The sequence below is a fragment of the Lissotriton vulgaris genome, chromosome 8 (assembly GCF_964263255.1).
Source record: "Lissotriton vulgaris chromosome 8, aLisVul1.2, whole genome shotgun sequence".
NCBI classification, from domain to species: Eukaryota; Metazoa; Chordata; class Amphibia; order Caudata; family Salamandridae; genus Lissotriton; species Lissotriton vulgaris.
This window is the reverse complement of record NC_141696.1, coordinates 970239838-970384016: the sequence shown is the minus strand read 5'-3', so window position 1 is coordinate 970384016 and position 144179 is coordinate 970239838.

Sequence of the window (144179 nt, the reverse complement as noted above, 5' to 3'; positions counted from 1 at the left end):
GAGTCCACGACACCCAGACCGGGTTACTGCAGTGTCCATTGGGGGGAAACAGCCATTACAACGCGTTCATAAGCACGCGTGATCGTCACTACGAAGCCATTAGCATGCATATAGCTTTACCACGCATGCTTTTACAACTAGTATATATTTACCACCCATGATAAAGGCATAAGCATGATAATGGCTTTCTGGTGACGGACACGCGTTGTAATGGCTGTGGCTTATGTGCTTCAAATTAGTTTTTAGGCATGCGTGTGACCAAGTATGATAACAATGGAGGCCAAGGACAAACACCGTGGTGTCTGTGGCAGGAAATCTCATCGGTCACAGAGAAGATAGGCGGAGGGTAAAATTAAAGTAACAGGTATAATAAAAATAACGGAGGAAAACTACTAAAATGGCGGTGCACAGTGTATGTAATCAACGTTTGGCGCCTCAGCAATACGTTTCAAATAAATATAGCTCGAAAATTAATATTACAGGGGGAGGTGGGTGAAAGCATACTTTTTTTTTTTAAACCGAGGCGGTGGCGGTCCCCGGGGCTGCGGGGGGCCTTAAAAGCCCCCCATTATGGAAAAAAATTGCCCCCAGGGGTTAATTAAGAATAAAACGGACTTCTAGTTTTTTTTTCCTTTTCCACCGCACATGCGTACTATATGCGCACCCCGCGATTTCTTATTTAAAAAAAAAATAATAATTTGGGCCTAAAGATCCTTGTGGAACTCCCTGAGCAGGCCTAGAAGGTCACGATGATTCTACACTGCCCCCTTTCCTTATTTTTCAACTTTGTTTTACTGTTTTCTTGTGACTCAGTTCTACCATGGCACAAGATGGCTGCCAGCACTTCCTGGTTTCGAGTGTTGACAGACAGTTGACATCCAATCAGCATGCAGCTCATGCTCGTAATTGTACGAATTTCCGTACGCGTGCAGTACTTCATCTCTAGATATTACTATGATTTTACTTTTGATTTTCTCAGGAACTACTGAACGGATTTACACCATTTAACAAAAAGCACAATCTGAACCGAACTCTACCTCTCTACCAAATTTGGTATAATTCCTTTCAGCCGATCGGGCTGTAGCCCTGACTAAAGGTCCCTATGGAAAATTGCATGGGAAAAACACGTTTTGGGACTCTCCTTTTTTCTCAGCCCCCACTTGACGAATCACCCCCAAACTTTCAGCGAAGGAGCGGAGCGGAGCAGGCCATTTTCTTGGAGAAATTTGCAAAGATTCGTCCACGGGTGCCAAAATTATTCCAAATAGAATGTTGTGGATTTCATATTCATGTTGTTTATTCATTAGGTCCCAGGGGGGTAATTACATGAATGCATAATGGGGGCTTGTAAGGTGCCCCGAGCACTGGGGAACGGCACTCCTCTGGTTTTATTTTGAAGTATGCAGGGGTGTTACGGTCCTACTCCTCGCAGTCTCGGGGAGCGGCACACCTCGGGTCTTTTAAAAAAAAAATGTTTTGAGCTCTCTCTCCTGTCCCCTTACACGTCGCGGGGAACGCCACATTTCTGGGGCAGTGATATGTAAAATGACCTTCTAGCTCCGGGTATCTGCATGTCTGGAGTTTTTTTATTAATGTTGGGAGGGTGGGCTTGATAATACGTCCTTGTTTTGTCCCATAGAAGACTATGTTCTGGTGCTATCATGGGGTTCTATGGGAAATAGGCCGTATTATGAAGCTCATTATTTCCGTTTTATCAGCAGTTTCTTGCCAATAAAACGGCGATAATTTTAACACCGTTCCTTGATAATACGCACCTAAGTTTACTGGTCAAAAAAAAAGCAATGGTCCATATTATCAACAAAAGGCGATACATTATCGGAGCACTTATTGGCAGGATACTGCCGATAAAGCGGAGATAATGGGCTTGATAATATGTACTTGTGAATAACCATAGCAGCCTATGTTAGGATCAGATCCTAGGCTGCTATAGGAAGTTACAAGGGCCTATTATCAAGCACATTATCTCCGATTTATCAGCGGTTTCCTGTCGATAAAAGCGGCGATAATGTATCACCTTTTGTATGTAAGGCTTTCCTTTTTTTTGGTGTAGCAGTTGTACTCTCTACGCATGCTCAGCGTCGTTTCGAAAACCACGGTTTCATTTTCTTCAAGTTCAACAAGGAAACCTTTCTTTATATCTGTTAGTAAATCTGTTGCTTTCTTTTCCCGGTTCATGTGATTCATCCGGTGCTAAATTTTAACACCGGTCCTTGATAATATGCACCTACGTTTACTGGTCAAAAAAAGAGCAATGGTCCATATTATCAACAAAAGGCGATACATTATCATCGCATTTATTGGCAGGAAACTGCTGATAAAGCGGAGATAATGAGCTTGATAATATGTTCTTGTGAATAACCATAGCAGCCTAGGTTAGGATCAGAACCTGGGCTGCTATGGGAAGTTACAAGGGTCTACTATCAAGCACATTATTGCCTCTTTATCAGCAGTTTCCTGTCGATATAAGCGGCGATAATGTATCACTTTTTGTATGTAAAGCTTTCCTTTTTTTTTGGTGTAGCAGTTATACTCTCTTCGCATGATCAGCGTCGTTTCGAAGTTCACGTTTTTTTCATGAAGCTCAACGAGCAAACCTTTCTTTATATCAGTTAGTAAATCTGTTGCTTTTTTTTTCCCGGTTCGTGTGATTCATCCGGTGCTGTACTTTTGTACAGTATTAATAGTCATATATTTTATATATATATGTATTTGAAAGGTAGTGCCGAGGCGCCAAACGTTGATTACGTACTCCGTCCACCACCATTTTAGTAATTTCTCACTGTTGTATTTATTATATCAGTTAGTTAGAACTCAGTAGTTTTCAATCGTAGTCTTGAATATCTTACTATAGTATTTTAACATTATTTTTATTGTGGACCGTCATACCCCTCCCCCACAAAATAAAAGCATTATGTAGTTTTTTTTATTAACTTTTATTAAACAATAAATATAAACGAAACTCAATTATAACTATATTAGAACTGGCAAAATAAGTTAAACAATGTTATAAAGAAATTGTGAAATGGATTCCAAAAGGTGTCCGATTGGTAATCTGCAAAAGAGAAAAGAAAATTAGAGTTTAGAATTATGTAGATGTGAGTAAATGAGCTGAAGAATTACAAGTTGTGGTAACTCCACAGTTTTACGTGTGCAGTGTGACTCGTACATTCCAGTTCTGTTATAGTGCCGCATTCCAGTGGTGTCTATATGGAAGTGCCTACTGCGTCACTGACGCCCGTTATGGCGACTTATTTCTAATGCATTCCTATGAAGGATTTGTAGATCTAGGCCTGTGTGCTTACCATTGTATAGAGCTTGGGGCCAAACACTGCAGGCACTGGGATGGACAACTTCAGGTGGGCTGATCTTCTAGACATCCAAGCAGACAGCAGTGTCTAACTTTAAGAGAGATAGAGAAATGATGTCACAGAGAGTGAGAGAGAGAGAAAACAACATTAAAACTGTGTCGCAGAGTCTGGAGTTGAGATTTTTTGTTGAACCAGACGTAGATTTACTAGCTCTTTGCATCATTTTACCCATTTTAAAAGTGACTCAAAAGTGGCTTAATAAGGTTGATGATCTGTTTGTCAGACTGTTGTAACCTATCTGTTGTCACTGATCGAAGGTAATTATACATTTTACAGAGAAGCTGCTGTACACTACCCACTCTGGGAAATAATATCAAGCCTAGGCAACAAAAATTATTACCACTTTATCGGCAGGAAAGTGTCGCTAAAGTGGCGATAATGGGTTTGATAATATGCTCTATGGAATTCCAATCAAAGCTCATATCAGATGTCCTTCATATCTAACATGAGCTTCGATTGGAATTCCATAGAGCATATTATCAAACCTATTATGGCCACTTTAGCGGCAGTTTGCTGCTGATAAAGTGGCGATAATTTTGTCGCCAAGGGTTGATAATATGGCCCTCTCTCGTTTCAGAAATAAAGCTAACACTACAGTTTTACGAGTGCAGTGTACCTGGTACATTTTACTTGTTATAGTGCTGCATTCAAGTGGTGTCTATATGGAAGTGCCTACTGCGTTACTGACGCCCGTTATGCCAAATTATGTGTAATGTATTCCTATGAAGTATTTGTAGATCTAGGCCTCTGTGCTTACCATTATGTAAACTTTGCGCCAAACACATTGGGAAGTGGAGTTCACAACTTTAGTTGAGCAGATCTTCTACACGTTGAAGCAGACAGCAGTGTCTAAGTTTAAGAGAGAAAGAGAAATGATGTCACAGAGAGAGAGAGAGAGAGAAAACAACATTAAAACTGTGTCGCAGAGTCTGGAGTTGAGATTTTTTGTTGAACCAGACGTAGATTTAGTAGCTCTTTGCATCAGTTTACCTATGTTAAAAGTGACTCCAAAGTGGCGTAATAACGTTGATGGATGTGTTTGTCAGACTGTTGTAACCTATCTGTTGTCACTGCTCGGAGGTAATTATACATTTTACAGAGAAGCTGCTGTGCACTACGCACTCTGGGCCATAATATCAAGCTTGGACGACAAAAGTTATTGCCACTTTATCGGCAGGAAAGTGTCGCTAAAGTGGGGGAGATCACATTGGCTAATGTATTGGTTTCTAGGCTAAATGATAGCAAGCATGCTTGGTGGTGGCATGTGGGTAGTTTGGGCGGGCGTTTCACCGCGCATGTGCAAGTATGAGTGTGTGCAGTAACAATTAACAACAGAGAGAGATGGGGGCGATGTTATAATGTACGCAGAGGCAGGCCCAGAATCGGATCTGCAATGAGTCAGGACTTCTAATCATTCTCCTTAGCGCGCCCTGAGCTCTGATTTGTCACTGAAAGGGTGATTGCATCATAATATGTAATGCTTATCATACTCAGCGTGTACCCGCGCATACAGTACGAATATACTTTGACGTTACGCGCCGCATTAAAGCTTCGGTGTGACGTCATGTCTGGCGTTCTGTATGCGAAAGGGGGCAATGTTTGTACTTGGTTTAAAACATTTATTTATGTATTTAATGTAGATACTAAGGGCAGACATTTGGGATAAGTATGATTTTTTAACAATACTTTTAATAATCTTATATTACTTTTAAAAAGAATTGCACAAATCGCGGTAGAAGATCATGCGTACTCGTATTGAAAGAGCAGCGCAAGCGCATCATAAGCGCACGCAAAGCCATGTGACTTTAAAAGTAGAGATTTGATTGATTCGTAACTTTTCCTATTGCGAGTGTTGAAAGTTCCATCTCATTATAATTATTCGACTTTGACTTTCTAAGAAGCATTTGTTGTGACAATCTTCTTAAATAGAAGGAAGATCACCATAATAAGAGCAATGAAGTCATCTTCCAGCAGTTCTTCAGAGGGAGATTTCATTTGTGAAGATCCTCCAAATAAGAGGAAAGAAGCTCTAATTTGAAAGTTTTTCACTTTTCCAGAAGGTCAAAAAAAGGTTAATGAAGCAAAAGTAGCCTGTAAAATTTGCCAAACAACTCTTTCAAGGGGTGATCCATGTAAAACATACTCCTTTGGCACAGCAAATATGGTGCAACACGTGAAGAACTTGCACCCCAAGAACTTTGCTCGAGCTGAAAGACGGAGGTTGCACGAGACCCCACCTGCTGCTACACCAAGCACATCAAGCGCGGCAGCATTTTCAGCAAGCAGTCCGCACCCACAAATTGATTCTGACTTTGCTAAAGTTAAATTTCTTGGCATTTATTGAAATAAACTTTTGTGTTATGGGGAACAGTCTATCGACCTGATAAAATGCAGGATACAGGATCATTGCTGTCCTCGACATTAGTTGTTCTTTTTTTCAATCTTTTGTTCCGCTCGGAATATGTTGAGAAAACACAAAAAAGATACAAAAAAAAAACCTGTTCTTTTTAGAACTACCTTCACTGGTCAAAGAAAGAACTGTATTTCTATGTTAGTGTGTAAAAGTTTGTCAGAATGAATTCATAAATGAATGAATGAATATATTACTAGTGTATGGAGAATGTGAAAGTGCAGAACTATAAGGAAGTTCTACAGCATAAATCTATAAGGTGTTTACCTATAGTATACTGTAGTATGTGCGAAGAACTTGAATGTAACATATGTACATAAATATGTTAGAAGTCTATGCTTCAATTTGCGCTGCTGGTGAAACTGTTTGGGTGAATTTGTATGTGTTAGGGATGGATTTACAATCCCCTTGTGCCTCTTTTACACAGCCGTTGCATCACTTTTGTGAGACAGTGGTGGTGCAAAAGATGTGCCATGGTGTGTGCTATTAACAATGTGACGCATCTGGAGGGTGCATTACATTGTAAAGCCGTGCGCCAGAAGAGGCTTTCCTGTGCAGAAGGGGGTGCAGCAACGCCTCCTAAAAGTGACTGAGTGAAATGTACAACATTTCATTCAGTCACTTTTGAGGTTATGCTGCGTCAAAACCTTGCACAAGCTTGAAGCAGGTGTAAGGATTGATACAGCTTTGTGAGCATAGGGCCCCATAGCATTGCTGTAGTTGTGTTATACTTGCAACCGAAGTGAAGCAATAATTAATCCAAAAATTACTTTGCAATTTAGTTTTGTTATTATTTTACAATAAGAATATAAAATATAATCTAAAAAATTAAATACATATAAATATTTATATTAAAAATATAAGAAATTAGTGTAAAAAGAGAGACATAATAATTAATACATTTATAACTTAGCATTTACAAAACCTTTGAAATTCACTGAAAAAACCAGAGGTTTCACAAACGTTATAGTTAGGAATTAGCATTTAAAAAACCTTGCAAATTCATTGAAAACCCCCTAGTTTTCACACGTTATAGTTAGCTGAACATTTCTCTCATACAAACCCTTTGACATTCCTCCGTTATAGTTAGCTCAGCTAACTATAACTTGCGCGCCCGCAATGCACTGCTGATGACGTCACATATAACATCACTCATGACATGGTCAGTGACATCACTCATGACATCACTGATGACATCTCAAATGACATCACTGATGACATCATCCCTGTGAAAGAATGGCAGACCTCTTTTTGGCGTAATATAACCTTTGATACACATCTTCAGAAATAGAAAGTAAAAATTAAAAAAAATGGAGATAACAATACCCCTTACCAACAACCTATTCAGTAATTCCGCCATCTACATACCCATACACTCTTTCACCAACAGTTCTATATAGTCACTTATACATATACTCACTCATCATATGTACTCATATATTATAAATACTGTTACACACCGACACTCATCCATACAGTTACTCACACACATACTCACACATGCAAATAAACTATCAAACATCCATTTGTTTGCATATACAGCTATACACACCCGCTCGATCCACAAACACACCACAGAACTCTGGGACCTACTCGACACTGCGTCACCGGACATCGCCATCCTTACAGAAACCTGGATGAACGCATCATCAGCACCCGACATCGCCATAGCCATCCCGGACACGTACAAGATCATCCGAAAAGACTGTACCAACCAAACAGGAGGCGGCATCGCCATCGTTCATAAGAACACCATCAGAATCACGACCAGCTTCGACGACTACCTTGCAACCGCCAAACACCTCCACTTCCAGATCCACACCGACCCCAGGACCACACTTAGAGGCACCCTCATCTACAGACCACCAGGAACCCGTAAACAATTCTGCAAAGACATCACTGACTTCATCAGCCCACATGCCCTCACCTCCGAGAACTACATTCTACTGGGAGACTTCAACTTCCACCTGGAAAAGAAAAACGACTGCAACACCACCACCCTTCTGGACAACCTGGCCAATCTCGGACTCAAACAACTTGTTGACACCCCCACCCACTTAGCCAGACACACGCTCGACCCTATCTTCACCTCCAGCAAACACATCTCCTTCAATCATACCACAGCTCCCCATTGGACGGACCACAGATGTGTTCACTTCAGCTACAAAACTACCACGACTCACAACCCCCCACAACCTATTCCTCGAAGAAACTGGAACAAAAACACCACCGACCAATTCATCACATCGCTCAACCAAAACCCTCCAGCCCTCTCATCAGACCCAAACGAAGCTGCCACCAAACTCAAACAATGGATCACTCACAGCGCTGACGAATTAGCACCCCTAAGAAACCACCAGATCAAACAAGGTAGCAAAAAGGCCCCCTGGTTCAACGATGACCTTAAGAATTCCAAGAAACTATGCCGTACTCTCGAAAAAACATGGAGAAAAAACCCAACCACTGACAACCTGACCACCTTCAAGGCAGCCACCCGCAAACACCACTAATTGATTCGAGCCACCAAGAAATCAGCATTCAAGGATCGACTAAACAACAACGCCCATAACAGCAAGGAACTATTCAACATTGTCAAAGAATTTACCAACCCCACCGCAGCCTCAAACGACATTACTCTCTCCCAAGACCTCTGCGACTCATTATCCTCTTTCTTCTACAACAAAATCGCTGACATACATAACAGCTTTAAGAACATTTCGAAAGAACAGCCCACCCCACCCACTTCCAAAACCAAACTGCTCTCTAACAACCTTAACGCCTGGAACCCAATCACCACTGAAGACACCATCCGCCTAATGAACTCCATCCATTCAGGTTCGCCAACCGACCCCTGTCCCCACCACATCTTCAACAAAGCAGACGCCATCATCGCACCCCATCTCCGTGATGTCATCAACTGCTCCTTCAACTCCGCTACCTTCCCAGAAAGCTGGAAACACGCCAAACTCACTGCCCTCCTGAAGAAGCCCACAGCTGACCCCTCTGAACTTAAGAACTACCGCCCCATTTCCCTCCTCCCTTTCCCAGCCAAAGTCACTGAGAAAGCCGTCAATAGCCAGCTCGCCGCCTTCCTTGAATCCAACAACTCCCTCGACCCCTCACAGTCCGGCTTTAGAGCCAAATACAGCACCGAAACCGCCCTCATTGCAGCGACAGATGACATCCGAATGCTACTGGACAACGGAGAAACAGCAGCCCTCATCCTACTCGACCTCTCCGCCCCCTTCGACACAGTCTGTCATAGCACCCTCATACAATGCCTCAGCAACGTCGGAATACAAGGAAAAGCCTTGGATTGGATCATCTCGTTCCTCGCCGGGAGAACCCAGAGAGTCCGACTCCCCCCTTTCAAATCAGAGGCCACCGAAGTCATCTGCGGAGTCCCACAAGGATCATCACTCAGTCCTACCCTATTCAACGTTTACATGAGTCCCCTCGCATCCATCGCGCGACAACACAACCTCAACATCATCTCCTACGCTGACGACACCCAGCTGATCCTTTCCCTCACCAAAGACCCTAACACCGCCAAAACCAATCTTCATGAAGGCATGAAAGAAGTAGCCGAATGGATGATAAACAGCCGCCTAAAACTTAACTCAGACAAAACGGAAGTTCTCATCCTAGGATCTTCACCCTCTGCCTGGGACGACTCTTGGTGGCCATCGGCTCTGGGCACAGCACCCATACCCACAGACCACGCACGCAACCTGGGCTTCATCCTAGACTCCTCCATCTCAATGACCAGACAAGTTAACGCCGTCTCATCCTCTTGCTTCAACGTACTCCGTATGCTCAAAAAAATCTTCCGTTGGATCCCCACCGAAACAAGAAAGACGGTCACCCACGCACTGGTCACTAGCCGACTGGACTATGGAAACACCCTCTACGCCGGAACCACAGCCAAATTACAGAAAAAAACGCATCCAAAATGCATCGGCCAGACTCATATTGGTCATCCCTCGCCAAGCTCACATTACCGGCCACCTGAAAAACCTCCACTGGCTTCCCATCAACAAGAGAATAACGTTCCATCTCCTCACCCACGCTCACAAGGCCCTCTACAAACTAGAACCCGAATGCCTCAACACACGACTGTCCTTCTACACACCCACCCGCCAACTAAGATCCTCCAACCAAGCGCTTGCCGCAGTTCCGCGCATCCACAGATCCACCATGGGAGGAAGATCCTTCTCCTACCTGGCGGCCAAGACCTGGAACTCTCTCCCCACTCACCTCCGCCTCACACAGAACCACATTTCCTTCAGAAAGGAACTTAAAACCTGGCTATACGATAAATAATGCACCCCCTCCCACAAGCGCCTTGAGACCCTATGGGTGAGTAATGCGCTATACAAATTTCTGAACTTGAACTTGAACCACTACTCTTACTTTTACAGAAACGTACACATACTTACTCTCTTAAACAATCAGTGATAGAAACACATACTTATTTATACAGGAACTTTTTGAATCTGTCACTGTCATATATCCTTACTTATATACATCGATACTCACACACGTTTAAAACATATGTACTTACTCATAAAGACACTATTGAGGCAGTCATTCACTCACTAGCACACCCATATACACATTCATCCACCCGTGCAGTCCTGCACACATGCTGTCTTCAAAACACATACAAACAGTGAGTCAGTCATTCATGCATCTGTGCTGTAAGTAATACTCGCCACCAAACCATACAGACAGTCATTCTGATACACAAAAAACAACTAATAACCCATATAGACACTCGTATAGCTACTCACCAACCCATTCAGCCACTTATACACAAAGTGAGACATTGATACAGATATTTACATATTTAAACATTACTCGCTAATACATGCATTCACTAAGATACACTTGATAAGTCAGTTACACAATGAAATTTACAAAGAAAACATCCATTTAGAAACTTACTTACCCATTTATTCTTCCATCGACCTTTAGATATACATATATAAAAATATTTATTTTTCAGAAAGACACACATTCAGTGGATGATGTCATTAGTGATGTCATCAGGGATGTCATTTGAGATGTCATCAGTGATGTCATGAGTGATGTCACTGACCATGTCATGAGTGATGTTATATGTGATGTCATCAGCAGTGCATTGCGGGCGCGCAAGTTATAGTTAGCTGAGCTAACTATAACAGAGGAATTTCAAAGGTTTTGTATGAGAGATATATTCAGCTAACTATAACGTGTGAAAACTAGGGTTTTTTCAATGAATTTGCATGGTTTTTAAAATGCGAATTCCTAACTATAACGTGTGTGAAACCTACGATTTTTTTCAATGAATTTGCAAGGTTTTTTAAATGCTAATTCCTAACTATAACGTTTGTGAAACCTTTGGTTTTTTTCAGTGAATATATATATTTACATATATATACCTATTACCTACTGGCGGTCGCCAGTAGGTATATATAGTTAGGATTTTTTCTCTATGGGACTTTTGAAAATTCTATGTCTAATAACTTTGGCGTTTGTGGACGGAATCGGCTGGAACTTGCAGGAAAATGGCACATTTTGTTTCTGAGCAGCCCCTGAAAATTTGGGGGGGGTTTCATCTAGGGGGGGCCAAGAAAAAAGGGGGGTCCCAAAACACGTTTTTAACATTGAGTTTTCCATAGGGCGCTTGGCCTCACTTTTAGCTCGAACGGCTGAATGGATTTGCACGAAACTTGGCAAAATTGTAGAGACTGTTAGCCCGATGTGCCTTTACTGGGTCTCAATATATGTGCTCCAGTGGATTTTTAGAAATTAACGTTTTAAAAAACAGATATATCTGTGACAGCGTCCCGGGTAGCGCTCCGGTTCGCGTACTTGTCGCGTAATGGAGCTTTGCGAAGCGAAGCTGATTTGCTCTCCGGTGTCTGTCAACATTCTAAACATTCTAAAGAAATTCTAATAATTCATTGTCAGTTTTTTTTTCATTTTCAAGTAGGAAATCTACTGCTTCCACACATTGCAGAAGTTCAAAGTCCCGTGAATCATCATAGAATTCAGAGTCAATTTCTGTATCTGTTTTGCTTCCTGCAGCAATTTCCAAGTTAGTTTTGTTCTCTCCTTCCATTTTTGTGCTGTAAAATGAATTTTTTAAAAATATATCAGTACAGATAGGGCACTGTTGGGTTTAAGTACAGACAGGTAGTTTGGTTTTTTAAACAGTGATTTTTTCGTTGGGCAGTGTATGGCATCAAACTGGAAGTAGAAATATGAAAAAATTTATGAAATAAACTCTAAGTCAATTCTTAATTATACAAGACAAGTCTAACTCCATCCATAACTAAAACAGAGAAGTCTATTTTATTCTATAAGTATTACAGAGGGATATTATATAACTATCTGAAAATGTTTTCCTAATTAGCTTACAGTACAGAACATACTTCAGTTTTTAAAATAACATCTTACCTTTCAAATAGAACTTCAAGTTATCAGTTGAAATGTACTTAATATGTACTTCAAGAAGTAGTAGTCAAAATGGCTGTGTTTCGCTCTCTTTCTTTATATATATTCAGGTACATAACCAATCAAATGTCATGATATAATAGTAGAAATTGAAAGTAACATTTTAATTGGTTGTCAATTCCAACACTTCAAATGTGCTTTGTGAAGTAATTTACCTCAGGGAATTTAGAGAGTTCGACATGCTAAATGGCTAAATGGAATTCCAACCAAATTTGTGAAAATGGTAGGGATTGGTATGTAGTATGAGCTAATGTTTAATTGGTGAAAGTGTCTCCAGTGGTTTTTCTGTAAATTACTTTCCCACCTTTTTTGAGCGAGTGCTTGTCAGTGCGTGTCCCGGTACGCGAACCTGCAGCGTTACGGGAGTCCTCCATTTTGTGTTTCGGTAGAAATGAGATACAAGATGGAGGGTAAATAATGGTCAGAATGGGTAGAAGGGGGCACTTTAGACGTATCCTGACCCCCTATGTTTTCTGAGGGTGGCTGAGGAGGCTCATATATGTGGGAAAAAAAATTGAATTTTTCGCGCTGTTAGCTGCCGGTACGCGAACCGGGTAGCGAACCGGGAAGCGAACATAAGTGAAAATTAGTGAAAAAAGGTACATTCGAAATTTAAAAAGAGTAATTAAAGTTAAGGTAGCTCTGAAAAGAGCTTTTGGGTTCTGTGTAAGTTCTAGGTACTTATAAGTAGGTACCAATACACAGTCTTAAATTTTGTATGAAAACTCTGTTCCCCTCATCTGAGAAGTGCACGCCATCTTCTCTGTAGATATCTTGCATGTAATAACGCAAGTTATTGTTGCAGATCGAGCCCATTCCATGGTCTCTCATGTAAGCAGAAACAGTCTTATTTACATGCTTTCTCGATTTCTCAATTTGTGGACAAAATTGATTGGACCACCTCCATTTCTGTCTTTGGCATATATTGGAATATACCAAGGCAGTTTGAGGAAAAAGTGTCATCAATTGCTCACAGGTGTCTTTTAAGAGCATTTCCAGACCTACCCCAGTCAAAGTGCCCAAATCATTTCCTCCACAGTGCACTATTATGAGGTCAGGGTTTGGCAAATGCAAAAAGGTTTTCACCAATGGTATCAATTGGTGACATTTCAATCCTCTTCGGCCAATCCATTTGATATCCACATTTTGTCAATTGAGGTTGTGTAAATTTCTGTTATCAGCATACCTGTGAGCCCAGTGGATGTAGCTATGTCCAAGAATCCAGACTGAAAACATGGCTAGAGGAGTTTTTGCTGCAGTCAGTTGAAGTGTGGGAATGAAATGGCAGTTGAAATAGTGAAGTTTGTAATGAAAAAAACTGTGGAGTTTGAGTGCAAATGATTCATTAGTAGTGATTGGTGTATTTCCATTGCTGAAAACAGAAAGTCAGGGTGCATGGATGTGGTCTTTGAAAGATGTAATTTGAATGGTTAATTAAAAATGATGTTATGAAAGATTGCAGTGGATTAGCAGGTGTACTGAGAGTTCAGAGTTCATTTGAAACATTGTTGTGTGAACTTGTAAACATGAGAGGTCTGGCAGGAGGTAGTTGCTATGGAAAAAGGGCAGAAAGGGCAGAGGGGGGAAGGGTGTTGATTTGAAAATAGTGAGGGAAGAGTTTTGATTGGCTGACATGAGAGATATGTGTGATGAATATCAGCATTTCAGTGCCTTTGTTGGTTCCAGCCTCCGGAGTGCATACCTTTTATTCTGCTAAAGAAAAATTGGTGTGTTTCTGAGACTGTTTTGAAATTCAAAAAGCATTTGTAAAGGTGAGTTATCATTTCTATATTTTAGATAAAGACTAGTATGCTTTTTTGCGTAAATAAGAAAGCCAGCTGTGTATTTAAAATGATGTTTTGAGTCAAGTGTTTGCATTATGCTTTCAAAGAAGATTTTGCATTCTTTTACCAATTGTAATTGCAGATAATGTAAAGTATTAGTACTGACAAGGTGTGGTTGTACATAGGAGCTGTGCTGTGTTTTCAAATTATGATCAGAAAATCGTTTTTAAGGAAAAGGAATGCTTTAAAAAATGATGAGAATTTATTTACTTGTGATGTGACTCCTGCAATGCGTCGCTTTTGCGGAACAGATGCATGATGCATCTGTGTTGTTATTGCCCCATGCTGCTCTACAGTGTACATGTAAAAAATGATGCATAAGTGTTGCACGGGCATTGTAAATACTCTCCTATGTGTGCTTAGCCATTTCAAGTCACTTCCCCCTGGTTCAAGGGCCTTGTAAATACGTCCCCATGTGTGTCTGGTCATTTGTAGTCACTTTCCCCGTGGTGCAAGGTCCTTGTAAATACGCCCCCATGTGTGCTTGAAAATTTTTGATTTTGATTGTTTGAGTTACATAGCTATGTTAAAAGTTATTGAAAAAAAGGTGCAAGGACCTTAAAAAAACGTTTTCATGTGTATTAGGGCATTTTAAGTCAGTTCCCCATGAATATAGGTATATAATTGTTTTACATAAAAGGTTTAAAAACGTTTTTTGAAATCAATTAGGTTTCTTGATATGTACTGCTAGTGTTTCATAGGTTGTTTGGGGCATATTTACAAGGCCTTTGAGTCCCTTTGATGTAATATTTCCAATTTTAATTTAAGACATTTCCCCTGGAGCAAGGTCCTTGTAAATACGCTCCCATGTGTGCTTGGGTAATTTAAGTATTGATAGGGTGTGCTTCTACATAGGACGAAAATTACATCTGCATAATGAGATAAATAAGCTGAAGAAATACAGGTGATGTGATTGTTAAATGTGCGCAAAAATATTTTCACGTTTTTCAATTATATCACTTGTGTTTCCTAACATTACGAAGCACATTGTGCAGATGATATTTAGTCATGTTCAGGGAGATAGAGGAGGTCTCGCCTTTGTTCAAGAGTGCAGTGGACATGATTCACTTCTTTGGTAGGCCTGTACATGTCTTATCACCTCTGTACTCTTCAACAAGTCTAAATTTCATCTGCAACCCTGAGTAGGCCTCACCTCAAACAAACTTCTAGATAGTCCACACCTTATCGTGATCCTGAATCAATCATTTAAAGTGTTAGGGGCAGATTTATTATGGTTGTGCGCCTATTTTGTGCTGCTGTTGCGTCACTTTTATAATGCAGTAGTGATTTACAAGATGCACCATGTTGCAAGATAGCAGCTGCGGGTCGTGGAGGGAGTTACGGTGGGGCAGGGAGGTGGGGAGGGGGAGGGGCAGGGTGGTGGGACCTAAACACTGGCATATGTATTATTGCAGGTAAGTACACAATTTAATGTGAGTAAAGTTTCATGTGGGCTTTTTGTTGCAGGGTGGGCAGTCATTTGCATAAAAGCCCTCTAATACTATCACTATCGCAGTAAAATTAAGAACATTTCACTGAATCATCTTTATAGCATTGCTGAATCAAATTCTTACTGTTATTGATTTACTGTTTGGTAATAGTGGTTAATAACATTTTTTATTATATTTTACCACAGATTCAACTGCAGATTATTTAGAAATTAGACAATGCCGTCTAAGGATAGAATCCGAAAGGCTATGAAACGTCAAAGACAGCAGATTACTAAATGCTTGCAGCAGTCCTCTACATTAAAATCACCTCAACGCACGAAGAAATCTCCGGGTAAGAGAACGAAATCATTCCTTAGAAACATTTGTAGAAACAAAAGTATAACTACAGAACAAGTTTTAGTCCAGAAAAAGAGAGCCAATTTAAATGGAAAGGAAAGGCCCGTCAAAAAAGTTTCTGCTAGAGCAGGAGATAACTCTGTGCATGGCAGTAGAAGGGAAAATACATTCAGGGACATTCGTAGGCGAATGTTCCGCAACAGGGTAATTGTCAATTTGCTAAAACAATTTAAGAAAGGCCAACAGAAAGTGGCATTTTATAAGAAAAAGAAAAATGTAGAGAAAATTATTGATCAGGCTTTCGAAATTAAGCGAAAGTTATTTATTTTGGTAATTAATAGAATTAGGAAACTAAACAAGGTAATCTATGTTTTCAAATCAAATAGTAGATGGAAGAGAGAAGTTAATCGAAATAATTTTTGTGAAGTTTTCTTAGGAGAATGGATGCATAGTTCAAATAGTGAGGCATTTTTTAATGAGGAGAGTTATTTTCAGGACAATGATTTGGTGCATGCAGTTGACAGCAGTGGTCGAGCATATGAGGTAAAAGATGGTCAACCGGTTGAAAAATAAATACTTGTGTCTGCAGATGCAGAAGAGGTGTTAAGTGATGAGGTTTTAGGGAGACGTCCTAAGGGACCAGTGTACACCTGGAAGTGTAGTTCTATTTACAGTATTCCATCAATTTGCTTTGTGATTTTATACAGAGATTTAATTAGAAAAGTTTAAAACAAAAAATAAAGTTGTTGCAAGAATTAGATCCTTGCAGAGTGAGACAAGTGACAGGTTTGCATGGTCATTCACTGGCTTGTCTTTCTAGGAGAGTATGCCAGAGTGTTTTTCATCATTTCAGGATGCTAGCAGTGCATCATAATAAAGTGAGGAAATTAGTTAGAATGTTGTATTATGCTAAGAGTCCAGCAATTATGCTTAAACAATTAAGCAGAGCTCTTTTGCATGGTTCTGAAGTAGATGTGAAGAATATTTGTCAAGAAATTGAGTTCTGTTACTTTGCTGGTAAAGAGAACAATGTTGATATTGATCCACTAGAAGAAGGTAATGTGGAAGACAGTGTACAGATTTTCAGTACACATAAGTTTCACAAGGAAATTTCCACGTTTATGGTGAAAACATGTGAGAGGCCTAATTTCACTTGTGTGTGTTGGCGACGGACTTATTATAAGAATCAGACTAAGTTAGTGAATTTATATGCAAAAAGTGATATGGAAAACAATAGTGAATGGAAGGATTTTGTCACATACTTGATGGTAGAAAATTGTTTTGATTTGGGAGCGGACCAACGTATGTGTACTTATTGCTATAACAAATTAAACCAAAACCAGATGCCTGCTAGAGTGGTTTATAATAATCTGGAATTAGTTGACATTCCTTCTGAATTGAAGGATTTAAATACTTATGAATCTATTTTGATTCAAAGTGTCCATCCCTTTCAGGCTATTGTACGAATGGAGCCAAAGACAGGGAAGTTGCCTCCATCAGATTTACAGAGAGGATTAAAGGGAAGGGTTGTTTATTTGCCTTTGGATTTGAAGAAAAACATTAATACAATTGGAGTAGAGAAAGTGGAAGAGGAACCTCTGGTTATCATAGTTAATGGTGTTCCGACAAAGAGTAAGAAAATCTGGCAAGATTTAGTGGATGTTAGGAAAGTCAAAAAGGCAACATTGTATTTGATAAAAAATAATGAGTACTACAAGAATGTATATGTTGCAGAAGAGGAAGTAAGTGAAGAAGAGGACAGCGATTTGTGTCCTGGACAAATTGAGAAAGTAGAAGCCTCTAAAAAGTAAGAAATATATGAACATTATAGTGTTCATCCTTTGCATTCCAAGGAAGTCATGGGGAATGCTATTGAGTTGTTTCAAATGAAACAAGCCAAAGGCAGTCCCATTAGTGTTTGAGAGGAAAGTTTGGAAGCTCGATGTTTCCCACAGTTATTTCCCACAGGTCGAGGACGACGATATGATGAGCGACCTGTTTAAATTCCTGCTTCAGAATACCGGACTTTACGATTGTATGCAGAAGATCTTAGGTTTCGTCAATGCATTCCCTATTTATTTCATCTACTGTTTGAAAGTGATCTCTCTGGATTGTCTTATGCAGTGAACCACATCTTGAAAAGTGGTGTACAACTGCGAAATATCTCGGCAAGGGACTTTATGGATAAAGTCAATGTGCAAGACAGTATTTTGGATTCTCACCTGATTAATCTGATGGCATGTCAGCGTGGTACTAATGAGTATTGGTACCTTCGTCATGGTGACTTAAAATGTATGCTGAGGAACTTAGGAACTCCCACATGGTTCCTCACTCTCAGCTGTCCTGAGTATGGATGGGAAGACTTACTTGAATTTCTACGAGAGGCAAATAGAAACATTGAAAATATCGAATTCAAGACACCCGGAGAACTGTGCTCTTTGGATCCAGTGAATGTATGCAGGTACTTCAATCATAGATTTGAAGCTATGATGTATTTCATCATGAACAAGAAAAATCCACCTCTTGGAGAGGTGTTGGATTTCTTCTGGAGAAAGGAGTATCAAGCAAGAGGAGCTCCTCATATACATATGCTGCTAAGTCAAAGATGCTCCCAAATTTGGAACAGATCCGGATGACTTAGTGATGAGTTTCATAGAACAGTATGCTACATGTGCTGTTCCAAAGACAAACGAAGACAAAAGTCTAAGAGAACAAGTTTTACGGTTTCAAAGCCATCGTTGTGGAAAGTACTGTCGTCGTAAATTCAGAAACAAGGACAAGTACTACACCAAATGTCGTTTTGCATTTCCACGGTCGGTGATATCAAAAGGAAGAGTTAACAATTTGATGTCTTCGCTGCGACATAATGTGACGAGGAAATCACCCAAAAACACATACAATTTGAAAAGAAACGAAGAGTCCAAGTACATTAACGACTACAACCCAGTGATTTTGTCCATGTGGAATGCTAACATGGATATACAGTTTGTGGCTGACAACTGTATGGCTGTGGCTCGGTATGTGACGTCTTACATCACCAAAAAAGAAAAGACAGAACTGAAGGATATGTGGGAGGATATTTCCCATGAAAAGAGCCTCAATAAGAAGTTGTACTGTTTCAGTCTGAAGATGTTGTCGCATCGAGAAATCGGAGCTTACGAATGTTCTGACCGGTTATCTTCAGCAAGTCTCTATGCCAAATCTAGGAGTATCATTTGGGCGAGTCTTGGTCTTGCTGCAACGCGTAATCGAGTTCTGAAACCTGTACGGGAAATTAAGTATTTGGCGGAGAAGGAGCCAAACAGTACAGATATTTTGAAGACCAACATCTTGGATACATATTATCCAAATAGAAGCAGTCACCTGGAGAATGTTTGTCTGTATGATGTTCTACAAAATTACGTTTTCAAGAGGAACATCAAAGAAGATATTGATAAAGGAGTGTATGCTGTAATTGGAAGTGAGGGATGTCTGGTCAAGCAAAGAAAATGTCAATTGGTAAATCATCGAAAATTGGATTGCGAATCTCCAGAAAGAAAAGAGTTTTTCTATTTAGCTCTTTTGCAACTTTTCAAGCCTTGGCATGCAGAAGAGGAACTGCTTGGGGATTTCCTCTGTTACGAAGACTCTTTCAATGCAGCCAAGGAGTCCATAGAATGTCCTGTTTTTCCAAAATATCTAGAAATGTTGAATGCAGAAATCGAGCAGGAAGCAACAATTGCAGCTGAGATTGCTAGAGACAGTTCTCAGGACAGTCAGAGTTCTGTTTCATTGAGTCAGGATCCACTAGGAGGACCAGTTATCGAAAATGAAGCTGCTACAGCCATGATTGAAGTGGAAAGAGCCATTGCACATGCTCAGGAGGATGCGGTTAACTTAGAAGATTTGGAAAGACAACTCAACGTTGAGCAGAGGAAAATATATGACGAAGTTACCAACCAAATTGAGCATGGATTAAGTCATGAGAAGAAAAAGTGCTCATGTACGTCGTTGAAGCCTGTCCGACTATACGTGAGTGGAGAAGCAGGAACTGGAAAAAGTTTCCTCATTAAAGCAATTTCATGTTATCTGCAGAAAAGGACTGAGTCATCGCTGTCTTGTGTTGTGACCGCTCCAACTGGACTGGCAGCTCATAACATTAAAGGGATTACTTTGCATCAGCTACTGATGCTGCCAGTGAAGCATGATAAAAAATTTCAATACCACAAGTTATCTGGGGATGCTTGTTGTGAAGTATCTAGAGTGTTGAAGAAGATGAAACTTCTTATCATTGACGAAGTAAGCATGGTTTCCATGTCATGCTTGCCTTTGTGCATTTGAGAATGCAGGAAGTTCTTAAAACAGAGTATGATGTGTTATTCGGTGGCAAACACATCATTGTTTTTGGTGATCTTCTGCAGCTGACACCAGTGAAAGGACAACCAGTGTTTAAACTGCTTACACATGAAGATACCAAGAAGTGCCTAGGGAGCATTGGCAACGTTAACATATGGTTAAACTTCAATTATGCTGAGCTGCGTGAAAATATGCGTCAGGCGAAGGACGAAGATTACAAGAATATTCTACAAGATGTTAGAATCGGGAAAGTGACTGAGCGTGGGAAAGAAGCTTTACATGCACGATTACTGTCAAATTTGTATCTAGAAGAAGACGTTCTGCCAGAGGATATTTTTCAGAAAATTACTGAGAAGAAATCTGGAATATGTTTGATGCCAACTCTTGCAGAATGTTCCATCTTCAACAACAAAATGTTGAATTTAGAAAAACAAGAGATTGTGAAACTGGAAGCTATTGACAGAATAGAGCATATGGGAGCAACAATTATTTTGTCTGAGAATTTGAAATCTAAATTGGATTCATTAGAGAAGACTATATCTAAAACTGCGGGTTTTGAAAAGACTCTGAATGTGTGCTTAAATTGCCGTATCATTTTGAGAAGGAATTTACATGTTGAAAGAGGTCTGGTAAATGGATCAATGGGTAATGTTGTTGATTTTGAGAAATACAGAAGTAGAGATGGAATTGAATTTTTAAAAATTAAATTTGATGGCATTGAGGAAGTACAGCTAATTGGTCGTTGCACAGCTAGGTTTTTGCTTGTAAACGACCTATATGTTCGCCGTAAGCAGTTTCCTGTTTGCTTGGCATATGCGGTGACAATTCATAAATCGCAAGGTTTAAGTGTAGACACTGCTTTAGTGAATATTGGCAGTTCTGTGTTCAAAGAGGGTATGGCTTATGTAGCATTGTCACGAGTCAGAACTTTATTGGGATTGTACTTGATTGACTGTGATGTCACAAACATTTGTGCGGATCTAGATTGTGTTAAGGAATAAAATAGGTTAAGAAGAGAGTATGCGCCACATTTGCCTCAATATCCTTTGTTTGAGAAACGTGTGGTAGGCCGGAAACGAAGAAATATCAGTAATAGTAGGGAGGTTGAAGCAAAAAGACCAAAAGTCGATGAACCAAAAATTGTAAGCAGGAATAAAATGAATTCTGTTGAAAATGTTGTTGGTTTTAAATTTGAAAATAGTTCTGGTGTCAACTGCTATGCTAATGTAGTTGTTAATGTTCTCTTTTCACTAGAGACTTTAAAAGAACAGATTGTGATCAATTCGGAACAAAGTTTATGCTGTTTGTTGAATTCTGTGTTAGAGAAATGTAGCGCTGATAGAACAAGAGTAGAAAGTGTGTCTGAAATTCGTTATCTGTTAGACGAATGTTCAGGTCAAACACAATTCTCTGAAAATATTCAGCAGGATTGTCAGGAGTTTTTAATGTATATGCTTGATGTATTGCCAGATGAAGGTGTAGATGTAGATTATCTGTTTGGCCTTTCTTATCTATGGCAGCATGATTGCGAGAACTGTAGGCTATCAAGTACTACTACTGTAGACTCAGAAAGATTTATATATTTAACTTTGCCTGACAGTAAATCAGTATCCTTCAATAAGCTAGTAAAGGTAGCCGATCAAAACATGGAGTGTAGCCAATGTAAGTCTGCAATGCTGTCCACGTTAATTTTACGAAGTTATGGCCAGTATGTCATTTTAATGTTCCAACGATGTAGGCCTGATGGAACTAAATTGACAACTTTAATTAATAATTTTGTGGCTTCGCAGTTGTCAATATCAGGAAGGACTTTTGTAAGTACAGCAATTATATATCATGACGGTCCTTCAACTACTTCAGGACATTACACAGCTTATTTAAAATCTGGAAACGGCTGGTCATTCTGCAATGATTCTGTTTTAACTTTCAAAAAAAGATTGCCTTTCCACCTTCAAAATTCTTACCTGGTGTTCTTACAACCAAAATTTTAGGAAAGGAATCTTGGGATTTGTTCAGAGGAATTTCCAGAGGTTCTAATGGCTCCTATTCTATATGGCCTTGTGGATAATTGTAGTACAGAGCGAAAACTGTTTGTGTTTATAAGCTAAGTCAAGCAGCAGATCAAAATAAGGAGTAGAGGAAATGTAAGTCTGCAATGCTGTCCATATTATTTATGGAAACTTATGGGTGAAATGTCATTTTACAATTTCAACTACATAAACTGGATGAAAAAAAGTTGTCAAGTCTAATTAAAAATGTTTTGGCTACACAGTCATCGATTTCAGGAAGAACATTTGCAACTGCAGCTATTATATATTATGATGTTCCTTTGACAACATCAGGATATTACACAGCTTATTTGAAATATAAAAAAGGCTAGTCTTTCGGCAATGGTTATCATTTTAATATGAAGCAATGTTGCCTTTTGACTTGTTTTCTGAAGTGAGAATTTTGGGTATGTAACTGGATTATAATGATTCGAGGTGTTGCTGTAATTTAGTGTGCTGTTTTAAATTGCTTTGTATGTCTCATTTTTCTTAAATCGATGGAGTTTATCTTTCAGAAAGTGGCGGGCAGAAAATAGTAACAGCACAACAGAGTATAAGCTGTTCATAGGACAGCCTTTGACGTCATAGAAAGTAAGTTACTTTTGAGGAGTTCTGATTACTGCTTAGTTATATTATTTGGGTTTTTTAAACACAATCATTTTGATTGTGTTTTTTTTCCCCGCTGTTATATGATGAATACCTTCAACTCACTGTTTTCAGTGAAATTTGATATATTCTGAGAACAGCACAAATAAACCATTAAATATGTATAATTAATTTTGTACTTTGAATTGTGATTTATAATATGTATTCATCTTGTCTCATGCTCACTCTTTTTTTACTACCTTCTATTAATTTAAAATGTTTTGTTCTTTCTTACACAGATTAAAAGTATACAAATGACAATTGGCAACGTTAATGACAATTATAAGGTAAGTGTTTAGTACTCTTTACGTTACATCTCTATCACATTTAACTTTTATTAGTTCCACTGCTTCATTTCTTTAACCCTTAGTTTCCTGCCTTTGCTACTTCCTTCATTTCTTTTTCTATTACTTATTTATACTACTCTTTTCACTCCTTTTCTCAGTCCCTCTTTCAACAGTAACTGTGTGTTGCTCCCTCTATTTGTCTTTCTTTTCACATTACTCTCTGTTTACTTACTCGTCTTTTTTAAAAAAAAAAATGTTTTTAGTTCGCTTCCGGTTCGCGTACCGACGTTCTGCCAGAGGATATTTTTCAGAAAATTACTGAGAAGAAATCTGGAATATGTTTGATGCCAACTCTTGCAGAATGTTCCATCTTCAACAACAAAATGTTGAATTTAGAAAAACAAGAGATTGTGAAACTGGAAGCTATTGACAGAATAGAGCATATGGGAGCAACAATTATTTTGTCTGAGAATTTGAAATCTAAATTGGATTCATTAGAGAAGACTATATCTAAAACTGCGGGTTTTGAAAAGACTCTGAATGTGTGCTTAAATTGCCGTATCATTTTGAGAAGGAATTTACATGTTGAAAGAGGTCTGGTAAATGGATCAATGGGTAATGTTGTTGATTTTGAGAAATACAGAAGTAGAGATGGAATTGAATTTTTAAAAATTAAATTTGATGGCATTGAGGAAGTACAGCTAATTGGTCGTTGCACAGCTAGGTTTTTGCTTGTAAACGACCTATATGTTCGCCGTAAGCAGTTTCCTGTTTGCTTGGCATATGCGGTGACAATTCATAAATCGCAAGGTTTAAGTGTAGACACTGCTTTAGTGAATATTGGCAGTTCTGTGTTCAAAGAGGGTATGGCTTATGTAGCATTGTCACGAGTCAGAACTTTATTGGGATTGTACTTGATTGACTGTGACGTCACAAACATTTGTGCGGATCTAGATTGTGTTAAGGAATAAAATAGGTTAAGAAGAGAGTATGCGCCACATTTGCCTCAATATCCTTTGTTTGAGAAACGTGTGGTAGGCCGGAAACGAAGAAATATCAGTAATAGTAGGGAGGTTGAAGCAAGAAGACCAAAAGTCGATGAACCAAAAATTGTAAGCAGGAATAAAATGAATTCTGTTGAAAATGTTGTTGGTTTTAAATTTGAAAATAGTTCTGGTGTCAACTGCTATGCTAATGTAGTTGTTAATGTTCTCTTTTCACTAGAGACTTTAAAAGAACAGATTGTGATCAATTCGGAACAAAGTTTATGCTGTTTGTTGAATTCTGTGTTAGAGAAATGTAGCGCTGATAGAACAAGAGTAGAAAGTGTGTCTGAAATTCGTTATCTGTTAGACGAATGTTCAGGTCAAACACAATTCTCTGAAAATATTCAGCAGGATTGTCAGGAGTTTTTAATGTATATGCTTGATGTATTGCCAGATGAAGGTGTAGATGTAGATTATCTGTTTGGCCTTTCTTATCTATGGCAGCATGATTGCGAGAACTGTAGGCTATCAAGTACTACTACTGTAGACTCAGAAAGATTTATATATTTAACTTTGCCTGACAGTAAATCAGTATCCTTCAATAAGCTAGTAAAGGTAGCCGATCAAAACATGGAGTGTAGCCAATGTAAGTCTGCAATGCTGTCCACGTTAATTTTACGAAGTTATGGCCAGTATGTCATTTTAATGTTCCAACGATGTAGGCCTGATGGAACTAAATTGACAACTTTAATTAATAATTTTGTGGCTTCGCAGTTGTCAATATCAGGAAGGACTTTTGTAAGTACAGCAATTATATATCATGACGGTCCTTCAACTACTTCAGGACATTACACAGCTTATTTAAAATCTGGAAACGGCTGGTCATTCTGCAATGATTCTGTTTTAACTTTCAAAAAAAGATTGCCTTTCCACCTTCAAAATTCTTACCTGGTGTTCTTACAACCAAAATTTTAGGAAAGGAATCTTGGGATTTGTTCAGAGGAATTTCCAGAGGTTCTAATGGCTCCTATTCTATATGGCCTTGTGGATAATTGTAGTACAGAGCGAAAACTGTTTGTGTTTATAAGCTAAGTCAAGCAGCAGATCAAAATAAGGAGTAGAGGAAATGTAAGTCTGCAATGCTGTCCATATTATTTATGGAAACTTATGGGTGAAATGTCATTTTACAATTTCAACTACATAAACTGGATGAAAAAAAGTTGTCAAGTCTAATTAAAAATGTTTTGGCTACACAGTCATCGATTTCAGGAAGAACATTTGCAACTGCAGCTATTATATATTATGATGTTCCTTTGACAACATCAGGATATTACACAGCTTATTTGAAATATAAAAAAGGCTAGTCTTTCGGCAATGGTTATCATTTTAATATGAAGCAATGTTGCCTTTTGACTTGTTTTCTGAAGTGAGAATTTTGGGTATGTAACTGGATTATAATGATTCGAGGTGTTGCTGTAATTTAGTGTGCTGTTTTAAATTGCTTTGTATGTCTCATTTTTCTTAAATCGATGGAGTTTATCTTTCAGAAAGTGGCGGGCAGAAAATAGTAACAGCACAACAGAGTATAAGCTGTTCATAGGACAGCCTTTGACGTCATAGAAAGTAAGTTACTTTTGAGGAGTTCTGATTACTGCTTAGTTATATTATTTGGGTTTTTTAAACACAATCATTTTGATTGTGTTTTTTTCCCCGCTGTTATATGATGAATACCTTCAACTCACTGTTTTCAGTGAAATTTGATATATTCTGAGAACAGCACAAATAAACCATTAAATATGTATAATTAATTTTGTACTTTGAATTGTGATTTATAATATGTATTCATCTTGTCTCATGCTCACTCTTCTTTTACTACCTTCTATTAATTTAAAATGTTTTGTTCTTTCTTACACAGATTAAAAGTATACAAATGACAATTGGCAACGTTAATGACAATTATAAGGTAAGTGTTTAGTACTCTTTACGTTACATCTCTATCACATTTAACTTTTATTAGTTCCACTGCTTCATTTCTTTAACCCTTAGTTTCCTGCCTTTGCTACTTCCTTCATTTCTTTTTCTATTACTTATTTATACTACTCTTTTCACTCCTTTTCTCAGTCCCTCTTTCAACAGTAACTGTGTGTTACTCCCTCTATTTGTCTTTCTTTTCACATTACTCTCTGTTTACTTACTCGTCTTTTTAAAAAAAAAAAATGTTTTTAGTTCGCTTCCGGTTCGCGTACCGGCGCGCGAACCGGGAAGCAAATCAAAAGAAATAGAGGATGCTAGAGTGCTAAACTTTCTAGCAATTTTTCTTAAAGGGAAGGTAGTTCTGAAAAGAACTTTTTTTTATTATTTTTGTTGTTTTATATTTTTTTGTGTTTTTTTGGAGGGGGGGGGGAACAAAAATGATTCATTACAAAGGGCTCAACAGGAGCAACAAAAAAAAAAGAAAATTTAGTTTCTGGGACGTTTTGAACATTGATGATGTTCATAAGCTCTATTGATTAGAGTAACACTCCTCTCTCCACATGAAATTAATTTGCGGCAAGTTAAACATGTCATTTTCATTTGTCCAAAGTTCTTCTGAAGATTTGGGACCGTTTCCCTTGCCTCTGATTCTGTCACTGCCACTTCATTGGTGGATGTACTGGCAGGTCAGGGGTTATCCACCAAATCTCGAATTTGGGCAGCACTGTAATTAATCGGGTGCCACCTCTCCATATGACGATGCATGGTATAATTACCATAACTATATTTTTTTTTGGTTCCTCTGGAGAGTACATCGTGGCAGATGAGGCAGGTAACGTACCTGGCATTTACTTTTTTTTCATGTGGAGGAAATGAAAAAAATTGTCAAATAACATTTTCTTTAATATGGGACCTCCTTGGCTGTTCTTTTAAAAACACCCTTGTCCCTTGCTCCTGTTCGTCGTCTTCCTCTTCTTCCTCCTCTTGTTGGAGGATGACCTGTGGAGTTGGTCCTCTCTTCCTTGGAGGTGGTGGTGGTGGTGGGGATCCACCAGCTGCAGCTACTACAGATGCCATGACTGAACAAGCAGAAACAGGTCTTTCACTCATACAAATAAAAGTCAGAGTGAGGAAAAAAGGTGGGACTTTCATCATTTGGGAAAAAAAATGTTCTAAACCAATGAAAAGTGTTTATTTTACGTCATATGATCAAGCGTTCCATCATTAGGAAACTAAAAGTAAAATGAACCAATGAAAAGTTTTATTAACTAGTCACATGACCTGTTATGCTTACGTTACGTGCTCCGCGCCGCGCCTCGGATCGTTTCCGGGGCTCTGCGTTTCGCGCCTTGGTTCGCGTTCCAGAACGCTTCCGGGTGCGCTAACGCGGCGCGTCATAAGGCGCATTACGCACTAACGCGATACGTTGCGATTACACGACGCGTCACGATGTGGCTTTCTAACGCGGTACTTGCACTAACGGAACGTTTACCGGTTCGCGTACCGGCAGCGAAACAATAAAAAATAATTTAAATTATAATATAAATTAAATTAAAAAAATATAATACAAAAATATATAAAATATATTTTTGAATTAGAAAAAGAATACATTTTACAGCTTTTGATATTTGCTAATAAAAAAACATTGAAAATCACTGAAAAAACAATAGGTTATAGACCATATATAGTTAGGGATTAGCATTTACAAAACCTTGAAAATTCACTGAAAAAACCATAGGTTTTAGACCATATATAGTTAGGGATTAGCACTTACAAAACCTTATTTTACTCGCACAAAACCATTGAAATTCGCATATATAGTTAGTTGCACTAACTATATATCGCGCACCCGCAATCCACTGCTGATGATGTCACATATTACATCATTCATGACATGGTCAGTGACATCACTGATGACATCACTGATGACATCTCAAATGACATCACTGATGACATCACTGATGACACCTCAAATGACATCTCAAATGACATCACTGAAGACATCACTGATGACATCTCAAAAGACATCTCAAATGACATCACTGATGACATCACTGATGACATCACTGATGACATCACTGATGACATCTCAAATGACATCACTGATGACATCTCAAATGACATCACTGATGACATCACTGATGACATCTCAAATGACATCACTGATGACATCTCAAATGACATCTCAGATGACATCACTGATGACATCACTGATGACATCACTGATGACATCTCAAATTACATCTCAAATGACATCATTGATGACATCTCAAATGACATCACTGATGACATCACTTATGACATCTCATTTGACATTACTGATCACATCACTGATGATATCATTCATGTGATAATACGATGAACCTCTTCCGACTCTAATATAACCTTAGATACAATCAGTGTAAACAGACACTCACAGACTGTCACTCATCCATGGAGTTACTCACACACCTAGTCAGTCATGCAAAGAATCAATCACACCTCCATTTCCTCAACTATACAGTTATACACACCTTACTTATTCAAACATATACTAACACATATTTACTCTCTTATACAATCCCTGATACAAGTTCACAATGATCCATACAGCCACTCACACATTCACCGGCTCTTATGCACAGTTATTTATATATGTCAACTCTCACATGTACTGTGTTTTAAATATGTACTTACTTTGACATGTAGCACTGAGATATCCATTCACTCACCAATACACTCATGCATACAGTCATCCGCCCATACAGCTGTTTCCACATGCACTTTTGAACCCATACATCTAGTGAATCAACTGCTCACACATCTATGCACAGAGTCATACACCTCCCAGCCACCCACACACACACTCAGTATCCCATACAAATACTTGGGCAACCAATCAATAACCCATATAGTTACTCATATAGCTACTGATCAACACATGCAGCAGTTTACAAAACAACAGACATAATGATGCACAAATTAAGATAGTTTAGTCACTAACCCATGCACTCAGTGAGACACATTTAATCACTCACTCATACAGTCAGTCATGCACCTACTAAATCCTTCATCCAGACACTTATACATCCACTCATTCTTCAATATGTAAGACATATTTTAACTTTACAGAAACATACAGTCACTGGATGTTGTTATCAGTGATGTCATCAGTGATGTCATTTGAGATGTCATCAGTGATGTCATCAGTGATGTCACTGACCATGTCATGAATGATGTAATATGTGACATCATCAGCAGTGGATTGCGGGTGCACGATATATAGTTAGTGCAACTAACTATATATGCGAATTTCAATGGTTTTGTGCGAGTAAAATAAGGTTTTGTAAATGCTAATCCCTAACTATATATGGTCTAAAACCTATGGTTTTTTCAGTGAATTTTCAAGGTTTTGTAAATGCTAATCCCTAACTATATATGGTCTATAACCTATGGTTTTTTCAGTGAATATATATATATATATTCACTGAAAAAACCATAGGTTTCACATTCGTTATAGTTAGGAATTAGCATTTAAAAAACCTTTGAAATTCACTGAAGAAACCATAGGTTTCACACCAGTTATAGTTAGCTGAACATTTTACGCACACAAAACCATTGAAATTCCCACGTTATAGTTAGTTGGACTCACTATAACTCGCGCGCCCGCAATCCACTGCTGATGATATCACATCATTCATGACATGGTCAGTGACATCACTGATGACATCACTGATGACATCTCAAATTACATCACTGATGACATCACTGATGACATCATCCAGTGTCTGTGTGTTCCTGTAAAGTTAAAATGTGTTTAACATATTGAAGAATGAGTGTATGTATGAGTGTCTTGATAATGGATTTAGTAGGTGCGTGACTGACTGTATGAGTGGGAGATTAAATGTGTCTTACTGAATGCATGGGTTAGTGACTAAACTGTCTGAATGTGTGCATCATTATGTCTGTTGTTGTGTAAGCTGCTGCATGTGTTGATCAGTAGCTATATGAGTGGCTATATGGGTTATTGATTGGTTGCACAAGTATTTGTATGTGAGGCTGAGTGTGTGTGTGGGTGCCTGGGAGGTGTGTGACTCTGTGCATAGATGTGTGAGCAGTTGATTCACTTGGTATAAGGTTTCAAGAGTGCATGTGGAAAGAGCTGTATGGGCGGTTGACTGTGTGCATGGGTGTGTTGGTGAGTGAATGGATTTCTCAGTGCTACATGTCCAAGTAAGTACATATATAAAAAACAGTGCATGTGAGAGTTGGCATATATAAATAACTATACATGAAAGCCTGTGATTGCGTAAGTGACTGTATGGATTTATGTGTAGTTCTATTAGTGATTATAAAAGAAAGTAAGTATGTGTTAATCTATGTTTGAATAAGTAAGGTTTTGTGTGTATAACTGCATAGATGAGAAAATGGGAGTGTGATTGATTCTTTGCATGACTGACTAGGTGTGTGAGTAACTCCATGGATGAGTGACAGTGTGTGAGTGTCTGTATAGGTGTATGAGTCCATATAATAGTGTTGTATTGATGACTGACTGTATGTATGAGTGATTGTATGTATGAATAAGTGGATATGTATGTAGACTTAGGAATCAGTGAGTGCGTATGTTGTAACTGGTATTGGTGTGTCAATGGTTTTTGGAATGGTAGTCTGTATTTAACACTGGATGTATCAAAGGATAGATTAGAGTGTGAGGAGGTGCATCGTATTGTCACATGAATGATGTCATCAGTGATGTCATCAGTGATGTCATTTGAGATGTCATCAGTGATGTCATCAGTGATGTCACTGACCATGTCATGAATGATGTAATATGTGATATCATCAGGAGTGGATTGCGGGCGCGCGACTTATAGTGAGTCCAACTAACTATAACGTGGGAATTTCAATGGTTTTGTGTGAGTAAAATGTTCAGCTAACTATAACTGTTGTGAAACCTATGGTTTTTTCAGTGAATTTCAAAGGTTTTTAAATGCTAATTCCTAACTATAACAAGTGTGAAACCTATGGTTTTTTCAGTGAATTTCAAAGGTTTTTTAAATGCTAATTCCTAACTATAACGATTGTGAAACCTATGGTTTTTTTCTGTGAATTTCTATGGTTTTAATTCCTAACTATAACATGTGTGAAACCTATGTTTTTTTCTGTGAATTTCAAAGGTTTTTTAAAAGCTAATTCCTAACTTTAACGTGTGTGAAACCTATGGTTTTTTAGTGAATTTGCAACTTTTTTAAAAAGCTAATTCGTAACTTTAATGAGTTTGAAAACTACAATTTTTATGTGAAATATTGTTTTTTAATGATAGGTAATTATTATATCTATCATTTTTTTTTCTAATTATTTCCTAATTCTATATTTGTAAAAAACAATTTTTTACATGTTTTTCACATATATGTTTTTTTTATTATTTGTGCACCAGTGCGCGTACCGGCGCACGCACCGGTATGCGCAGCGAAAGCGCCCTATCGCGATATATTTATAACATGTAAGAACCGTATTTGAACTTTAAACGCATTCCCGAAAAACGAGCAAAATGTCACTGCCACGCGCCGCGTAAGCGCCCCTGGAAGCGCTCCAGGAAGCGCCCACGTACGTGCCGCGTAAGCGCCCTGGAAGTGCTCCAGGAAGCGCCCACGTACGTGCCGCACAAGCACCCTGGAAGCGCTCCGGAGCGCGTAGCGTAAGCGCGTCAAGCCATGTGACCTTAAAATAACACTTTTCATTGGTTCAGAACATTTTTTTTCCAAATATTGAGAACCCCACCCATTTCTCTCACTATTGCTTTGTACTTGGAGAGAGCAAGAGGTGTTCTGTGCATTATCTGCTTCTCAAAGTTTTCTGATCTACAGCAATGGCTGCAAGGGAGTCATCCAGCAGTGATTCTGATGTTTTTTTGCCTGAGGACCCTCCTCAGCAAAAAATAAAAGACCACTTCATTTGGAAGTTTTTTCCATCCCTGAAGGAAAAAAAAAGGTAAATCTTGCTAAAGTAACCTGCAAGATATGTGGCACTACTTTATCCAGAGGCAATCCAAATAGGAAATATAGCTTTGGAAATGCCACTTTAATTCGGCATGTCCAGAGAAGACACCCAAATAACTTTGCCAGGGAGAGTGTCAGGGACCTGGCACGGAATACAGCAAGAGATGGCGGCAGCACCTCCACTGGTGGGGTGGAGCAACAGCTTCGGGAACACAACGTGGAAGAATGATCCCTAATGTGCAGCCGGTGTTTGCAGGCATAAAATTTCTATGCGTGGACTGTGATGAACTGCTCTGTTATGGGGAGCAGAGCGTTGAACTCATTGCTAGGAAGAGAGAGGAACACCGCTGCCCTCCCCGTCCCTAGTTTTTCACCTTTTTTTTGCTCCTGTTGAGCAGTTTTGGAAACCCTGGTTTTGTTTTACCCCTGAAAAAACACAAAAAAAATATAAAATCGTTATAAAAAAGTATAAAAAATATTTTTAAAAAAGTTCTTTTCAGAACTACCTCCAATTCTCAAAAAAGAGCTGTATTCTTTACATATTGTACAATTCTTTTTTCAGAGAATATGTACTGAATAAATGAATGAATAAAATGAGTGAATGAAGGGGAGAAAGTGATAGAGGGATCAAGTGACAGAAGACGAGTGAGAGAAGGTGAGTTGTAAACAAGAGTGAGTTGAAGTGGAGAGAACGAAGGAGAGTGACAGGGAGTGACGGAAAGAAAGGAGTCAAGGTGAAAAAAGGGGATTGATATTGAGAGAAAGAGGGTGACAGACGATAAAGTAATGGGACTGAGAGTAAGGCAAGGGGAGTGAGGGAGAAGGAAGGTGGACTGATTGAGAGTGAGTTGATGACAGTCAGTGTTTGAAGATGAGTGAGGGTAATTGAAGGGAAGTGACAGTGAGGGGACAGAGCGAGTGAGGCTAAGAGAGAGGGAGTGAGAAAAGGGGAGTGAGGATGTGAGAAGACAGAGGGAGTTAGAGAAGGAGTGAGTGAAGTGGAGTAAGGTGAGTGAGGGACGGGCAATGAGTGAGGGAGCGAAGGAAGGGAACATAGGGGAACAGGACTGAAGCAGAGGTACTAAGAGAAGGTGACTGGGGGATATAAGTAGGGGAAGGGGAATGAAGGATGGAGATTGAGGGGTAGTGAGGGAACCGGAGTAAGGGAACAGGAGTGAGGGAGGGTGAGAGAACGGCAGTGAGGATGAGTAAAGAGGGGTGATAGAGGGTGAATAAAGGCAAGTGAGAGTGAGACTAGGGGAGTGAGAGAGTGAGGAAACAGAGGGAGTGAAGGAAAGAGTGAGAGAAGGAGACTGAGAGAGGAACCAAAGAAAGGTAAGTAAGGGAGGGTGAGAGAGTTAAAGGGAGTGAGCATGAGGAAAGGGGACTGAGAGAGTGAGGGGACGGAGGGAGTGAGGCTAAGAGACAGAGAGTGAGGGAAGGGGAGTGAGGATGTGAAAGGACAGACGGAGTAAGAGAAGGAGTGAGTGAAGTGGAATAAGGTGAGTGAGGGAAGGGCAATTAGTGAGGGAGCGAAGAAAGGGAACAGAGGGGAACAGGACTGAAGCAGAGGTACTAAGAGAAGGTGACTGGGGGATGAAAGTAGGGGAAGGGGAATGAAGGATAGGAAATGAAGGAAAGTGAGGGTACCGGAGTAAGGGAACAGGAGTGAGGGAGGGTGAGAGAACGGCAGTTAAGATCAGTAAAGAGGGGTGATAGAGGGTGGATAAAGGCAAGTGAGAATAAGACTAGGGGACTGAGAGAGTGAGGAGACAGAGGGAATAAAGGAAAGAGTGACAGAAGGGGACTGAGTGAGGGAGCAAAGAAACGTAAGAAGGGAGTGTGGGAGAGTTAAAGGGAGTGAGCATGAAGAAAGGGGACTGAGAGAGTGAGGGGACATAGGTTTGAGGCTAAGACAGAGGGAGTGAGGGAAGGAGAATGAGGATGTGACAGGACAGAGGGAGTGACAGAAGGAGTGAGTGAAGCGGAGTAAGGTGAGTGAGAGAAAGGCAAAGAATGAGGGAGCGAAGAAACGGAACAGAGGGGAACAGGACTGAAGCAGAGGTACTAAGAGAAGGTGACTGGGGGATGAAAGTAAGGGGAAGGGGAATAAAGGATAGAGAATGAAGGGTAGTGAAGGAACCGGAGTAATGGAACAGCACTCTAAATTATTTTTTTCACTCTAATTTTTTACACTGTTTTTCCCCGTGGTGCGCTCAGGGTACGCGTACCGGTAAGCACCCATGTGCGCTCACCCTGAGATTACTCCGCGAAATAAAAATAAAAAAACTAAAACTTTTTTCCTCTTCGGAGTCAACCTAGGCCCCCCTGATAAAACATAAGGGGGGCAGGGTGTCTCTACCCTGCCCCCTTTCAACGTTTTCCACTTTTATTTTTCACCTCTTGTGCCTCTGTTCTTCAGAGTCACAAGATGGTGGAGTATGCAGACCATTTAGAATGTTTACAGACACCCAAGAGCCAATTAGCTTTTGAAATTTAGAACCAATTAAAATGTTTCTTTGGTTTTGAATTTGTGTGTGATGAAGTTTCATTGGTTTTCTACATGAATATACATGAAAAATGAGAGGGAAACACAGCCATCTTGTGATAGTACTCTTTGAGGTACATTTGTGAGGAATTTTTGGTGTTCTATTTCTGGTGTGAAATTTACACAGTACTAACTCTTCTACTGCTTTCTAAAAGGTGAGTTGTTAATTTGTAAGGGGAATTTAATACTTGATAAAGCTAGTTTTATATTATCTATTACTAAAAACGATAAATTAAAGTGATTTTTTTCAGCAATTTACAGCAAGAAATTTGAAAAGAATATGGATCTGAATGAGGACACCGTTGATATTAATTTTGAAATTTCTGCGACTTTTGTTGAGGCGAGTTTTATTGAGGTCTAGAATGATCCTGTTGATAACACTATCCATGAAGAAGACCTTTTTTTGAGGGGAGATGGAATGGGGGATTTAAATGATGAGACTTTGGATGCAGAATTAATCAAATGTTTGGACTATATTGAGTTCCAGGACTCATGTATGGAGACTTCTGATGAGAAGATTCCTGATCAGTTAATGTTAGAATTTCTTTTAAATTATGAAAATTCTAAAGAATAAATTTATATTTAGAAATTATAAATTGTTTGAGACATTTTTTATTATTCTATTTGTAATTTATGAGATAGAGGCGAAATGATTGTGGTATAAAGTGAGACTTATAGTATAGAGTGCAACATTTACTTCCATTCTCCCAAAAAGAGTGAAATGTAATACTTCAAAACTTGAAAAGGGAGCAGGGTAGAGTGCCCCTCACCCCCTAGACCTACTCAGGAGGTACCAAAAGGATCTGTTTCTGCTTTCCTGAGAGACTATGGCTTGATTTGAATATACCACAATAACTTACATTACAACATGCAAGCTATCTACAGAGGAAACAATATACATTTCTCAGATGAAGAAAACAGAGTTTTGCTCTTCAATTTTAGACTCTGCATCAGTACCTACTTATAGGTACTGAAATCACCCACATAACACAACAGCTCTTTTAAGAGCTACCCTACCTCTAGGCAATCCAAATTATTATTAAAAACTATTTTCTTTCACTGTTTTTCCCAGTGGTGCTCTCAGGGTGCGCGTACCAGAGAGCGTACCCGGGAACGCACCCAGCGCTTACCCCACGAAAATTTAAAAGACAGGGGGTGTCTACTCTGCCCCCTTTTAATTATTTCCCCCTTTCTTTTAAACCTCTTGTGTCTCGATTCTACCGAGACACAAGATGGCGGACTCTCCAGACTGTTTAAAATGTTGACAGACACCCGACAGCCAATCAGCTTTCCGCTCGCGCACTCCCGTGACGCGCCGGGTGCGCTCCCCGGTACGCGTACCGGTGAGCGCCCGGAGCGCGCCTATAGATATATATGTGTTTTTGAAGTTCATTTTCAAAAAAAACACTGGAGCAATTTCCACCAAATATAGCAAGGGCACATCTGCGTACCAGTCCCTACAATTTTGCCAAGTTTGGAGTAATTCCATTCAGCGGTTCAGGCTGTAGACTTGTCAGACCGTCCTATGGAAATTAACATGGGGAAAACACGTTTTGGGACCCCCTTTTTTCTCAGCCCCCACTTCATGAATCCACCCGAAACTTCCAGGGAAAGAGCGGAGCGGAGCTGGCCAAAATTTTGGAAAATTACACACAAAATCCTCAACCGGTGCCAGAGTAATTTCCAATAGAATGTTGCGGATTTCCTATGGTAGCCAATCCTAACTATAACTACCTACTGGCGACCATGTCATGAGTGATGTAATATGTGACGTCATCAGCAGTGCATTGCACGCGCAAGTTATAGTGAGTCCAACTAACTATAACGTGGGAATTTCAATGGTTTTATGCGAGTAAAACTTCCTGCTAACTATAACTGGTGTGAAACCTATGGTTTTTTCAGTGAATTGAATAGGTTTTTTAAATGCTAATTCCTAACTATAACTGGTGTGAAACCTATGGTTTTTTCAGTGAATTTCATAGGTTTTTAAAATGCTAATTCCTAACTATACCTGGTGTGAAACCTATGTTTTTTTTCAGTGAATTTCAAAGGTTTTTTAATTGCAAATTTCTATACCTATGTAATGTAATATTTTTTAAAATGAGTCCTATATTATATATTTATGTAATACAATTTTTTTATGTATATTCATATTTTATTTTTTTTTAAATTTGCCCTGGAGCGCTTCCGGTGCGCGTACCGGTGAGCGCACCAGAGAGCGCAGTATTCCGGCGCGCTCCGGTGCGCGTACCGGGGCGCGTCCCGTTAGCGCACCCAAAATTTTTTTTTTTTTAAATAATGAAGAAGTGAGCATTAAGAAAGGGGACAGAAAGAGTGGTGTTTAGAGAAAGAGAGCTAGAGGGAGGAACACAAAGGGACTGTGTAATAGATAGTAAGACAGAGAAAAGGTGTTAGAGGAAGTAACTGGGAAAAGGAAAGACATGGGGAGTGACAGAGACGAACGACAGAGAGAGAAAAGGAAGGAGTGACAGAAAGGGACTGAGTGAACCATAAAACAAAGGAAAGTGAGGGAGTGTGGGCGAGCAGGAGGACTGAAAGAAGTTGAATGTGGTTGGAAAGTAAGGAAAAGAGAAGTAAACATGGAGGATAAGAATAAGAGAGGGCTGCAGAGTAAGGAAATAGGGGTGAGGTAGGGTGAGAGAAAAGTAGTGAGGTTAAAGCAATGGATGATGACAAACTACATTTTTTTAGTCATACTTACCATATAAATTATGTAAACGTAATTACATATTTTTTCTACACTTTGTATCTGTGAAAGAGAGAAGAAAAAAAAAGTTATAATTAGTATAATATATATATATTAAAATAAAAGAGACAGGTGAAGAGGTTAAAAATCATAAAAGTGTACTAAGAAATAAAGCAAGAGTGAAGGATACAGAAAGGGAAATAAAGTAATGTAGAAGGACAAAAAGAGGGAAAAAGAAATTGAAGAAGAGCAATTTACTAAGAGTAAGTCAGATAAATTCAGTGACAGAGAGGAAGACAAGATGAGAGAAATGAAGTGAAGGTAAGTAAGAGACTAAAAGAATGTGAGTTAGCAAAACTAAATCAAGAAAGAAGAGTAAGTAAAAGGGGAATGAGTGAGAGGGAAAGGAGTCTGATTGAGGATCCATTTACAAGAAAGAGGAATGGAAGATGACTGAGAGTGAGTGAAGGGGAGTCACAGAATGAAGGGATGAAGGGAGTGACGATAAAATAGAAGGATTGAGAGAAAAGGAGTGAGGATGTAAGTACAGAGAGGAACTAAGGGAAGGAGTGAGTGAAGTGGAATACAATGAGTAAGGAAAGGAAAATGAGTAAGGGAGCAAAACAAGGAAAGAGAGGGGAAGAGGACTAAAGCAATGGTACTGAGAGAATGTGATTCAGTGATGAAACTAAAGAGAAGGATACTGAAAGATCGGAAATGCGTGGTAGTAACGGAACCGGAGTAAAAGAACTGGGGTGAAGAATGATGAGAGAGGAACAATGAAGTTGTTGTAAGAGAAAAGATAGAAGGTAGATAAACACAAATGAGCATAACACAAGAAGAGTGAGAGACTGAGGACATAGAGGTAGTAAACGAAAAAAGAGGATAAAAGTAAGAAGCAAAGAAAGATAAGTGAGAGAGAATGGGTAAGTTATAGTGACAGAGTACGAAAAAAGAGATGAGTAAGTAAAGAGGAATTAGCAAAGGAGCAAAGGAGGAAAAGACGGAAAAGGGAAGTAAAGCAGAGAGACTGAAAGCTAAAAAGTGGTGCAAGGGACAGGGGGGATGCGGACAGTTGAAATGGGATTGAGGGGTTGTGAAAGAAGTGGAGTAAAGGAACGGGAATGAAACAGAGTGAGAGAAAGGCATTGTGAGTGAGTAAAGAGAGCTGAAAAAGGGTGGGAAAAGGAAAGTGAGTGTGAGACAATGGGAATACAATATAAATGACACAATACAAACTATAGAATAACTTCTACAACATGTTACATAGTTTATTTTTGCTGTTCTAAGAATATATTGAATTTCACTAAAAACAGTGAGTTCAAACTATTCATCATATGACAGCGGGGAAAAAAAACACAATCTAAAAGATTGTGTTTAAAAAAAAACATATAAACTTACAAATCACATATTTACACTAATCTTTGATTCGCTTACTTTTCCTTGAGGCAAAATAGTAGCTCGTGAAGGTCCTTTTCGTAGGAAAATACTCTGCTGTTCTCTAAAACTTCCATTTCATCAACTTTCTATAAAAAAAACTCTAAGAACATCTGAAATATGTCTCAATTTTTTCATTTCCTCCTTGTGTTAAGTTATGACTCTGCTCATTCCAACACTATTCCTTACGGCCAAATAGTGTCAGATTTATCAGTCTATTTTCAAACTCTGAAATTACTGTTTCCCCGATGTTTTGAAAGAAAAGCTCATACAACATTTTCACAATGTTTAACTATTCATATTCCCATCTCTGGATCACTCATGTTCAACATTTCCTATAATACTGATATCACTTACTATGAGATCCACTTACAGTACCTATATGAGAACTGGATTTTTTATATTATGTTCATCACTTTTACTCACAATATAATTTTAAATAGCCAATTACCTTTAGTTAAATTTCGGTTCTAAAAACACTAGGTAAGATTTTTTTTAAGTCAAAAGGCAAACGTTGTTTGAAAGTCAAATGAGTATCATTACAGAAAGACCAACCTTTTCGTCATTTTAAATAAGCTGTATAATGTCCTGATGTTGTTGAAGGACCGTCATGATAAATAATAGCTACAGTTACAAAGGTTCTTCCTGAAATTGATAACTGAGAAGCCACTACATTTTTAATAGAAGTTGACAATTTAGTTCCATCAGGTCTACATCGTTGAAACATTAAAATGACATACTGTCCATAAGTTTGTATAAATAATGTGGACAGCATTGGACACTTACATTGGGAACAAACCATATTATGATCAGCTGCTTTATCTAGATTATTAAAAGACACTGATTTGCAGTCTGGTAAAGTCAAATATATAAATCTTTCAGTGTCTATCCTAGTACTACTTGATAAACTACAATTGTCGCAGTCATGCTGCCATTGATAAGAAAGCCTAAAAAGATTTTCTACATCCACACCTTCATCTTCCAATACACTAAACATATACATTAAAAATTCCTGACAATCCTGCTGAATATTTTGTGAAATTTTTTTTTGACCTGAACATATGTCTAAAAGATTTCTAATTTCTGAAACACTTTCTGTTTTTGCTCTATCACTGCTACATTTCTGAAACACAGAATTCAATAAACCGCAGAATCTTTGATCCCGATTTTCAACAATCTGTTCTTGTAAAGTTTTAAGTTAAAAAAAACAACATTAACCATTACATTAGCATAGCAGTTGACACCAGAACTGTTTTCAAACTGAAATCCAACAACATCTTCAACAGAATCCTTTTTCTTTCTGCTTACAATTACAGTTTCATCTACTTTTTGTCTTTTTGCTACTACCTCACTGCAATTATTCTCATTTCTTCTTTTTCGGCCTACCACACAGAGGATATTGAGGCAAATGTGGAGCATACTCTCTTCTTAACCTATTGTATTCTTTAACACAATCTAAATCTGCACAAATCTTTGTCTCATCACACTCAATCAAGTACAATCCTGATAAAGTTCTGACTCGTGATAATGCCACATATGCCATACCCTCTTTAAACACAGAACTTCCAATGTTCACCAAAGCACTATTTACACTTAAACCTTGAGATTTATGAATTGTCACCGCATATGCCAAAGAAACAGGAAACTGTTTTCGGCGAACATATAAGTCTTTTACAAGCAAAAATCTAGCAGAACATCGACTGATTTGTTGTACTTGCTCAATGCCATCAAATTTAATTTTTAAAAATTCAATTCCATCTCTATTTCTGTAATTCACAAAATCAACAACATGACCCATAGCTCCATTTACCAGACCTCTTTCAACATTTAAATTTCTTCTCAAAATGATACGACAATTTAAACACACATTTAGAGTCTTTTCAAAACCAGCTGTTTTAGATATACTCTTCTCTAATGAATCCAATTTTGTTTTTAAATTTTCTGACAAAATAATTGTTGCACCCATATGCTCTATTTTATCTATTGCTTCCAGTTTCACAATCTCTTCATTTTCTATCTTTAACATTTTGTTGTTGAAGATGGAACATTCTTGCAGAGTTGTCATCAAACATATCCCAGATTTCTTCTCAGTAATTTTCTTAAAAATATTCTCTGGAAGAATGTTTTCATTTGGATACAAATTTGAAATTAATCGAGCATGTAAAGCTTCTTTCCCATGCTCACTTACTTTTCTGATTCTTACATCTTGTAGAATAATTTTATAATCTTCATCCTTTGCCTGTCGCATATTTTGAAGCAGTTCTGCATATTTGAAATTTAACCATATATTAACGTTTCCAATGCTTCCAAGGGACTTCCTGGTATCTTCATGCGTGAGCATTTTAAACACTGGTTGTCCTTTTACTGGAGTCAACTGCAGTAGATCTCCAAAAACAGTAATGTGTTTTCCTCCAAATAACACATCATACTCTGTTCTAAGAACTTCTTGCATTCTCAAATGCACAAAAGCAAGCATTAGATTTGAGACCATGCTTACTTCATCAATGATGAGAAGTTTCATTTTCTTCAGGACTCTAGAAACTTCAGAACACGCATCTCCAAATAGCTTGTTATAATGCAATTTATTATCATGCTCAACTGGCAGCATCAGTAAACGATGTAGAGTAATCCCTTTAATGTTATGTGCTGCCAGTCCAATTGGAGCGGTTACAACACAAGACAGCAGTGATTCAGTCCTTTTCTGCAGATAAGTTGAAATGGCTTTAATCAGAAAAGTTTTTCCTGTTCCCGCTTCTCCACTTACGTACAGTCGGACAGGCTTAAATGATGTACATGAGCACTCTTTTTTCTCATGTCTGAATCCATGTTCAATCTGTTCTGTGATTTCGTCATATATATTTTTCTGCTCAACGTTTAGTTGCTTTACCAAATCTTTTAAGTTAACTACATCCTCTTGAGCTTGTTCCATAGCTCTTTCCACCTCATCCATGGCAGTGCCGTAAGCATGGGCGAATTTTGCGAATCTCGCGTTCGCGAATTTTGCGGATTTGCGAACTCGCAATCCGCAAAATCCGCGAATTCTCGCGAATTTGCGGATTTTTTTTTTTTGTGTGTTTGCGCGGGTTTCTGCCAGTTCGCGAGGGTTTTGTACAATGTCGCAAATTGCGAACTTACCTGTCGGGTCGCAAGTTTCGCGAACTTGTTGTTTCTACGTGTCCAGCCTGTTTGGGACACTCTTCTTCATCACTGCCACTCTCTGTCACCACTGCCACTCTCTGACTACTCATGCCACCCTCTGGCCCACCCATGCCACCCTCTGTTTCATCACAGCACCCTCTGGTTGTCCAGTCAGTGTACATTATTGTGGCAACACAAGCACACCTTCCCTGCCTCAAGTGACCTGAATTAATTTGGGGCTGATTAATGTGTCACAGAATATTTTTTTAGCTGGCACCTGCTTCCTTAGTGCTTCCTGATTAGTGAACTTTTGCACTTGCTAAGTGCTTTCATTGTTGCAAAATTAGTTACAACACCTGCCCTGCCCCAACTGACAATAATGAATTAGGGGCTGATTAATGGATTTGAACTGCCAGCCTGGCTCCTGCTTGTCTCCCTTAGCTGTAATTCAGGACCTTTGTGGCATATGTGTAACTATTCTGAGGTTCAGAGCAGGGTCACATAATAGTTGCAACTGGCAACTGAACTCTGGAGGGGCCCCTCAGCAAGCACTACAGGAAATGGCTACTAATGATGAGCCTGAACTTTTGAACCTGGTAAGTAGTTACTTTCAGTTTGCTAAAATCGTATTTCTGCAATTTTGCACTTATTCGCGGGGCGCGAACTCACGCAAACTCACGCGAACAGTGCGAGCAGTGCGAGCAAAATCCGCTGCTCGCGGATTTGCGGATTTTGCGGGAGATTCGCGAATCTCGCGGATTGCGAATTTCCCGAAAATCCGCAAAATCCGCGAGCGAAACGGATTTTCCGCCCATGGTTGGGCAGTGGCAGCTTCATTTTGGATAATAGGTCCTCCTAGTGGATCCTGACTCAATGAAGTAGAACTCTGACTGTCTTGAGAACTGTCTCTTGCAATCTCTTCAGCAATTGTGGCTTCTTGCTCTATTTCTTCGTTCAACATTTGCAGATAATTTGGAAAAACAGGACATTCTATGGTATCCTTGGTTGCATTAAAAGAGTCTTCGTAACAGAGAAAATCTCCAAGTAGTTCCTCTTCTGTACGCCATGGCTTAAAGAGTTGCAAAAGAGCTAAATAGTAAAATTCTCTTTTGTCTGGAGATTCGCAACTCAATTTTTGATGATTAATCAAATGGCCTTTTCTCTGCTTCACTAGACATCCTTCATACCCAATGACAGCATATTTTCCATTATTGATATCTTCTGTGATGTTCCTCTTATAACTATAGTTTTGCAGAACTTCATACAAACAAGTGTTCTCAAGGTGAATACTTCTATTTGGATAGTATGTATCCAACATGTTCATCTTCAAAATATCTGTACTGTTTGGTTCTTTCTCCGCCAAATACTCTATTTCTTGTACAGATTTCAATACTCAGTTTCGTGTTGCAGCAAGACCTAGACTCACCCAAATGATTTATCTAAATTTGGCATAGAGACTTGCTGATAATAACCGATCAGAACATTCATATGCTCCAATTTCTCGATGCGACAACATCTTCAGACTGAAACTGTATACATTTTTACTTATACTCTTTTCATGTGTAATGTCCTCCCACATTTCCTTCAGTTCTGTCTTTTCTTTCTTTGTGATGTAAGACGTCACATATCGAGCCACAGCAATAGAGTTGTCAGCAACAAACTGAATATCCATGTTAGCATTCCACATGGACAAAATTACTGGGTTGTAGTCGTTGATGTTCTTGGACTCTTCGTTTCCTTTTAAATTGTATGTATTTTTTGGTGATTTCCTTGTCACAATATGTCGCATAGAAGACATCAAATTATTTACTCTTCCTTTAGAAATCACTGGTCGTGGAAACGCAAAACGACATTTTGTGTAGAACTTATCCTTGTTTCTAAATTTTCGACGACAGTACTTTCCACAACGATGGGATTTAAAGCGTAAAACTTGTTGCCTTAAACTATTCTCTTCAGTAGTTTTCGGAACAGCACATGTTGAATACTCTTCAATGAAACTCATCACTGTGTCATCCGAATCAGTTCCAAATTTGGGTGCATCTTTAATCTATAACAACATATGTATGTGAGGAGCACCTCTCGCTTGATACTCCTTCCTCCAAAAGAAATCCAAAACCTCTCCAAGGGGAGGATTTTTTTGTTGGTAATAAAAGACATCATAGCTTCAAATCTATGATTAAAATATGTGCATACATTCACTGGATCCAAAGAACACAGTTCTCCAGGTGTTTTGAATTCTATATTTTGTATGTTTCCATTTGCCTCTCGTAGAATTTGAAGTAAGTCATCCCATGCATACTCAGCACAGCTAAGAGTGAGGAACCATGTAGGAGTTCCTAAATTTCTTAGCATACATTTCAATTCCCCATGACGACGGAACCAATACTCGTTTGTTCCACGCTGACATGCCATCAGATGGATTAGCTGAGATTCCAAAATACTGTCTTGCAGATTGACTTTCTCCATAAAGTCCCTTGCAGAAACATTTTGCAGATGAGCTCCACTTTTCAGTATATGATTAACTGCATAAGAAAGCACAGACAAGTCACTTTCATACAGTAGATGAAACAAATACGGAATGCATTGACGAAACCTTGGATCTTCAGCATATAATCTTAAAGTCCGGTATTCAGCTGCAGGAATTTGAACTGGTCGATCGTCATATCGTGCACCTCGACCTGTTGGAAATAACTGTGGAAAACAACGAGCTTCCAAACTTTCTTCCCATACACTAATAGGACTTCCTTTTGCTGCTTTCATTTGAAACAAGTCAATTGCATTCCCCATTACTTCTTTGGAATGAAAAGGATGAACAGTATAATGTTCATATATTTCTTCACTTCTAGACATATCAACTTTTTCAATTTGGCCGGCTGAACAATCACTGTCTTCTTCTGTAGCTGTTTCCTCTACTCCAACACATACATGTTTGTAGTACTCATTGTTTTTGACCAAATACAACGTTGCCTTTTTGACTTTCCTAACATCCACTAAATCTTGCCAGATTTTCTTACTCTTTGTCGGAACCCCATTAACTAGAATAACCAGAGGTTCCTCTTCTACTCTTTCTACACCAATTGTGTCAATATTTTTCTTGACATCTAGAGGCAAATAAACAACTCTTCCCTTTAATCCTCTCTGTAAATCTGTAGGAGGCAATTTCCCTATCTTAGCCTCCATTCGAACAATAGCCTGAAAAGGATGGACACATTGAATCAAAATAGATTCATAAGTATTTAAATCCATCAATTCAGAAGGAATATCTATCAACTGAAGATTATTATGAACAGCTCTAGCAGGCATTCTGTTTTCATTTAATTTTTTTAAACAATAATTACAAATATGCTGATCAAACTTCAAGTCAAAAGAATTCTCCACCAACAAATAAGTTACAAAATCCTTCCATTCACTATTGTTTTCCATTTCACTTTTTGCATATAAATCAACTAACCTAGTCTGAATCTTATAATGAGTCAGTCGACAACACACACAAGTTAAATTAGGCCTTTCACTTGATTTCACCCTATACTTGGTAATTTCCTCGTCAAACTTTTCTATACTTGAAATCTGTACATTGTGTTCCAAATTACCATCTATTACTATATCCATTTCTACACTGTCCTCTTTGTCCCCAAAATAACAAAACTCAATTTCTTCACAAATCCTCTTCACATCTAATTCAGATCCATGCAAAAGAGCACTGTTTAAGCTTAAGTGCTGGACTTTTTGCATAATACAACCTTCTCACTAATTTCCTCACTTTATTATGATGCACTGCTAACATCCTAAAATGATGAAAAACACTCTGACATACTTTTCCAGAAAGACAAGCCAGTGAATGCCCATGCAAACCTGTGTTTTCTCTCACTCTGCAAGGATCTAACTCTTGCAATATCTTCATTTACTGCTTTACACTTTTATTACTATATGTACGTAAGAAATTACGAAGCAAATCGATTGAATCCTGTCGCACACTACAAATACTACTACACTTCCATGTGTACACTGTACCCTTAGTACGTCTTCCTAAAACTTCATCAGCTAACACCTCTTCTACATCTCTAGACACAAGTTTCTCTTTTTCCATTGGACAACCGTCTTTCACATCATATGCTCGACCACTGGTGTGTCAACTGCATGCACCAAATCATTTTCCTGGAAGTAACTCCCCTCATTAAAAAATGGCTCAGAACTTGAACTATGCATCCATTCTCCAGAAAATACTTCACAAAAATTAGTCTGATTATTTATTCTTTTCCATCTACTGTTCGATTTAAAAACATCAATTGCCTTGTTAAGTATCCTAATTCTATTGATTACTAAAATAAATAATTTTTTCTTAGCTTCAAAAGCCTGATCAACAATCTTCTCTACACTTTTCTTTTTCTTGTAAAAAGCAGCTCTCTGTTTACCTTTCTTAACATTTTTAAACAAATTTAAAACTACCCTATTGCGAAACATTCGTCTACGAATGTCCCTAAATTGATTTTGCCTTCTATTGCTATCCATACTCTTCTCTCCTGCTCCAGTACTAACATCCTTCCTTTTCAAATTTGCTCTTTCCTTCGGTATATTTACATTCTCTTTAACATTTTCTTTTCCTCTACATATGTTCCGAAAAAAAGACTTAGTTGTCTTACCAGGAGCTTTTTTTGTGTTTTTTGAAGTACTTGTTGTAGGGGAGTGCTTTAATTCCGTTGCAGTTTTTGTTTTTTTCCGTATGGCAGCTTTCCTTCTCCTTTGCCTTGACGGCATATTTGCTTACTTTTGAAATGTTGATTTGAATCTGTGATAAAGAAAAAAATAACACATTATAGACCACTATTAGCAAACAACAAAGCAATGACAATAAGCAAACGATATAAACACTAATTTACAACATATCTAAGTTTATTCCACAGCAACTATATAACTAGGAGTAAGACAGAGAAAAACAGCTAGAGGGAGTAACACAAAGACACAGAGAGACTCAGACAAAGAAACAGGTAGAGGAAGTAAAACATAAAGAATGACTAAGACAGAGAGAGTGTATAATATGTTGTAAGACAGAAAAAGGATGTAATAGGGAGAGGGAGTAAGTCAAAAAAGGGAGTAAGTCAGAAAAAGGATGTAACAGGGTGTAAAACAGAGAGAGGATGAAAGAGGATGTAGGACAGAGAGAGGGTGTTAGAAGGGAAAAGGTTGTAAAAGAGACTAAAACAGAGAGAGCCTGTAAAAGGAGAGACAGAGAGTAAGTTTAAGAGAGAGGGTGTAAGTGGAACTAAATCAGAGAGAGGATGTTACAAGAAGTAGGTCACACAGAGGGTGTAACAGGAAGAGAGAAAAAAAGTCAGAAAGAGGGAAAGAGGGTGTACAACAAACAAGAGGTGTAATAGGGAGTAACTCAAAAAGAGAATATTACAAAGAAAAAGGTTGATTAGATAGTATCTGCATGATTCAAAAAATATATTAGCACATTTCACAATCATGTCACCTGTGTTTCCTCAGATTAGTAAACAGATTGAGCAGATGAGGTGAGGCCTATCCAGGGGTGCAAAGGAGGTGAGGCCTGTGTCCAATAGTGCAATAGACAAGACTCACCTCCTCTGACCCTTGGGCAAGCCTCACCTCCTCTGTGCCCCCTTGACAGACCTCAATGTATTGGGTATAATTAATGGTGACAGGGTGCAGATATGGTGAGAAGGAATTATTAGTGTTTGCCTCATTAAATAAATATATTTGAACCTTTTACAATGATGTCACCTGCATTACCTCAGATTAGGATGCAGATTGAGCTTCTTTCTGGTTGGTTTGTGTCATGTTTTTGGATAATGCTTGGTAAATAGGTTTTGCAGCATAGGGGGAATTGCATTATGTAAAATTGAAAAGTTTCTCTAGTGACATGGAATGCTTGTACATAGGACCTGTGCTGTGTTTCTAAAATGTTATTTGAAAAACGATTTTGGGGTAAATGAATGCCTTTTATATTTTTGAGAAGGAATTATTAGTGTTTGCCTCATTAAATAAATATATTTGAACCTTTTACAATGATGTCACCTGCATTACCTCAGATTAGGATGCAGATTGAACTTCTTTCTTGTTGGCTATTTCGAATGTTTACAGACACCCGAGAGCCAATCAGCTTTCCGCTCGCAAGTCGCGTAGCGCGCCTGGAGCGCTCCCCGGTGCGCGTACTGGAGCGCGGCCATAGATATATATATTTTTTTAACCTAAATTACTCAAAATCCACTGGAGCACATATCTTGAGACATAGCAAAGGCACATCGGGCTACCAGTCCCTACAATTTTGCCAAGTTTGGTGGAAATCCATTCAGCTAAAAGTTAGGTCGACCGCCCTATGGAAATTAACATGGGAAAACGCGTTTTGGGACCCCCCTTTTATCTCGGCCCCCGCTTCACGAATCCCCCCAAACTTTCAGGGAAGGACCGGAGCGCCGCAAGGCAAATTTGAGGACATTTTCAGGCAGATTCCTCAACCGGCGCCAAAGTTAATCACAATAGAATGTTGAGATTTTGCATTGAAAATAATCTTAACTATAACTACCTACTGGCGACTGCCAGTAGGATATATATATATATATATATATATATATATATATATATATATATATATATATATATATATATATATATATATATATATATATTCCAAAGCAAAGCCCTCGAGCTTTAAGAGGTCACACAACGAACTGCCAGCCATCCGGTTTTCGTGCCTTGGAATGCATGTAACTTCAACCTTCAAGTTCATTAACGATGTCCGACGAGTTTCAAGGCATCAGCGCCTTTTCATCAGGGACTTGTGCACAGAGGGAGAGAAGGACTTCACTGCAACTCCATTTTCTGCCCTTTATTTCAGAAAGGACCGCCTCAGTGGGCGTGGCTTGTTCGAGGTAGCCAGCATGAGGCTGGTATTTGTAGTCCTGTGTCGTCAGTGAGGTGAATTTGACGCCCTGAGTGGGCTCCCACCCTCTGTCAATTGTCATGTAGTCAGTGCAGATTGGGATGAACTAACTAACCTGAGGAGAACTCAAATCAAACTGGCACTACATGGCCTATTCATGACTGAGTACCTGAGGGCAAATGGGGCACCTCGCGGTTTGATTGTCCTGAATGAACCCTTCATCTTTCAAAACGCTAAAGCCTTCAAGAAGGACTGGTCACTCATATTGTGGCATTGTACCCGGGACTGGCTAGTTTTGAGCATAAAAACAGCCAAATGAATAGCACAAGAACTTAAAATAGACATCCAGAAAATGGAGGTACAACTGAAATCCTATCAATCACACACTGTATTAAAAACACCTGGAAGAACTAAACCAGCAAATGACGGAGTTTGAAGTCACACTCAAACAAAGTAAGTTCAACAAACTGAAGAAAGATAAAGAACGCTTCAGCCATAAGTGAGCCTATCCGTACACAAGGAATGATTATGTACCGAAGGACATCAACAGTGACCAGGAGAGTGATGCATCTGATATGAGTACCAACAGTTCTAACTCAAGCAGGAGAAACTCATATAGAAACCAGAGAGGAGGACAACAGTACCCAAGACTGTTTAATCCCAGACGAAGTTCAAGTTCAAGTTCAAGAATTTGTATAGCGCACTACTCACCCAGAGGGTCTCAAGGCGCTTGAGGGGATGAGCGGTGCATTATTTATCGAAAAGCCAGGTTTTTAGCTGTTTTCTGAGAGAGGTGGTTCTGTGTAGCACGGAGATGAGAGGGGAGAGAATTCCAAGTCTTGGCCGCTAAGTAGGAGAAGGATCTTCCTCCCATGGTGGATCTGTGGATGCGCGGAATTGCTGCGAGGGCTTGATTGGATGATCGTAGTTGGCGGGTGGGTATGTAGAAGGATAGTCGGTTGTTGAGGCATTCTGGACCTAGGTCGTAGAGGGCTTTGTGTGCGTGGGTGAGGAGACGGAATGTAATTCTCTTGTTTACGGGAAGCCAATGGAGGTTTATCAGGTGGCCAGAAATGTGAGCTTGACGGGGGATGTCCAGTATGAGTCTGGCTGAGGCGTTTTGGATGCGTTGGAGTTTTTTCTGTAGTTTAGCTGTGGTTCCGGCGTAAAGGGTATTCCCATAGTCCAGTCGGCTAGTGACCAGTGCGTGGGTGACCGTTTTTCTAGTGTTGGTGGGGATCCAACTGAATATTTTTTTGAGCATGCGTAGGATGTTGAAGCATGAGGATGAGACGGCGTTGACTTGTCTAGTCATAGAGAGGGAGGAGTCCAGGATGATGCCCAGGTTACGTGCATGATCAGTAGGTATGGGTGCGGTTCCCAGGGCTGGGGGCCACCATGAGTCGTCCCAGGCAGAGGGGGATGATCCTAAAATGAGGAATTCCGTTTTGTCCGAATTTAGTTTTAAACGGCTGTTCTTCATCCACTTGGCTACTTCTTTCATTCCTTCGTGTAGGTTGGTTTTGGCGGTGTTAGGGTCTTTGGTGAGGGAGAGTATCAGCTGGGTGTCGTCTGCGTAAGAGATGATGTTGAGGTTGTGTTGTCGCACGATGGATGCGAGGGGACTAATGTAAACGTTGAAAAGGGTGGGACTGAGCGATGATCCTTGAGGTACGCCGCATATGACTTCGGTGGCCTCTGATTTAAATGGGGGGAGGCGGACTCTCTGGGTTTTTCCTGCGAGGAACGAGATGATCCATTCAAGAGCTTTTCCTTGTATTCCGACGTTGCTGAGGTGTTGTATGAGGGTGCTATGACAGACTGTGTCGAAGGCTGCTAAAAGGTCAAATAAGATAAGGGCAACTGTTTCTCCGTTGTCCAGTAGTGTTCGGATGTCGTCTGTAGCTGCGATGAGGGCGGTCTCGGTGCTGTGTTTGGCTCGGAAGCCGGATTGTGATGGGTTGAGTGATTTGTTGGATTCGAGGAAGGCGGCGAGCTGATTATTGATGGCTTTCTCAATGACTTTGGCCGGGAAAGGGAGGAGAGAGATGGGGCGGTAGTTCTTAAGTTCCGAGGGGTCAGCTGTGGGTTTCTTCGGGAGGGCGCTGAGTTTGGCGTGTTTCCAGCTTTCCGGGAAGGTTGCAGAGTTGAGGGAACAGTTGATGACATCGCGGAGATGGGGTGCGATGATGGAGTCTGCTTTGTTGAAGATGTGGTGGGGACAAGGTTCGGTTGGTGAGCCTGAGTTGATGGAGTTCATCAGGCGAATGGTGTCTTCTGTAGTGATTGGGTTCCAGGCAGGAAGGTTGTGAAGGTGCTGTTTTGGATCGGAGGTGGGTGGGGTGGTTTGTTGGTCGGTCTGGTTTATGAAGCTGTTATGTATGTCGGCGATTTTGTTGTGGAAGAAAGAGGATAAAGAGTCGCAGAGTTCTTGGGAGGGAGTGATGTCGTTGGAGCCGGCGGGGGGGTTGGTGAAATCTTTGACGATGTTGAATAGTTCCTTGCTGTTGTGGGCGTTGTTGTCTAGTCGGTCCTTGAATGCGGATTTCTTGGTGGATCGGATCAATTGGTGGTGTTTGCGGGTGGCGTTTTTGAAGGTGGTCAGGTTGTCCGTGGTTGGGTTTTTTTCTCCAGGTTTTCTTGAGGGTACGGCATAGTTTTTTGGATTTTTTAAGGTCATCGTTGAACCAGGGGGCCTTTTTGCTACTTTGTTTGTTCTGGTGGTTTTTCAAGGGTGCTAATTCGTCGGCGCTGTGGGTGATCCATTGTGTGAGTATGGTCGCGGCTTGGTTTGGGTCTGATGGTATGGTAGGAGGGTTTTGGTTAAGTGATGTGAAGAGTTGGTCGGCGGTAGTTTTGTTCCAGTTTCTTCGAGGAATAGGTTGTGGGTCGGGGTATTTTTGTAGCTGAAGTCGACGCAGCTGTGGTCCGTCCAGTGGAGAGTTGTGGTGTGATCGAAGGAGATGTGTTTGCTGTGAAGATAGGGTCGAGCGTGTGTTCAGCTTGGTGAGTGGGGGTGTTAACAAGTTGTTTGAGTCCGAGATTGGCCAAGTTGTCCAGAAGGGTGGTTGTGTTGCTGTCGTTTTTCTTTTCCAGGTGGAAGTTGAGGTCTACCAGTAGTATGTAGTTCTCGGATGAGAGGGCATGTGGGCTGATGAAGTCAGTGATGTCTTCGTTGAATTTTGTGCGGGTTCCTGGTGGTCGGTAGATGAGGGTGCCTCTAAGTGTGGTCCTGAGGTCGGTGTGGATTTGGAAGTGAAGGTGTTCGGCGACCGCGAGGTTAACATCGGAGCTGGTCGCAACTCGGATGGTGTTCTTATGGACGATGGCGATACCTCCTCCAGTTTGGGTGGGGCAGTCTTTTCGTATGATCTTGTAGTTGTCCGGGATGGCTATGGCGATGTCGGGTGCTGAAGAGGCGTTCATCCATGTTTCAGTAAGGAAGGCGACGTCAGGTGATGTGGTGTCGAGTAGGTCCCAGAGTTCGGTGGCGTGTCTGTGGATTGAGCTGGTGTTCAGCAGGATGCACTTCAGGTGGTTAGAGTCGGATGTGTGTTCGGGGGAAGAGGATTTGGTGTGTGTCTTGATGCAGGAGAACTTGCAGGGGTGGCAGGCGAATGTGTGATCAGTATCCCTACGGACCACCATCATTGATGGGGGATACATACCCACAATGGGCAACCCGAATACTATTGTAACTATTAAGGCCCACCGCCTTTTTTAAGAACACGCCCTGGACCCCGAAGGGGTAGGAAGAGGAGAGGCAACAGTGTACACTGGATGACAAAAGAAGTAGAGGACCCACATGTCTCGATGAGGAGCATGACGGTCTCACTCAGCAACCAAGCGTCAACAAGCAAGAGGGGGCAACTAGTGTTGAACTTACCAGAACAAGAGCTGACTGACACCCAGAAAAAGGTCCTGGATAAAGGATTGGGTTTTGTACCAATTAACAGGATAGATAAATTCAGAATCCATGCGGAGATGCAGGAGTTCATGAGGAAACTGAAACTACAAGCTTTCTTCAAAGAGAAGGACACCACCGTAGCTGAACCATCTGATACTGCATTACGGTTGAAATCAGTAATCAGTCCACCAGACACCACACTACCAGTCAAATTACTGACATTCGAGAAGGCTGTGATGAGAGACCTGGGTGAGATGACCAGAGACTACCAAACTTTTTTCCAGAACACGACCTGATTGGAATAAGAAGCCATAAGACAACTATCAACCAACAAGGATATCACTATCAAACCAGCTGACAAAGGTGGGGCAATAGTAATTCAGACCACAATGGCATATGATAAAGAATGTAGAAGACTGTTGGGAGACAGAAGAAACTATACAGTTTTACAAGAAGACCCTACAGAATCCTTACGGATCCAAATCACGGGAATGGTGGAAGAAGCTTTAGCGCACAATTGAGTGTCCAATAAAGAGGACGATTTCCTAATCCAAAAAACACCACGGACCCCATACTTCTACACCATCCCCAAGATACGCAAGAACCTGTAACAACCTACAGGGCACCCAATAGTTTCAGGCATTGGCTCTATACTAGAGCCTCTGTCTAAATTTGCTGACGCTTTCCTCCGCCCACTGATTCAAAACCTACCTTAATGATATCAAAGCAGTACTTCAGCAACTACAAGATCTGACCTTTGACCCAATAAACAACTACTACTGGGGCTTGACGTGGAGAGTTTGTATGTGTTAAACAACAGAAGAGTGTCAAAATGAATGTAAGCACTAGAATAGAGATAGGAGGAAACCACCTAATTTCATCACACTGGAAATCATTAGGGGTTATCTAGAAGCCCTCACTCACCACCCTGGGTGGTGACATGCTTCATCATCGGGCCCACCAGGAGAAGCCGAATGCCTCCCTGGTGTGCTACAATGCCAGATTACTGCGGAGCTGGTAGTTGTGACAGTGATGTGAAAAAGATTGTGATTTAAAAATGCCAAGAGGCTGTACCAGAAGAAAAAACTTTATTCAGTGGTCAGCTCGGCATAGATAAAACCATATGTGTTTGGAATGCTACCAAATATTATATTGGATATTTCCACTTAAAGTGGGGTTGACATGTTTCTGCCCGTATGTGTATAATTTACTGGGCTTTCATCAGGACCATATAGATGTGTACCTCGGCGGTGTGGGCGCGCTAAGGCCCACCCTTACCAGAGGACGTGAAAGTTAAAATTCATTGAAAAAATGTGCAAAAAACAAACCAACAAGTAGTGGGGTATTTTCTCAAAATTTGAGGTACCTGTATAGTTTGAAAGTTAAAAGATCCACGCCCCATAGGTCTCGGGAGGGGGATGGGGGCGACAATGGCACACCGCCCTCTACGCCCGGCACCCGTTTTAGCACCTAGCGATACCCTGCAACCGGACCTCGTGATTCTGTCTGTGTCATTTACAGAGCGATGAAGAGAGCCGGAATAATAATAGGGAGGCCCTATTGAAAGACATGACCCATTTGTGTGACCACCTACAGCACTCAGTCAAACAAAATATCAAAAATCGTCAATAAACATTGGAGAATCCTTAACAGCGGCAACCTGAACCTAGACAAACCACTGTTCGCTCACAAAAGGGGAAAAAACGTGAAGGATATGCTTGTTCACACACAACCACGTTCAGATATAGCCGCTATCAATGAGAAATCCACTCTTCATCCAATCCAAGGCCAATTTCCATGTGGGAACTGCAGCACGTGCCACCTGACCAAAAAAAAGCAAACGTATCAGGTTCAGGCAGTGAATGGGAACAAAGGAAATTTACTAACTGCAACAGCCGGAATGTCATCTATATGATCACATGCCCCGGCAGTTCAGAGTATGTCGGAATGACATCACGACCAGCAAAAATCCACATCGGGGAACTTAAAAGTAATGTCCGATGTAAAAAAGAACAACGAAGATGGCGACGCCCTTTCTAACTGCAACACACACAGAGAATGATCTTCAATGGACAATTATAGAGCAATTACAATCCGAAAGTGCCCCGTCTGAAAAAGAACAATGCTGGGTGTTCCGTCTGGGCACCAATGTAACAAGCCTCAACGACAATATACCATGGTACAATTTCTAATGAATCAAGACCTGTTTTTTTATTGCCCCCATATATATATATATATAAAAAAAGGGGCATTACTAACAGGAAGGGGCCCCTTCTAATCATCATTATTTTTTTCCCATACCCACATCTTGGGTTTATAATCTTTATCTACTAATTCCTTTTTGAATACCCTGGTACAGTAGATAATGGGAACTTAGAACTATAGCCTCACTTTTCTATTGAGTTCACCACCACCACGATGGCCGTGTTTTTTTGCAACTACCAAATAGAGCCTGAGTGAGAAATATTTGCCAATGGTCCAGTAATACACCTCAGAATATATATTCTTTTATGATATTGTTTTTTTACACAGGGTTAAGTGCACCCTACAGTTAATATGATTCTTTTGGGATCTTTTAGATATTTTTCCAAATCCTTAACAAAGGCAGACTATGATTTGGTCAACAATGCCCTTCGTACTGATAGAGCGCACAGGCCACCCGACTAAACATAATGCGCACTTGGGCCCATAACAATAACTTCCATATACTTTATATATATATATCTAATCAGGTAACCTACACACTACTATCAGCAATTCAGTTTTTCTTCTTTCTACTTCCGTGTACCTGACTTACCAATCCTTGTAACAGGTACCTAAGATCACAATGGATCAGGAGCTAGTTGTGGGAGTTAGTAGACAGCACCAAAATACCATGCAACATTTGAAATAACGGTTGTACTTTATAATAACCACAGATGCAGGAAGTTTTCAACACCTTTATCTAATTCTCTTCATCAATTAATGCCATGAGCCACAAATTTACACAGATCAAACTGTCTATAACTAGAATTAAAAAGATAGCATAGCTATGAATGAGAGTAAGAAACATTTAGAAATCAAAAATAAAGGGAAGGGAAAAAAGGAACACGCTATTTTAGGTCAGCAGACTTTCACAACTTCACTAAAGGCAGGTAAAGAAAGGGAACATACTAATCAAAACAGACTCTGAGTTTCACTAACGGTTTATAAAAAACAAAACTTATGCAATTTGATTTATCCAGATGTGCTTATTCTCTAAAGGGAGGGTGAGAATGGAACATACTATATGTGCAAACAATTCTGCATTTAGGTAAGGGTAGGAAGAAAGTGGAACAAGCTAACAGACAAGTTTGCACGAGAACTTTATTTGTACAAAACAGGGTAAAGGACGTAGGCAATTATGCTTTATTCGGGACAAGAGAGAGAAGTTTAGATAGACAAACACCCACACTCAGTTATATTTACCTAGAATAGGTTGAAGACTAACCCTGGCCACGGGTCAGTTGGAAAAGGCGGGACGGGACCCTCAAGGACTTAGGGCTGCCAGTAGGCGAGCAGGTACAGCTCATGGACAGTCAGGACAGGATAACCCCAGGATTGGATCAGGACCGGGCTCACCAAAGGGTACGACCAACACCTGCAGCTTCGGATGCAACTCCTGCGCTACCCCCTCTCTGCAAGGAATCTGCCAATAACCCCGATTGGGTTTCTCGAATCTCCCAGCAAAGTGCTTCGCCAGCACTTAAGGTTTCCCAAACTCCGACTGAATCTGTGAAAATTACGGACAGAGTGCTCCGCATCTCTCTGTATCAATCACCTGTAGATTTCGTTGGGTCAGTGACAGGTCAGCTATTCGGACAAGTCGGACAATTTCTCTAGCTAAACCTAGGCTAGTTATACTGTTTTCGGGTCAGGGTACCACCCACCAATGTTGCAAGTGAAAGGTTCCCTAAATTCTGATTGGTCAAAGGAGGAGGTTAGGTCATCACATTACCTAAAATTTAGACTTTCTCAGGCTTAATATTCATTTTCGTACCCACCCCTTACATTCCAGTTCCCAGGGCATAAGATTTATAGAATACAATAGGGAACACAGTGGGTTTAATACAAATGTTGCAATTGCAGGTACAGTTCAGCTTCGTCTTGCTGGGTAGCAGGTCGTTTCTCATGAACATCTTAGCCTTGGCTGCCAGCTGGCTGATTTCCACTGCGGCCAGGTTAATTTCCCCCCCATCACGTGACTGGGACCATAGGAGCTTCAAAGATGGAGTAGCAAGTGCCTCCCAGGCCCAAGGAGTATAATACATGCAAAGTAAGCGAAAACAATTTAGAAACACAGGAAAAAATGAATACACTGTATACCGTGATTGGCTATACTACACCCCTTACTTTATAATAACTATAGCATTAGGAGTTAGGCAGAACAGACAGCTTTGCAAAAGCGGCAATGCAAGCACGGAGCATGTGAGAAAACAAAGCGGCCATTTTAGCAGTACTGCGCATGAGCAACAAGTTACCTCCAGAACTGCAAGTGCGTCACATCACATGGGTATGACCGACGCATGCGCAGACTAAATTCCCGCAAAGCAGCGGCCATATTAGAGGCAAGCGTTATTACTGTTTAGTAAACACATAGGCAAGCGTCACTGGGATACCTGTGTAGTGTAAAATGTGCAATATTAGTAAGATAAAACGAATTGATTACAAAGTTAAAGTTATTTGAGGTTCTTGAATACAAGCAAGTGGCGTAACATGCAAATACTTGCTCCATCAATCCCCTCTTTGATGATATTTACTATCATCACTATTAATGGAACCAGATGCCAACTTTTCACATTTTTCCCAGTTCAATTTCTTCAAGCATTCGATTCATCCTTTCTTTTGTTTCTTTATTAGGGTGAGAATTTTTCACCCTTTTATAAATATGATTATTCAATTCCTCTAATTCCAACTCATCCACATTTCTCTTCACTCCTCTCTTGTTCACAGTGTACTTTTTCTGATGTTTGCAACATTTACAACAAATGAATATGATAAATACTGTTATACTTATCCCAATGATTGGCATCAGTATTTTGCTCAAAAGACTTTTCCCTAAGTTAGAAAACCAATGACCTACAGAGGAGAGACCATCAGTTAGTCTCTTCCAGGCACTGTCAACTTCCAGTGGTTTGAGCTCTTTTTCCAAATTGGTAATGTTCCACACATACCTTTTGATCTCCACACTTTTGTCAGGTATGTAAGTGCAACAATATTGCGCTTTCAACATTCTACAGACTCCGCCCTCTTTTGCTAATAAGGTGTCAAGAGCAAGCCTGTTTTGTAAAACCCTAGATCTGATCGCAACCATTTCGGTATTGACCATCAGGAAACCTCCAGCAGTGTCAGTAGATAACCGATCCACTACTGTTGACAATTTGCAAATTCTGTGTGTATTCAGAGTCACTCCCACTGCAGGTATCAATGCACTAAAAATATCTCCCACTATTTCTCCGGCACTTTCTCTTTTTGTGCGTGCTAATTTATTAGTCTTTTCAGTGCTTCCAGTGTTTTTCCCCACATGGTATATCTTTGGAAAGACAATACCAAAGTAACAGCTTCCGTACCAATGGTCCGGCAAATTGAAATAAGCATTGTTTCCACATATAAAATAAATTCCAGGAAACACTGGCTCTGACCCATCTTTGAATACCCAACCCCCAATTACCTTGTAATTATGTTCGCATTCACTGGAACCAATGAATATGTTATTATAGTAACTAGTCATTTCTCGGTAAAGACAAAGTTTCCCTTTCTTTTCGAAATCCAGCAACAAGGCAGCATTTTCCCTACCATTTGAGGTGCTCCCTATATTTTCTGCCCATTTAGGAACTTTCTGAGTTTTATCTTTGGCTTTCCTTTGGAATCTTTCTCTTCTCTTTTCTACCATATCCAAACATTCTTTCTCCTTTTCATGTAAAGAACAAGTCAAGTAATTTTTGTGTGCGTCATCTATGTTAATTTTTCCTACAGTTATTAAATAATCACCCATGTATTTAGCTACATCTCGAGTTGTATGTACAGGATTCAGGTTTCTTCGAACAGGAATTTCAGAAAATGTCACGTCAAGGTTTGAGTAGTAATACTGTAACGGTCCTCTTCTGTAAAATAAGCTAGTCAGTATGCTACAGGAAATTCCATAGGTTAAAGGCAAGTGTTGGTAAGTTACACCTTCAGCTACTGAAGTGGGTAGCTTCATGCAGACATAACAGTCTTCTATTTCCATTGTCTCTACATAGTGTACTAGTAGGTTTGCAAAACATTTAAATGAGTTTTGTTCCTGATTTTGTTAAAGTGTAATCCTTCCTCATCTGGTGCTTCTAAATCTAGTTTAGTTTGTTTCAGGCTAAGTGGTCTGTCTAGTACATCTATACTTTGTGGTGTACTTCTAGTATGTGATTCTACAGTGTCATCTGGTAGATTATTATTGGGGTAGAGACTTGGATTTTTACTCATCATAGAAGGAATGTTTATAGTCAATCCTATCCATAGTATTAGAACTAGTGCTATACTACATATACATATTTGACAGCATGTTTTACAACAATTACCATTCACATTGGAATCAGACATTTTGGCTCAAAAGAAGTTTTTCAACCCCTCTTTGTAACTTGGTACAGATTTCTTATACAGGGCAATTTCAGGTTGGTTCTTCTTTTTCGGTACTCTGGTTAGCAATCAATTCTTCATCACTTTCGTCACTTATATCAAGATTCTCAAATTCCTCCAATACTAGATAAGTCCATTCAGGATTCTGATATTCACTGCTCAGTCTCTTTATTCGGGCACTTCTTCTCTTGGGCTTTGCTCCAGACTGTTCTGTTTTACTGGAGGCCTGTTTCATTTGGTCAAGTTTCTGTTCTAGAGTCTTGAGTCTTAGTCTCGGTCTTTTTATGAACCTTGCCGCCTGATTCATCATGCTCCCGTTTTGCGAGGCCCTAATAGCGATTCATAGCGAATCGCTATTAGGGACTCGCAAAACGGGATTCATGTAGGAATATGCAAAAAAAATGCGATTCCTTACAATTCCTTATTTGCGATTAGCTAATTGCTAATCACAAATAAGGAATAACTCCCCATTCATTCCTATGGGCCAAAAGGCCCATGGAATGAATGAGGAGTATTCCTTATTTGCGATTAGCAATTTGCTAATCGCAAATAAGATAGCGATTTGAAGGGTGCCAGGGGTGTCCACAGGACACCCTGTAGCACCCCTCAAATGAAATATTACACAGGTGTTGCACACACACATGTCCAAAGGACATGTGTGTGTGTAACATGCAACTCAGAAAAATGCATGTAAATGCATTTTTCTGAGTTTTCGCAATTTACCACGAGGTCTGACCTCGCGGTAAATTGCGCCTAGAAATTGCGAATTCGCAAAAAAAAATAGGATGATGAATTGTATTTAAGGAATCTCAAATAGAGATTCCTTAAATGTAATTCCTCGCAAAATTGCGAGATCGCAATTAGCGATTTTTACATTTGAGATGCTGAATCCCAAATGTAAAAATCGCTCTCGCAAAGGGCCAGATTCTCAGAATCTGGCCCTTTGCGAGCGCAAAAAAGCTTGATGAATCAGGCGGTTGGTTCCTTATTCTTTTTCTTGAATCTTTTGACTGGCACTGTTACTTGGCTTTCTTCTAATGCTCTTTTATTTTCGTTCAGTTGTGGCACATCTGCTTCTATTGTTTCTTTTTCCCTATCTGTCTGACTAGTTCCAGGTCTTGGGTCGGTGTCTTCTGCCTGGTCACTAAGCTGGCCTGGTTCAGGTGTATGCTGGATTTGGCTTTGTTTTATTTCAATTTCTTCTTCCTGAACACATTTATCTATTTCTATCTGATCCTGTTCAAGCACTTCGAACCCTTGATTTTCTTCTGCTTGAACTTCCGCCCTATTTTCTATTTGTCCCTTTTCAATCTCAGGAGTTCTTGGAGGAGTGTCGATAACCTGTTCTGTCCCTATCTGACCTTCCTCGTTATCCGATTTGACATGGATTTCGATGATCTGATTATCTTTTTCTATTCCTGTCTCGTCCTCGCTATCCCACTCTCTATCTAAATAGGTTTGTCATCTGGTTCTTATGGGATCGAATGTCAGGTCGATTACTGGGACCCACTCATCTTGACTGGTGCTCGGTTGTTCGTCATCATCTACTTCAGGACCAACGTCAGGAGACCCCTCAGCTGCACAACCTTCAGCCTCAGTTTCTTCGTCTTCTGTCACCCTTTTTGTATGGCTGGCATGGATCCACTTTGGAACACCTGCACACTTCACCGCTGCTGTGGTAACAAGAATCACTTGTCTCGGTTTTCCCCACTTTGGTGCAAGGCAACTCGACCGGGTGTGTTTCTTTAGTACAACCCAATCACCCGGGTTCAGATTATAGGCTGGAGTTGCTGGCCTGGCGACGGCGTCTTCCCCAATCTGGTGAGAGATAGATCGCACTTGGTCACCCAGTTGCTTGCAGTACTCTAGCACCAAATCATCAGAAATGCTTATCAGTTTGTATCCTGGTATCCATGCTTGCCGCATTACTCTTCCCATCAGTATTTCATGGGGGCTCAGGCCTGTCTTCCGATCTGGAATACTTCTGATTCCCATCAGGACAAGGGGCAAGGCATCTATCCAATTCATTCCAGTGGAGTCACACATTTTTCCTAATCTTGGCTTGATAGTGCCATTCAGTTGTTCTACCACTCCAGAAGCCTCTGGGCGATATGCACAATGCAGTTTTTGGGTAATTTTGAATGCTTCACAGAGTTGGACCATTATTTCATTCTGAAAATGTCCACCTCTGTCTGATTCAATTGTGACTGGAAAACCGTAACTAGGTATCAGTTCCCTCAGTAACAATTTGGCTACAGTAATGCCGTCATTTTTCTTTGCAGGATAAGCTTCTACCCATTTTGAAAATAGACAGACAATGACAAGGACGTACCTCATTCCTTTACAGGGAGGTAACTGAATAAAGTCAATTTGTAATCTAATAAAAGGACTGTCTGCTTTTCCGATTGTACCTGGTAAAACTACTGTTCTCTTTTGAGGATTGTATTGTTGACAGGTTAAGCACCTCTGGCAGAGGGCCTCTGCAATGTTCCTGAATTTCGAATTGAACCATGTCTGTCTGAAGACACGGAACATAGCATCTCTCCCTATATGTGCATCTCCATGTATCAGCCTAGCCATAGGAGCAAGCAAGCTGTCAGGCAATACAGGCATACCATCAGTGTAAACCATGACACATTCTTCATTCCTTTTCTGACAACCAAACTTTCTCCACCTTCTCTTTTCCTTTGGTCCTGCTGCATTTTGCAATTCTTTCAGTTCTTTCCACATTTGTACATCCTCAAACACCATAAGTTGGCAGCTGTTTCCAATTCCCCCCAATTTGATGTTGACTGACATTTTATATTGTGCACAATGCTGGGCCAGTTGGTCAGCATATCGATTACCCGCTGTCACATCGTCATTGCCAGATTTGTGAGCAGCACACTTGACCACTGCCAATTCTTTTGGTAACTGGATTGCTTCCAGCAGCTCCTGTACAACTTTCCCATTTCTGATAGGAGTACCTGAAGAAGTCAGGAACTCTCTTTGCAGCCACAATTGGCCGAAGTCATGCACAACCCCATAACCATACTGGCTATCCGTGTATATGGTTATTCTCTTATTTTTCCCAATTTTACAGGCTCTTGCCAATGCAACCAATTTGGCTACTTGTGCAGACTTGACTCCAAACAAATAGGACGCTTCTACTGTGAGTTCTAATGTACACACAGCATAAGCAGCGCTTAGGCCTCCATCCTCATGTCTTAGACACGAGCCATCTACAAACAGTTCATAATCTTCAACAGACAGGGGCATTTCTTTAATGTCTGGGCGTGGTTTTGTACTGAACTCGGTCAGGTCAATGCAATCATGCTCGACCTCTCCTTTTACCTCTGCAATGAGCGAATCTGGTAATAGGGTAGCTGGATTCAATATGTTACATCGAGTAATGGTTACATTTGCTGCACCCATCAGAATTCTTTAATACTTAGTCAGCCGACTAGGTGTGAGATACTGGGTTTTAGTTCGGGTCAGTAGGATTACAACTGCATGTGGAACATACACAGTTACAGGATGTCCCATAATGATGGATTCACTCTGTTCAAGACTCATGCAAGTTGCAGCTACTGCTTTCAGACATCCAGGCAATCCAGCAGCCACCGGATCCAAAGTAGCAGAAAAATATGCCACTGGACGTCTAGTCAACCCATGCACTTGGGTTAGGATTGACAGTGCACAATTAGTCTCGTGTGTCACAAAACAATGCTAACTCTTTCAAATAATCAGGCATTCCTAATGCAGGAGCTGTACACAGACATTCTCGTAATTTTGTAAAAGCTGACATGCTTTCTTCATCCCACTCCACTGGGTCCTTTGCTCCTTTCTTTGTCATTTTTATTAATGGTTTTGCTAGAACTGCAAATCCCACAATCCACTGTCTACAGTATCCTACAACGCCAAGGAACATTCTGATCTGTTTCGGAGTATTGGGTAGATGCATGTTTCGAATTATCCTAATTCTTTCTGTGGTTACTTTCCTGATACCTTTCTCTATCTGGTGCCCCAGATATTTCACTGAAGAAGTACAGAACTGTAATTTGTCAGGTGATACCTTATGCCCTCCTTTCCCTAAATGGTTCAGCAAGGCAATAGTGTCAACAACACAGTCTTTCCGATTTTTAGACGCCACCAAGAGGTCGTCTATGTATTGCACCAGGACTGATTCTCCAGGTAAGACCAAGGATTCAAGGCACTTTTTCAGAATCTGATTAAAGATTGAAGGACTCTCTGTGTATCCCGGAGGGACGCACTTCCAGACGTAGACATGACTGTTGAATTCAAATGAGAAAAGAAATTTTCTGTCTGGATGCAATGGGTTTGAAAAGAATGCATGACATAAGTCAATAACGGTAAACCATTCAGCATTCCATGGAATTTGGTACAAAATCACTGCAGGGTTTGGCACAATAGGAAAGCAAGGAACGACAATTTTGTTTACCTTGCGCAGGTCCTGCACTACCCTGTACTTACCACTAGGTTTCTTGATTCTAATTATGGGCGAATTACAAGGACTGCTCATTACCTCCTGTATGATGTTTGCTTCTAACAATATTTTTATTTCGATGGCAACCCCTGCTTTTACTTCTGCACTCATTCTATACTGTTTAGTATTTGGGTAAACTGCATCTTCTTTTATGGCTATTTTAATTGGGTCAACATTTGCCATTAATCCTACATCTTTCCCAGTGAAATCCCATACCTCTGGTTTCACTGTCTGTTGGAGCTCTTCAGGTAAGTCTTGTATTGTCAGTCTTTTGATTTCTGAGTCAGGCCTTATCAACATTAATTTGTAAATTCCATCTACATCTGGGGTCTGAATTTCAACTCCTTTTGGTGTGCAAAAGATGGTACAATTCATTTTGCACAACAAATCACGTCCTAGTAAGTTCACAGGACTTGAATCACAGACTACAAATCTGTGCATCTCTTTGAAATTCCCTATTGTGATCTCCATGGGCTCTGTAACTGGGGTACTAATTAATTGATTAGAAACACCCACTACTTGGATTGCTTCTCCCGAGAGGGGTAGGTTTGGAACATCTGCTGTTCTCACAGTAGAACTAGTAGTACCAGTGTCCAACAGAAAGGTGACATCATTTCCTTCAATGTTTCCTTCAATGTATGGCCCTGACTGGTCTACCGGCAAGGAGGCGCCAAGTACGCACTCCTCGTCCTCCCCCCTCAGGCACCGTCAGTCAGGTTCATCACAGAGGAATGTATCATTCAACAAGAATTGCGAAGTTGCTGCATGTCTATCCTCCCTTTCTTCCCAAGCCTCTGCTTCCTCACCCTGATGTGCTTTGCTCCTATAGTTTGGCCTAGGCGCACGAGGCAACTGTTGCTGTTTTACCTGTTGCTGCGTCTTTCGTGGCCCCTCATTCTGCACCTGTGGATTCAAATCATTAATTTGCACGTTATCACTCTGCACAGCCTTACACTCGTCCCTCCAGTGCACTATCTTTCCGTACCCGTGACAGGGAAATTTCTTTCGGGCTTCTTCTCGGCTCATTTTTACTCTGGGCTTCCCTCCACCCCCAGAGTTCTGATTCAGGGTATTATTTGTTTTACTTAACTGCTGTTCTTGGTGCTCTGCTAATTTTACTTGTGCCCACATAAATTTTTCTTTTAATTCTTTTCGTTTATTTTCCAGCTCATATTCACAATATTTAGCATACTTCAGAACCTTATCAATAGGCTTGGCTTGCCAACAGATTTTATTGTCCTTGATCCATTGAGAAATTTCAGGTCTCAGCCCTAACACGAATAGATAAATGAAATGGGTCATATCCTTCATCTCAATGTTATCTAGTCCACTGTACATTTTGAACACCAGTAACAGTCTTTCATAATATGAATGTACAGTTTCATCACGATTTTGGGTAGTTCTATCTATGCGGGTCCAATCAGTTCCTTTAGCAGGCACCTTTCCTTTTAAGTACAGTATTACCTGGTCATATTTCCTCATCACCTCTGCAGAGGGAGCTCCTGTCTTTTTGTCTCTGGCATATTCTTCACTTGGCCAATCAACAGCAATTTTACATTCTGTCCACAAATCTACTGGAACTACAATGTCAAAGAACCCATCTAGATCTTTTAGGAGACATGTCTGCACTTTAACAAATCTCTCAACCTGTCTGTACCAATCTACAGGTTTCTCTCGTAATTTTGGAAAATCATTCATAAATGACACAATATCCTGTCTGGACCAAGGAACATGTACATATCCTCCACCTGGCACTTCTCTCATAGGATACAATGTTTCTGCCTTGTCAGCTTCCTTTAGGACATATTCAGAGGACACTTGTCTGGATCTACTGTCTTCCTTTTTCTTTGCCCATCTGGCTTTCTATTTTTCTAGATCTCCCCATTTCTGTAACAGGTTCAGTAATTCTCTTATCTGCACCTTTTTCCCTGACACGTTCATGTTTTCTAAATCTTTATCAGAAAATTCTGCTCTGTAGGGCTTTTGCAATACTTTGGATCTGCTGACATCTATTCCCATATTAGCTGCTGTGTCCATTAGTTTCTCATGGAACACTCTGGTGTTTCGGGTAATACTTTTGCAAATGAACAGTAGCTCTTCCTCACTAAGCGTGTTCAGCCTGTCCAGTCCTACGTTCCCAGCCATCAGTTCTTCCAATTCAATTCCTAACTTGTAAATATCTAATGGTTTTGGCTGAGGGTTTATCTTTTCTAATTCTCTGGTCCATCGATCTATTTCTTCTGGAGTCACTACCGTGGCACTTCGAGTACCTGAAGCCGACTATCAGGACTTCTCTTGCACTAGTCTGAGTGTTCTTTCTCTGTGCACTGCCTTCCGGTTCCCTTATGGGCAAATCCATCAGGGAAATTACAGACTTGCATTCACTTGCCTGGTCATCTACTATTAAGGGCTCTTTTCTTGGCTGTACTTCAGCTGGAGTAATAACTGGAGTCTTTGGACTAGCCTGTCTATCCCCATAAAGAGGGACAACTGGGCCAATAGTTACTGGAATTGTCAGAGCTTCCGGACTTGAATTTAACTGGGATATTTTCTGAATGAGTTCATTTCTCTGCTTAGCTAAGGCTTCTCTTTCTCGTTCCTGTAAAACCTTTTCCACTGGGGGTTCATGTATTACTTGTGGAATTAAAGGAGGGTAAAGATTCAGGGAAGTTGGAATTGTCATAATTGGTCCCTCACCACAAGTCGGTCTTTAACATGGAACAGTTGTATCGGGCACGCTCACTCCTTCATTACCACTAGATCTATAACCTGGACCTGTCGTATCAGATGCACTGGCCCGTCTATTACTGGAAGGCCTAAAGAATGGATTTTTCAAACTTAAGGACCTAGACTCCTCATCATATGGCGGTGGATTTTTCATTAATTAATCCTCCAGGTATTCATCTTCTGAATCACCCGCAGTCATTAGGTGTCGGGGTTTTCTCTTTCCTTTTTCCAGCTATGGGTTCGTCTACAGCACATACTAGGAATAGTCCTTCTATCATCATGTTCTGTCTCCACTGTTTAATTTTTTTCTCCTTGGCTTCTCCCTTCATTTTCGGATACCATTTGCTTATTCCCTTGTCAATTCTAGGTCTGTCTCGCTCAAAGGCTTCAATATCCCATTCTTCTAAAGCCTCATATTGCGTCAACCTTGGTCTGGGATGTAAGTCATTCATTTGGGTCCTCAAATTAAACAAAATTCTACCATTAAAGGTTCCATCTAACGGAAATGCCAAAACCCCGTCATCTTTGGTATATTCCACCCAATTTTCCAACCATACACAGGTATGATACCCTTTATCAAATAACATGAAAGATGCAGGAGTATTAGGAGGTGGAATGATTATTCCCTCTCTAGTTTTGATGGGTTTATCCTTCTTGAAGTAATTTTTCACTTTATCTACGAGAGTAATTTTTCTCTTAGTTCTGTACATATTATAAGGTCTGCCTCCTAGCATCTGATCCTTACCAAAACTTAAGTATTTCGGATCAGGTAAAAATTCGGGATACCACATATACTTCGTAAAATCTAACTCGGGCTTGAATTACGTGCTTTTGTTTACAAATTTTCTTCCAATGCTAGCGCGTCTTGTAAATTTCACCAACCAGTCAATACTGTGATTGAAAATAATTTCAGCCAATGGGTGCGCGGTCTTTCCGTGAGACGCGGTCTCACACTCAGGCACTCACCCCTCCTTTACAATACCAGCTCCGTTACACACCCGCTGTTTCGACCAATACCAGCGTGGCACAGAGTGACGTCAGCGCAGGTCCGCGACTGACTCCCTCCTTCACAAGGTAACAGACACTCTCTTTCTTTCTTAAAGTGCAAGTGCTCTATTTAGTTTACAACGTATAACATTCGCCACTGTACTCGAGTGTCTAGAAAGAAAGATTTGTTTCACTGCAAGTAAACCTCTTCTGTCTACTTTTCATATACTGCGGATAGATCCCTTCTGCCTACCCTTCACACAAGCATTAGAGAACCTGCTACTTCTTTGACTCATCCACTCTTTTCGGGATATATACTAAGACTAAAGTTTCCCTAGCGAACTCCTTTGCTATCACTCAAGCTCCGACGAACCCACTACTCCTTCTTGTGTGACCCTTACTCAGTTATATCACAACTTAAATTTCATTAGCGAACTCGTTGCTATCATTTATTCAACTATTCATACAGAAAAACCCTAATTAGCGCTTCCAGTTCTGCTTAACCATGCACTAATTTTTCTCACTGTAAGTGACCTCTCTGCAAAGTGGATTCTCCTCACCACCCGCTATTCTGCCCCCGGGGAATCCAGACAACATATAACAATCACTAACAAGTTGGTAATACATTAAAATCATATAGCAGTATTTCATAAAACATTTCTAAAACATGTCATAACATTTCAAAGCAATTTTATTTTCGATCAATCGATTTAGCAGAAATAAAATTTTTAGCAGCACTTATTATTTTTCACAGTTTATCAACACGTAACTTGTCTACCTATCTTAACTAGTCCTAACCATCTTACTGCTACCAGAAAATTACTGATAGAGCGCACAGGTCACCGACTAAACATAATGCACACTTGGGCCCATAACAATAACTTCCATATACTTTATATATATCTAATCAGGTAACCTACACACTACTACCAGCAATTCAGTTTTTCTTCTTTCTACTTCCGTGTACCTGACTTACCAATCCTTGTAACAGGTACCTAAGATCACAATGGATCAGGAGCTAGTTAAGGAAGTAAGTAGACAGCACCAAAATACCATGCAACATTTGAAATAACGGTTGTACTTTATAATAACCACAGACGCAGGAAGTTTTCAACACCTTTATCTAATTCTCTTCATTATCTAATGCCATGAGCCACAAATTTACACGGATCAAACTGTCTATAACTAGAATTAAAAAGATAGTATTGTTATGAATGAGAGTAAGAAACATTTAGAAATCGAAAATAAAGGGAAGGGAAAAAAGGAACACGCTATTTTAGGTCAGCAGACTTTCACAACTTCACTAAAGGCGGGTAAAGAAAGGGAACATACTAATAAAAACAGACTCTGAGTTTCACTAACGGTTTATAAAAAACGAAACTTATGCAATTTGATTTATCCAGATGTGCTTATTCTCTAAAGGGAGGGTAAGAATGGAACATACTATATGTGCAAACAATTCTGCATTTAGGTAAGGGTAGGAAGAAAGTGGAACAAGCTAACAGACAAGTTTGCACGAGAACTTTATTTGTAGAAAACAGGGTAAAGGACGTAGGCAATTATGCTTTATTCGGGACAAGAGAGAGAAGTTTAGATAGACAAACACCCACACTCAGTTATATTTACCTAGAATAGGTTGAAGACTAACCCTGGCCACGGGTCAGTTGGAAAAGGCGGGAAGGGACCCTCAAGGACTTAGGCTGCCAGTAGGCGAGCAGGTACAGCTCATGGACAGTCAGGACAGGATAACCCCAGGATTGGATCAGGACCGGGCTAACCAAAGGGGACGACCAACACCTGCAGCACCTGCGCTACCCCCTCTCTGCAAGGAATCTGCCAATAACCCCGATTGGGTTTCTCGAATCTCCCAGCAAAGTGCTTCGCCAGCACTTAAGGTTTCCCAAACCCCGACTGAGTCTGTGGAAATTACGGACAGAGTGCTCCGCAGCTCTCTGTATCAATCACCTATAGAGTTCGTTGGGTCAGTGACAGGTCAGCTATTCGGACAAGTCGGACAATTTCTCTAGCTAAACCTAGGCTAGTTATACTGTTTTCGGGTCAGGGTATCACCCACCAATGTTGCAAGTGAAAGGTTCCCTAAATTCTGATTGGTCAAAGGAGGAGGTTAGGTCATCACATTACCTAAAATTTAGACTTTCTCCGGCTTAATATTCATTTTCGTACCCACCCCTTACATTCCAGTTCCCAGGGCATAAGACTTATAGAATACAATAGGGTACACAGTGGGTTTAATACAAATGTTGCAATTGCAGGTACAGTTCAGCTTCGTCTTGCTGGGTAGCAGGTCGTTTCTCATGAACATCTTAGCCTTGGCTGCCAGCTGGCTGATTTCCACTGCGGCCAGGTTCATTTCCCCCCCATCAAGTGACTGGGACCATAGGAGCTTCAAAGATGGAGTAGCATGCGCCTCCCAGGCCCAAGGAGTATAATACATGCAAAGTAAGCGAAAACAATTTAGAAACACAGGAAAAAATGAATACACTGTATACCGTGATTGGCTATACTACACCCCTTACTTTATAATAACTATAGCATTAGGAGTTAGGCAGAACAGACAGCTTTGCAAAAGCGGCAATGCAAGCACGGAGCATGTGAGAAAACAAAGCGGCCATTTTAGCAGTACTGCGCATGAGCAACAAGTTCCCTCCAGAACTGCAAGTGCGTCACATCACATGGGTATGACCGACGCATGCGCAGACTAAATTCCCGCAAAGCAACGGCCATATTAGAGGCAAGCGTTATTAATGTTTAGTAAACACATAGGCAAGGGTCACTGGGATACCCCGTGTAGTGTAAAATGTGCAATATTAGTAAGACAAAATGAATTGATTACAAAGTTAAAGTTAAAGTTATTTGAGGTTCTTGAATACAAGCAAGTCACGTAACATGCGAATACTTGCTCCATCAGTACCACCCCCGGTTGTTTACCAGTCCGTTTGTTGCCAGTCCGCTCTTTAGTACTAAATGCGTATGGTGAAAAGCGCTCCTTGAACAAACGCCGACATCTGGAAGTTAGCATTCTAGTCCTAAAGGCATTTTCGGGTAAGTTTGTAACACTTCCGGGGCCTTAACAGTCCCTGCAACCCCTCTAGTGGTTTAACAGTCCCTGCAACCCCTCTAGTGGCTTAGGGATGGAGCGCTCCCAAAAACACACGTACACACCGTCAGTGGCGGGAACGAGAAGGCCAATTAAGCACAGTATAAATAAATCCTCCAGTCGACATGACTGCATCGACGGAGCCGCAAGTGGACTATTTCCATAGAGGAATGCGAAGACCCCTATGATGAAGCATGACACCAAGGGCCCTTTTGGTGTGTGAGGGGTATTTAAGAAACACGATGTGCTCACTACCAATGTAGGAAACACACTTGTTCTTTGATCAACCTTCCTTTAATAGCAATCCTCTTTGGGTGGATCTTTTTGTTTACTAGTGTCCTCAGTGGTGTCGGATCTCTGAATTGCATGTATTCAGGGGCATATTTATCATAGGGTTGCATAGCTTTTGTGCCACAAAAAGTGACGCAACCATTAAGTTTGATTTTTCAAACAATGCAAGGACACCTTGCTTGTCCCTGTGTGGCTTGCTAAATCCAGAGTAACGCAATGCAGTGCAAATGACTTAGTTACTTTACTCTGCCTGGAAAGGCTTTCCATGGGTAGAGCATGGGTACTCCCATGCATTCACGCATGGATTGTGAAGAATTCACAGATTTACCAATACCGGTAGAACTGGGAATGCATCAGAATGCTACCCCTTCCCAGGGGAGGCGTCAAGAGGAAAAATATCTTTATTTCTCCTCGTTACTTCCTCTTTCTGTATGTACCGCAGTGTACATCACACATAGAAAGAGAAATATGCCTGATGAGACTTTTTTGTGCAGGAAGTTCCCCCTTCTTGCACAAAAACAATCCTCTTACTATTCAGACACACTTGCACTCTGGTGCAGCACATTGTAAGCCAGTGCAGGGCAAAGACAGGAATGCACTGTATTATGTTAAACACAGCACATTCTGCCCTTTTCCTGTCACATAATGTGGCATTTCCTACAACAGACTACGCTGAACAGGTTCTTTATTTTATTGTGTTCAAATTTGTATTTGCATGTCAGCACAAAGCATATCTGCCCCACCTTTATTCCTGCAAGATCCAGGTTTACCCACAATGGCATGAGAAGACTGGAAGGAATCTTTTGAAACATATTTTGAGGAAGTTAAGAAGGATGTATTTTTTGCTAAGTGCAAGTTAGCCAAGTTAAAGCACAGTTTGGGAGTGGAGGACAGAAAGATTTTGAAAACTTTTCCAATAACTATAACTAATATTGAGGATGTTGAGACTGAGTCGGATGTGTATGATGTGGCTAGAGTTGAATATATAAATGCTATGAGAGCTTTAGAAGAGAATGGCGGTTCTCCAATTAACATGCAGAAAGAATCTTAATTTCATTAAAGACAACGGAGGCTAAAATTAAGCAAAAACCATGTATTGCTGCCCCAACATGCAGCTCTTTAAAAAAACATAAAATACATCCAAAGACGCGTCTGAGGACTGTCTCTGCCCTGCAAAGAAGTACGGAGAAGGAGAGTGCGGTCGAGACGAGATGCCTGACCCTAATATGGACAACATCCGACAAGGCTTACCAGCAAGGGGGGCACAGAGTGGTTCAATAGGGGTCCTTCTTCTATGACCGGGGTATGAAGTAGACGAGCTGAATCTCTACCCTTTAATATGCACACAAGGGCTGCGAAGCAGTAACTAATCTGGTGGTTTCATTTGCCTGACTCTATGATGGTGTCTGGGAAGCAATAATTAGTCCCAGTGGGGGCCCATATTTTCAGTTAAGAGACACAGCAACTAAGCAATGATCACATAAGGTCCATAATTTGGACGCTACCCTCTGGCTGGGGCTAGGGACTCTGCCTTTGTGGAAACTGGCTTTCACTGCAGTAAAGGCTGTAGGGAATGTCCAAGCCTGACTGACCCTAAAATGATGCCTTGTGGTTTGAACTCAAGCCCAACAAATCAATGAAGCCATACCCCGAGGTAGAGTACTCAGTCTCAGTTCAGCAGGAGAGATGAGTAGCGGTGGGCGCTGGCCACAAGGCACAGATGGTATGAATATGACAGCACCTATAGTGGACACTGACCAGACCTCGCTCATTTCCCCAATCAGCCACCCCCATCCGGCTCACCCATCATGACATTGAACCTGTGAATCTTGCCACAGAAAGTAGAGACTTTGCATTTTGTTTGATGCCCTGTGGAGCTATTTTGATAGCTATCGAGGAGATGAGCTGTGGACTTCCCCCTTGGCTGTCACCTAACCAGCCAGACATTGGGCAGACTTTCCTTCATCTCTCCGCCGTATCTCCCTCCTCGTTACCCTTTTACATTACCTCCTTAACCTTCTACACGCCACGAGCCAACTGATGTAACTTGTAACTGATGTATCTTTTGTAACAATGTGTAACTTGTAACCGATGTTGGAAAAAATTCTTTCTCCAAGGAGTTATCTGAAAGAAAGAAGAAACCAAGTAATACCTTGCAAAAAATATTCTGAAGTAAATCTTTACCTCTGTAAAGTAATATCAAGTTAATGCTATACCCACAATGAATCACAATGAACAACTTCAATTATACAAATTAAACTAAATTAAATGGAGGGGGTGGGTGGGATAATATTAGCCTCCATTGTCGTTAATAAAATCAAGATTTACTCCATCTGTTAATTGGAGAATCACCATTTCATTAGAAGACCGGAGGCTACCATTATGCATGTTTAATGTTTCCAATCATGACACTATTTACAAGCTCTACTGGCTTAAGATAAAAGCTTGCAAAACTGCTGGCACTTGACCAGTCTGCCACTTTCAAGAATGTCTTCAAGTGTACCACCTGCCTAAAACACTTTACTGGCCATTGAATCCCTAGAAGAATGAGCCCCGAACTTGGATAAATCAATTCCTGCCTCAGACATTACTACTGTCACCCACCATGAAATAGTAGCTGTTGATACTGCCTTACAGGGTTTTACATAGAAAATGAAGAACTGATCTTCACCATCTGGTGTAAATTCCAGCATCTTTTGTTCATAAACTATCATGCAACTCACTACACACAATTTCTTGCAGTCATTGAAAAAGGGATAAAAAATGTTTTCAGACGTGGTTTTGGTCCTCTTCCAGATCTCAAAGTGGACCACATCCGGGGAATAAAACCTATTTCAAACCTCTAATGGCTTAACAACCAAGATTCTTCTAAAAGATATTAAACAGAGTAAAGTTGCCAACTTCTGTGATATTTGTCTCCAAGAAAGATAGGAATTATCAGATTAGGAAACAAAAAAAGTCAAAAACTGCCAGCACAAAGTAATTTACCAAGAAATGTCCTCCTAAAACACCAAATCTATAACAATTAACAGTTCTATAAGTCAGGCCTGATTTAAACAACTCTGTGTGTATCTTTTCCTGGTACTTGGTGCCCAGGACACTTCCAATAGATTATTAGACTCTCCTAAAAGGCCAGATCTCCTGAAATCTTCCAAATAAGAAGGTTCAAGTTTCCTTCTAGCACTAAAGGATGCTGGTCTCCTTCCTACCCTTTCAAAAGGTCTGGACTCCTTGTTATCAAACAGGGAACTGTCCTGTCTGCTCTCTTGTTCCGCTCAGCCAGGATAAACTCTGCTTTCAAGAGAATTTTCTAATTCCATCAAAAATACCAAATTTCCCAGGCTGGATCTGCAAGTGGTTTTGATCTTGCTCCCCCTAGACGATTGATATAGAATACTGTTATGAAATTGTCCATTTGGATCAATACCACGCTATTTGTTAAAATAGACCTGAAACCTACCAAGGTGTTCAGCACTACCAACATCTCCAGACAATTTATGTGTAAAGATAGTTTCTCCCTAGACCCTTTCCCTCCAGTTTCTATCTCTCCTACTCTTGCACCCAACCAATGCTGCTTGCATCCAAGTCTACAATAAATTCCAAACATTTCCAAATATTGCCTTGCCGTTCCAGCTCTCCAGGTTGTTCAAACACCATTGTAGATCCTTTAGATCCTCTTGGGACAGGAGAATTGTATCTGCATACTTCAGACCTTTCCTCAAACCCAGGGATTACAGTCTCGGAAGAGCCAAGTAATGCAAAGGGCCAGGGGGAAACGGCCTGAATGGACGATATTAAAATATCCTACCACTCTTGTTTGACCCCTTAAAGTTACCACTTCCTTTGCTAGAACATGAGTTACCTTCTTCTTGATCTTTGTAAATTTTTTCTGGGGGAGACAAAGCTGTCAGAAATTCCAAATTCTGTGTAGGAGTCATGATTGACTTCTCAAAATGTATTTTATTTTATTTTTGTACCCTCATTTGCCTCTAAAAACACCATTCCATTTGCACCTGTGAATGGAGTATCGTGCCCTTATGTGCTGGAAGCAGGTAGAGAGAAATAATAAAGGGAGACATTGGAATAAGCCTTTTCCGCCCACATTTATTTGAAGCGCCGTCTTCCATCTTACACTCCCTCGCTATTACTCCCCTGCTCACTCCAATGAGCCGAAGCACAGAATGGGAAGCGAAAGGAGACCAGATAGCCAGATGAGGCAGAGAAAGCATAATCATTGGACTTCGTTGTTCATTTGTTGCTCACACCACTCCATTAAGGAAGACCAAAAATCATTCTTTTTTAAAGGCCTTCATATCCAATCTGACAACATATTTAATAGAGGTTAACCAATCAAAAAACCTGGGAGGGGATACAGCTATCCATTGTTTACAAATTTCTCTGCGTGCCAACAACATAGAGTAGAAAAGCAGCCTTGCCTTGTTATCTGTAATTCTTTCGGGAGAATCTACACATCCCAAAATAACCAACACGATGCTTACCTTGATGTCAGTATCCAACACAATGGACAGGACCCTACTCACATCATTCTAGAATGGTTGAATCTCAGGACATTCCACAAACATATGTACATCATCCTCTTTTGGACTACCGCACTTAGGGCAGGCCACGTCTCCTCTTCTCCCAAACTTTGACAGCCTCTTTGGCGTCCAGTAATCTCTGTGGATGGAGAAAAGGTGACTTATTCTTTGGTGTTCTGGTTTTACTATTTTAAACAACATAGACATTGATACTTGTCACTTATTTTCCAGCGAAGACTCCGGCAAGCATCTTCCCCACTGTTCCGTTGACAGTGTAAAAGCCCCATCTTCCAATTCCACCATCAACCAATATATTATTGCGAGCTCCTTTTTGAGTACTGCCTCATCCAAAAGTCTGTCTTCTAATCAGTTGGAGATAAAGAAGGACTGTGAAGTAATGGAAAGGAAGATAGATAACCTCAGCAGCAGAACAACAGCATTGAAGGAGGAGGTCACAAAGCTTAGGGAAAGGGTACAGGCAAACTGCCCTGAAATAGACAAACTAAAGACTGCAGAGAAAGAGAATTTGGATAGAGTCGAAAGGCTGGAGAATTTCCAGAGACAAAATATTCTGAAAATCTTGAAAGTACCTGAAGGTAGAGAGGGTGATGATATTAAATCATATATAGTAAAATTGATCAAGAACAAACTTCAGATGGAGGAGTCAGAAGAGGAGATAGCAAAAGATAACAAGATGCACATCTTTCACACTGTAGACAAGCTGGATGACTTTATCAAAAACTTACAACCAGGGGGCTAGACCTCTCTCCTGAATATTATTACACTATTCAGAAAGGGCGTAAAATCCTTTTTCTTAACCCAAGGGTAGGAATTCAGTAAACTCAATAAAAAGGTAATGCCAAATTAATTTATGTATAACTCTACACTTTATATTTACTTTTATTAACACAAACGTTCTGGGGGGGGGGGGGGGGGCACCGATATGGCTCTGGGCCATGTAGAAACAGAGAAGGTTTTTCCATGGGGAGGGAGTTTTGGGGGACCACAGGGTGGGGAGCAGCCGGAAAAAAGACACAAAAAAGATCCCCTACAGCCTCTATAGTGTTCTTAGTACTGACTAGGTGTTTGGTGTCTTGGTGCTGGTTTTTTAATCTCCAAGAAAGATGGGTGAGAAGAGAGTGGATATAATAAAAATCCTCTTGTGGAATGTTAATGGTCTCAGGGTACGAGGGAGATGGGACAACATTTTACAATATCTAAAAGATTGTTCAGCCCAGATTATCATTGTAAGGGAGACCACCTATCAGAGGAGGAAGGGCCTGGATCTTTTTAAGGCCCAAAACTGGATCTCTCAAGTAGCTTGCACATCCCATACGGCCGTAACAAAAGGGGTGGCGATTTTAACGAAGAGAGGGGCACAAGTGGTTTATGGGGCCCAGATTTCTGACAAAGCAGGAAACTGATTAATTGTTAAGGCCAAGATCTTGGGTCATGCCTTTACTCTAGTGGGATATTATGGCCCAAACAAAGACAATGTCTCTACTTTAGGTGATCTGCTAGTGGAATTAGTAGAAGCTCCTGATCCAATTATCATGGCTGGGGATTTTAACGCTGTGCTAGACCATACCCTAGATAGAACTTCATGTAGTAGAGCATGCGTAAATTCAAAACTGTCAACGCTTATTAAGCAAATAATGGCCCAGCTGGGGCTCTGTGATCTCTGGAGGGAGAAGGCAGGGCCAAAAAAAGGCTTTACCTTTTACAATCAAAAATACAGGCACCAGTCGATGATAGACTACATTCTCATTGACAGTAGTTTGGCAGATAGGATTCAGAAGGTTGATCATGTGGGAGTTCATCTGTCAGATCACTCTGCAGTGATTTTACATTTGAAGTCATATGAGAGAACCTCCCATTCCAGATGGACCCTAGATCGCACAATTCTGCAGGAAGAAGAAGTCATAGCAGCACTATTTATAGAGACAGAAGAGTTTTTACATTTTAATCAGGGGTCAGCAGCACATGGAATAATTTGGGACGCTCATAAAGCCTTTATGAGGGGAAGATTAGGGGCTTTGCCTGCTGAAAAAAGACGTAGTTACCATAAAGAGGTGTCAACAGTCAAGGTACAGGTTCAGGCCCTAGAGAAAGATCTGACTGACCCTATGATAGACGAACAAGCCTGGGAAAGTCTGTCACAAAAAGTGCAGGAAGCAAAATCTAATCTGCCAGTAATCCAACATGAAAGGGTGATAAAAAAAATGGGAGGTCAGTAGAATGGCCCATTTTGAATATAGTGAAGGCTGCAGCAAGCTGTTGGCCTGGAAGGTCAAAAAAGAGCAGGTGAAAAAAAGGATTGACCAGGTCAAAAGCAAACATTCAGATGTCCTTATTAGTGATAATAAGGAGATTGAGCATGTTTTTCATAGCTATTAGAGCAGGGTTTACCAAGAAGATCTAAATCCCACCCAAGATGAGGTCGAAGCATGGTTGGGACAGGGCTCAAATATTACCCTTTTGGTAGAAAAGAGCAGGTAGTTGAATGAGGAGATTGGGGAAGGGAAAGTAGAGCTTGCATTAAGACAAGGCAAGATGGGAAAAGCCCCTGGTCCCGACGGTTTGCCCCTTGAGGTATACAAAGCATTGGCCGGTGCACTAAAACCTATTTTTGTAGACATTTTTTATGATTTCTATATGAATGGGGCCAAAATGCCAGCCTCATGGGACAAAACTAACATCTCCCTAATCCTGAAGCCAGGCAATTGCCCAAGAAATTGCGATTCGTATCGGCCAATATCTTTGCTAAATTGTGATTATAAGATCTTTGCAAAGATATTGGCTGGTAGGTTAAACGGACCAATGTCGGATATGGTCCATACGGATCCAAAATGGTTTATATGGGGTAGGTCTCTGAAGGAGCTGATTTTTTCACTGATAGGCTCAATAGACCTGGCATCCGCTTATGAGCTTCCAATTGCGGTAATAGCTTTAGATGCAACTAAAGCTTTCAACCGAGTCAATTGGGTCTTTCTCCAGACTGTGGCAAAATCTGTAAATCTCGGCCGAAACTTTTGTAGAGCACTGGAAGCCATCTACAGGATACCAAAAGTTAGACTACTGATTAATATCTCCCTGACAGAATCTGTTCTTAATAGTAGGGGAACGAGACAGGGGTATCCCTTATCGCCACTCCTATTTAATTTATATATTGAGCCTCTAGCCAGAAAAATTAGGAAGGATTTAGAGATCGCACCTTTCCAATATGAGGGCTGGTGCAAGAAATTGGGTCTCTATGCAGACGACATTCTCATCTACACAACCAACCTACAAAACACCTTGAGTCGCATCACAACACTAACAACAGACTTTGGGAAAACTTCAGGCTTTGAAATCAATAGGAGTAAGACGGAGGTTATGTCCTGGAATTCGGAAGCAGGGGAAGAAGCCAATAGGGAGGCAATGAGATATTTGGGAGTCATGATTCCACAAGACATCTCTAAACTAACCAAAGTCAACTTGGAGAAAGCTAAAAAAGAGATCTGTGGGCTCATAAAAATCTGGGCACACCTTCAGCTTATCGTACTAGGCCAGGTAAACTTAGTAAAAATGATGATCCTCTCAAAATTAACTTTTTTGTTTGACACTATTCCCCTTCCTTTTGAAAGGGAAGCGCTTAAAAAGCTGCGAGGTCAAGTCAGTAGCTTTATCTGGTCAGGCAAGGGCCCCAGAATAGCCTGGAAGAAATAAAGAAAGAGGGTGGAGAAAGGGGGCTTATCATTACCAGACTTGCTATTTTATTCATTAGCCTTTTTTATTAAAGAACGGGGAAATGCTGCTAAACACACCCACAATTTCGGAGATGGGAGATATGTCAAGGCAGGAGCCAGGTGGTAGTGTTGACTTCATGTTCAAATACGCAGACCCTGAATATTTCAAGAATGTCAGGCTAAAGATCTTGGGAGGCCTGGCTGAGACCTGGTATGGGGTCAGAAAAGCCTTAAAAATACCATACTACAGCCAAATGGCTCATTTTTGGGAATCACCTTGCTCACCGGTCTGGAAAAAAGATGCGCTGGCTCGACCATTGAAAGAGGCAGGTCTAACAAGATGGAACCATATTACACAAGATGGTCATTTAATAAGCTGAAAAACGTGCAACCATCTTTCGGAACAGCAAGTGTCCAGATTCAAATTTATGCAAATACAAAGTTGGTTCCTAGATACAGACGCAGATGATGTCTCAATATTGATAAAGAACCCTAAGGCTAGTACGAGACCCGTTGTCCATTCCATGTGCTTCAGCAATTTACCCTGACCCTGAGACATCAGTAACATGTCTGCCATCTAGATAAATCAAGAAACGTACTCCCTTCTTTCTCAAGAAAGCAACTACAGGGCGCCAAAGGGCTGATGACAGGCCAAAGAGAAAACAGGAAAACTGGTACAAAATACCTCTCCAACTGAACAGTAAATACTTCTGTGAATCTAGATCCATGCGAATTTTGAAGTAGGCGTATTTCAGGACCAACATCATAAGCCAGTCCTTTTCCTGTAAAATGTCTTGCAGAAGATGGATCCCTTCCAACTTGAAGTGCCTGTACACCAAAAACCTGTTTAGTTCTTTTAAGTTCATTACAGGTCACCAACCTTTGTCCTTCTTCTTCACTCGGAAGAAAGGGCTTACAAAACCCCTGTCTGAGTCCATGACCTTGCAAATTGCCCCCTTGACCAACATATGGGTATCATCTGTATCTACCAGTGTAGTGTGTTTCCGATCTAAGGGCAACTCCCTTGGCTGACACCTTTGGTAACGAACCTGGCAAAATTTGATTATGAAACCCCTCATTGTTTGTAACACCCAAGAATTCTTTGTTATGGCAGATCAATTTTGGGTGAAAAAACGTAGCATTCCCCCTACCTTTGTTGGGAAAAAACAATTGGAGGGTTGAAGCTTACCTTCATCTCCAGCTCCCTGGAATCTACCCCAGTTGCCTCATGTGTGAGGGGTTTGTCCTCTTTGTACGAAGAACCTGCTGTTTGCACAAAAATTCTGTGTGTATCCTCGCTGGTCTTGATGGTAATATTGGGGCCTTTGTAGCTCACGGCTGACAGCCAGGCTCCTCCTGCCTTCCTTTCCAAAAATTCTAGTATTCAGCATCCATCTCATGTTTGATTGGGCCTTACTGAAGGCAGTAAATATTGAGACGTATTTACCTAGAGTTTTAATAAAACTTTCCCCAAAGAGAAGACCATTGGTGTTTCTTTGGTGACAAGATCTCCCAACTTTGGGTTGATCCTAATAAGGTTAGCTCTCCTTCTCTTGGCAAATAAAAAACAGCATTGGCATTGCCAAGCAGGCATAAAGCCTGCAGGCATAAAGCCCGCGGTCTCCAGCCGCAAAGCAATTCCACATCTATGGGCATGCCCTTAAAGGAGACTTTCTTAACCATATCCAGGATACTGGTCAATGGACCCCGAGTATCCAATAATCTGTCATGGCACTGCTTGAGACAGCACTCCAGGCCTTTCCTCCGATCTTTCCCTGACTTAAAAATAGCTCCAGGTACAGATTAAGTGTTATTCCTGATTTACTATTCAGGAATGGTCTAGGACAATCAGCTGTCAGCGGATTCAGCCTCTCCTTATCAAGAGACTTATGGATTGAGAATTTAATATAGGATACCATGTGGTTCATAGGTCACCTGTCCGAGTCCCTAGGGTGCGTAATGTGGGTAGGATTGAACATTTCCAATCCCTAGGTGTCTTTGATAGCCTTGGCACTTGAAGGCTGGTCCAAATCCTCACCAAGGAAATCAGGCTCCAACATTTCTTGAGGATTGAAAACATACTCATCCACCTCATCCTCTACTTCATTGCCATATGAGTAGTCATCATCAGTGTTGAAACTGCGGTCTCTTGTGCCATGAAGTCCACTCATTCTATTCGTCCCGCATGGGACACCTATATCAATTGCACCAACATGGTCGCTCCTGCTAATTGTGCTGCTATGGGCACCACAGTCTTTTGTAGTGCTCAGGCTACCCAATGAGTGTTCCTCACTTGTGAGGTGTTCAGAATTTATAGGTGCCTCACCTCCTTTCCTGACTACTAAAAGGATCGCCTCCTCTGAAAACGAGAAAAAGTGTTCCTCAAAGGGTGAAACCCTTTTCCTTTTTTGCGAAAACAGCTTTAACCGGCTCTTTCAGGGAAGATTTGAACTCCCTGTCAAAAAATCTTCTGAAAGTTTCCTCACTGAGGGCAGGGTCAGGGGTCCCCTGGGTACCGGCCTCGTCAGAAATAATGGGTATGACCTGCTTCACAAATTCAAAACAAGCTAAAGTGAACTAGTCTTGCCCTGCTAAAAAAAATCTCCCTTTTAAAAAAATATAATATGACAGGTTATAAACACTGCCACAAATGCTCCCTACAAGTTCGCCTCCAAAACGGCAACCATTGACAGGATACCACATTGCTATAGCAACACTGTACGCCAGTGGAGAACTTCTACACAGAGGGCTTACAGCCCAAGGGAGATAGCCGCTGATAAGCCGAGTCCTCTTTCAACTTTAATTGAGGTCTCGGCTGTGCTCGAAAGACGTAAGGAAAAGATGACCGGCCAATGGAGGCAGAGACGCTTTTCCCGAAATATTTGAGAGGCGCTCCTCCCGAAATACAGGAGAGCGCCTCTAATGCCTGCAACCTGCGCACTCTTCCTCAGAGCATCCCTGAGGCCTGAAAGCCTGTGCATCTTTTAAAAGATGCACCCCCCCAGAATGAATCTTCAGAGGCTTTGGGGAGTGACCCTGGCCTGCGCAACGATTAGAAAAAAGAGATGTCCAGCTGATAACAGCTGCCAAGCTCCTCAAAACCACATGATAGCCATGATATATTAAAAAATTTACAAAATTCGAAGAAACACAACCATAAATTGGAAGGGTGACAAAACACTAAAGTACCTGAAGTGAGTAAGGATGTGTCGAAACCTGCAAAAAGTTTTATTTACATTATGTAAACATTCTAAATAAAAGCATTCATAACGTTAAAGTACTTATCCTGGCATAGAGCAGCGAATAAAAGAGGACTATGCTTAGTGATGTGGAGTTATATACTGTCTTGAAAGTTCTAAAAATGTAATTATTTGTTTATGATGTACTTTATGTTCTTAAAGGGCTGCATGTTGGGGCAGCAATTAAAGGTTATTACATAATGGTAGCCTCCGGTTTTGTAATGAAATTTGGTCAAAAAATGTGCGCAGTGGTCAAAAGTCACACGTTTTTTTCACAAGTTTTAATGCTTTGACAAACTACAGAACAATAAGTAGCCATTTTGAGAATGTTAGCAGCCACATGTAAATTTAGAGAGTAACATGAAGAAATTGGTTGTTTCAGTGTAGAGTTGGAATATCATGAGAGAAAGTCTTTAGATTAAATATATGTGATTGAAAAGAGGAGGATCTTATTAGGATGGAAGGAGTTCTTTGGTATTGTGCTTTATCCTAATCATCTGGATCAACTGTAGTGGAAAAGTGGAGCTCAATGTAACCTAAGTTATTTGTGAAACAGTTGGGATGCTTGCACACATTTGAGCACCATATTGTTCTTAAAAAGGATGAAACCTCAAAGGCGCAAAAGGTGCATGATGTACCATTGGCTTTGCATGGGCAATTGAAGGAAGAGCTCAAGCGGCTTTGTGAGACTGGAGTTATTGAGTCCATTGAATCCTCAGACTGGTTCAGCTCCATAGTGTTGGCAAGAAACTCCAATGAGACACTACGGATATGAGTGGATTTCAGAGATCTGAACAACCATATCCGGGCAGAAGCCAATCCTCTTTTGAGGATCAATGAAATGCTCATTGGAGTAAGAGGAGCTAAGTCTTTCACATCTTTAGCTTTACCTAGAGCATACCCCTGGGTGCTTTGGCTTCCAGAATCTCATCATTTAATGTCTTTTGGTGACACTGGAAGCTGAGTATCAATTTATTTGCATGCCATTTGGGTTAGCATCAGCAGCCTTTAAAAGAATTATGTAAGGTGTGTTAAATGGGTTGCCCAATGTATTATTTTTCCAGGATGACATACTTGTCTGAGGTTTTGATAAGGTACACCATGATGACGTTTTGAGTAGGGTTTTGAGTAAATTGGAATATGCCTGACTTACAATTGGTGTAGAGAAGTGTAAATTTGAAGTTATTGAGGTGGAATATGTGGGAAATATGTTATCATGTGAGGGGTTGAAACTCAAATTAAATTTGATGTAAGCTATCGAGAGAGCACCACCACAGATCAATTGCGATCTGTTCTAGGTTTGGCGGAATACTACTCTAAGTGTGTGGAACATTTTGCTGAAAAGGTACATGTGTTGATCTCCATAATAAAGAAAGGTGTAGAATATAATTGGTCAGATGCTGGCCAACACGTTTTGAGGCTTTGAAACAGTGTATCATCAAGTCTGTGATGTTAAAAGCTTTTGATTCAAGTGAAAAAACTATTGTTGTCACTGATACCAGTGACTATGATTTGGGAGATGTGTTAACACAGGTGTATAAGGGTCAAGAAAGAGCTGTGGCATTTTCAAAGAGGCATTAGCATGGTGGTGGGGTATACAACATTTTAGGACATTCGTTTGAGACACACAGTTCCAACTGCACATCGAGCACAAGCCACTTATTGATTTATTCTCCACTAAGGGTACTGTTGTGTAGTTCCTATAAATCTATATCGGATCCGCACGTTTAGACAACGTACACTGTAGGATTGGTGTCCAGACTGATTCTAGAAACCCCCAACGGGTAAGTTAGCCCGTATACCAGCTAGCTCACAGTGCCACTAGAAACCCCTCTTAGCAAGGAGAGAATCGTTTTTGGCAACTATCGAACATGACTACTCTGACCCATCAGGGATCGTGGAAACAGTGCAATACTTTTCGCTCAGTCACTCGTGCTCACTTTGTCTCAGAGAGTTACACAGAATAAATGGTGGGGACGCTTTTCCAGAGGCATTTCTTGAAACAGCGTCATTCTAATGAAAATAGGTGTGCTGAAACAACCATAAGTCAGAAACAGATATAAATAATGGTAAGTATAAACAGAGTAAAAGGATTGTAGATTTCTACCATAGTGCTAAAACAATGAATACCTGCAGGCATTAAAATACATGGTAATAAAATGCGTACTCCTACGATGCAACCCTAACTAGATGTACCCAAGTATACCTAGCATGTTTGTGGGTGTAAAAACCAAGAATCCCTCTAAGATAAAGTCAACCCCATTACCTGAAGTGAGAGACTGTGGGACCCCGTCTTGGTCTCGGGATGGACACACCCCCAAAGAGATGTCAGACCACTGCGAGCTGGAGTGTCTTCGGGCAGGAACCTCAGCGTATTGCGTCGGTGTGTCAGCATGGAAGTCCTTTTCTCCTCTCCTGCCTCAGGAAAGATATGGTGTTTATATATATAGTGGAGAAGTGTGGCTCACTGGTTAGAGGAGGCAGACCTGGATGCAGAGGTCAACCCAGGACCAGGGTTCAATTCCCGGCTTGGCGGGGTCTTGAGTCCTAAAATGTCCATGGACTCGACAATTCTCGCTCCGGTGCCTACTTGATTCACGGGTTCACACTCTGCGACTCTGGGCAATAGCTTGCTTAATCTCCACAACGGCCCCTCGCGGCAGGATGCCTGGCTTTCACCTTGTGGATACCCTGCCGGGGTTATCTCACAGGGGAATACCAGGACGGGTTCCCTAAGCAAGCGCTTGGAAACCGCTTGGTGATTTGCGCTATATAAATTCCTGCACATTTACATTTACATTATATATCCCATGTGGTACCCCCAGGGGATATACCTTATTGTGTCATGTCAGACTAGGATGAAGGAAGGATTAACCCATATACATAGTTATTATACAGGAGATGGTAGTCCCGCTGTGATTCTAAGAATCCTCATGCATAATGAATGAGGCTACTTTTCAGAGAAAACCCCATGTCATTTAGGCATTACTGTAAGTAGGTGAAAGGTCATTACTGAGAACCGTTATGTAGTGTAATGTCAGGGGAATATAGGTGAAAGGCCTGGTTGCTACCTAAGCCTAAATCCGGCACCTGTATGAAACATAAGTACAGGAAAAGAAACTCTGCTTAAAGCCGAATAATGATATAATTTGCTGGAGTATATGTTTACGAACAAATATGTTCCTGGAACAAAAAAATATCATTGTTGATTGTTTTTCACTATTACTTTTTGATGATGATGAGTATATGGATTTTTTGGTGGCATGGCCTGGACAATGAGGTTGAAAGATTTGTCAGAAATTGTGTGGCATGCACATGCAGCAGCAAGTTTCACATATTCATGGAAACATCTGTTGTCCCAGTAGATTTGCGACAACGTGTGTGGCCATTGACATCTGTGTTCCTGTTTAGTGCTTGGGGCAGGACAACAGATTTGCCATTCTTTTGATGGACTAATATTCCAAGTGGCCTAAAGTGGCATTTGTGAAGGAGGTGAAAGCTTCCAATTTGGTAGTTTCTAGTGAAAATGTGTTCAGGAGAGAGGGGTGTCACATAATAATCATTTCTGACAATGGTCCACAATTTGTGGTGAAATAATTAGAATCTTGACAGAAGGGATCAAACATCAAAGAACAGCATTTTACCAGTCTCAAGAGAATGGTATGGTGGAACGTTCAACTGGGTGAATGTTTCCAATTAGCTATAAGGTGGCAAATGAACTGGAAAAGAGAAGTGAAAAATATGCTGCGGAGTTCTTGGACCAGTCTGCACTCCGTAAAGGGTGAAACTCTTTTTCCTTTTAAAGGGAAGGGTGGCATGCACCATGGTTACTCCAGCCTAGTTAGAAAAGACAACTCATGCTGGGGTGAACAAACAAGCTTTGAGGGAAAGAGTCAGTATATATCAAGATCAGTATGTGCTGAGGCAAAATGTCAAAGTGACTGGACAACTGTATTACATGCATAATGACACTCTTTCCTTCTGTGGTTTGTATCAATAAAAGCAGTCAGAAACGTCCCCAGTGGCCATGTCTCCGTGCTGCAAGTATTTGCCTTATCCTGTTGACCTATAATAAATTCTATTCATCTTATGTGCTGACAGAGAGTTGGTAAAATTTGTTTATTATATGTTTTAGGCTTCTACATTTGGTGAGAATACTGTTGGGCCTGCAGTTGACATGATCATATACGGGTTAAACAAAAGTGAGTTAGCCCAAGCTCATGAGCAGATCAGAGAAAAACTCAAATGGTTTGAAGATTATGTATATAAATAGCTAAGATGGCAGTTTGATTTCTATGAACAACTTATATTTCATAATGCTAATCCATGTTATGGATTTATAGTTTCCTATTTGTATTTTATGTTTGTATTCTGTTTTATTGGGTAAGGTTTGTCTGATGTAATATGATCTGAGGAACCCTAGAGTGTGGTCTCCTCATGAGGTTTGGGGATTCTATGCTGGGCGCTTGAAGAGGGAGATGGACCTAGCCAGTTGTCTTACTTATGTACACCAGTTAATACATTTTCTACCTCTGCTATACTTCTAGTGTGTGGAACTGCTTCCCAAAAGGCGCAAACGCAGTTAGCAGTATACTTTGGCTTATTTTTGTATCCTTTTTGTTTTCCTAAAAGTTCTGTCCATGCTATTTTTAAAAAAGGTTGTACAGCTTTTTATTTTTATTTTTCAGCTTTAAACTCTGGGAGATATATCTAGCCCCATGGATTATTAGATTTTATATATTTTTTTATTTTTCTTAATTGTCATGTATGGGGGAAGCTTTGCCCACACAGTCTTTTATTATATACACTGAAAGACATGCCAAAGCACACGAGTGTGACCTGGAGAGCATTCAGATTCTCTGGCATCTTTCTGCATACATCTCTTGGGGATGGAGAACTAAAGTACCCGATTTATGTTGTGGCATTCTGCTCACAATTGTGGGTGAGACAATGTAACAACTGTTATCTGCTTCAGGGAGATTTGATCCCCATCTCCTGGCATAGGCTGCGGCGCAGGGGTTAGGATCACTCTTTGAGTGTAGGTGCCAAGGGAATGAGGGCCACATTTCCTTCCCAGCCATAGTGGAACAGGCCATGGAAGTATTCCTTTAGTTTTTGGGTGAGGCCAGAGAGAAAAGATTTATATGTCCCTTCCTATCCAATGTGCTACACTGGGAAACACATAAACACACTGTCCTTTGGTAAGGCGTTCCTTATTGCAGCTACCCAGCTCATCCTTTGCTTTCCCCAAGCCTCCCCATTCAACGTATTTTTTTCCCTATTCCATTGAGCAGCCCTAACCCTCCACTGAGTTGCTTACCCCTTCCCCCTTAATACTCCAATGCTTCCCAGCCCTTACCCATCCCATTAAAAATTGTTTTTTATTAATGCGTAGGGTCTGGCAGTTCGATTTGCTACAGGGCTTCTCCAGTCTTTGTAATGCGCTTTGGCTGCTGCACACTTTTAAGTTTTCAATTCATGACTCCAAAGCAAATTATGGCTTGGAGCGGTAAATTAAAAGCAAACAATTTTTAATGACCTCTGCAGCACTTTAAGGCCTACATGCGCATACAGGATGACACAGGTGCATGCATAAGACATCTTACTGGGGTCGACCATTTGTCCTCTGATTTTTTCTAATGCTGTTATCAACTAGCACATTTTTCCTCCTTGCCAATACTGGTCAGCAACAAGCAATGGCAAAGTCTTTAGGTTTATAAAAGCCTTTCAAAGACGAGACATATTGGCTCTGCCAATTCCTATTTATTCTGTTTTAGATCAACAGGAATATTCAGCCAATCCAATGGAGGGTCTCTTTTTATGTGTATTTATAAAGCGTGCTTTCCCTGAAGAGCATCATGGAGCTGAGTAGGTGTGTGCCTAACCTCACCAAAGGAGAGGGGCGGTTATTCAAAAAGCCAAGTCTCCAGCTTCTTGTGGAATTCAATAGGAGTGGAGGAGGTTCTGATGTGTGGTGAGAGGTCATGTCACACTTTGGGAGCGATGTAAGAGAAGGACTCGCCTACGAAACTTTTTCTGTGTAAGCGTGGAATGTGTTCAAGACGGAGTCCGGCAGAGCAGAGGTGTATGATGGGTTGGTTGAAGGAGATGCAACTTTTTGTATATATGGGGCATGTGTTGTGCAGTGCCTTGAAGGTGTGAATGAGGATGCTTGAACTGTGCAGTTTTGTGTATTAGGAACCATAGGAATTCCCAGAGGTGTGGAGCAGCGGTGTAGTGTGGGTTGCCAGCGGCCGGGGCAAGGCAAGTATCTTTCCAATTTTATTTTTAAATTTTGCACCCCTATTAAAATGTTGTGACCGGGGCAACCACCCCACACTACACCACTGGTGTGGAGTGATGTGCACTCTGTGGCGGGGTTTGTCGGTGAGTCTGGCTGCCGTGTTCTGGATTGTTAGAAGTCTTCTGGTGAGTTGTTTGCTGATTCTGGCACAAAGATAATTGCCATACTCCAGCATTCTGGTGAGGAGGGCATGTGCCGATCTTTCTAGTGTTGCTAGGGAGCCAATTGAAGATTTTTCCCAGCATCTTCAGCGTGTGAAAGCAGGATGCTGTGACAACGTTGGCTTTTGCACACTGTCCAGTTTTCTGTCAATGGCGATTCTGAGGTTCCTGATATGGGTGCTAGAGGTGGAAGAGGGTCCCAGGACGTCCTGTCACCATGTGGAGTCCAAGAGTGAGGTGTTTTTGCTGCAGATCACTACTCCTGTCTTGTCAGTGTTGAGCTTGAGGCAGTTGGAATTGATCGATTTGACTTTTTCGTACATGCAGGCGTTGAACTTGTTTCTTGTCTTAGGGTTTTGTCCAACAGGAAGAGTATGAATTGTATGTCATTGGCATAGGAGAGGACTTTGATGTTGTGTGCACTGACGATACTGCCCAAAGGCATGATGTAGGCACTGAAGAGGGCTGGGCTGAGGAATTAACTTTGAGATACTCTACAGATGAGTTTGTAAGCTTTCTAGGATTCATACTTTTGAATTTTTCTGAGCTGAATAGGGTACTGAATGCTGGTGTTGTAAAGTCTGATGCGGAATGGCAAAAGAGGACCAAACTTATAAGCGAGGAAAAAATGTATTTTATTGCAATATAATTATAACTTCAAACATGGGAAAGCTGCCTGTGGAAGCTATACATATCATCAGCTAGTTGTTCCTTAAATTGAAAATGTTAGTATTAAGATTATCCAGCTTTTCACTGCTAATATTTCTTTCTTTCTATACTGGGGTTTTAGCCTGATAATCATTGGAGCCTCTTTACAAAGCAGATTGTAAACCTGTTGCCCAAGTGGCATAACATGACAATGTAAATTGTGTGTGCACTTTGCATTTGTTTACAAGTGCAATGTGAAATACTCGCATATGATTTTAAAGCATGGTGATGCAATATTACGTGGGAGTAAAACTGCTCAGATGGTGTGAGGGTCGGATCCAGGGTTTGCCATGAAAAGTTGCTCAACACGCACTTCCAAAATGTGTAGGAATTCACAAAGATTTGTAAGGATTATTCCTCCCTGAATACGGTCAGAGATATATTCTTTTCAATGTCAGGAGTATATTTGTATACAGGGTGCAAATGAGGAGACAATACTGTCGATATTTTAATCAAGGGATTTTCCATGGAAGAAATATTTCAGTATAAAAAAAAGAAATGTTTTAAAATTTACAAGCTGTTGTATCTACACCATTTACATTTACAAATTCATACATGTTAACAAATTTTGGAAACATGAAATTTACACCGCGTATTCCACTCCTTGGGATCTGCAGGTTACCTAATGTTGTATAGTTATTTCACACCCTGTCTTTTTGTGTAATGTATTTTTTGCTTTATGCCCTTTTTGGCTGGAGCTGTCTTTGACTCTCACATGTCGTAGCATGTGGATCTTGTCCTCCAAAATATTAATTCTGATATCTGCGTTTTTATTCAGCATTTACATTCTCCCAAATATTTCTTCTGAAGACTGGGTTGTACTGCATTTTATTTTGCAATTACGAACTTTCAAATTAATGATTTGCAGCATGCTTTGCCAATTCTGCACAGTCTCTTACAAAGTAGAGCTGAAATGACAAAGATGAAGATCTGCACTCGACCACTGTTTCTCTGCCCAAATGGATATCCTTGAGCAGAGGGCGTTTTCCTGATTATCAGGATCTCCTACCTGTTTCTTACATCTTCGTGGAAACTAATGCACCAGAGAAACAGCCTACCCCCTGGGCTAACTCCGCTGCATTTCATGGGAAATTTGCTTCAGATTAAGGGCCAAATTTACAAGGAAACATTCGGAGCACAGTATTAAGCCAAAATTGCTAACACCACATACCAGAGGCTTCCAAAAGCTGGCTTGCGCTGTTTTGCAAAAATGCGGCGCACCCCTGCATTTCCCCTAGCGCTGGTGCACAATTTAGCTGCCTAGCACCAATGCAGTCACCCTTGCAACATTGTGCAAGAGTGCCAGCGTTGCAGGGAAGGATTTTTTATGTGCAGGAAGGTGTCCCTTTCGGCACATAAACAATCAGTAATGGCAATTTGTCATTTCTGTGTGTGCTGCTTTGTACAGCACACGTTATGTAATGATTGTTTATGTGCCGGAAGTGACACCTTACTGCACTTGAGCAATCAATAGTGGTGACTTGCTGTTTCTATTTGTGCTGTATTCTGCAGCACACATAGAAACAGCAAAGCCGAGGAGAAATTAATAATTTCTCCTTGTTTTGCGAGGTTAAGACCAGGTTTTCCCTGGTCTTATTTTTGGTGCTGCCCCATATTTACACCACCCTTAAATAGGGGGAAGTGTCAAAAAGCAAAAGGTGTTACAGCAGAACGCCCATTGCAACACCCATTGCCCACACCCCTTTCATACTAAACACTGTGTGAAAAGGGGCCTTATTTTCAATGCAGTGTTAAGCTACATTTAATGACTTAACACAGCCTTGTAAATAAGCCAAAGGGCTCATCGTGACCAGAATGCCAAAAAAGTGGTGTTCTGGTGGTGATAAGCCCTTGTAAATATGCCCCTAAGTGCGGGAAAATCGTGAGCTCTTTCCTGTCCACATGCTTGTTTTTTTGTCAGTAAAGAATTTATGCTGTACAAGAAATATGTATTTGTTATATCAGTATACATTTAGTTTTGCTAGTAATAATAATGTCTACAGTTTGTAGTTTAATCACTTGGCATTCGATATACCTTTCTGGCTGAGCTGATCAATCCACAGAATAGTAAAATTCATACAGGTTTTCAGGATATCCACGATGAATGTTTGAGACAAATTTACATCTAATGAGTTTTAAAAGAGATTGCTTAAATGTTTATAGGTTATTCTGAAGATGGATTTAAATATTGTAAATGTCTCCGGATGTTCCTGTAGAGGAAAATACTTGATGAATAAGGAAATATGTAATACTCTGTACAATAAAACCAGATACAGAATTACTCTGAGTTTATCGCATGTAGAAACACTGTTAAGTTTTAAATAAACAAAAAACACTGAAAATAAGTGTTTATACCTCTCAAAAATAATACCACCAAAACAGTAAAACAAAAGTTAAAACAGTCTAAAAATATTAACAGTAAGATCCACAGTTCTATATATTTTAAAATGCTGGCAGCAGAGAAACAACTATAACAACTGCTGTACTTACTTTGTAAATATAACAACTGCTGTACTTACTTTGTAAATAAAATAGGTTTCATTGTCATGTTGATTTTTGACCTCCCTGATTTCCTGGCCTGAAGTTAGGGCATTGCCCCAAGAACTAAAGGAAAGCCAACCGTGTGTCTGAAATATATAGGGAGAAGAGCAGGGGGGGCTAGTAAGCCTCCTTGCAAAAACGGCCTGTAACATAAAACGGCCCCTAGGGGCCCAAAACCGGCCCCCAACCATGCGGCCCACCGTGGGATTGCCCGGTGCCCGCAACGGCCAGTCCGGGCCTTTCTAAACCAAGTATCAGTATGGAGGGAACACACTAACTCTCAAAGGGTGCTCGGCATGCACACGTTTAAAAGATTACTCAACAGAAGATTATCTACTTTATCAAATGCTGTGGATCAGTCATAAAAAAAAAGTCATATATACCTTTCCTCATCTAACTTTAAAATATTTTCCATTTATTACCTGAAGGACAGTCATATTATCGATTGTTCCATGCTTCACCCTGAACCTAGTTTGCTCTATAGATATGATTTATGGGCTCCTGCCCGTTCACTAATCTGGGTCAGGAGGCATTTAGAAAAGCTTTACCCACTGCGTCAAGAAAGACAATCTGTCGATAGTTTTCTGGTAGGTCTTTGTCTCCTTTCTTAATAGTGGAACTATGATACTTCCCTTCCAAGAGGTGGGAACCATTATTTTTCATAGCAACATTTTAAAACCGTGCAAAGGATTTTACTCCAAAGAGAACCATTTTATTTTTTGACAGTAATTGGTATTTCATCAGGCCCATTGCTGCCAAAGTACGCATGCCCCTGAATGCAAGTTCTATTTCTTTTTCAGGGGTAGTCCATACAAAGCAGTGTTTTCCTTTAAGATAAGATACTTGGTCACACTCTCATTTTCTGCATAGAGTCCCTGTATAAAACTGACCCATTTGCATTCTTCAGTAGAGACAGGGATGGATCTAACTGTGGCTCCACAAGAAGAGTCCAAAAAGTCCTTGCCTGGCCTTTTAAGACTGCTTCCCTACGTTTTATCCAGAAGCTGTCTTCCTCCTTCTTTCATAACGTGACCTCCAATTGATTCCTTCTCCTTTTTAGTAACGACACGCTAGAATATCTTTCAGAGTAACAGTTCGAATATTGGTGTCTGACTAGAATGTTTTTTCCAGCTGAACAACCACAACAGGGGAGCAAACTGAGCCCGTCTGCCTGCTACCCCCAATGAAACCGATGTAGCCCTTTCCCCTTCACCATCAACGCTGCTGGGAGGTAGGAAAACAATACCTCCCAGTGTGCCTCGCAGCAAGAACGCTTGTGGGAAGGATGCGCCAGGAGGTGCTTTAAAATACGCTCAGGGCTCGCACAGCGCAGGAGTCCGTCCAGCTGAATAACCACAGCAGGGGAGCAAACTGAGCCCGTGCCCCTGCTACCCCCACCGAAACCGCCGCAGCCCTCGCCCCTTGACCATCAACGCTACTGGGAGGTAGAAAACGACACCTCCCAGCGGGCCTCGCGGCAGGAAAGCTGCGCTATTGGGAAGGACGCGTCAGGAGGTCCCACAGCTCACTCAGGGCTCCCACAGCAGGGGATACGCGCGGGCCAAGCCCCGGCCAAGGGCGCGCCCATCTGCGCCCGTCAGCAGCAGACAGAGGCAGGGCTACCCTCCTCGGCAGGAACATAGAGATCTGTACCGATTACAAATCCACTATACAATGGGGTAAGAACTATGTCCATTCACTTGTTTTTAAGGAACACTGTGAGCTGCATGGTATTTTATGCTCTAATCAACCCATTGGCCTAATTGTGAACTATAACTGTGAACTTTAAGTACGTATTTAGGCTGTACCTTCACTGAACCCTTTTTAGGTCTCGCTTGTCGATGCGCATGCGCATCGAGCAAGCGAGACTATGGGGGCTTATCCACTCTTTGTCCAACTTGCAAGGAATCGTGGCGATTCCTTGCAGTGCCCGTGACTTTTAAGCTCAATGCTCATGCGCATTGAGCTTAAAAGCGCGTGCACATGCCCCCAGCCGCCTGCCTTGCCTACTCTCCCGCCCCCTCACTTCTTGATTGCACGGCCGCTAGGCCGTGCCTCCCCTACTTTCCTCCTCCTACTCTCCTCCCCTCGCCGTCTGTTCCCGCACTCCTCCCACACCCCCGCTCCGCCCCCTCCCCTGCCTGCCATGTTGCGTCGCATTTCTCCACCCCCCTCCCCCCAGCCGCCTGCCTTGCCTACTCTCCCGCCCCCTCACTTCTTGATTGCACGGCCGCTAGGCCGTGCCTCCCCTACTCTCCTCCTCCTACTCTCCTCCCCCCTCCCCTTATCTGGCCTTCCCTCCGTCTGTTCCCTCTCCCCGCTCCGCCCCCTCCCCTGCCCGCCGTGTCGCATTTTTTTTTAAATCACATCCACAGAGTGTTATTGTATTGCAGTGTGTGGTAGCGCTGCAGGAGAGATTTTTCCGTCGTAGCACTAACACTGGGAGGGGAGCCTGCAAGCAGAGTGTAAGCTCTTCCTGTGGCTCTGGGGACCGGGAGGCTGTTGTATTGCAATCCTTCTCTGTGGAGTTAGAGCACCATGCGGCAGTGTGAGCCCCCAGGGTTACAGGACAAAGGTGACCACTCTCATTGCGGCTGCCTGTTTGTGCTCTGCCTTTCCACTGGCAAGTAGACCTCTGCTGTGTATGGAGGGGGTGGAGATCCAGCATGGCTTTTCCAACTCACCCGGCCAGATCTGCTTTCTCAGCCCGCTCTCCTCCCCCTCTGTGTCTGTTGGGATCTTCGGCAGAAGTTGGTACTCCTGAAACTACCTCCCCGCCGTCGCATTTCTCCTCCCCCCTCCCCCAGCCGCCTGCCTTGCCTACTCTCCCGCCCCCTCACTTCTTGATTGCACGGCCGCTAGGCCGTGCCTCCCCTACTCTCCTCCTCCTACTCTCCTCCCCCCTCCCCTTATCTGGCCTTCCCTCCGTCTGTTCCCTCTCCCCGCTCCGCCCCCTCCCCTGCCCGCCGTGTCGCATTTTTTTTTAAATCACATCCACAGAGTGTTATTGTATTGCAGTGTGTGGTAGCGCTGCAGGAGAGATTTTTCCGTCGTAGCACTAACACTGGGAGGGGAGCCTGCAAGCAGAGTGTAAGCTCTTCCTGTGGCTCTGGGGACCGGGAGGCTGTTGTATTGCAATCCTTCTCTGTGGAGTTAGAGCACCATGCGGCAGTGTGAGCCCCCAGGGTTACAGGACAAAGGTGACCACTCTCATTGTGGCTGCCTGTTTGTGCTCTGCCTTTCCACTGGCAAGTAGACCTCTGCTGTGTATGGAGGGGGTGGAGATCCAGCATGGCTTTTCCAACTCACCCGGCCAGATCTGCTTTCTCAGCCCGCTCTCCTCCCCCTCTGTGTCTGTTGGGATCTTCGGCAGAAGTTGGTACTCCTGAAACTACCTCCCCGCCCTCACAGCTGGATCGTGGCTGCCAGAACTTGGATGACCCCTTTCTATCAGTTATTGCCCCGCCTCCCCTGGCCCAACTGGTCCCCCAGTGGTGGTGGCTTTGGAGGAGGCGTGTTATCGCCTACTGCTAGCATTTGCCGTTTTATACAACAGCATTTGGTCATTTAAAATGTGAGAGATGGTAAAATCCTGTTGTTTTTTTTTACCCCATGTTGTCGTGCCTCTAATCAAACTTTAACGTGAAAGGAGAGTACGTCTGCGCTACATTGATTTCAGAGATACCACGCAGAAATGCATTTACTTTTATTGTCCAACGGAGACACTAAAGCAGGGAGAGTATGTAACAACAACTTTCGCTCGCACTCCCCCAGAATGTGCCCTCATTAATTGGATGCACTATGCAAGAACTTTCCAACTCTCGCATTGTAAATCGTAGTTCAATATCTCTACTTGTGCTCTTGTCATGTTAACTCTAATGTCATTTCTGTTTCCATTAATTCTAAAGGGCTACAACAACTGATAATTTGCTACTGGTAGCACGCTTGCACAGGGTATTTTTTTATTTTTTTATTTGAGTATTATTTGTTCCACCTTAGATCTTAATTCTTTAATGGTCCATACCTTTTGCAATCAAATTAATCCTTTACTCACCCTCACCCTCACCCTCACCACCCTCAACCCCTCACCCTCACCCTCACTCACCCTCACCCTCACTCACCCTCACTCACCCTCACCCCCTCACCCCCCCACCCTCACCCCTCACCCTCCACCCTCACTCACCCTCAACCCCTCACCCTCACACCATCAACCCTTCACCCTCAACCTCTCACTCACCCTCACTCACCCTCAACACCTCAGCCTCACCCTCACTCACCCTCACCCTCACTCACCCTCAACCCCTCACACTCACTCACCCTCACCCTCACTCACCCTCAACTCCTCACCCTCACTCACCCTCACTCACCCTCACCCTCACTCACCCTCACCCACACTCACCCTCCCTCAACCCCTCACCCTCACTCACCCTCAACCCCCTTACCCTCAAACCTTCACCCTCAACCCCTCACTCACCCTCACTCTCACTCACCCTCACTCAGCCTCAACTACTCCCCCTCACCCTCACTCACCCTCAACCCCTCACCCTAACTCACCCTCACCCTCACTCACCCTCAACACCTCACTCACCCTCACCCTCACTCACCCTCAACACCTCACCCTCAACCTCAACCCCTCACCCTCACTCACCCTCACCCTCACTCACTCTCACTCACCCTCAACCCCTCACCCTCACTCACCCTCAACCCCTCACCCTCACTCACCCTCACCCACCCTTACCCTCACCCTCACTCACCCTCAACCCCTCACCCTCACACAGTGCAATAGGTCTCAGACCATTTCAGTTAGAGCTTTTAGAAATGTTTATGGCTTTTTTTATTTGTAATTCTTTAGCATTGGCTACAGGAAACAAAAATGCTAAACATTTACAAAAAAAAAACCATAAACAATTCTAAAAGCACTAACTCTAATGGTGCGAGACCTATTGCATTTCCAATGCTTGTTGTTGAAATAACTTCCTTGGCTAGCAGAACAGTGTCTCCATTTTCATAACGATTATACGATTGTGAGACTTTTGATTGGCACAAATTAACTGAACATTCTTCTTTTGTATTGCAGGCCTCAGGATAGAAAGGGACGCCGCAAGCAATACACATATTAGTACATTTCTGCTGAATAGCCAGTACACTTCGTCTCTATTACAACTGCCATGTGTTTAATGTAAAAGCGTGATCGATTCCCCACTATTAGAGTGAAAAATCCTGTCGCAAGTTTGAGCGGCTTAATGACAGGAAAATGAGGAAGAGGAAGGCAATAGAACTAGTAACAGGTAGGTAGAAGATGGCTAAAATAAGCAAAACTGCAATCTCTGCAGCTTATAACTGTACCTTAGCAGCTATTGATGAGTTGATCGAGGAGGTTGAAACTATGCTAGCAAATGGGGAAAAAGTGGTACCTAAAGACCATAAGAACATTTCTACATATTCTAGTAAGCAAAGTAAAGCATCCTCTACTAAACAAATCCCAAAGAAAAAGTAGTAATTGTGCATTGTGCCTCGGAGCACCCCTTAGCTACACAAGACAATTCCTCCCAAAAAGACTCCCCTAGACGCGTAGCTACTGACTTGGAAGAGCCCATCACTCCAACTAGGGACTTTATAAACTTAGAATGTTCGAACAAATAGTCAATACTAGCAGACGATCATGAAGAAAAAATTGAAGACCAACTTGAGGAGCTCGAGAGTACACTGCGGGTTGTAACAGGGTCGAGAGAAGCAGGGACACAAACAGATCTGGAGGTCACTAACGAGGTACTGAAGGATCTTTGCCAAAAGCAGGACTCTACACAAAAGGAGATAGCAGGGCTCAAGAGAATCCTCTGAGACTTGCTAAAAAGTCTGCCTTTAGCTCAAAAAGAAAATAGTACATTGACAAATTCCCTTTCGCACTCTGGTGATAAATTGGACTTAACCAACATGGCGTGCAAGTGACCAATCCATCTATCTGGTCCACCTACCAAAAATATAATAAAGGATACAACAGACCAGAATAGATACCCAATTAGGACAGACTCGCACGTACCAAAATCAAATGCACACAGGACCCACAAGAATGAACTAACTGTCCCATGTAACTCCATGAATAACGAGAGATGCACTGTAGACCCAAAGGTGACTCAAAATACACACAAGTTAAAACCTTCCAGCCGCTATGAGCTAGGCTTACACTCAAAAACCGCCCGAGAAGGGAGGGAGGGGGGGGGGCACTGTCACTTACAGAACTCCAATTTACCAAACCAAAAAACGACTACACATAAACCCAATGTGCATAACGTCTTTTAGATAAACGTTCCAAGATTAAGCCGGGGAGCCAGAGAAGACGAGGATTCCCTGATAAATAAAGCGATCCACTGGATCAGACACAAACGCCAGTATCTCTCTGTAATAAGATCTGACATTGCAAGAGATGAAAGGCTACAACAGAATGGGGGGGGGGGGGGGGGGAGTGTATGAATGACATAAAGATAACTTTCCGTTCAAGGGTCATAGCGGAAAGCTTAATCGATATGAACCTCCGGTCACATGCCCTCTTTGATCGATCGATTAGTATTAAACAAAATATTCCTGAGTCAGCTACTAGTACCAAATCACATCAAGCAATGCTGGAGACAACAAATCTAGACTCTGTAGATTGACTGGCAAGGGAACATAGGGCGAACAAGATGGCAAAGGGAGCCCTCCCTGAACAAGACACGATCATTGTCAACTTTAATCCCTTCTTTAGTCTCCAACCAACTTCTGATGTTATTTCCCATGCAATAAATCCTGATAGAGAAGACAACACCTATTTAATAGGGGAGTGCAATACCCGTATCCAATTTGGTGACACACCAACCACACATACACCCTAAATGGGTAAAAATAATTTCTTGGAATGTAGCTGGGCTAAAGCAAAAAATCAAGGAACTGGACTGGCAGAACTATGTAGAAGGCTTTGACCTCTATCTTTTTCAGGAGAATCACAGCACAATTTAGGGTATTGAACCTTTAGCATAAAGGTAGTACAATAAAAAAGGGAGGGCATTGGGAGGACTGATAATATGGGTAAAAATCAACCTAAATGTCACCATAGAAACTGAAGATACAGGCTCATTGGACATCTTGTGCCTGAAACTTAGGTTTTCTAATGCCACACATCTGTATCTATTTATTATCTATGAAAGAACAAACAGCAGACCAATCCGTATGTACTCTAAATTCAAAGGGTGGGCAATCTCTTCCCACACCCGCCGTCCAGGGGTGTCAATAGTAGCCAGGTTCACCAATGAAGAATGGAAGGTGTACTCGTTGTGAAGTCAGTACAAAAACGTTAAGAATTGTTCCAAAGTTGTTTCTTTTTATTCAGTAGATCTTTAAAACTGGCACACAGCCAACGCGTTTCGTTCCCAATTCTTTGCCAGAGGGAACTTTGTGAGGGCTCCTATCTGTTCTGCTGGTCAAATGCCAGTAAAGGTGTACATATTTTGGACATCTAATCCAATAAGCAATAATCCAATGAAGCTTTTCACAACTTCAAATACAAATCATGTGCGCAAAGAATTGGCCTCAATTCCAGTACAGTGTGCAGGGTTTCTCACAACTCCAAGTTATAGGCGTGAAAGCTTCCTATGCAGTAAGGTAGCACTGTAAATAGGATCCAAAAAGTCTTTATTCAGCAGCCAGCTGTAAATTTATGGAGTATCGCTGTATAGGCTGATAAACGAAAGGCTCTGCGTAGCCTTTCGTGATAACCAACAACATTGTTGGTTTATTTTTTGCCCTATTGGATTGGATTTCCGAAATATACAGACCTTTACTGGTATTTGACCAGCAGAACAGATAGGAGCCCTAACAAAGTACCCTCGGCAAAGAATCGGGAACGAGATGCATTGGCTGTGTGCCAGTTTTAAAGATCTAGGCCCAGATTTAGGAGCCCTAATGCAGGTCGGTAACGGCCGAATTCGGCTGTTACCGACCGGTATTAGGGTTTTCTAATGTAGGGGGCCTATATTTTACCGATTCTGTAAATTTACCGAATCGGTAAAATACCGAATCAGTATATTTACCGATTCAGTAAATCAAGATGTAGCTGGCACTTCAAAGAGTGCCACAGGCCCTTTAGGAGTCGGTATTTACCACCCAATCCTATTGGGTGGTAAATCAAGATGTAGCTGGCACTTCAAAGAGTGCCACAGGCCCTTTAGGAGTCGGTATTTACCACCCAATCCTATTGGGTGGTAAAATACCGAATTCAGGTGTACATGCACATCTGTGCATGTACACCTGTGCCCTGTGACACACAGACATGCCCTTAGGGCATGTATATGTGCCACATGGCACACAAGCCTGGAATTGGGGTGCTACAGGGTGTCAAAGTGACACCCCGTTCCCCCTTGCAGGATTCGGTATTTACCGATTCGGTAAATACCGAATCGGTATTTCCCATTGATTCCTATGGGCTTCAAGGCCCATAGGAATCAATTGGAAATACCGATTCGGTATTTACCGAATCGGTAAATACCGAATCTTACAGATTCGGTAATTGTAAAATAAAAATGAACTACATCTGCCTCCTTCCTATTTACCTACTCTTAAATACCGAACCGGTAAAATTTGGTATTTAAGAGTAGGTAAATCGGAATTACCTACATCTAGCCCCTATTGAATAAAAAGAAACAACTTTGGAACAATTCTTAACGTTTTTGGACGGTGGTAAGCTTACAAAAAATAAACCCAATGATGATGCTGTCACGTTTTTAACCTGGCGGAGAGCAAAGATATACCGCCTCTGACCTACATACGTGAATGAGGGTTTTTTAATTAACACGCTGCAAACCCTGGTTACTCAGATCAAGTGATCCATTCCCTATTGATACTGAACATTACCGCGAGGAAGCTGTGGATCACAACCTCTTCCTTCTTCCCCCACTTGATTAACCGTGACCCATGGAACTAGACATGACGTGACGGCTTCTGACCTCTATGTAGACCCTATCACTTGGTAAAGGCATTTTACAAACCTCTATGACATCAGTGCTGACTCTGATTCAGCTAGCCACTCTGCAATTAATCCTTGGGGGTTCTTGTCTACAAATCAAATAATACCCTTACAGTTTAGCGTGGAGGACACTGCCCTTACTGTAGCAGCCATTAAGGCATCGGAGGCACCAGGCCCGCCAAAATTCTGGGGAATTTATTCGAACACAGCCAGGAAGTGTGGGTACCGTGTATAAACAAACTAACAAATGCAATAGCTAGGGGGCAGCCGGTTCCAGCGTCCTGGAAGAGAGCCGAGATAGTCCCCATCCACAAAAAGGGCAGCAGGGAAGAGCCTGCAAACTACAGTCCTATAAGCCTGATAGATGTACTACAGACGGTCTATGCTAAACAAATCTTAACTAGGCTTACTGATTGGATGACAGAAGAGAACGTACTATCACCATTCCAGACTGGTTTCAGGCAGAAAACAAACACGATAGATCAAGCATTTAGACTGTTGATGTTAGATGTTGAAGCAGCATTCGATTCCATCCTAAGGGCTCAGCTGATGGAATCCTTACACCAACAGGGTGTACTCGACGAGATCCTAATTGAAATTATAGGTTACACCAAGATAACTATGCCAAAGAGCAATTGGGCTTAAGAGGTAAGCTTACTGATGAGATCCCAGTCAAGAGGGTAGTACGCCAGGGATGTGTCCTGGCGCCGACTCTCTTCCTCTTGTATGTAAACGATCTGGTTGAACATCTCCAAAATTGTGTACATGACTCACCAAAATTGGGGGGGGGTAAACACATCTGCGCCCTAACATTTGCAGACGAGACCATGTTGTTATCTCAAACACCTAGTGGCCTGCAGAACTTGCTCCACAGCCTCAATAAATATTGTAAAGTAAAAGGTCTTGAGGTGAACCCAAGAAAAACGAAATACATGACTATAAGGCCACATAGAAGTTTCAAGAACATAATATATTTGAATGGCACAGAATTGGAACGTGTAGCAAATTTCATATACCTGGGGGTCACTTTAGACTCTAAACTCTCCTGGGCCCCACAGATAGAGAAGTCGAAGGCTATTTTAACACAAACCTCTATCCCCATTGTAAAAAAAACAATTTGCAACATCCTCTAAAGCCATCACTCCCGCTCTGGAAGTGTACAAGACCAAAGCCCAAACTACTGCATTGTATGGTGCGGAGATTTGGGGAAGTGGCACTCTTAAATGTTTAACGATTGCCGAAAACAAAATCTTGAGAATGTTTGTTGCAATTCCTCAACATACTCCACTGATCCCCCCTGACCACGGACTTGGGTATCAAACACTTGGAATATCTAGCAATCTGGAGAACACTGTCGGTGTGGATTAGAACTTGGATGACACCGGAACTAGCAGTGTATAGAGAATCACGTATCGAACTACTGGCACTCGATACCCAAGTTTCCTTTCCTTGGCTGACTCACATTAAAACATGGCTTTTAGGCCAAGGACTGAGCAGATATTGGTTGAATCCGAGTCTGCTGACCCCCGAATCAAAATGTGAGATTAAATTGCTATTTTCGGAATTTTAAGAGATAAGGTAACTTAAAGCAGTTCACATGGAGCCGCCGTATCAAATTTAAACCATTGTGCATTCTTTACAAGGCACTCAACAACCAAGGCCCCCATTTCCTTAAACACAATCTTCATCACTATATCCCAACCCGTTCCCTCCGCTCCTCATCACAGCCATCTAGTAGTGCCTCGTACCAGAACAGTCACTTGCGGTGACAGGCCCTTTCTGGTTGCCGCCCCTAAACTCTGGAACACCCTTCCTCTTCACATTAGGACTAGCCCTTCCCTCTTCATATTTCGCAAACAACTTAAGACTTGGCTATTTGACCAATAGTTTTACTCTTTGTAAGGTCTTCTTAAACACTGATCCATCCCTTAAGTCAGCGCCGAGACGCCTACGGGTATTCGCCGCGCTCAATAAATGTCAATAAATAAATAAATAAATGGAAGACTTACTATGCAATTCCTCCAGTTCAAAATGACACCTCATTTTGAGCCGTTCCCAAATGAGATAGAACCCTTATTGGCAAAGTGTTTATACCTGAAATTTAGATATGGTACATTGCAATTAACCCTTTCGCTGCTGATGACGAGCTCAGCTCGTCATCACCCACGGGTGTCGTGTGCTGATGACGAGCTGAGCTCGTCATGAATATATGGCATCAGTGATTTTCCAGCACAGGGCAAAAATCCCCGCAGCAGCCATGTGGTTAAATAGTTTTGTTGCCAAATGGTCAATGTCACAACTCAAGGAGGGGGAGTCTCATTGCACATTATGTCGAATGGGGGTTGATGAAGACATTCCACACGTTCTGGTTTTTTGCCCAGCATACAAATCAGCTAGAAGGAAGTGGATAAAACCGATAGCCAGGTGCCTTAGTGTCAGGAGAATGTATGATATGCTGAGAATATTAAAAACTGACAACTCCTGCCTAATAAATTTTGGTCTAAGCCAATTCTTACTGGCAGTGAATATTACAAGGAGAAAGGGAGGGCAACAATTATAATGATATAAACCAGGCTGTCAAACCAAAGCACCTACTTAGAGGCAAAGCTGTACAATTTGGCAAGAGCAGTCATGATAAAAACATAAGGGGACTATATGCCTCGGCCAAGTTTAAATGAAATAGTTACGCTTCTGTATAAACATTGAACTACTTTTAAATTGTTATGTATTTTATTAGTTTCCATGTCTTTAGTAACATAGTGACATTTTTATGAAGTGATAGCTCTATCTTAAATGAGTCATCTCATGGAACTTTCTATGAACACTTACATTTTACCAGTTTTCCTATCAGTTTGGACATAAATTAATTCATGCTGATGTTTTTGTATAATTGTATAGTGTAATAATCTGCGCCATTACGCATCTATTGCACATGTACTCTCCAAGAATGTGATATTGGTATGGAATAAACAGAGATTCGCTGCTATTAAATTGCACAGGCACTTTACAAGGGAACAAGATAATAGGGTAACCCTCAGATTGTCAAGACCACTTGGTGGAACCAATTCAGCTCCAATATGAACTATAACGGACTAGTTGTATATTGATTCGACGAAGTGAGCAGTGGATGAATGCATTTAAAAAATTTTTTGTATGTTTTGTATTTCATTGTTCTTTTACTTTTATTGCGTTATAGGCCGAAATAAAGTATTTTGAATAGAATGTTTAATTCACGATTTAACCGGAGATGGGATTGGCGAACCCCCTTCAAACTTTTCTTTGGGTTAATTTGTTTTACAGTTTCCGTTAATTACTGTATAAGAATATTAAAACTTTCTAATTATTTTCCTAACCAACCGGACAACTCATCTAAAGTAGCCTCTAGAGTGTCCTTGAGGCCTAAAGTTGCCCTATAATCCCAATGGTTCCTTCCTGCTTTCTTATCAAAATTAGCAGACTGACCATCCAACACCCAATAGCTAATGGAAGACGTATTAAATTTTCAGATAGTTAATATCTTATGATCACTAAGAGTGAAATTGGAGATCTTTAAGTCATCCAGTAAAAAGAAGGAAGCCATCCCATGACCACATAGTCCAAAACAGACTCTCCCACTGATATTTTATGTGTAAAAATTGGGGACGAGTCGGATGGTAACCTCCCATTCGCTATGACACCATCAATCTTAACCTGGCCGCTAACATTTTCTCTCCATTATTAGTTCATATTTTGGGGGTATAGCATGGCTTCCTCTTTTTCGTTTCCCCATAACCGATCTAAAGTAAAATTAGACATCTTACAATTCAAATCCCTTACTAAAATTATATGTGGGGGAAATTCTTTATCATACACTTCTTTAATGTAGGAGAAGACCACACTAAAAAGAGCAACATACTCTGGCAAAATACAAGCATTTATCAACATTAGCGGGGGTGTTCTCAAATTACCACCAGAATTAAATAGAGTTACTGCTAAAAATAAATGACTTGGATCTTTATAACATTCATATCTCCTTTTGATCTTGATAGACAATAGACAAGCCACCCACCCCCCTTGTATGTTCCCCTCCTTGAAGGTGCTGCTTTGCAATCTAAAGTGAAAAAGCCATCACAAATCAATTCACCCATGCACCAGGTCTCCTGGAGACATATCACATCTACCTCTAAAGAACTTCAGTACTGCACCTTCTCCCTACTGTTCTTTATTCCTGCTATGTTCCAGGATATGATTTTTAGTTCATTGCTTATAGGATGGAAATTGCAGGTGGTTACTGTGAGAAACAGTTGATAATGCACAGAGTAGCCAGTTCCATTAGAGATTCTCATCATTACAGTTTCCCTGTAAAAAAGAAGCGCAGATACTCAGATTGACACTTGTTGAACAAGTTACTTATCTTCGGTAACAATATATCTGTAAGAAACATAGATTAGTTATAGATTCCTTATCTTAGAAGTACCTGCAGGTGTCTGACTGGATCCGGAACGTTTTTTCATCAGCAGTACCGTTGCACGTCGGAAGGTGGTGTCGGTTGGCTCCGCGTTCGCCGTCGGCGTGGGGTCGCCGGTATGGCGTTGCAGTAGCTACTTAGACGCCGCCCTCGCTCGCTGATGTCAGTTCTGTGCCCGACTTTCACCGCCAGAATCGCAGAGCCATGCAAGACACTGACCACTGGTGCACAAAACTAGAGCCCTGAAAAGATGTCCTGAACCCTAGAAGTCAGTTTGCAGAACAGGGAGGATGGGTGGGGCGGTAAGAAATCTATAATTAACCTATGTTTCTTACAGATATATTGTTACCCAAGGTAAGTAACTTGTTCATCTGAAAGAAACAGGTAGATATAGATTCCTTACCTTAGAATAGATACCCCAGCAATACCAACCTCGGAGGTGGGTCTGCGAACCAAGTTCACACCAGAAAGTCCTGGAGAACAGAATGGCCAAAGAAGCTGTCTCTCCGAACTTGGCTGTCCGGGCAGTAGTGTCTCGTAAACGTATGCAGCGATACCCAGGTAGCTGCCTGACAGATGTCATTCAGGGAGATGCCTCGTCCCAAAGGAGTAGCAGCTGCTTTCGCCCTGGTGGAATGGGTGCGCAACCCCAATGGAGGCTTCTTCTTAGCCAAAAGCAGGCTTTGATGCAAAAGCGCCCAAGTAACCAACAAAAAGCTGGTCGTCCAATGAAATGCTTGGTGTGATCCAAGTAAAAGGATTGTTTTCGGTCCAGGGAAGACATGGCTTGGCAGTTCGGGCTGGTCTGTTCCCATGAGGCACAGGGTCAGACTGATTTGCATGTAGCCATGTCTGAACTGGGGTGGCATAGTGGGCTAAAGAACGGTGAAGGATTAAACCCAGATCTTTTTACTTGGTGTGAGTGTTTGATTGATTCAGATGCTCTGTCCATCACCACCCCCCTTTTGTACCACCAAGTAGAAGGAAAGCATACATTTTGGATCCAGAAGGTGGAGCCTCTTTTCCTCTTTTGAAGGATGTGGAGGCGGAAGGAAGGGGGGCAAAGTGATGGTTTGGCCAATGTGAAAGAAGTAACCACCTTGGGAAGGCAGGAAGGTCTAGTTCTAAGGATGACCTTGTCCGGATGGACAGCAAGAAAGGGAGGCTTGAAAGACAGAGCTTGTAGCTCTCTCACCTTGCGCGCAGAGGGGATGGCCACCAGAAAAGCAGTTTTCGAAGTGAGGAGTCTGAGAGGACAGTTATGCAGTGGCTCAAAGGGAGCACACATAAGATATGTCAGAACCAAGTTCAAGTCCCACCCAGGCATTATGAAGGGAACAGGAGGAAACAGATGAGTAATGCCCTTAACAAATCTATTTACAACAAGGGACTTAAAAAGAGAAGGCTGATCAGGGCGCCTGGCGAAGACTGTAATGGCTGAGAGGTAGCCCTTAAGAGTGCCCAGAGCAGAGCCCAGCTGGGCCAAAGATAGGAGGAACAAGAGAACCTCAGAAAGAGGAGCAGAAAGGGGATCCACAGCCTTTGCTGTGCACCATGCCACAAATCTATTCCATCTGCAGGTGTATTCCGTCTTAGTGGAGGGACGCCTGGCTGCCAAGATTACATCAGAGACTTCGGGAGGCAGGTCAAATGACATCAACTGCCGCCGCTCAATCTCCACGCAAGGAGGAGGAGGCTGGACAAGTTCGGTGGAGGACTGTCCCCTGCTGCTGCGACAGAAGATGGCAGTCGGATTGGAGGATCGATGGACATGTTTAGCAGCTTGGTATACCAGACTCTTCATGCCCAATCTGGAGCAACAACAATGACCATGGCCCGGTCGCGCTTGATCTTCTTCATCACTCTGGGTAGAAGTGGTATAGACGGAAAGGCGTATAGAAGACCGCAACTCCACTCGTGACGAAAAGCGTCGCCTAGTGAGTGCCGTCTTGGAAATTCCAACGTGCAGAATTGCTGACATGGAAGGGGGTCGTATTCCAAAGTGTTTGACACCTTACACAACATGTTTTTTTTGTAATTCTTTTTATTAACATAAGGCATCAAACAAAAACACACAATACAGATGAATCACATTATAAACTGCAATTAACTTACGGCATCAAACAAAAACACACAATACAGATGAATCACATTATAATCAGCAATACTTTAGACAAATGGGAGGAAGTGGGACGAGGGAAGGGAACAATACCCAAAATATATATCCATTAGCAGTATCACGGGGAAGAAGGAACATCATACACTGATTCTCTAGGTGGAGTACAAATTTCTCCCCTATACTGATTCCATTGAGTCCAGATTGCGGCCCATTTTCGAGGACGCCCTCTCCCAATATACACAGTTTTTTCTCTAAACATACTCCAGTCCAAATCCCTCTTCCAGTTCTCGATTGTGAGAGGAAGTTCAGCACCCCATTGTTGGGCGATATTTCTTTTTGCAATCATATAGCTCAGTGTGGCCCATTTTGTTTGCGCATTATTAAAATCAGTCGGCTCCCATATATTGAGAAGACACCTTCGTGCCTCCGGCAGCAGCAAGACACCAGTGACCTCCTGAATAACATTATGAATCCTACCCCAATACTCAGTCATATATCGGAACTCCCAGCAAATATGTAAAAAGGTACCCACTAATCCACACTTCCGTCTGCATAATCCATCATCCAACAGCCCCATCTGCACAAGGCGAGGGCCAGTGACATAAACCCTATGTAATATTTTTAGCTATACCAGCCACAATCTTGCAGGTACAGCGACCACCTTTGGGCAGGATACAGCTATTTGCCAGTCTTCATCATCTAGTTCTATCCCGTCTCGTGTCCACTTAACCCTAAATTCCCCAAGCAAATTAGCCCTATTATTGATAATTTTCTTATAAATCAGGGAGATTGTTTTATCAGGGAGATGGCCGTCAAAAATCCTGTCCTCCAGAGGTGAGGCCTCCGGCAGCACTCCGTCCGCATTCTGGGCAGTCAACAAAGCATGTCGGATTTGCATATAGCGGAAACATTCAGAGTCCGAAAGCTCAAACTTTACTTGCATTTCTACAAATGAATTTATCCGCCACTTACCCCACATGTCCCCTATAGTTGATATCCCTATCAGTTCCCATTTATCAAATCCCTTAGTGTTCCATAGCTTACCCAATCTTTCCGCTGCAAACAGTGGGGTGGCTAGCGTCAATTTATCTTTCCATCCCAGTGAGCTCAAGGCATCATGCCAAATTTTAACTGCATGTTTTGTCGGACCTGTGAGGTCGAATCTCGACGGTTTAGAGTACAGTGCCCTGCTGTAGCCAGTCCCTGGGAGGAGCCATTTATCCATGGCATACCCGGGATCCTCGCCGGGTCCATATATTCCATGATTAATATAAGCCAGCTGAGAGGCCCAGTAATAACGCTTAATATCCGGGAGGGCGATACTACCATCGTACCACGGGAGCGTAAGTTTAGCCAGGGCGACACGGGGTCGCCCCTTCCAGAGCAGACTACGTTGCATCCCCTCAACCTCACGAAAATAACTGGCGGGCACTGCATCCAATGTATTCTGAAGGGATATAAAAACCGCGGCAAAGACATCATTTTAAATAATGCTGCCTGGCCCAACAAAGAAATCGAAAGCCTCCGCCAAGGAGCGGAGTCACCTTTAAGCCTCCTCAGAGGAGGTAAAAGATTTTCAGTATATCTAGCCGTCGGGTCCAAGGAGATAAAGATACCAAGATATTTAAATCCAGTCGCAGTAATCTGGATGGGACAGTTCCACGAAGGGACCGGGGTCTCCCCACTAAGGACATATAATAACGACTTCCCCCAATTAATAGAAAGTCCTGAGTTTTTCCCAAAGGAAGCCAGGACATCACAGACCACCATAAGGGAATTTCGAGGGGAGGTCAAATAGAGCAGAATGTCATCTGCGTATAGTGAAATTTGATCCTCCTACTCTGGGGACCACCAAATTCCTCGAATAGAAGGTTTCCAGTGGATCCATGCCGCCAGGGGATCCAAGGCCAGGGAGAAAAGGAGAGGAGACAGAGGGCAGCCCTGCCGCGTGCCCCGTTCCAATTGGAAGGGCGTTGATACGCGTCCATTAACCACTACCTGGGCGAGCGGTTCAGAATACAATAATCACACCCAACCAATAAACTCAGGTCCGAAGCCAAATTTAGCCAGGATCGCCCACAAATAGGGCCACTCAATTGTATCAAAGGCCATGGTAGCATCAAGGAAAGCGACAAAACCTTGCTCTCGCAGAGTATGTGCTCTAGCTATAACGCCATGTAATCTCCTCAAGTTCAAAGCAGTATTTCTGTGGGGAATAAACCCTGATTGATCCAGGTGGATCAATCCACCGATCACCTTTACCAGTCTATTTGAAAGGATCTTGGCCAATATTTTAGGCTCCGCATTCAATACCGAGATAGGGCTACATGAAGCACACCTATTTTTAGGCTTACCCTCCTTATGTATCACCACCACCGATGCCACTCTCTGTTCCCTGGGTAGGCATCCTCCCTCCCGGGCCTCAACAAACATACCCTTTAGGTAATGAGCCAACCTCTCCGGCCTGAGTTTGTATAATTCAATTGGGAGTCCATTAGGTCCCAAAGCTTTGCCTGAGTTCAGCGATCGGATAGCAAGAGCTATTTCGTCAACAGTTAAGGGACTATCCATAAATTAAAAGTCCTCCTTATTTAAACAAGGAAGACATATATCCCGAAGTAAATTATGTGAATCCTCCTCTGGCCGATCCGAAACCGAGGTATAAATCGTTTGCAAATGTTGTGCAAAGCTATCCACAATACTCTGTGGGTCCGTGAGCACCTCTCAGTCATCTGTAAGCAGCTCCGGAACCACATGGCTAGCCCGTTCTTTCTTGTCAAGCCATGCGATTAATTTCCCTGCCTTATCTCCAAGATCGTATAACTTTCCCTTCGGCTCCCTATCAAGAGCTCTGGCTCTATCTATGACCAACGTGTTGTAGTCATGCTGTTTTAGGCTCAAAACATGTAGGCGAGCCCGTGTCACCTCCTTCCCCAATTCCTCCTCCAATCTACGAATCTCGGACTCTGCCTCGACTATTTCTTTGTTCTTTTCCTTTTAGGTTTCACCTGGCCGTAGCACTGCGCAGCAGTGCTCCCGCAGGCGAAATCTTTTGATGTACAGTAAAGAGCTTTGTCCCGCCTCTCTCTTCCATTGGCTAGCTCCATAAATGGAGGCTAGCCATTGGAAGAGATGGTTGTCAATTACTCTTTCCCCCGTCACAACGCGATTCAGGGGCGTTTCCGTGTCTTTTTTTAAGTCCCGCCCCCACACCCTCTCTCTTGCCGAGGAGTTTTTGTGCCGTTGTTGTGCCTTGTTTATCCCCCGCCCTCCCTCCCGTTTTTCGTGCCTTCTCCCTCCCGCCCGCCAACTGTCCGTGCCTCCTCCCTCCCGCCCGCCCACTGTTCGTGGCCTTTTTTTACTGCAGTTTAGTTGTGTGTGCAGCTGAGCCAAGTGCGCCATCAGCAGAGGGCAGGGCTGCAGCCAGGAAGCAGTGTCCTGACGGTGATCCAGAGAGAGACGGCTCCTGTGTGCCTGGAGACCCACCGGAGTCTGGTGGATCACGTCAGAGGCCTTTCCGAGCTTGTTTTTTCGGTTGCGCGTTTTGATAATGACGTTAAATTCTAAAGCGTTTCTGTGTATTAGTTTTTCGGTAGGCACTGAGTGAGCCCGAGTTATAATCACTGATTCCCCGATGCCCACGCTGTATGATCTGTGCAAATTAATTTCCCCCATCAGTCCCCACTGAAACGGTGGTGCATATTAAAGGCTTTCATCAGGGTAGCGAATGGTGTATAAAAAAAAGGTGGCACTTTGGGTGCACAAGTTTTGTTTCCGTAAATTCACCTGCGCTCGCCGCTGCGAGGGAGGCGGGTTGGGAGCGGTCACCCCCGTGCCTGGAGTGTGGAATGTGCGCCAAGTGCGGTTGCCTCAGCTGGGGTTCGAGCAGGAGATGAAAGCACTGCATGACTAGGGAAGGCAATGCCACAACATGATTCTAGATGGTACGCTTCGTTTTTTTTCCACCAACAATTATTAGCAGCGAACTCCCAGCCAGCCCCCACAGCTCGCTGCCTCCTTTCATCTTCACGTTTTTTCGTTCCTACCCACACTGTCGTATTCGTGGGTGCCAAGGGGTCGTTTCCTAGAACCTGATCCCACAGGCCATTCACCAACTTCGCGCAACAAAATCCCTCACAGAAATTCTAAGAGCAAGGGGTAGGGTGTGGCGTAGCGGGCAGAGCTGCCGACTTTGGAGCTGGGAAACCAGGTTGAAGCCTCGGCGTCGGCTCAGCATCCTGTGAGTCTGGGCAAATCACATAATCTCCCGATGCCTACCAAAAATGAATGTGCCCTTGTGTAAGGTAACTGGTGTTCATGTAAAGCGCTCAATACCTTCCAATGGAGTTTGTGATATATAAAACTGTGAAAAGGTGGAAGTGCGGAGGATAGCCCCACACAAAGAGGCTTTTCTAGCAACACCAGTCTGTAGGGCCTTTTTAGGTCTTGCTTCACAAAGCAGCTCTCTCCCAACCCTATGTTATCTACCTAAAAAAGAGCTTTCAGTGGTGCTTCAGATAAGGGGGTTGGCTCCGCCCAGATGTTGGAGGGCAGGATTACATGCTTTTATTGGACAGAAGCTGTGTGCCTCCTAGATAGAGCCAGCCTTTGCTAAGATAGGCCCTTGGCCTGGCGGAGAGATATTTGGCACCCTTGCTGGTAGTATTGGATTAAATGAAGCAGCAGGGAGTCCCTTTTGTGTTCGCCGGTCAGTACCTGTATGAGCACTCACTGGCCCCAGAACACAAACATCCCCTGACCTACCCCAGCTCACCTAAATCGCCGATAGTTTAGCTGCCTCACACAGACCGCATCGAAATGGGAAGGCGGGTAGTCGGGCTTTGGGTAATGGGCCGCTGCTTAAGGGTCACCAGTGGGCCAATTTTTGGTAGGAGCTCTATCAGATGGCCCCTGAAGCCTTACTGTCTTTTCCCCGCCAGGCCACTGTAATGTGGAGCCAGCATCATAGGCAGGTATGCTTGAAGAAGGTAGACAGTATTGTTCTGGCCGCTGCAGACTTTAGTTTGTTTGCCCTTTTCCCTATCCCCAGTGGGTCCGGCGCAGATGCTCAGAAACAGTGTCCCGCTCTCATGCAATACTGTTAAACTGAAGCACCTGCTTGGGGGCAGGTTATGTGGCCGCTGGGCCATCATCACTTTAGCTTCTCTGATGCAGCAGCATCTCTGTGTTTTTAGGTTTCGCCTGGCGTTCACTGCGCAAGCAGCGTCGCGCAGGCAAAATTTTATGTTTTTCAGTAAGGGGCTTTCACCCGCCTCTCTCTTCCATTGGCTAGCTCCATAAATGTAGGCTAGCCATTGGAAGAGAGATCTGTCAGTAATTCTCGGAGAAGATTTGTGGGCGTTCCGGTGATTTTTTTCTCGCTCCGCCCCTTTGCGAACGTCATGTGGCGGTGGGACGACATGTTTTGATCATTTGTTCATGGCTTTTGCAGGAGTGGGCTGCGCACTGAGGCCGCTGGCCGATGTCGGAGGAGCTATAGACGGATAGGCAGCTCCAGGAGCCGCTCCGCTCGGTCCGAGGACGTGCAGGCAGGAGCCGGGCCTCGGCCTCTGGGGTAGGTCTGGAGCAGAGCCTCGGAGAGCCCGCAGGGGACTCCGAGCCAGCTCCTTTTATCCTTCCCGCACACAGGCGTCCTCGCCCCGCTCCTCCGGCACCATGCTGAAGGTCATCGTGGAAAGTGCCAGGAACATCCTTCAAGACCAAACTAGGGAAGCCGGACCCGGTCACGAGCATCGTCTTCAAAGGTAAGGGGGTTCCGGAGGGCTTCCCCTCCCTCCCGCATCCGTTTTTTTTTATCACCAGGGCTGACTTATCCTGCTGTATACAGGTGAGGGAAAATACCCCACGCGGGCCACTGTGTCCCCATCTTGGGAAGGGCACTGATGCGGGGGCACTGGCACTCCGTGCTGAGAACGAACCAAGAAGGCCTAATGGCTCCCCAGATGAGAGACACATGATCCGCCGGGGTCACAGCTCGGGGTCGATTGCCTCTAAAGATAGGCATTTATGTTATTTACTAACAATAAAGGCCTGGGCTACAGAGGAGTCATTCTCTCTAAGGCTTCAGGTTGGGATATTACTTTTTGTCATTTTTATTAACCCATAGCACTTGGCATTATGAAGCATATGTTTCCACGTTTTCTTTTTTATTTAAGCAGGATTGGCGATAGATCCCAGCTCACAAAGTGCTGTTTTGGTTAAAAAACAAATAAACACAGGAATTGCTGAATGTTCCACCATTAACATGGGAACACTGGTTAACTCTGACTACCCACCCCTCCTTGAAGCATCCCCCCTCACCAAGCTATGTTTAAATGAGAACTGAACACCGCTGTGGCTGGAAACCCTGCAGCCACTGATCACCCACCCCAAAAGGTGCTGACTGTGCCTTTTCGGACAGCCGTCCACTTTTTAATTAGATTCCTGGCGACGGTGGGAGGAGTGGGCGAGCCCTTTGATCTGAGGGCACTTAATGAACTTTACTTTTTAGGTCGAAGCCTGGCGTTCACTGCGCAAGCAGTGTCGCGCAGGCTGTCATGTACTTGCACAAGTTCGTTTTATGTATTGTTTTGTAACTGTATTTATATAGTGCTTACTACCCCTGACAAGGTGGGGTTGGGTGGATGGAGTCAGTGGATGAATGGAGTTGAGTGGTGGCTAGGTGGATGGACTTAGTGGGTGGATGAAGTGTGTGCGTGTGTGGCTGTGTGTGTGTCTGTAGCTGTGTGTGTGTCTGTGTATGTGTGTGTGTGGCTCTGTGTATGTGTGTGTGTGGCTCTGCGTGTGGCTCTGTAGGTATGTATGTGTGTGGGACTCTGTGTGGGTCTGTGTTTGTGTGTGGCATTTGCGAGAAATTAAGCTATTGGCATTGTAAATGACAGTGCCATTTATTTATCTGTTTTCAAAACCAACACATAAATAAAAGTTTTGTCATTTACAATGCCAATAGCTCTAACTTTTTCAAAGGCGAGACCGTTGCATTGTAAATGCTTGTTAGTTCCGGCTATCAACGCCAGAGCATGGCCCCTAACCACCGTTTTAAAGGCTTCCAAAAGTGACACCATAGAGGCCACCGATCCTTTGTTTTCTACAAAATAATTATCTATAGCCTTCACAAGGTCCCCATGGGTCTTGGGATTTCGGAAATACCATGGGTTGATAGGGGCAATTCTACCTGCCGAACAGGGTGTGATTCGAAACCTAACCCAAAGTGGAGAATGGTCAGAGATGCCCCTTGCTAAATGAACCGTCTCACAAATATAGGACACCTGACCCGCTGGAACAAGACAATAATCTAACCGGGAAAGACTACTGTGCACCCCCGAGTGGAAGGTGTACTGCCTATCATCTGAGTGAAATATTCTCCAACCATCAACCAACCCCATTGCGTCCATAAATTCAGGCAACCATCTCTGGGAAGGTCTTATATCCCGTGGAGGATATCTATCTAACATTCCAGAGACTACAGCGTTGAAGTCACCACCTGTTGTGAACGTATCTAGGACCCTAATTAAATATTCCCGATTTATGCCCTTATGTGGTTATAACAAATCATATCCTTATAAAGGCATAAGAATCATATCCATATTTAGTCATAGCCAATGCGGTCCAAATACGGCAAGGCTACTTCCCTAGACTCCTAGAAAGTACAACGCGTTCTTTAAACAAACCAAACCTCCAGCAGCCCGGGAATTCCCCCTGCTTCTGTTGTGATTTGTCCTAGAACTCCTGAGAGTCCTGAAAGAACTACCAGTTCTTAGTGACGTCTTATGTCCAACCTTACGTCAAACACGGCACCTTCCAGGTATAAATATACCAGCATTTGCCTTAAGCAACACACGGTGGTTTGGAGCAGAGCGGCTATCTACTTACCCAAAGCCCAGCTGATGCGAGTGCCGAAGGAAGCCAACCCTTCCATTTGACGCACTGAGAGAGACGCTGTCTTTTCTCCTGCCGAGAAATCCAGCTCCAGTGTTTCCAGTCACCCTTGCAGGTTGCTGGGAGATTGAGTCCTGAGAAAGAGATACAAGACCTCCTTCATTCTATAACCAAGGTACGGAGCTGATTAGACCCTTAGAGAATTCTTGATTCAGATTCTTGGCAAAACTAACTTAACTTAAACTGCAGCACACTTACTCCTTCCAACATACTAGGCTTAGGTTAGGTACACTGGTGTAGGCGTATTTTAGAAGCACCAGTTGAGTACGTTTAGTCAACTTTTATCATTGTATGCAACTGTATATATTTTATCCGTTTTAAGTATCATATGGCTCAGAAACCATATAAATGCTTTTACAGTATTATTTCATAATACTCCTTTTACTGTACGCACTTTACTTTATGATAAGTATTGCAATTGTGGCAATTCATTTCTCTTGCATGAGAAAGAAGACTGCTCAATAAATAACAACTTTTATTGAAAACGCCCGTCTCTCTATTTCTCTGCACTCTGGTGAAACTAAGCATGCACGATTGACTGAGTGAAATAGCTATCTATTGTTTTCACACGACTCTGGAGATATACTCCTTATTCTGGAGGGAGCAAAGTTGTCATGTTTATGCAGTTGTCAGAAGCTAATCCCTTCTTGTCTAATCAGGAAAGTTAACTCCTTCCTGTTCATTCGAGAAAGTTTCTAGTGACCTCTGAGCTAGCTGGCACTCATAATTAAGTCTAACATATTCAGTAGAGACCTAGTCGACCTCAGTCCTACGTCTAAACTACCGTTTATGTTATTCGAATGCGCAGAGCCTATTGGGAATATAGGAACTACACTACATGGCACCCAACGTTTGGTAAGGCGATAATCTAATGCAAGATACTAGAGCAACTCAGTCGTGCTTTTCACACAGGCCCCTTTTTCCCATAAAAACTCCAATAGACGTCTGGAGTGGGTAAAAGGTTAATATCCGCCAGAACTTAGTAGGAAGAGATTCCTATGTATTAGTTTTTGGTTTAGTCAACGTTGAAGGATACAGTGTTCCAAAATATTGTGCACCTAATCTTTGTTTCCTTGAAACTTGATCTGCAAACTTTCAGTCAGTAAAATGTCAGAAAGTGGCGAAGAAAGGGAGAGAGCTAGACTAGCAGCTCAACTCGTAGTGGATGACACAACTATCCAAAATGACGACCTGAATGCTATAATCATCCCGGTCAATATAAGAAAAACTATAACTATAAAACTTATAGAAAATGAAGTATCATCAAGAGGTGGTACAGTCGTATTTGTGGTAGAGGCCCATGAATATCAGCAGACAGAGGTATTCTATTTCTGGATAAGTTTTCCAGCAGCACATGCTGTAACCCACGAGTTTCACTACTACAAAATAGAGGAATCTCCAGAGGAATACTCTCCTTTCGAGGAAGTTGAAATTCCACTAACATCCAAGAGCACCTGCTCTGGTTTAATGGCGCCCTAAAACATCAAAATCACATTATCAGGCTCGGTCCACTAGGTAGACCAGGAGCCACATGTCCAATTCTAGCCAGCTACACACCACACCCCGACATTGAAAAAATGTCAAGAGAAGAACTATTAGTTAAAATAGAAGAATTAACAAAAGCATATAGAGATTTAGTTCAATTAACAGTTGACGGTACAACCTACCGACTAAAAACACTAATTGAAAATCCTGAAAAAACTTTCATTAAAAATAATCTCAACTCTCAAAAGAAGAAGTGGGAGGGTAATAAACAAACCTCTCCCAGAGAGTTACAGTCCAGAGCGAGGTCTCCCCAACGAAGAAATAGATCTCCAGAAGGGGGGGGGGGGCAAGTCTCCACAACAGGAGCCCTCTGAAAAAAGATACAACCTTAGAAATAGGGACAATTTGAGAAAACCTGACAGATATCAAGATATTGATACACGTCCCTCTCAATCTTTTCAGACTTCCTCACAGAAATCAGAAAGAAGAGGACGGTCAGAACATGAAGAAGAGCAAATCAAGTCCAAAGACAAGGAACCTGCTCATCAAAGTAAAAAATTACAATTTCCCAGAAAGAAGGTAGCCAGTATTAAAGTAAAACATGCCGAGAATTCTGAGGACACAACTGAAAAACGGAGAGTGGGCCCAGACAATGCTAGACAGCGCAGCAGAAGTGATTATAGCTCCCAAGATCCTGAGGAATCTTCTGGAGACAGTGGACACAAATGAATACATTCAAGTGGAAACTGCAGACACCCGAGTTAGCGTGCCCCATAAAGTATAGGAAATAACATTACGTATAGAGGGAGATAAAACTAGGAAAATAAAAGGTCCATGTATGTATTTTGAGCTTATATAGCGCACAGCTACCCACAAAGGGTTTCCCGGGGCTTGCTTAGGGAACCCGTCCTGGTATTCCCCTGTGAGATAACCCCCGCAGGGTATCCACAAGGTGAAAGCCAGGCATCCCGCCGCGAGGGGCCGTTGTGGAGATTAAGCTAGCTATTGCCCAGAGTCGCAGAGTGTGAACCCGTGAGTCGAGAAGGCACCAGAGCGAGAATTATCGAGTCCGTGGAATTTTTTGAGCCCAAGACCCGCCGAGGCGGGGAATTGAACCCTGGTCCAGGGCCGATCTCAGCTTCCGGGTCTGCCGCCTCTAACCCCTGAGCCACACTTTTACAGTATTATTTCATGATACTCCTTTTACTGTACGCACTTTACTTTATGATAAGTATTGCAATTGTGGCAATTCATTTCTCTTGCATGAGAAAGAAGACTGCTCAATAAATAACAACTTTTATTGAAAACACCTGTCTCTCTATTTCTCTGCACTCTGGTGAAACTAAGCATGCACGATTGACTGAGTGAAATAGCTATCTATTGTTTTCACACGACTCTGGAGATATACTCCTTATTCTGGAGGGAGCAAAGTTGTCATGTTTATGCAGTTGTCAGAAGCTAATCCCTTCTTGTCTAATCAGGAAAGTTAACTCCTTCCTGTTCATTCGAGAAAGTTTCTAGTGACCTCTGAGCTAGCTGGCACTCATAATTAAGTCTAACATATTCAGTAGAGACCTAGTCGACCTCAGTCCTACGTCTAAACTACTGTTTATGTTATTCCAATGTGCAGAGCCTATTGGGAATATAGGAACTACACTACACACCTATAATCAAAAATCCCCCTGGCAGCTCAATCAACAACTTCCCCAGCCGGGGGGGGGGGGGTGGGGGGGAGAAGATGGAAACCGACAGGAGGGTCACAATCTGCCCTTCCCATCTACCCGAGATCCCAATGTATCGTCCCTTATCATCTACCCACATGGAATCTATTACTAAGGGAAGAGTCTTCCGAATCAGGATACCCGTCCCCCTAGACCCAGACGTAAACCCTGCATGGGCGATCAACTTATATCCCGTTCTGTGCATAGCCATGCATGAGTTACCAACTAAATGCGTTTCCTGAAGGAGGACAACATCTGGTGCGTGGCACCTCAAGGACTGAAGGACTACAGTGCGCTTAATCTTGTCCTCCAAACCATTTACATTCCAACTTATAACCTTAAATTCACTACCCCGCATCATCGTAGGATAAAGCAAAGTGTTCATCTGGTGTCAATTGCATATAAATCAAAGTCAACACATTGATGCCAAAAACAATACAACACATACCTAAAATAAAACCAAAAACTAATGGTGTGTCACACAGTACTGCAAAATACTCTTCAATTCTTCCTCCCCCACCCTGCACCCCTGCATTTCGCTTACGCGCATCCCCAACTAGCAGTGTGCCTGTCGCCCCTAGCAATCCAATACTAATCTACAAATAAATAGAAGTAGAAAAACCGAGAGAGGGCCTATAGTCGCCCACCACCTCACCCCGCTCCCAACTCCGACCCCTCCGCTCCGCTTTCAAATCAATATACTCAACACTTATTTGAACATCGCGAATCAATGAAGTATTATTTACGTCGCTCTTTTTACCCACCCCCCCGAGTCTCACTACGCCACTGCTAAGGCATAGTACTTTTGCTATACATTATTCTTGACCTCCCATTTCTCCCCGGTCCTGCCTTCTCTTTCAGACGCTATCACACTGTCCAACCAATCAGTCGCCACCTCAGGATAGTCGAAAAACCAGGCCTTTCCGTTAAGTTCAACTCAGAGCCGGGCCGGGAACATCATTGCATATTTTAGTCCCTTATCCCTCAGTCTTTTCTTCACAGAGAGGAAGCTCTGCCCTTGTCTCTGAACCAGCTGGGTAAAGTCTAGAAAAAAGAAAAGGGTCCCATTCTCATACTGCAATGGGGGGCCATTCCGTGCGGCATGCAAAATCACATATCTGTCTCGGAAATTCAGAACTCTTGCAATCATAGGGCGAGTGGGTTCCCCCGGTCTCGGTCTCCCGCCTGGGACTCTGTGCGCACGATCCACTGTGAACAAGTTACTAAGACCTTTAGGATTGAGATGTTTGAGAACAAGAGTTTCAACAAACATATCCGGTGTTTGGCCCTCTGATTTCTCAGGAATCCCAAGAATACGGATGTTATTGCGTCTGACTCTCCCTTCATATTAGTCCAGCTTGCGATCCATAAGGACTCTCGATTTCTTGAGGTCCTCCACCTCTTGTTGCAACTGGCTTACATCATCCATTAGGCCGTTTGTTTTGAGTTCAAGTGATTTGACTTTCTCATTAGTCTTTGAGAGGTCAGTGCGGATCTCAATGGTGACCGTGTCTAATTTGGCGTCAAGAGCTTCCATCTTCTGGCCCAGGGACGCCTGTACACCATTGATAGCTGCATAAGATCCGTTAGTGTAGGTTCAGCCGGATCCGTCAATACCTCTTCTCTCATTAACGGCGTTTTTTTGGTCTCTCCCGGGGATCCCTTAGGGATAGTATAGCGAACAAGTTTATTAACTCTTAGAGGAGCGCGAAGAGGGCTTTTCTGAATCCAGTCGGGCAGCCATGTTCTCACCTATCAAGGGATCCAGTTAGAATGAAATTATAGCCAACACAAAGTCTTCTACTACGTTGTTTCCTGAACACCAGCTGATGACAACACTCAGGGCCGTCTTTACTATTTATTTATTTATTTATTTTTGGAGTTTTCTATAGCGCTGGCCAGACCCAGGGGTATCGGAGCGCTTCACAATTTGATTGGGAGGAAAGAGAGCGAAAAAGTACAGTGAAAAATAGACAGACATCATACAAGTTCAGCAAATTAACAGCCGCCTGAGGGGCGGGATTGAGGTAGTGTTTTTGAGGTATTCAAGGTTCCTGTCGCGTTGTTGAGGTAGTATTTATGAGGTAGTTAAGGTTTTCGATTGCGCTATTGAGGTAGAGTTCGGGAAAGCACGGTTGAGGTAGAGGATTTTTAGGCGGTTCTTGAATTCAGTAAAGGACGGGGTAGTTCTGATGTCCACTGGGATGCAGTTCCAAATTTTCGGGGCGTTGCCAGCAAAAGAGCGGTTGGCGGTTCTTTGTTTCCGGGTTTTCAAGGGGATGAGTAGTAGGGAGTTTGAACTTCTGAGATTTCTGGATTGACCAGCTTTCTTGAGTTTGGAGGCTAGATATTCCGGTTTCCCTGTGTGTAGGGCTTTGTGTGTGAGACAGGCTGTTCTGAAGTTTGCGCGCATTTCCACTGGGAGCCATTTCAGGTCGTTGAGTGCGGGGGATATGTGGTCGAATTTCCTTACACCTGAGACCATTCTGGCTGCTGCATTGAAGGTTGTTTTTAGTGGCGCTAGGTGGGATATGGCTGTGCCGGTTAGGGTTGCGATTCCATAGTCCAGTCTGGACAGGACCAAAGCTTGGGTGGCTTGTAGGAGGTCTTTTTGTGGGATGTGAGGTTTGATTTTATTGAGGAGCTTCAGGTTGAGGAAGGCACTTTTCGCGGAGTTCTTGATGTGATTTGACATCGTTAGTTTGTGATCCAGGGTGATTCCCAGGGATTTTACTGAGCTGGTCAAGGTGAGATTTCCACTGAAGGCGTCAATGTCGTTCAGCCATTCCATTATTTGTGGGTTGTTGTCTTTGTTAGAGATGAGGAGGATCTCTGTTTTTCCTTGATTGAGTTTGAGGTGATTCATCCCTAGCCAGTCTTGGATTTCTTTTAGAGTGTTATTGAGTCTTCGGATGTCATTGTGGGACGTTATTTCTATGTAGATCTGTGTGTCGTCTGCGTAGAGGTGGAAAGGGATGTTGGCTTTTTTCAGTATGGTGGTGAGGGGGACCATGTATATGTTGAAAAGTTGAGGGGAGAGAACGGATCCTTGTGGGACCCCTCTGGACACAGGGAGAGGATCAGATGAGAACGATTTTATTTTTACTCTTTGGGAGCGGTTCTGGAAGAAGGAGTCAAACCATTTCAGGACCATGTCACCCGCCCCTACTCGTCCTTTGAGGGCCTTGATGAGGAGCTTGTGGTCAACCGCGTCGAATGCCGCTGACAGGTCTAGGAGGATGAGTAGGCAGCACTGATCCGCGTCAAGGGAGTTGCGTATGTCGTCAACTATGTTCAGGATTGCGGTTTCGGTGCTGTAGCCTTTTCTGAAGCCTGATTGGTTTCGGTCAAGAAGGTTGATATTGTCGAGCTGGTTGTTGAGTTGACGAAGCACGCATTTTTCTAGGATTTTGGCTAGGAAGGGTAGACTTGAGACTGGTCTGAAGTTGTTTGGGTCGTTGGAGTCGAGACCTGGTTTCTTCAGGAGGGGGGTGACCTGGCCCACTTTGAGGCAGTCCGGGATGGTGCCTGTTTTTAGGGAGCTGTTGATGATTTTGCACCAGATTGGAGCAAGGGTGAGTTTGAGGTCTTTGACCATTTGGGCGGGGATGGGATCAAGGTTGTGGGAGGAGGGTTTGGAGGATGCTATTAGATTGAGGATCTCGGCTTCGTGGACGTGGTCGAAAGCGGGCCAGGTGATGGAGGTTGAAGCTTCAAAGGTGGCGAGTGTTGTGGTTAGGTTGATGTTGATGATCGGAGTCGGGTTGATGTCTAGGGATAGTTCGATCTTGGTTATTTTTTCGTTGAAGAAGGAGACGAAGTTGTCACATAGGGTTTTGGAGGGTTGCGCAAGGACCGTGGATGTCTTGGAGGTTTGTTTTTTGATGATATCAAAGAGTTCTCTTGGCCTGTTCTTTGCCTTTTCTAGCGCATTGCAGAAGAAGTTAGTTTTTTCGTTGTTGATGTGGTTCTTGTACCTTTTTCTCATTGCTCTGAGTTCCTCCCGACTGTTAGAGGAGGGGTTCTTTCTCCAATGTCGTTCTGTGGCTCTGAGGAGTCTCCTTTCCTCGTTGATGTCCTTGTTGAACCAGGTTCTCGATGGGATGTTCCTGGGTTTTTTTCGTTTTAGGGGAGCCAGTTGGTCTAGTATGGCGGATGTGGTGGTGTTGTAGTGTGAGATGAGTTCTGTAGTTGAGAGACCTTCTGTGGGGATTGACAGGGAGGAGGCTATTCTTTCTTCTAGTTCCATTGAGTTAATTTGGGATAGATTCCTGGACCATGAGCAGGGAGCTGCTTTTGTGGTATGGGGCTGGATCTGTTGCGTGAGGTGGAATAGGATTAGATGGTGGTCGGACCAGTCTACTGGGAGGATGTGCTCAATGGAGATTGCATCGTTCCTGGCGATGATGGCGTCTAGAGTTCCCCCTTTGTTGTGGGTCTCTTTTGCGCAGTGTTGGTATAGGTTGTTTGCTTGGAGAAGTTCGTTTAGGGATTTTATTGTGGTATTGTTCTCGTTGTTCCAGTGCAGATTGAGATCCCCTAGAATGATGTTGTTGGACTCTTTGAGGGAGCAGTTGGCAATTAGGTTTGAAAGTTGTTCTGTGAATATAGTGTTGTTGCCTGGGGGGTGGTATATTAGGTGGCATTGCAGTGAGTTGTTGTCCTTGGTTTTGATGTTGGTAGTGAGGCATTCGAAGGAGTTGTAGCCAAAGGTGTCACATTCGAGCACTGCGAGGTTGTTTTTGTGGATAACTGCCACACCTCCGCCTTTTTTATGGCCCTTCCTATCTTTATTGACGATGGTGTAACCTGGGGGGACAAGCATGTCAAGGATAGGTGGGGAGGAGTCGTCTAGCCAGGTCTCAGTGATGAATGCTACGTCTATGTTGTAGTTGAGGATGGTCTCCGCTAGCTCCGTCGACTTTTTGGTGGCGGATCTGCAGTTTATGAGCATGCAGTTGGTCTGGGGAGCTTCTTTTTCCTTAGGTTCGGTGGGGATGGTGATGAGGGCTACCGGGGGTCTCGGGTGTTTGTGAGGGGGGTGCTCGTTTCTGAGACCAGTGACTACCTGTATGGAGGACTGGCTGGGGAAGGAGGTGTATGTAGTGTAAGAGGCGGCTAGTTCGAGCGCCTCGTCCGTGGTCATGTCTTTCGCCGCTCTGCTAGGTCTCCTGGCCTGGGAAGGTGGGAGGGGGTGTGGGTCCATGTGGGGTGATGAGGTGGTTGATCTTGGGGGGGCGTGCATGTTGGGGGGTGCGGGTTGGGTTTTTGGGTGGGTGTTATGGGGAGTTGCGAGGGAGGTGAGGATGAGATTCAGGCCTAGAATTATAGTGTTGATTTGGTTTTCAATGCAGGTGAGGCGGTCGAGAGGGACCTCCTGTGTGGTGGGTGGTTGGCTTACGGAGGTGTTGTGGTTATGTTGGGTTTTGGGGTCAGATGGGATGTCTGATTGGGTTGAGATGGCGGCTTGAGTCATGATCTGGGTTGGATGGGCGGAGAAGTTGGGTTGTGCAGGGTTGTTATTCCTGAGGGGGTAAAGTGTAGGTTGGGTGTGGAGTGCCTTGGGGCTGGCCTTATAGTGTGCTAGGGTTGCTGGGGGGTATTCTGTATCAAGGGTATATCTAGGGGATGGGCCGTGGTGTGTGGCGGGGTTGTGTCTTTGTTTTCAAGGGTCTTTAAGGGAGGTAAGGGGTGAGAGGAGGTGATTGTGTACCTGGGGGGTGGTGTGAGTTGGTTGAGGGTCCTGGTGGGCTGGTGTGCTTGGTCTGGGTCAGGTGTGATAGGGTTAGCAAGTAGAGAGGGGAATAGGCGGTCAAAGGTCTCCAGATTGGCGTTGTTGGCTTGGATCAGGACTGTGCCATTGGAGTAAATGGTCATTGAGGTGATCCCGCGGTTGGGTGGGTGGTTCGGGGTGAGGAAGGAGAGTTTGCAGCTATGTAATGTCTTCGTTGTCTTTGTGATTAGGCGTTTTTCCCTAAGGACCGAGATCCAGTATCCTGGTCTGGCAGTGTGAAAGATGAGGTCCATTTTTATTTGACCTTTGGAGGGGCAGTGGTAGACATCTGCGAAGAGGAATTCAGGGAATTGTCTAATTAGTTTGTGCTTAAGAGATTTTTTTGCGTTGGGTGAGATGTTGTGTGGGGGGGAGATAGCGAAGGAGTTTGGTCCGTGACGTTTAATGAGAGGGGAGGACAGAGGGTAGTGGTCGATCGTCATGGTGGAGGGCGATGGGGCCTAGCGGAATAGGTGGAGCGTATTTGAAGGGGTTTAGGTCCGTCGGGGGGGGGGAGGGGTGGGTGGGCGTTGGTTGCTATGTGTCCGAGGTGGCGGGGGTGACGATATGAGTTTGTTTCATTGAGCGGAGAAGTGCAGCCTTGGGGGCAGTTAGGTGGTTCGGGGACAGTCTTCTTGTGGTTTATTGTGTGCCCTTTGAGGAATCCTTGAGTTAGGTTGTGTCCAGTGGGAGCTTCACTGTCTGTGTTCCATTGTGGATGCCATGTTGGGATCAGGCAGGAGGGCGTCCGTTTCGGGTATGGGATCCCTATATTCCGTTGTGTGGCCCGTCTTTCTTGTTGTGGGGTCCGGATTGAGGAGGGGGGTCCCCGTCTTGGACCTTGGCTGTTTACTGACCTTGGATCTTATTATTGGGGTTGGTTTGCCGGTTGTGGATGGGGCTATGCCAGTGGTGTGAAGGAAATGATTGAGGCTGCTGGTACCGGTCACGGTCACAAAGTTCACAGGCTTGTTACCTTAGGGTGACTCAGTTTCATCCCCATCTTAGGGTCAGGCACGGTGGGGTCGAGCTCTGGCCAACCTTCCTTCAGTAAGGTAAGTTGCCTGCGCCGGTGTGGGTGGTCTGGACGGTGGGTGGCAACAGCGTGTTGTTTCTCCAGTACCTTTCACCCGTTAGGCCAGTTCAGCTCTTACAGGCCGGGCCCCCTTCCATAGAGTGAAAAGGCACCCGAACAGCAACAGGAGTGTAAAAGGGGGTATACTCTCCCACAGAATAGTTAAATGAGGTGCTGTACCAAAGGACCCGGACAGTGAACCGGGCTCTCCGGTCTACAACCCTCCCGTCCCTCTCCGCTCATTATGGACCAAACAGACCGTCCAGTACCTCACGTTCCCTCAGGTCAACACCTCCACACACAGTCCCTGGTGCAAGGGCCAGCAGAGCAATCACCGCAAGTCCTGCTCACAGTTTAATTACAGACATTCCACCGTGTTCCAGTGCATCACGGATTACCTGGTCCACAGCGAACAGCAGACCAATATTCCCGCGGCAGCTCACCGGCATCTCAGCTTACTCCAAGCGGATGCCCCATTAAGTTGGATCGACGACCGCATCCAGCGAATCCACAGCACTCTTGCCAGTTCAATAGCCTCCAGATCTCACCTCAGCTGCCAGCAATCATCTCCCTCGGGGTTCCAGGGTCATAAGACTATTGTTACCGCCGCCCGATCACAGCCCTCCTGAGCCCCCGTGGCGCCTCAGAAACTCGTCCATCATCATGGGGCCATGGAAGCAGCTTTAATTCAGCACCTGGGGGGGGGCACCTTCACTGCCTCTATTATATGTCATTCCAGCCCCTCCGCCTACCCGGCCAGGCAGCAAACTCAGCAGGCGGCCAAACGCGGCACAGCGATTTTCCCGGAATATCAGGCAAGGGGGTTTCCTCATCAGTGCTCTTCCCCCATCTGCCGCTCCGTCTCGGCTGAGGCAGCAGCACAGAGTCCAGAAAGGCACTGCTACACACTCCGAGATGGGCAGCAGCTCCGAATTAATAAAATACTATGCCATATGCCAGCATCCGCGAGGCAGGGGGCGTCAGTTTCAGCGGCCACGCCATCAAGCAAAATCAGACCTCGGTCTCGGGACGGCACTTCTCGCGGCCCCGTTGTTGTTAACTTTGAAGCCGGCCTCCAGCGTCACGCGAGGTCCCGGCTTCCAGTCTGGACCAGGACCCGATCTTCCCGGCAAGCGATCTTCGAATTCCGGGCTCGTGGACGGAGCTGGACCGCAAGCACAGGAGTCGCTCACTAATTCCGAGCAGAGGTTGGTAATTTTAGACAGGATATATTTCAGAATAGTAGGTTTGCGAGTGGAGATCGGCGGAGCCAAGCTTTCACATGACCATCTTGGTCGCTAGCTAGGCTCCTCCCTACACGACATGTTTTGATAAAGCCAAACCAAAGTTGGCATTAACCGTAAGGATTATAATGCACTTAAGAGTATACGGTATGGCTATATCATAGAACAGCTATAAGGAGATGGTTCCGAAAGCTGCAGAGGGGCTCAGCTCATTCTAGGGCACCCTCTCACACAAAACCAAGCACTCTGCCTTCAGGATTGTCAAGGCCTGCCATAGGAGTGACTTACAGGTTAATATGTGTCTATATATACATATGGGTATAGGTATACTATATCCCAGTAAGGGGTGCTTACACCACCTTACCCAGGCTGCAGGTGCAGACCTGTGGTGCCATTTTGGAAGGCTGTCCAGAGGTGGCATAATCCATGCTTCAGCCCCTGGTAGGCCTCTGGCATACCTATGCCCTGGATACCTAAGCTACCATATACAGGGGCTCACAAGGGTAACCCAGTAACCAATTTGGGATGTAACCTAAAGTACGTGGTATCAATTTATCAATTTAGAGAGATGACAGCTAGGCTGTGGGCCTGATTAGCAGGGCCACAGCCAAACTAAAGTCGAAAAACCAGTGAAGCACAGCAAAAAGTGGGAGTAACCATAAGATGCAGATCCTACTCTCCTACACCTTCCTTGGCCACGAAAGGGACGAAAAGCAGAAGTCTGCTGGCGCTGGCTCGACAGGCCCAAGGACTTGGCCGTAGCCCTAGAGTCCTTGAAACGCTCAAGCACACTGTCTGCTTTGTCGCCAAAAAGGTGACGGCCATCAAAGGGCATGTCCAAGAGCATGTTCTGGACATCACCCGAAAAATTGGCGGACCTTAGCCAGGCGGGCGACGGATCGCCTCCTTCGTGGAAATCGGTCTGCCCAGCGAGTCAATGGTATCGAGTCCACACCGGATAGAATACCGTGCCGCATCTCGCCCCTCAGCAAGAGCCTGGGAGAGCCTTGTCTGGGCCTCCTCCTGACACTGAGGCAGCACGTCCGCCACCGTATCCCACAGAGAGTGGGTGTAACGGCCCAAAAGGCAGGCGGTATTAATAGACCGCAACCCCAGACTAACTGAGTAGAACAGTTTCTTCCCAAACTGGTCAAGCCTTTTGGATTTCCAATCCGGAGGAGCGGACGGGAAGGCGGTCTGGGACGTAGAGGTCTGGATCACCAAGCTCTTTATGATAGACAGGCATAAAGGACGGAGCTGGGTCGTAGGTGAAGGCCTCACCCAATGGCGCCGGAGACGCCAGGGATGGCTGCGCAGGGTTGGCGCCAGCGGAGGAGTCGTGAGGTCGACTGTCGTCAATCGGGATCCAGGCATGGATCCCTGGGGGTCCTGCGGCTCCGGAATTGAATTTGCAAACGACGCCAGGGCCGTAGCTGCCAACGTGCTAGAACCCCCAGTCGGACCCCCGGGGCCCGCAGGCCTCGATGGCAGGAAAAGAGTCCTCATGGGCACGAGGAAGTCTCGAATCACGCCTGGCGTCCCATTGAGCCCAGGGACTGGAGGGTGTGGGGCCGTTTTTGACGCCTGTAGCTCCGGCAGAGCTGCGTGGCTGGAGCTACCTGAACCCTCAGCCGGTTCGCATGATCGGCGAGGGGAGTCAGAAGAGCGATGCCGTCTCTTCGACTTTTTCTTGGAGGGCATCGACTTACCGGAGGACTTGGAGCCCGCCGAGTGGTGGAGGCTTGACGAGCGGCGATGGCTTTGGCTCCGCGACCGGTCCCTCAACTTCCTCCTCGACCGGGACCTCGAGGCACAACTTGTCGTCGTGGTCGGGTCCGAAACAGTAGAGACACCGGCGGTGCGGGTCCGTCACCGACATCAGCCGGTGACAGGCGTCGCACGGTTTGAACCCAGGCATCCCTACCGGCACCAGGAGTCGAATTGATTCAAAAAAGATAGCCAAAATGTGACTAGGGTACTAGCTCTTCCCGGATCTGCGCTTGCTGGCATGGAAAAAAAAAGAACTGACGTCAGCGTGCAAGGGCGGCGTCTAAGTACTCCCACAATGTCATCCCGGCGATCACGACGCGGACGACGGACGCGGAACCACAGATGACCCCTACTGACGCGCAGGGGTACTGCTGACGAAAACTTTCCGGATCCAGTCTGACGCCTGGGGATATTCTAAGGTAAGGAATCTAACTAAAGTGTTTCTTTCAGATATACTATAGACCTCTTCTAGTGGAGTCTTCTGATCTTTAATGGGCCAATAAAAGCTTACTTGATGTATGGATTAATTGTGGGCCTTTAAGTTTACCAAACTCCACCTAGCATGGGATCACGCACCACCCGCAACACTTCGCCGGCAAACTTCTTTGTTAATAAAATTGTGCCCTGCCCAACCGCTGCGTTCGCCAATGCAAAACATCACAGAGATAAATTTGGGCATATTTGGCAGCTTAGGTTGATGCTTTCAAGGAGTCTCTTGGCGCAAGATTATTTGGGCATCTACTGATTTAAGCCAGGATAGAATAGATCTGAATTTGCTCTGGTTGTTGATGCCATTGGTGTTGCATAAATCTACTGTAATGACTTCAGTTTTAGACATTGGAGTAATCATACTAGCCTTTCCCCTTCGGCCACCTTCCTACCCAAGTTCACCCCTATGGCAATCTTGGCCCAACTGAAGTGCACTGTATTGCCTGATGCATATTCAACAAACGAGTTATGTTTCTGAGGCAATTGTAATCCTGATTATCTTTTTGTTAATGTCTCCTCCACCCTTCCCCTCCATGTCCCTGAAACCCTCGCAGTCTGGGGCTCATTGGAGAGTTCTCCTTTTGTGCAGCCCCTTCTCTTCTCAGAACTCTCCCTGTGTTATGACGCTTTGAAATGGCGCCTACAGGCTGTCTGGAGCTGCATACTTCAGGGCATGAAGTATTTAGCAAAAAACATTCCTCGCAACAGCCCTACCGGATCTTGCTCCTCCCAACTGCACCTTGCTATTGTATAGAATGTAAAAAGTCTCACACTTGGTCAACAGATTGGAAGATACGTGCCTGTCCTTGCATAAAACATTTAACTTAGACTGCTGGATGATGCCGGCTGGGACGCCAAGATTCTTAAAAGAGATAACCATGCCTTTAAATTCTTTGCGTCGTTCAGCTGAAAATACAGACATGGCGGAAAATATCTTAAAAGAAATGTTCTCAAAAGTCTAATATGTTTTTGTCTGAGGATGTTGGCCATAATCCTTAAATCTCCAAAATAAACCACAATTGTTGGAGGATATTTTGCATTAGGAAGTTGAACCTCCTAATGCAGGGGGTATGCATAACTGTTAGGTCCATCTTTTGTGCAGTGGCCTTGGGATATACCTGGTTAAGGATAAGATCCTATAATAAGGAGGCAACTGACTGGCCATTCTCACGCCCTTCAGTTATTACAGTAAATCTTAGATTGGAGCTTCATGACCTGTTCTCTGCATCAACCTTCATCTGAAGTTCAATCAGTTTGGTCTGCAGTTTATCCACCTGAGCTTCTTGGCGGGGCAACTTATTGATCGGAGACTCGTTGCTCTACATCTGAAATTCATGCGGTGAGCTACTGCATTTTTGCATGAATTAAACGGAGTTGTTGCTGTTTTTTTATGCGACTCCTCTTGGGTAATTTTAATTTGTTTTATTTGCCCTAAGATCTGATGGAGGAGCAAATTCATTGAAGCGGCTTGAGACTCGCCGACCGCCAGGTCTCAGGTATTATAGCTGATGTTGAGGTGATACCGGTCTCGTTTGCCTATAATCCTTCCCATATCATCGGTGATGGAGGGGCAATCATCATTATATTCAAGCCTACTGCATTACCCTGAACTTCCAGTGTTGAGCTGTCCTTAGATGACAAATGCTCTTGTGTCGCTCCCTGGCACTAGTATTAGATAATAAGGGGCATACTTGTAGTTGTTTGATTCCTGGGAGGTTGTTAGATAATTGGTTTGGCCCCCTTGCTCACGAGCCCAGGCGATCCCGAGTTCTCCCCATTGGAATTATTGTAGGCTGCTTGGCGTTTGTTGGGTCCGAAAGAACAAGTTACTTACCTTCCGTAACGATGTACAAGTTACTTACCTTTGGTAACTATGTATCTGGTAGAGACCATTCTAGCCGATTCCTTAACATAGAATATCCCCCAGGCGTGAGACTGGACCCGGAAAACTTTCTTGCCCAGCATCCCTGCGTGCCACGCGACTCCGCCTGACATCCTCCGTGGGCGTCACGTCATCAAGGTCACATAAGCCCCACCTCGGCGCGCTGACGTCAGTTTGCTTCGGAGAACTTTTCCACAATGTGGAGCCATCACAACAAAACTGAGGAGAGCATGGGATTAGTGTGCGAAAACCAGAGAACAAATAGAGAGAAAGAAATGGCGAGGCACACCAGTTTATGGCCCCAATGCACCAAATAGCGACAACAGCAGGCCGGAGCAGAAAAGGAGCAGAGCACTACACTAAGGAACAACTTGTGCAAGCCAAGGCGAAAGCGCCAGGTGGCAGTAAGATACCAGAAGGCTAGAGCAGCAAGGCCATAGCAAGAAAGCGCACGCACCTCTCAGTGGAACCACCCTGCAAGCCAAGGCTAGCGTCATCCTGAAGGCACAAGTATGTGAAAGGGCCTCAACAGAAGAGAGAGGAAAGAGGAACAAAGTCCGCAACTACAGCCACATAGGGAAGGGTCACACACCCGGAACAGAGGAGCAGAGGTATCCCAACCCCAAATCACTCTGCCAAAGAAGGGCAGACCTCCTGAAAGGAGGAGGAGTCAAGGACAGAAACCCATCCACGGACCACAGTGCCATCTGAAAGAACAGGAGGCCAAGGACAGATAAAGAACCCCCCACGACGAAGACCATGTGGGGATCAGAAAGTCCAACAACAGAGGGAAAGAGCAAGGTAGGCCCCCACGCTGAACAGAAACCAGATGGAGGGATGCCTGACCGGAAGAAAACAAAGAGGACACCCACAGAAGTCAAGGTACCCAGAGGACGGCAACTGCAGAAACCCAAGCAGAGGGTCCTTGCAGAAACGGGTAGGAAGGGTGGGTCATGAAGGAATCTGTGGCTAGAATCAGCTCTACCAGATACATCGTTACCGAAGGTAAGTAACTTGTACATCTGATAGAGACTACCAGCCGCAGATTCCTTAATGTAGAATAGATACCCTAGCCATACCCAAAGGGAAGGAGGGTCTGCGAAAGACCCCACCAGCCTGGACTTAACACAGGGCCCGACACGATGAGTCAACCAGACAGGGAACATAGCCCTGTGCCCCAGGCAAAAAAGAACCCCCTCACCCAGAAGACCACCAGTCCCAGGGGGGATGCAGGAAGACGGGCAAAGAGGCGGCCCACCCTCACCCATCAGGGGGAAACAAGGACAAGGTGAAAGGAGGCCAGAGCACCCCAAGCCACTGTTCTCACTAACCTGCGCGCGTGGGCCCGCGCTCACGATGGTCTCCCAGAGCGCGCAGTGTCCTGAATTCAGTGGGCACTCTAAGAGACGTCCTTATGAGACCATTCCCGCTGCCGCTTTTAAAACGTGAGCGGCGCGAAACCTAGGCTGGAGGCAGAGTAAGAACATAGTGTTGCAGGCTCGCAAAGCCCTTCGTGGGCTTCAACCCCCCACACACACACCCCGTGTGTGGAACCCCGGGCTGAGATAGCTTCCCAGACAAACAACAGCCGCACCCGAGTACTTCACTTCAAGACCATTTGCACGTTAATGAGGCTTTGATGGGTTTCACTCCTTCTTGGGCCCCTGCATATCAACACCTCCGACTGCTGGAAGAATTAGCCCCCCCTCCCACCCCCTCTCATTGCTTGCTTGGTCAGCCTTTCTAGAAAGATTCTCTGCTGGCAGCATTAGGAAAATAGCTGAGAGGGGGTGAGAAGGTAAAATTTCCTGCACTCCGCACGTAACTCCAGCGGGTCATTTCTTTGGGGCAAAAACGTTGTTTTTCCTGTGTTGCTCTCTCCCCTCCAATCGCTCTCAATTCCTTACAGGTTCCCTTCCTCCCACCATGCTAGGAGCTTTTCCCTATCTCAATGCGTGTTTGTTCAGCCTTTCTGGAAATAGGCTTTGCTGGCAGCAGTGGAACAAAGGTGAGTGGCGGGGGTAGGGAGGCTAAGTTTGCTGATGATCCTGCACATAACTTCTCTTTTTTCACAGGAATACGTGCCTGTCTTCTAGAGGAAGGGACTGAGTTGCGCCTGAAAGGAAGCTACTTTTTACACTCTCATTCAATCCCTGTCCCCTGTGCTGCGACTTCTAGAACGTTTTTTACTGTTGATAATGCACTTAGAGAAGTGATCATCTGTGTATACATTACTGTTAATATGCAGAGGTCACATGTTTCCGCTGTGGGTATTAAATAAACGTTACTTGCGCTTTCCTGCCAGCCCTAAACATTGTTTTAATGGCAGACAGGAAACAGGGCGTTAATGCAGTGAAAGAAAAGTGTGGAAGAAGTCAAGCCAGTGCAAGGCCCGTTTTCAGGACCGCTTTTGTTTATGTGATATTAATATCCTTGAACAAAGAGGACTAGTTACTTACGTAAATGCTGCATTTTTTGCCGACTAGACGCACCTCAGAGCAATTTCACCAGCATTTTAAAATCAGCATTTCATCTATGGGGGCGACTCACAAAAGCATTTATCAGTAAAAGTGCAGGGGTACACTTGCGAGCTTCTGTGAATGGGCCCAATCTAAAATACGAGAATATTAGGACCGTGTTCATATACATTTAGGAACAATAGAAAAGGCGGTCCCTATTTTGTACTTTGGAGGGAAGGGATTTAGACGTTTCAGGGCAGAGTCACAAACACATGTAACAGTTCCTCAAAAAATATTACACAACATCTTGCATCGCTTTACATGAATAGAGCACAAATTCACAACGCTGTCCCTGCCATCACCGTTTCTAAACGTGGACAAAAAATTCTGCTTCACAGAGCCTGGTGGTCACCACAGATAGATACAGCAACTTAAAGGTGAATGAAGACATGGAATTGTGAAACATAACGGCAGAATATTGGTTGGAAGGCTTAGATTGGTGATACATGGTATTTTAAGAAAGGTCAACTTATCTCCCATCTTGGACACTTCACATCCAGACCTAAGTTCTAAATGGTCTTTGCAGACAGAAGTGGCTAATATTGTGAAAACCTGAAATAAAAATTCAAAAAAATAAAACAATAAAGTATTGTGCGGTAATTGGGGAAGCATCAGGCCTATAATATGTTCAGCTGCAGCAGTGACTCGCTTCATAGCCATTTTGCTATTGCTGTCTTATTGCAACAACTGAGCAACAAAGGCGGGGATGTATGTTATGACAGAAATTGAGTGATGCCCCCATCTATATGCCACACTTACTGAAGCCAAAAAGGATCCATAAATAAGTGAACAAGAAGCACACACTACATCCATGCAAGGTAAATGCCTAACCCCACAGCGTACAAAGAAGGGAAGGGAGAGACTGCTTGGCTACAGCGCCGGCTCTGTGAAGCAGAATTTTCAGCACAGACATCTCATCACTGTACCCCACCCAGCAGTTATTAAATATAATAGATTGATCAATCCAAATAACTGACTAACATAGAACCACTCAAATTACATTCATATTTCACTATACTAATTCAAAATTAATCCTTATGGGTTCCAGAGTAGCATGCTACTCGCCAAAAAAAAGCGCTTCAAAACCCCATCAGGGGTAGCAAGCGCTATATAAATACAAACCTCTTTCCCTTTTCTATCCCGCCACCTACCCTTCTCTATCCAAATAACTGAACCACATTTCCACCACTCAAATTATTTCATATTTCACTATACTAATTTTCAACAATAATACTTTATGGATTCCGGAGTAGCATGCTACTTGCCAGAAAAGCGCTTTAACATCCATTAGGGGTAACAGGTGCTATATGAATGCAAACCTTTCTTCCCCTTCTATCCCTCCGCTATCCCTCTCACTCCAAATAACTGACTAATATGTGTGGAAATGCACAGTCTTTTCAGTTTTTTAAGCAAAAGTTTGAAGGGATATTTGGCGCTGCACACACGCGCAATCTGGTTCCTGGTGCACATAGCCATGGCTGCAGCGCACAGAGACCCTACACTGCCGCACACAGAGGAAAAAAATTTAGAGGGAACATTGCCCCAAGCCCAGTCAAAGTACCAAGGATTTCCACCAGAAGTCCCAGAGGCACAAGCAACGCAGAGGAGCAACAAGAAAAAAGAGCTACCCAGAGACTCCAAGGAGAAGAGGTAGAACCAAGGCAAGCGTCCCCCCCCCCCCACCGGGAACACACCCAGTGAAGAGGGCAGCCAAGCCTGTCACTGCCGGAAGGAAACAGACAAAACCTAACGGCGCCTCAGCAAAAAAGCAGACGGGAGAAGAAGGGACAAAAGGCACTATGGTGCAGAAGAACAACAGGCCTGCACTGGCATGCAAAGCCAGCAGCCAGCACCACGGAACGGCGCATCCGGGACAAGCCAGCCGAACTTAGAGGCCAGGAGGGCCAAGAAGGGCCCAGACACACCCGCTGGAGGGGCCGCAACACACGGGCCCACGAGAGAAGTGGAACCAGGCAGAGTCACAACGCAAAAACGCAGACAGCAGGCCAGTGATACGGCAATCCAGAAGAAGGACAGACCGTGGCGCAATGCAAACCACTCCAAAACCAGTAGTAGGAGGATCGCACCTGCGACATACTGTGATGCAACAGAGAGCAGAAGCCCGAAGGACGCCAACACCTCTCAGCACATGACAGAGCTATATAATAGCTTCCAATATCCCACATCGGGCATGTTACGTCCCAAAACATGGGAACCTTCTAAGGAAAATATCCGCAGCAGAGGACAAACAAAAAAGACCTGCGGAGGAACCTCAGACGGCTTGCCAAGCAGCCAACAAGAACACACAGAAGGCCTAATCTCAGGGCCAACACAGCTTCCCAATCAGCCAAAACCACAATCAAAAAGGGGCCGGACCAGCAGTCAGCAACGCCAAAGTCCTAACAAAAGGACCGGAGGCAGAACCACACAGACACACACACACACCCGAGGCTACCTGCCACAAGGCCCCAGAAGATAATGGAAGAACACCTCCCAAAAAGCAGAACGACTCACCTGTCACTGAAGGGGGAGAAGGCGGAGGAGGGGGACAAAGCCCCGCCAGAAACCTCTGAAAGGCGTGGAACAAAAGAGTGCCATCAAAAGGAGGTCCGCCAGCCGTTCCCTAACATTCTCTGGGAACACAGTATCCCGTAGCCAGTCATGCTGGCGAAGGGCCACAGAAGAAGCCATGGTACGACCAAGCACCTCCGAAATGTCAGAGCGGAGCGAAGAATGAATGACGCCAGCTCCCGGACATCCAATACATGGTACCTTCCCGAGAAAGGGCAGACAGAAGGGACTCAGTCGAGTCCCACAAGCAAGAAGTGGCCCTAGCCAAGACACACAGAGTGTTAAGGGCCCGCAAGGCCGCGCTGGTGGAGGCGAAGATATTGCGCCCCCAGGAGTCCAACCAGCGGGCCTCCTGTGACGGGGGATGACAGAGAAGGAAAGGCAGTCTGCAAAAGAGAGCCCCTGGTAGAGGGGTGGAGGGAAAGACAGACGGGATCATGGGGCGCAGGATGGTGACGGTGCAGAGTGTGTTAGGGCACCGGGTCCCCCGTGGCGGGCCGCCCCCAAACCCCCAAAAGCGAAGTGTGGAGCGAAGCCTCGAAAGGAAGCAGCAGCTTCCGACCACCAGAACCCTGATGGAGAACCTCCAGAAGATGATCCGTGGGGAAATGGGCAGCTGGATCGCCCATGCGCAAGATTCCCACCACTGTGGAAACAGCCCGAGATAAAGCAGCACCCGTCTCCGTAGGGCCCGCGGTGGGGAAAGGCTGCAAGCTAAGGCGACCGATCCCCAGACCCACCGGAGGAAGGAAAGGCCAAGTCCGGAATGGGGGTAAAGGGACCGAGGAATGGGGAACCTGAGGCGCCTCTGGCAAAGACTGTGGTCGCGGCGACGGTGAGGAGCCGTCCTTAGAAGATGCCGGGGAAAAAGCCAGGACGCGGCGACCCGTCTCCGGAGAAAATCCAGCAACTGCCGAACCTCTAGAGAGGAGGGGGCGTCCGAAGACGAATCAACAACCCGACGCCGGCCTGGCTCCGTAGAGTCCGCGACCAGGGGCAGGTCGATGTCGACCGGCGCCGAAGGATACGCCGGAACAACCTCCGCCACAACGTGCAGCGCGGGGAACTGTGGTTTGCCCGGAGTGGCTAAAAACGGCACAGAAAAGGCATCGACCTGACCCCCACCGAGGCAGTCGCCTGCGAGGAGGGACGAGAGGGGCTCAAGGACACGCCTTACCACTAGTCGGCCCCTGCGGCGCCACCAGGGCCAGCACCGGAGCGGCACCACCTCGGCCTCGGACAAGGCCGCTGCCTGCCTTGAGGACCGAGGGAGACTCGGGGACATGCCCCGAGGCCCGGCAACCTCCCGCATCATCACAGGGACCCCCGCAAGGGTTTGCGGCGAGGTGCCGTGGTCCCAAGGAGGGAACCCCGAAGGGTCGCACCCTGACGGCACAACATCCTCCGAACCTGGAGCCGAACCTGTCGGCGCCGGAGCCGCCAGCGATGCTGAAGAAGGGCCCACACGCGGCAAGGGATCCACGGACGTCCCTGGAGGAGATGGAGGAAAAGGAAAAGCTAACGAGGCCTGCAAGGCTGCCGCATGTCCTCCATCTGGGCTCTAATCGCCCCCGTGCCAGGAAACGGCGGATAGGGTGGTGACGCATGGGGCCGCACCACCTGCGGAGAGCCCACACCCCCAACAGGCGGGGGCCCGGCCCTCGGGGACAAACTGCGACACTTAGCAACAGGTGAGTGACGCTCTTGCAGCCTGGGAAAAAGGACGATGTCGGGGACGCAGGCAGCGGTTCTTGAAGTCGTGCGCGGGGGCCGGACGCGGTGACTATGCTGACCTGGACATGCGTGCCAAAAGGAGTTTCATTCGACACTCCCGCCGGGACTTCAGTTTCATTTGCTGACAAGCCTCACAGTCTGTGGAGTTGTGGTGCTTCCCCTAACGCCACATGCAGATTGAGTGAGGATCCGTCGCCAACATCTGGCGTGCACATGATGAGCACGTTTTGAAGCCCGAAGGCATTCGCACACTGTTCTCAAGAAAATGCTCAAGGCGAAAAAGGGAGGCCTGAAAAAGGCCAGGAGACAAGATTAGAGTCCGCGTTGCACGCGGAAAAGAAGAAAACTGACGTCAGAGCGTCAGGGTGAGGCTAATGCGATCTTGCTGATGTCACGCCCGCGGAGAACGTCGGGCAGAGTAGCGTGGTACCGCCCCCCTGCGCGCAGGGATGCTGGGCAAGAAAGTTTTCCGGGTCCAGTCTCACTCCTGCTGGATATTCTACGTTAAGGAATCTGCAGCTAGTAGTCTCTATCAGATATATCTGTAAGAAACATTAGTTAGATATAAATTCCTTACCTGAAAATTACCCCCAGGCATCAGACTGAATCCGTAAAGTTTTTTCGTGAGAAGTACCTCTGCGTATTGGTTGGCTCCGTGGCCGTTGTTGGCGTCGTGGTCACTGGGATGACGTTGCAGCAGTTACTTAGACGCCGCCCTTGCGTGCTGATGTCAGTTCTGTACACGACTTTCCGCACCAGAAACGCAGAGCTGTACAAGACCCTGACCACTGGCGCACAAAACAAGGGCCCTGAAAGGATGTCCTCAACCCTAAAAACAATTTGCAGAACGGGGAGGGTGGATGGGGCAGTTAGGAATCTATAACTAACTAATGTTTCTTACAGATATATAGTTACCGAAGTTAAGTAACTTGTTCATCTAAAAGAAACACGTTAGTTATAGATTCCTTACCTTAGAACAGGTACACCAGCAATACCAACCCCAGTGGTGGGTCTGCAAACCAAGATCACACCAGAAAGTCCGGGAGAACAGAACGGCCAAAGAAGCCGTCTCTCTGGACTTGACCGTGAAGACAGTAGTGTTTGGTAAAGGTGTGCTACGAAGCCTACGTAGCTGCCTGACAAATGCCATTCAGAAGAACTCTACGTCCCAAAGTAGTATTTGCTGCAGTCCCACTGGAGGCTCCTTCTTTGCCAGAGAATAAATGGCTTTGATAAACAAGACAACCCATCAGGAGATAGTCCACTTGTGTATGGCCTGCCCTTTCTTGGCGCCTACATACCCAACAAAGAGCTGGCCGTCCACCCGGAACTGTATGGTGCGATCCAAATAAAAGGAAAGCACACGTTTTGGGTCCAGACGGTGGAGCCTCTCTTTTGAAGGAGGCGGAAAGAAGGTGGGCAAAGTGATAGTCTGCCCGATGTGGAAAGCAGTGACAACCTTGGAGAGGAAAGATGGACGAGACCTAAGGCCAACTTTGTCCGGAAGCACAGAGAGAAAAGGAGGCTTAGAAGAAAGCGCCTGGAGCTCACTCACTTGTCTGGCAGAGGTGATGACCACCAGGTACGCAGTTTTGATTGTCAAGAGCCTTAAAGGACAGTTGTGAAGCGGCTTAAAGTGAGCGCACATTAAATAAGTTAAAACCAGGTTCAAGTACCACTGAGCATAACAAAAGTAATAGGAGGAAAAAGATGAGTTATGCCTTTCAAGAAACGATTAACAACCAGGGACTTGAAAAGGGAAGGCTGATCTGGAAGCCAAAGGAAGGAAGAAATGGCCGAAACATAGCCCTTGATAGTGCCCAGAGCAGAGCCCTGCTGGGCTAAAAAAAGAAGAAACAAGAGAACCTCAAAAAGAGGGGCAGAAAGGGGATCCACAGCCTTTACAGTGCACCAAGCCGCAAACTTGTTCCACCGGCAGGCTTATACCATTTTAGTAGAGGGACGCCTAGCTGCAAAGATCACATCACAGACTTCAGGAGGCAGGACGAAAGACTTCAACTCCCGCCGTTCAATCTCCGTGCAAGGAGGTGGTGGCTGGGCAGGTTCGGGTGTAGGACCGTCCCCTGTTGCTGCGACAGAAGATCCTCCCGGAGAGGCAGACGGGTTGGAGAATCGATGGCCATGTTGAGCGGCTCGGGATACCAGACTCTCCGTGCCCAATCCGGAGCCATAAGGATAACTTGGGCCCGGTCGCACCTGATCTTCTTCAGCACTCTGGGCAGAAGTGGTATAGGTGGAAAGGCGTACAACAGACCGCAACTCCACTCGCAACGAAAAGCGTCGCCTAGCAAGTGCCGCCTTGGAAATTCCAATGCGCAGAATTGCTGACATTGAGCGTTCTCTTCAGGGGCGAATAGATCTAACCAAGGTTCTCCCCACTGTTGAAAGAGACCTTGCACCACCTCTGAGTGGAGACGCCATTCGTGATCCATCATGCACCTGCGGCTGAGTTGTCCGCCCTGGCATTCAGGGAACCTGCCAGGTGTTGAACCACCAGAGTTATGCCCTGGTGTTCCAGCCATGTCCAGAGGTGGAGGGCCTCTGGACATAGGGTCCACGACCCCACCCGCCCTGTTTGTTGCAGTACCACATGGCGCTGGTGATGTCTGTGAACACCTGCACTACTCTTATCCGGACAGAGGGAAGGAATGTTTTCAGTGCAAGACGAATCGCCCGGATCTCCAGAAGGTTGATGTGGAGCCCAGACTCTGCCGGAGACCAGAAGCCTCTGATATCCGCTTCTCCCATGTGGCCGCCCAATCCCAGAAGAGATGTAAATGTAAATGTAAATGTAGAGTATTTATATAGCGCACTTCTACCCGGAGGCCTCGTAGCGCTGTATTCAAACCGCTGTGGAACCCATCCTGGCTTTCCTGTGAAATGTCCACTCCTGGGCACCCCCAAGGTGAAGCCAGGCATCCACAGCACTGCTGGGGCCGTTGTGGAGATTAAGCAAGCTATTGCCCAGAGTCACAGAGTGGGACCCATGATTAGACTAGGCACCGAGGCGAGAATGATCAGGCCCGGGGAAATTGAGTCCAAGGGCCGCCGAGGCGAGAATTGAACCCTGGGCCCGGACCAGACCTCTGCATCAGGGTCTGCCGCTCTAACCATTGAGCCACGCTTCTCCAGATGCATCTGTCACCACTTTGTGGTGTGGTTGGGGAAGGGAGAGAGATCTGCCGTTGACCCAATCAGAGTTCGTGAGCTGCCACTGCAATTGATGTTCAGTGCCCTCCCAGATCTGGACGCAATCAGACAAATTCCCCAGATGTTGCGCCCACTGAAACTTCAGATCCCACTGCAGAGCCCGCATTTGCCACCTGACATGATCGACTAGCAGGGTGCAAGAGGCCATGAGGCCCAGCAGCCTCAGGGATATTCTGACCGAAACCAGAGATAGAGGCTGAAAGATCAGAATGAAAGCCTGAATATCCCAGACTCACTGTTTGGGAGGATAGACCCAAAACCGTGTCATGTCCAGAACTGCTCCAATGAAGAGGAGCTTCGGAGAGGTAATCAGGTGTGACAACGGCACATTGATGGAAAACCTCAGCAAATGCAGGAGGTCGGCAGTAGTCTGGAGATGGTTGACAACTGCCTGGGGCGAGCCCGCCTTCAACAGCCAGTCGTTAAGATAGGGGAGGACTGAAACCCCTGATCTGGGCAGATGAGTTGCGACCACCGCCATCACTCTTGGAAACCCAGAGGGGCACTGGTAAGGCCAAAGGGGAGTACAGTAAATTGAAAATGCTTGTGGCCTACCGTGACCAGTTGGTAACGCCAGTGGGCTGGCAGGACAGGGATGTGAAAATAAGCGTCCTGCAAGTCCAACGCTACCATCCAGTCTTCCGGGCCGAGGGCAGACAAGACCTAAGCAAGCGTCAACATTTTTGAACTTCTCCTTCCAGAGGAAGCAGTTGACGTCCCTGAGATCCAAGATAGGGCGCAGGGCCTTGTCTTTCTTGAGGACCAGAAAGTAGTGGGAATAACAACCATGACCTACTTTTGGGACAGGAATGCGCTAGATGGCTCCCTTGACTAAGAGAGCTGTAACTTCCTGCTGGAAAAGGGCAAGATGATCCTCCGACATGCGGTGGTATTGCGGTGGCATGGCTGGAGGGGTAGTCTCGAAGGGGAGGGAGTAGGCCCTTTGGACTATTTGCAAAACTCACCTGTTCGAAGTAATGGTGCACCAGTGGGGGAGGTGATGGTGAATCCTGCTTCCCACTGGCATTTGATGGGCCTGAAAGGTTGGACTAGGAGGGTTTTGAGGTTGCTGCAGAGCGGTGTTGGTGGACTGGCTCACCGCCTGGCCCCCCTTAACCACAGCGTTGGTTCCCACAGCCACGCGAACATTGGGCAACCTGCTGTGGCCTGTGGCTCTGGGCAGGATGTAGTGGGGCACCCCTTCCGTAGCCACAAAAGGGGCAAAAAGCAGACTGCTCTGGGCGGAGGGAGAGGCCCATGAGTCTTTAAAGCGCTCTAGAACTTTGTCCGTTTTGTTGCCAAAAAGGCGACGGCCATCAAAGGCCATGTCCTACAAGGTGTTCTGGACATCCCCTGAAAAGTCAGTCGATCCCATGCAGGTGTAGCGACGAAGTGCTACTGATGTTGATATTGTCCAGCCCAGAGAGTCTGTAGAATCCAGCCCACACCGGATGGTAAACTTGGCCGCATCCCTCCCGGCGGCGACAGCTGGGAGAGCACTGTCCGGGCCTCCTCCAGACACTGGGGCAGCACTTGCACAATATAATAACACAAGAAAGATACCAAGGGTCTTCAACAGTCAATTGTGGTGTGTAGAGGAAGAATACCGAAGGAGAGAACAAGAGAGAGAAAATAGAGAAAATACCCACCAGCCCAAGGCCGTGGCTGGAACAGGGGGAGACAGAGAGGCCAGAATCAAGTACAATGGGCAGACGAACAAGACCCACCAATCACTTGCAGCAAGCGAGGCCAGTAACCATCACACCTGGAAGCAATGAAGACCTGGTGGTGAATTTAAGTTCGTGTGCTCTGTCCCCCACAGAACATCAAGTACTAAACAAAGGTTCGACTACATTTTTTCTTTGCAGATAGCAGAAAGGACCAAATACATCCAAGTCCAGACACAACACAGGTCTCAAAACAAAGTCCACTTTCACTCCTCTTCTTCAACAGGTGCCATCAAAGGTTGGTACTTTTGAAACTGCTGTGGTACATGAGATAAGTTCTCTCAACCTGTCAAAAACCGGCAATTTCCAAAATCTATCGAAAAAGGAGAGACTTGCACTGGAAACTCTGTCAAATGATACAAACATTACCATCAAACCGGCCGATAAGGGTGGTGCGATAGTCATCCAAGACACCACCTCTTATCGGGCCGAATGTCTAAGGCAGTTGGGCAACACCCACTCATATTCACTTTTATCTGTGGACCCCACCACTCGGCTTCTCACTGAAATCAAAAACTTAGTAGAAGAAGCAAGTGCAGAGGGCTACATAACATCACAAGAAGCAAAATTCTTGGTCACATCAAATCCAGTCACTCCGTACTTTTATGCGCTGCCAAAAATTCATAAAACAGCCAGGCCACTCTAGGACGACCAATCATCTCAGGGATAGGATCACTCCTTGAACCCTTGTCGTCCTTTGTAGACGTCTTTTTGAGACCTCTTGTGAAGACTATGCCAACTTACCTCCAGGAAACCAAGGATGTCCTCCGGCTCTTACCCGAGGTTGAGTTTAACATCGAGACTGACATCCTTGTCAGCTTCGATGTAGAATCGCTATACACATGTATACCACAAGCAGAAACTCTACAGGCCGTGCGAGACCTCCTAGAAACCACTTCCCATGAAAGTATAACACCTATCCATTTTATCATGGAACTTGCGAGAATCGCTATGACTGAGAATTTCTTCAAATTTGAAGACTCAATGTTTTTGCAGACATCAGGAACCTCGATGGGCAGCAAATTTGCGCCAAGGTTGGCAAATTTATATGTCCACCAGTTCGAAACCCATCATGTCCTCAACCACAACAATCCGTACTACCATCAAATGGTGTTGTGGAAGAGGTACATAGATGACGTGTTTGTGGTATGGCGTGGA